This window comes from Haematobia irritans, chromosome 5 (assembly GCF_050003625.1).
Source record: "Haematobia irritans isolate KBUSLIRL chromosome 5, ASM5000362v1, whole genome shotgun sequence".
Classification (NCBI taxonomy): Eukaryota; Metazoa; Arthropoda; class Insecta; order Diptera; family Muscidae; genus Haematobia; species Haematobia irritans.
Window position 1 is genome coordinate 96,032,853 of NC_134401.1, and position 144,179 is coordinate 96,177,031.

The following is a 144,179-nucleotide window of genomic DNA, read 5'->3' on the forward strand; positions in this document are numbered from 1 at the left end:
AATTTCAATTTTTTTAGGTTTTGGGTGGATTTTTGAATATTTTGAGGGTGGTCACGAATTATCGTCCTTTTCGCTCTAGGACGCATATTTAAAGAGATATGGTCAAAAGAAGTTTTTCATATAAAAATTTCAATTTTTTTAGGTTTTGGGTGGATTTTTGAATTTTTTGAGGGTGGTCACGAATTATCGTCCTTTTCGCTCTAGGACGCATATTTAAGGAGATATGGCCAAAATAAGTTTTTCATATAAAAATTTCAATTTTTTTAGGATTTGGGTGGATTTTTAAATTTTTTGAGGGTGGTCACGAATTATCGTCCTTTTCGCTCTAGGACGCATATTTAAGGAGATATGGCCAAAAGAAGTTTTTCATATAAAAATTTCAATTTTTTTAGGTTTTGGGTGGATTTTTGAATTTTTTGAGGGTGGTCACGAATTATCGTCCTTTTCGCTCTAGGACGCTTAGTTTAGGAGATATGGCCAAAAGAAGTTTTTCATATAAAAAATTCAATTTTTTTAGGATTTGGGTGGATTTTTCAATTTTTTGAGGGTGGTCACGAATTATCGTCCTTTTCGCTCTAGGACGCATATTTAAGGAGATATGGCCAAAAGAAGTTTTTCATATAAAAATTTCAATTTTTTTAGGATTTGGGTGGATTTTTCAATTTTTTGATGGTGGTCACAAATTATCGTCCTTTTCGCTCTAGGACGCATATTTAAGGAGATATGGCTAAAAGAATTTTTTCATATAAAAATTTCAATTTTTTTAGGTTTTGGGTGGATTTTTGAATTTTTTGAGGGTGGTCACGAATTATCGTCCTTTTCGCTGTAGGACGCATATTTAAGGAGATATGGCCAAAAGAAGTTTTTCATATAAAAATTTCAATTTTTTTAGGTTTTGGGTGGATTTTTCAATTTTTTGATGGTGGTCACGAATTATCGTCCTTTTCGCTCTAGGACGCATATTTAAAGAGATATGGTCAAAAGAAGTTTTTCATATAAAAATTTCAATTTTTTTAGATTTTGGGTGGATTTTTGAATTTTTTGAGGGTGGTCACGAATTATCGTCCTTTTCGCTGTAGGACGCATATTTAAGGAGATATGGCCAAAAGAAGTTTTTCATATAAAAATTTCAATTTTTTTAGGTTTTGGGTGGATTTTTCAATTTTTTGATGGTGGTCACGAATTATCGTCCTTTTCGCTCTAGGACGCATATTTAAAGAGATATGGTCAAAAGAAGTTTTTCATATAAAAATTTCAATTTTTTTAGGTTTTGGGTGGATTTTTGAATTTTTTGAGGGTGGTCACGAATTATCGTCCTTTTCGCTCTAGGACGCATATTTAAGGAGATATGGCCAAAATAAGTTTTGCATATAAAAATTTCAATTTTTTTAGGTTTTGGGTGGATTTTTCAATTTTTTGAGGGTGGTCACGAATTATCGTCCTTTTCGCTCTAGGACGCATATTTAAGGAGATATGGCCAAAAGAAGTTTTTCATATGAAAATTTCATTTTTTTTAGGTTTTGGGTGGATTTTTGATTTTTTTGAGAGTGGTCACGAATTATCGTCCTTTTCGCTCTAGGACGCATATTTAAGGAGATATGGCCAAAAGAAGTTTTTCATATAAAAATTTCAATTTTTTTAGGTTTTGGGTGGATTTTTGAATATTTTGAGGGTGGTCACGAATTATCGTCCTTTTCGCTCTAGGACGCATATTTAAGGAGATATGGCCAAAAGAAGTTTTTCATATAAAAATTTCAATTTTTGTAGGTTTTGGGTGGATTTTTGAATTTTTTGAGGGTGGTCACGAATTATCGTCCTTTGCGCTATAGGACGCATATTTAAGGAGATATGGCCAAAAGAAGTTTTTCATATAAAAATTTAAATTTTTTTAGGTTTTGGGTGGATTTTTGAATTTTTTGAGGGTGGTCACGAATTATCGTCCTTTGCGCTATAGGACGCATATTTAAGGAGATATGGCCAAAAGAAGTTTTTCATATAAAAATTTCAATTTTTTTAGGTTTCGGGTGGATTTTTGAATTTTTTGAGGGTGGGCACGAATTATCGTCCTTTTCGCTCTAGGACGCTTAGTTTAGGAGATATGGCCAAAATAAGTTTTTCATATAAAAATTTCAATTTTTTTAGGTTTTGGGTGGATTTTTGAATTTTTTGAGGGTGGTCACGAATTATCGTCCTTTTCGCTCTAGGACGCTTAGTTTAGGAGATATGGCCAAAATAAGTTTTTCATATAAAAATTTCAATTTTTTTAGGTTTTGGGTGGATTTTTGAATATTTTGAGGGTGGTCACGAATTATCGTCCTTTTCGCTCTAGGACGCATATTTAAAGAGATATGGTCAAAAGAAGTTTTTCATATAAAAATTTCAATTTTTTTAGGTTTTGGGTGGATTTTTAAATTTTTTGAGGGTGGTCACGAATTATCGTCCTTTTCGCTCTAGGACGCATATTTAAGGAGATATGGCCAAAAGAAGTTTTTCATATAAAAATTTCATTTTTTTTAGGATTTGGGTGGATTTTTCAATTTTTTGATGGTGGTCACAAATTATCGTCCTTTTCGCTCTAGGACGCATATTTAAGGAGATATGGCTTAAAGAAGTTTTTCATATAAAAATTTCAATTTTTTTAGGTTTTGGGTGGATTTTTGAATTTTTTGAGGGTGGTCACGAATTATCGTCCTTTTCGCTGTAGGACGCATATTTAAGGAGATATGGCCAAAAGAAGTTTTTCATATAAAAATTTCAATTTTTTTAGGTTTTGGGTGGATTTTTCAATTTTTTGATGGTGGTCACGAATTATCGTCCTTTTCGCTCTAGGACGCATATTTAGGGAGATATGGCCAAAAGAAGTTTTTCATATAAAAATTTCAATTTTTTTAGGTTTTGGGTGGATTTTTGAATTTTTTGAGGGTGGTCACGAATTATCGTCCTTTGCGCTATAGGACGCATATTTAAGGAGATATGGCCAAAAGAAGTTTTTCATATAAAAATTTCAATTTTTTTAGGTTTTGGGTGGATTTTTCAATTTTTTGATGGTGGTCACGAATTATCGTCCTTTTCGCTCTAGGACGCATATTTAAGGAGATATGGCCAAAAGAAGTTTTTCATATAAAAATTAAATTTTTTTTAGGTTTTGGGTGGATTTTTGAATTTTTTGAGGGTGGTCACGAATTATCGTCCTTTTCGCTCTAGGACGCATATTTAAGGAGATATGGCCAAAAGAAGTTTTTCATATAAAAATTTCAATTTTTTTAGAATTTGGGTGGATTTTTCAATTTTTTGATGGTGGTCACAAATTATCGTCCATTTCGCTCTAGGACGCATATTTAAGGAGATATGGCTAAAAGAAGTTTTTCATATAAAAATTTCAATTTTTTTAGGTTTTGGGTGGATTTTTGAATTTTTTGATGGTGGTCACGAATTATCGTCCTTTTCGCTGTAGGACGCATATTTAAGGAGATATGGCCAAAAGAAGTTTTTCATATAAAAATTTCAATTTTTTTAGGTTTTGGGTGGATTTTTCAATTTTTTGATGGTGGTCACGAATTATCGTCCTTTTCGCTGTAGGACGCATATTTAAGGAGATATGGCCAAAAGAAGTTCTTCATATAAAAATTACATTTTTTTTTAGGTTTTGGGTGGATTTTTGAATTTTTTGAGGGTGGTCACGAATTATCGTCCTTTTCGCTCTAGGACGCATATTAAAGAGATATGGTCAAAAGAAGTTTTTCATATAAAAATTTCAATTTTTTTAGGTTTTGGGTGGATTTTTGAATTTTTTGAGGGTGGTCAAGAATTATCGTCCTTTTCGCTCTAGGACGCATATTTAAGGAGATATGGCCAAAATAAGTTTTTCATATAAAAATTTCAATTTTTTTAGGTTTTGGGTGGATTTTTGAATTTTTTGAGGGTGGTCACGAATTATCGTCCTTTTCGCTCTAGGACGCATATTTAAGGAGATATGGCCAAAAGAAGTTTTTCATATAAAAATTTCAATTTTTTTAGGTTTTGGGTGGATTTTTGAATTTTTTGAGGGTGGTCACGAATTATCGTCCTTTTCGCTCTAGGACGCTTAGTTTAGGAGATATGGCCAAAATAAGTTTTTCATATAAAAATTTCAATTTTTTTAGGTTTTGGGTGGATTTTTGAATTTTTTGAGGGTGGGCACGAATTATCGTCGTTTTCGCTCTAGGACGCTTAGTTTAGGAGATATGGCCAAAATAAGTTTTTCATATAAAAATTTCAATTTTTTTAGGTTTTGGGTGGATTTTTGAATTTTTGGAGGGTGGTCACGAATTATCGTCCTTTTTGCTCTAGGACGCTTTGTTTAGGAGATATGGCCAAAATAAGTTTTTCATATAAAAATTTCAATTTTTTTAGGATTTGGGTGGATTTTTCAATTTTTTGATGGTGGTCACGAATTATCGTCCTTTTCGCTCTAGGACGCTTAGTTTAGGAGATATGGCCAAAAGAAGTTTTTCATATAAAAATTTCAATTTTTTTAGGATTTGGGTGGATTTTTCAATTTTTTGAGGGTGGTCACGAATTATCGTCCTTTTCGCTCTAGGACGCTTAGTTTAGGAGATATGGCCAAAAGAAGTTTTTCATATAAAAATTTCAATTTTTTTTAGGATTTGGGTGGATTTTTCAATTTTTTGAGGGTGGTCACGAATTATCGTCCTTTTCGCTCTAGGACGCATTTTTAAGGAGATATGGCCAAAAGAAGTTTTTCATATAAAAATTTCAATTTTTTTTAGGATTTTGGTGGATTTTTCAATTTTTTGATGGTGGTCACAAATTATCGTCCTTTTCGCTCTAGGACGCATATTTAAGGAGATATGGCTAAAAGAATTTTTTCATATAAAAATTTCAATTTTTTTAGGTTTTGGGTGTATTTTTGAATTTTTTGAGGGTGGTCACGAATTATCGTCCTTTTCGCTCTAGGACGCTTAGTTTAGGAGATATGGCCAAAAGAAGTTTTTCATATAAAAATTTCATTTTTTTTAGGTTTTGGGTGGATTTTTGAATATTTTGAGGGTGGTCACGAATTATCGTCCTTTTCGCTCTAGGACGCATATTTAAAGAGATATGGTCAAAAGAAGTTTTTCATATAAAAATTTCAATTTTTTTAGGTTTTGGGTGGATTTTTGAATTTTTTGAGGGTGGTCACGAATTATCGTCCTTTGCGCTATAGGACGCATATTTAAGGAGATATGGCCAAAAGAAGTTTTTCATATAAAAATTTCAATTTTTTTAGGTTTTGGGTGGATTTTTGAATTTTTTGAGGGTGGTCACGAATTATCGTCCTTTGCGCTATAGGACGCATATTTAAGGAGATATGGCCAAAAGAAGTTTTTCATATAAAAATTTCAATTTTTTTAGGTTTCGGGTGGATTTTTGAATTTTTTGAGGGTGGGCACGAATTATCGTCCTTTTCGCTCTAGGACGCTTAGTTTAGGAGATATGGCCAAAATAAGTTTTTCATATAAAAATTTCAATTTTTTTAGGTTTTGGGTGGATTTTTGAATATTTTGAGGGTGGTCACGAATTATCGTCCTTTTCGCTCTAGGACGCATATTTAAAGAGATATGGTCAAAAGAAGTTTTTCATATAAAAATTTCAATTTTTTTAGGTTTTGGGTGGATTTTTGAATTTTTTGAGGGTGGTCACGAATTATCGTCCTTTTCGCTCTAGGACGCATATTTAAGGAGATATGGCCAAAATAAGTTTTTCATATAAAAATTTAAATTTTTTTAGGATTTGGGTGGATTTTTAAATTTTTTGAGGGTGGTCACGAATTATCGTCCTTTTCGCTCTAGGACGCATATTTAAGGAGATATGGCCAAAAGAAGTTTTTCATATAAAAATTTCAATTTTTTTAGGATTTGGGTGGATTTTTCAATTTTTTGATGGTGGTCACAAATTATCGTCCTTTTCGCTCTAGGACGCATATTTAAGGAGATATGGCTAAAAGAAGTTTTTCATATAAAAATTTCAATTTTTTTAGGTTTTGGGTGGATTTTTGAATTTTTTGAGGGTGGTCACGAATTATCGTCCTTTTCGCTGTAGGACGCATATTTAAGGAGATATGGCCAAAAGAAGTTTTTCATATAAAAATTTCAATTTTTTAGGTTTTGGGTGGATTTTTCAATTTTTTGAGGGTGGTCACGAATTATCGTCCTTTTCGCTCTAGGACGCTTAGTTTAGGAGATATGGCCAAAATAAGTTTTTCATATAAAAATTTAAATTTTTTTAGTATTTGGGTGGATTTTTCAATTTTTTGATGGTGGTCACGAATTATCGTCCTTTTCGCTCTAGGACGCATATTTAAGGAGATATGGCCAAAATAAGTTTTTCATATGAAAATTTCATTTTTTTAGGTTTTGGGTGGATTTTTGATTTTTTTGAGAGTGGTCACGAATTATCGTCCTTTTCGCTCTAGGACGCATATTTAAGGAGATATGGCCAAAAGAAGTTTTTCATATAAAAATTTCAATTTTTTTAGGTTTTGGGTGGATTTTTGAATATTTTGAGGGTGGTCACGAATTATCGTCCTTTTCGCTCTAGGACGCTTAGTTTAGGAGATATGGCCAAAATAAGTTTTTCATATAAAAATTTCAATTTTTTTAGTATTAGGGTGGATTTTTCAATTTTTTGAGGGTGGTCACGAATTATCGTCCTTTGCGCTATAGGACGCATATTTAAGGAGATATAGCCAAAAGAAGTTTTTCATATAAAAATTTAAATGTTTTTAGGTTTTGGGTGGATTTTTGAATTTTTTGAGGGTGGTCACGAATTATCGTCCTTTGCGCTATAGGACGCATATTTAAGGAGATATGGCCAAAAGAAGTTTTTCATATAAAAATTTCAATTTTTTTAGGTTTCGGGTGGATTTTTGAATTTTTTGAGGGAATTATCGTCCTTTTCGCTCTAGGACGCTTAGTTTAGGAGATATGGCCAAAATAAGTTTTTCATATAAAAATTTCAATTTTGTTAGGTTTTGGGTGGATTTTTGAATTTTTTGAGGGTGGTCACGAATTAACGTCCTTTTCGCTCTAGGACGCTTAGTTTAGGAGATATGGCCAAAATAAGTTTTTCATATAAAAATTTCAATTTTTTTAGGATTTGGGTGGATTTTTCAATTTTTTGAGGGTGGTCACGAATTATCGTCCTTTTCGCTGTAGGACGCATATTTAAGGAGATATGGCCAAAAGAAGTTTTTCATATAAAAATTTCAATTTTTTTAGGTTTTGGGTGGATTTTTGAATATTTTGAGGGTGGTCACGAATTATCGTCCTTTTCGCTCTAGGACGCATATTTAAGGAGATATGGCCAAAAGAAGTTTTTCATATAAAAATTTCAATTTTTTTAGGTTTTGGGTGGATTTTTGAATTTTTTGAGGGTGGTCACGAATTATCGTCCTTTTCGCTCTAGGACGCATATTTAAGGAGATATGGCCAAAAGAAGTTTTTCATATAAAAATTTCAATTTTTTTAGGTTTTGGGTGGATTTTTGAATTTTTGAGGGTGGTCACGAATTATCGTCCTTTTCGCTCTAGGACGCATATTTAAGGAGATATGGCCAAAAGAAGTTTTTCATATAAAAATTTCAATTTTTTTAGGTTTTGGGTGGATTTTTGAATTTTTTGAGGGTGGTCACGAATTATCGTCCTTTGCGCTATAGGACGCATATTTAAGGAGATATGGCCAAAAGAAGTTTTTCATATAAAAATTTCAATTTTTTTAGGTTTTGGGTGGACTTTTGAATTTTTTGAGGGTGGGCACGAATTATCGTCCTTTTCGCTCTAGGACGCTTAGTTTAGGAGATATGGCAAAAATAAGTTTTTCATATAAAAATTTCAATTTTTTTTAGGTTTTGGGTGGATTTTTGAATTTTTGGAGGGTGGTCACGAATTATCGTCCTTTTCGCTGTAGGACGCATATTTAAGGAGATATGGCCAAAAGAAGTTTTTCATATAAAAATTTCAATTTTTTTAGGATTTGGGTGGATTTTTGAATTTTTTGAGGGTGGTCACGAATTATCGTCCTTTGCGCTATAGGACGCATATTTAAGGAGATATGGCCAAAAGAAGTTTTTCATATAAAAATTTCAATTTTTTTAGGTTTTGGGTGGACTTTTGAATTTTTTGAGGGTGGGCACGAATTATCGTCCTTTTCGCTCTAGGACGCTTTGTTTAGGAGATATGGCCAAAATAAGTTTTTCATATAAAAATTTCAATTTTTTTAGGATTTGGGTGGATTTTTCAATTTTTTGAGGGTGGTCACGAATTATCGTCCTTTTCGCTCTAGGACGCTTAGTTTAGGAGATATGGCCAAAAGAAGTTTTTCATATAAAAAATTCAATTTTTTTAGGATTTGGGTGGATTTTTCAATTTTTTGAGGGTGGTCACGAATTATCGTCCTTTTCGCTCTAGGACGCATATTTAAGGAGATATGGCCAAAAGAAGTTTTTCATATAAAAATTTCAATTTTTTTAGGATTTGGGTGGATTTTTCAATTTTTTGATGGTGGTCACAAATTATCGTCCTTTTCGCTCTAGGACGCATATTTAAGGAGATATGGCTAAAAGAATTTTTTCATATAAAAATTTCAATTTTTTTAGGTTTTGGGTGGATTTTTGAATTTTTTGAGGGTGGTCACGAATTATCGTCCTTTTCGCTTCAATTTTTTTAGGATTTGGGTGGATTTTTGAATTTTTTGAGGGTGGTCACGAATTATCGTCCTTTGCGCTATAGGACGCATATTTAAGGAGATATGGCCAAAAGAAGTTTTTCATATAAAAATTTCAATTTTTTTAGGTTTTGGGTGGACTTTTGAATTTTTTGAGGGTGGGCACGAATTATCGTCCTTTTCGCTCTAGGACGCTTTGTTTAGGAGATATGGCCAAAATAAGTTTTTCATATAAAAATTTCAATTTTTTTAGGATTTGGGTGGATTTTTCAATTTTTTGAGGGTGGTCACGAATTATCGTCCTTTTCGCTCTAGGACGCTTAGTTTAGGAGATATGGCCAAAAGAAGTTTTTCATATAAAAAATTCAATTTTTTTAGGATTTGGGTGGATTTTTCAATTTTTTGAGGGTGGTCACGAATTATCGTCCTTTTCGCTCTAGGACGCATATTTAAGGAGATATGGCCAAAAGAAGTTTTTCATATAAAAATTTCAATTTTTTTAGGATTTGGGTGGATTTTTCAATTTTTTGATGGTGGTCACAAATTATCGTCCTTTTCGCTCTAGGACGCATATTTAAGGAGATATGGCTAAAAGAATTTTTTCATATAAAAATTTCAATTTTTTTAGGTTTTGGGTGGATTTTTGAATTTTTTGAGGGTGGTCACGAATTATCGTCCTTTTCGCTGTAGGACGCATATTTAAGGAGATATGGCCAAAAGAAGTTTTTCATATAAAAATTTCAATTTTTTTAGGTTTTGGGTGGATTTTTCAATTTTTTGATGGTGGTCACGAATTATCGTCCTTTTCGCTCTAGGACGCATATTTAAAGAGATATGGTCAAAAGAAGTTTTTCATATAAAAATTTCAATTTTTTTAGGTTTTGGGTGGATTTTTGAATTTTTTGAGGGTGGTCACGAATTATCGTCCTTTTCGCTCTAGGACGCATATTTAAGGAGATATGGCCAAAATAAGTTTTGCATATAAAAATTTCAATTTTTTTAGGTTTTGGGTGGATTTTTCAATTTTTTGAGGGTGGTCACGAATTATCGTCCTTTTCGCTCTAGGACGCTTAGTTTAGGAGATATGGCCAAAATAAGTTTTTCATATAAAAATTTCAATTTTTTTAGGATTTGGGTGGATTTTTCAATTTTTTGATGGTGGTCACGAATTATCGTCCTTTTCGCTCTAGGACGCATATTTAAGGAGATATGGCCAAAAGAAGTTTTTCATATGAAAATTTCATTTTTTTTAGGTTTTGGGTGGATTTTTGATTTTTTTGAGAGTGGTCACGAATTATCGTCCTTTTCGCTCTAGGACGCATATTTAAGGAGATATGGCCAAAAGAAGTTTTTCATATAAAAATTTCAATTTTTTTAGGTTTTGGGTGGATTTTTGAATATTTTGAGGGTGGTCACGAATTATCGTCCTTTTCGCTCTAGGACGCATATTTAAGGAGATATGGCCAAAAGAAGTTTTTCATATAAAAATTTCAATTTTTGTAGGTTTTGGGTGGATTTTTGAATTTTTTGAGGGTGGTCACGAATTATCGTCCTTTGCGCTATAGGACGCATATTTAAGGAGATATGGCCAAAAGAAGTTTTTCATACAAAAATTTCAATTTTTTTAGGTTTTGGGTGGATTTTTGAATTTTTTGAGGGTGGTCACGAATTATCGTCCTTTGCGCTATAGGACGCATATTTAAGGAGATATGGCCAAAAGAAGTTTTTCATATAAAAATTTCAATTTTTTTAGGTTTCGGGTGGATTTTTGAATTTTTTGAGGGTGGGCACGAATTATCGTCCTTTTCGCTCTAGGACGCTTAGTTTAGGAGATATGGCCAAAATAAGTTTTTCATATAAAAATTTCAATTTTTTTAGGTTTTGGGTGGATTTTTGAATTTTTTGAGGGTGGTCACGAATTATCGTCCTTTTCGCTCTAGGACGCTTAGTTTAGGAGATATGGCCAAAATAAGTTTTTCATATAAAAATTTCAATTTTTTTAGGTTTTGGGTGGATTTTTGAATATTTTGAGGGTGGTCACGAATTATCGTCCTTTTCGCTCTAGGACGCATATTTAAAGAGATATGGTCAAAAGAAGTTTTTCATATAAAAATTTCAATTTTTTTAGGTTTTGGGTGGATTTTTGAATTTTTTGAGGGTGGTCACGAATTATCGTCCTTTTCGCTCTAGGACGCATATTTAAGGAGATATGGCCAAAATAAGTTTTTCATATAAAAATTTCAATTTTTTTAGGTTTTGGGTGGATTTTTGAATTTTTTGAGGGTGGTCACGAATTATCGTCCTTTTCGCTCTAGGACGCATATTTAAGGAGATATGGCCAAAATAAGTTTTGCATATAAAAATTTCAATTTTTTTAGGTTTTGGGTGGATTTTTCAATTTTTTGAGGGTGGTCACGAATTATCGTCCTTTTCGCTCTAGGACGCTTAGTTTAGGAGATATGGCCAAAATAAGTTTTTCATATAAAAATTTCAATTTTTTTAGGATTTGGGTGGATTTTTCAATTTTTTGATGGTGGTCACGAATTATCGTCCTTTTCGCTCTAGGACGCATATTTAAGGAGATATGGCCAAAAGAAGTTTTTCATATGAAAATTTCATTTTTTTTAGGTTTTGGGTGGACTTTTGAATTTTTTGAGGGTGGGCACGAATTATCGTCCTTTTCGCTCTAGGACGCTTTGTTTAGGAGATATGGCCAAAATAAGTTTTTCATATAAAAATTTCAATTTTTTTAGGATTTGGGTGGATTTTTCAATTTTTTGAGGGTGGTCACGAATTATCGTCCTTTTCGCTCTAGGACGCTTAGTTTAGGAGATATGGCCAAAAGAAGTTTTTCATATAAAAAATTCAATTTTTTTAGGATTTGGGTGGATTTTTCAATTTTTTGAGGGTGGTCACGAATTATCGTCCTTTTCGCTCTAGGACGCATATTTAAGGAGATATGGCCAAAAGAAGTTTTTCATATAAAAATTTCAATTTTTTTAGGATTTGGGTGGATTTTTCAATTTTTTGATGGTGGTCACAAATTATCGTCCTTTTCGCTCTAGGACGCATATTTAAGGAGATATGGCTAAAAGAATTTTTTCATATAAAAATTTCAATTTTTTTAGGTTTTGGGTGGATTTTTGAATTTTTTGAGGGTGGTCACGAATTATCGTCCTTTTCGCTTCAATTTTTTTAGGATTTGGGTGGATTTTTGAATTTTTTGAGGGTGGTCACGAATTATCGTCCTTTGCGCTATAGGACGCATATTTAAGGAGATATGGCCAAAAGAAGTTTTTCATATAAAAATTTCAATTTTTTTAGGTTTTGGGTGGACTTTTGAATTTTTTGAGGGTGGGCACGAATTATCGTCCTTTTCGCTCTAGGACGCTTTGTTTAGGAGATATGGCCAAAATAAGTTTTTCATATAAAAATTTCAATTTTTTTAGGATTTGGGTGGATTTTTCAATTTTTTGAGGGTGGTCACGAATTATCGTCCTTTTCGCTCTAGGACGCTTAGTTTAGGAGATATGGCCAAAAGAAGTTTTTCATATAAAAAATTCAATTTTTTTAGGATTTGGGTGGATTTTTCAATTTTTTGAGGGTGGTCACGAATTATCGTCCTTTTCGCTCTAGGACGCATATTTAAGGAGATATGGCCAAAAGAAGTTTTTCATATAAAAATTTCAATTTTTTTAGGATTTGGGTGGATTTTTCAATTTTTTGATGGTGGTCACAAATTATCGTCCTTTTCGCTCTAGGACGCATATTTAAGGAGATATGGCTAAAAGAATTTTTTCATATAAAAATTTCAATTTTTTTAGGTTTTGGGTGGATTTTTGAATTTTTTGAGGGTGGTCACGAATTATCGTCCTTTTCGCTGTAGGACGCATATTTAAGGAGATATGGCCAAAAGAAGTTTTTCATATAAAAATTTCAATTTTTTTAGGTTTTGGGTGGATTTTTCAATTTTTTGATGGTGGTCACGAATTATCGTCCTTTTCGCTCTAGGACGCATATTTAAAGAGATATGGTCAAAAGAAGTTTTTCATATAAAAATTTCAATTTTTTTAGGTTTTGGGTGGATTTTTGAATTTTTTGAGGGTGGTCACGAATTATCGTCCTTTTCGCTCTAGGACGCATATTTAAGGAGATATGGCCAAAATAAGTTTTGCATATAAAAATTTCAATTTTTTTAGGTTTTGGGTGGATTTTTCAATTTTTTGAGGGTGGTCACGAATTATCGTCCTTTTCGCTCTAGGACGCTTAGTTTAGGAGATATGGCCAAAATAAGTTTTTCATATAAAAATTTCAATTTTTTTAGGATTTGGGTGGATTTTTCAATTTTTTGATGGTGGTCACGAATTATCGTCCTTTTCGCTCTAGGACGCATATTTAAGGAGATATGGCCAAAAGAAGTTTTTCATATGAAAATTTCATTTTTTTTAGGTTTTGGGTGGATTTTTGATTTTTTTGAGAGTGGTCACGAATTATCGTCCTTTTCGCTCTAGGACGCATATTTAAGGAGATATGGCCAAAAGAAGTTTTTCATATAAAAATTTCAATTTTTTTAGGTTTTGGGTGGATTTTTGAATATTTTGAGGGTGGTCACGAATTATCGTCCTTTTCGCTCTAGGACGCATATTTAAGGAGATATGGCCAAAAGAAGTTTTTCATATAAAAATTTCAATTTTTGTAGGTTTTGGGTGGATTTTTGAATTTTTTGAGGGTGGTCACGAATTATCGTCCTTTGCGCTATAGGACGCATATTTAAGGAGATATGGCCAAAAGAAGTTTTTCATACAAAAATTTCAATTTTTTTAGGTTTTGGGTGGATTTTTGAATTTTTTGAGGGTGGTCACGAATTATCGTCCTTTGCGCTATAGGACGCATATTTAAGGAGATATGGCCAAAAGAAGTTTTTCATATAAAAATTTCAATTTTTTTAGGTTTCGGGTGGATTTTTGAATTTTTTGAGGGTGGGCACGAATTATCGTCCTTTTCGCTCTAGGACGCTTAGTTTAGGAGATATGGCCAAAATAAGTTTTTCATATAAAAATTTCAATTTTTTTAGGTTTTGGGTGGATTTTTGAATTTTTTGAGGGTGGTCACGAATTATCGTCCTTTTCGCTCTAGGACGCTTAGTTTAGGAGATATGGCCAAAATAAGTTTTTCATATAAAAATTTCAATTTTTTTAGGTTTTGGGTGGATTTTTGAATATTTTGAGGGTGGTCACGAATTATCGTCCTTTTCGCTCTAGGACGCATATTTAAAGAGATATGGTCAAAAGAAGTTTTTCATATAAAAATTTCAATTTTTTTAGGTTTTGGGTGGATTTTTGAATTTTTTGAGGGTGGTCACGAATTATCGTCCTTTTCGCTCTAGGACGCATATTTAAGGAGATATGGCCAAAATAAGTTTTTCATATAAAAATTTCAATTTTTTTAGGATTTGGGTGGATTTTTAAATTTTTTGAGGGTGGTCACGAATTATCGTCCTTTTCGCTCTAGGACGCATATTTAAGGAGATATGGCCAAAAGAAGTTTTTCATATAAAAATTTCAATTTTTTTAGGTTTTGGGTGGATTTTTGAATTTTTTGAGGGTGGTCACGAATTATCGTCCTTTTCGCTCTAGGACGCATATTTAAGGAGATATGGCCAAAAGAAGTTTTTCATATAAAAATTTCAATTTTTTTAGGTTTTGGGTGGATTTTTGAATTTTTTGAGGGTGGTCACGAATTATCGTCCTTTGCGCTAGAGGACGCTTAGTTTAGGAGATATGGCCAAAATAAGTTTTTCATATAAAAATTTCAATTTTTTTAGGTTTTGGGTGGATTTTTGAATATTTTGAGGGTGGTCACGAATTATCGTCCTTTTCGCTCTAGGACGCATATTTAAAGAGATATGGTCAAAAGAAGTTTTTCATATAAAAATTTCAATTTTTTTAGGTTTTGGGTGGATTTTTGAATTTTTTGAGGGTGGTCACGAATTATCGTCCTTTTCGCTCTAGGACGCATATTTAAGGAGATATGGCCAAAATAAGTTTTTCATATAAAAATTTCAATTTTTTTAGGATTTGGGTGGATTTTTAAATTTTTTGAGGGTGGTCACGAATTATCGTCCTTTTCGCTCTAGGACGCATATTTAAGGAGATATGGCCAAAAGAAGTTTTTCATATAAAAATTTCAATTTTTTTAGGTTTTGGGTGGATTTTTGAATTTTTTGAGGGTGGTCACGAATTATCGTCCTTTTCGCTCTAGGACGCTTAGTTTAGGAGATATGGCCAAAAGAAGTTTTTCATATAAAAAATTCAATTTTTTTAGGATTTGGGTGGATTTTTCAATTTTTTGAGGGTGGTCACGAATTATCGTCCTTTTCGCTCTAGGACGCATATTTAAGGAGATATGGCCAAAAGAAGTTTTTCATATAAAAATTTCAATTTTTTTAGGATTTGGGTGGATTTTTCAATTTTTTGATGGTGGTCACAAATTATCGTCCTTTTCGCTCTAGGACGCATATTTAAGGAGATATGGCTAAAAGAATTTTTTCATATAAAAATTTCAATTTTTTTAGGTTTTGGGTGGATTTTTGAATTTTTTGAGGGTGGTCACGAATTATCGTCCTTTTCGCTGTAGGACGCATATTTAAGGAGATATGGCCAAAAGAAGTTTTTCATATAAAAATTTCAATTTTTTTAGGTTTTGGGTGGATTTTTCAATTTTTTGATGGTGGTCACGAATTATCGTCCTTTTCGCTCTAGGACGCATATTTAAAGAGATATGGTCAAAAGAAGTTTTTCATATAAAAATTTCAATTTTTTTAGGTTTTGGGTGGATTTTTGAATTTTTTGAGGGTGGTCACGAATTATCGTCCTTTTCGCTCTAGGACGCATATTTAAGGAGATATGGCCAAAATAAGTTTTGCATATAAAAATTTCAATTTTTTTAGGTTTTGGGTGGATTTTTCAATTTTTTGAGGGTGGTCACGAATTATCGTCCTTTTCGCTCTAGGACGCATATTTAAGGAGATATGGCCAAAAGAAGTTTTTCATATGAAAATTTCATTTTTTTTAGGTTTTGGGTGGATTTTTGATTTTTTTGAGAGTGGTCACGAATTATCGTCCTTTTCGCTCTAGGACGCATATTTAAGGAGATATGGCCAAAAGAAGTTTTTCATATAAAAATTTCAATTTTTTTAGGTTTTGGGTGGATTTTTGAATATTTTGAGGGTGGTCACGAATTATCGTCCTTTTCGCTCTAGGACGCATATTTAAGGAGATATGGCCAAAAGAAGTTTTTCATATAAAAATTTCAATTTTTGTAGGTTTTGGGTGGATTTTTGAATTTTTTGAGGGTGGTCACGAATTATCGTCCTTTGCGCTATAGGACGCATATTTAAGGAGATATGGCCAAAAGAAGTTTTTCATATAAAAATTTAAATTTTTTTAGGTTTTGGGTGGATTTTTGAATTTTTTGAGGGTGGTCACGAATTATCGTCCTTTGCGCTATAGGACGCATATTTAAGGAGATATGGCCAAAAGAAGTTTTTCATATAAAAATTTCAATTTTTTTAGGTTTCGGGTGGATTTTTGAATTTTTTGAGGGTGGGCACGAATTATCGTCCTTTTCGCTCTAGGACGCTTAGTTTAGGAGATATGGCCAAAATAAGTTTTTCATATAAAAATTTCAATTTTTTTAGGTTTTGGGTGGATTTTTGAATTTTTTGAGGGTGGTCACGAATTATCGTCCTTTTCGCTCTAGGACGCTTAGTTTAGGAGATATGGCCAAAATAAGTTTTTCATATAAAAATTTCAATTTTTTTAGGTTTTGGGTGGATTTTTGAATATTTTGAGGGTGGTCACGAATTATCGTCCTTTTCGCTCTAGGACGCATATTTAAAGAGATATGGTCAAAAGAAGTTTTTCATATAAAAATTTCAATTTTTTTAGGTTTTGGGTGGATTTTTGAATTTTTTGAGGGTGGTCACGAATTATCGTGACCACCCTCAAAAAATTTAAGGAGATATGGCCAAAATAAGTTTTTCATATAAAAATTTAAATTTTTTTAGGATTTGGGTGGATTTTTAAATTTTTTGAGGGTGGTCACGAATTATCGTCCTTTTCGCTCTAGGACGCATATTTAAGGAGATATGGCCAAAAGAAGTTTTTCATATAAAAATTTCATTTTTTTTAGGATTTGGGTGGATTTTTCAATTTTTTGATGGTGGTCACAAATTATCGTCCTTTTCGCTCTAGGACGCATATTTAAGGAGATATGGCTTAAAGAAGTTTTTCATATAAAAATTTCAATTTTTTTAGGTTTTGGGTGGATTTTTGAATTTTTTGAGGGTGGTCACGAATTATCGTCCTTTTCGCTGTAGGACGCATATTTAAGGAGATATGGCCAAAAGAAGTTTTTCATATAAAAATTTCAATTTTTTTAGGTTTTGGGTGGATTTTTCAATTTTTTGATGGTGGTCACGAATTATCGTCCTTTTCGCTCTAGGACGCATATTTAGGGAGATATGGCCAAAAGAAGTTTTTCATATAAAAATTTCAATTTTTTTAGGTTTTGGGTGGATTTTTGAATTTTTTGAGGGTGGTCACGAATTATCGTCCTTTGCGCTATAGGACGCATATTTAAGGAGATATGGCCAAAAGAAGTTTTTCATATAAAAATTTCAATTTTTTTAGGTTTTGGGTGGATTTTTCAATTTTTTGATGGTGGTCACGAATTATCGTCCTTTTCGCTCTAGGACGCATATTTAAGGAGATATGGCCAAAAGAAGTTTTTCATATAAAAATTAAATTTTTTTTAGGTTTTGGGTGGATTTTTGAATTTTTTGAGGGTGGTCACGAATTATCGTCCTTTTCGCTCTAGGACGCATATTTAAGGAGATATGGCCAAAAGAAGTTTTTCATATAAAAATTTCAATTTTTTTAGAATTTGGGTGGATTTTTCAATTTTTTGATGGTGGTCACAAATTATCGTCCATTTCGCTCTAGGACGCATATTTAAGGAGATATGGCTAAAAGAAGTTTTTCATATAAAAATTTCAATTTTTTTAGGTTTTGGGTGGATTTTTGAATTTTTTGATGGTGGTCACGAATTATCGTCCTTTTCGCTGTAGGACGCATATTTAAGGAGATATGGCCAAAAGAAGTTTTTCATATAAAAATTTCAATTTTTTTAGGTTTTGGGTGGATTTTTCAATTTTTTGATGGTGGTCACGAATTATCGTCCTTTTCGCTGTAGGACGCATATTTAAGGAGATATGGCCAAAAGAAGTTCTTCATATAAAAATTACATTTTTTTTTAGGTTTTGGGTGGATTTTTGAATTTTTTGAGGGTGGTCACGAATTATCGTCCTTTTCGCTCTAGGACGCATATTAAAGAGATATGGTCAAAAGAAGTTTTTCATATAAAAATTTCAATTTTTTTAGGTTTTGGGTGGATTTTTGAATTTTTTGAGGGTGGTCAAGAATTATCGTCCTTTTCGCTCTAGGACGCATATTTAAGGAGATATGGCCAAAATAAGTTTTTCATATAAAAATTTCAATTTTTTTAGGTTTTGGGTGGATTTTTGAATTTTTTGAGGGTGGTCACGAATTATCGTCCTTTTCGCTCTAGGACGCATATTTAAGGAGATATGGCCAAAAGAAGTTTTTCATATAAAAATTTCAATTTTTTTAGGTTTTGGGTGGATTTTTGAATTTTTTGAGGGTGGTCACGAATTATCGTCCTTTTCGCTCTAGGACGCTTAGTTTAGGAGATATGGCCAAAATAAGTTTTTCATATAAAAATTTCAATTTTTTTAGGTTTTGGGTGGATTTTTGAATTTTTTGAGGGTGGGCACGAATTATCGTCGTTTTCGCTCTAGGACGCTTAGTTTAGGAGATATGGCCAAAATAAGTTTTTCATATAAAAATTTCAATTTTTTTAGGTTTTGGGTGGATTTTTGAATTTTTGGAGGGTGGTCACGAATTATCGTCCTTTTTGCTCTAGGACGCTTTGTTTAGGAGATATGGCCAAAATAAGTTTTTCATATAAAAATTTCAATTTTTTTAGGATTTGGGTGGATTTTTCAATTTTTTGATGGTGGTCACGAATTATCGTCCTTTTCGCTCTAGGACGCTTAGTTTAGGAGATATGGCCAAAAGAAGTTTTTCATATAAAAATTTCAATTTTTTTAGGATTTGGGTGGATTTTTCAATTTTTTGAGGGTGGTCACGAATTATCGTCCTTTTCGCTCTAGGACGCTTAGTTTAGGAGATATGGCCAAAAGAAGTTTTTCATATAAAAATTTCAATTTTTTTTAGGATTTGGGTGGATTTTTCAATTTTTTGAGGGTGGTCACGAATTATCGTCCTTTTCGCTCTAGGACGCATATTTAAGGAGATATGGCCAAAAGAAGTTTTTCATATAAAAATTTCAATTTTTTTTAGGATTTTGGTGGATTTTTCAATTTTTTGATGGTGGTCACAAATTATCGTCCTTTTCGCTCTAGGACGCATATTTAAGGAGATATGGCTAAAAGAATTTTTTCATATAAAAATTTCAATTTTTTTAGGTTTTGGGTGTATTTTTGAATTTTTTGAGGGTGGTCACGAATTATCGTCCTTTTCGCTCTAGGACGCTTAGTTTAGGAGATATGGCCAAAAGAAGTTTTTCATATAAAAATTTCATTTTTTTTAGGTTTTGGGTGGATTTTTGAATATTTTGAGGGTGGTCACGAATTATCGTCCTTTTCGCTCTAGGACGCATATTTAAAGAGATATGGTCAAAAGAAGTTTTTCATATAAAAATTTCAATTTTTTTAGGTTTTGGGTGGATTTTTGAATTTTTTGAGGGTGGTCACGAATTATCGTCCTTTGCGCTATAGGACGCATATTTAAGGAGATATGGCCAAAAGAAGTTTTTCATATAAAAATTTCAATTTTTTTAGGTTTTGGGTGGATTTTTGAATTTTTTGAGGGTGGTCACGAATTATCGTCCTTTGCGCTATAGGACGCATATTTAAGGAGATATGGCCAAAAGAAGTTTTTCATATAAAAATTTCAATTTTTTTAGGTTTCGGGTGGATTTTTGAATTTTTTGAGGGTGGGCACGAATTATCGTCCTTTTCGCTCTAGGACGCTTAGTTTAGGAGATATGGCCAAAATAAGTTTTTCATATAAAAATTTCAATTTTTTTAGGTTTTGGGTGGATTTTTGAATATTTTGAGGGTGGTCACGAATTATCGTCCTTTTCGCTCTAGGACGCATATTTAAAGAGATATGGTCAAAAGAAGTTTTTCATATAAAAATTTCAATTTTTTTAGGTTTTGGGTGGATTTTTGAATTTTTTGAGGGTGGTCACGAATTATCGTCCTTTTCGCTCTAGGACGCATATTTAAGGAGATATGGCCAAAATAAGTTTTTCATATAAAAATTTAAATTTTTTTAGGATTTGGGTGGATTTTTAAATTTTTTGAGGGTGGTCACGAATTATCGTCCTTTTCGCTCTAGGACGCATATTTAAGGAGATATGGCCAAAAGAAGTTTTTCATATAAAAATTTCAATTTTTTTAGGATTTGGGTGGATTTTTCAATTTTTTGATGGTGGTCACAAATTATCGTCCTTTTCGCTCTAGGACGCATATTTAAGGAGATATGGCTAAAAGAAGTTTTTCATATAAAAATTTCAATTTTTTTAGGTTTTGGGTGGATTTTTGAATTTTTTGAGGGTGGTCACGAATTATCGTCCTTTTCGCTGTAGGACGCATATTTAAGGAGATATGGCCATAAGAAGTTTTTCATATAAAAATTTCAATTTTTTAGGTTTTGGGTGGATTTTTCAATTTTTTGAGGGTGGTCACGAATTATCGTCCTTTTCGCTCTAGGACGCTTAGTTTAGGAGATATGGCCAAAATAAGTTTTTCATATAAAAATTTAAATTTTTTTAGTATTTGGGTGGATTTTTCAATTTTTTGATGGTGGTCACGAATTATCGTCCTTTTCGCTCTAGGACGCATATTTAAGGAGATATGGCCAAAATAAGTTTTTCATATGAAAATTTCATTTTTTTAGGTTTTGGGTGGATTTTTGATTTTTTTGAGAGTGGTCACGAATTATCGTCCTTTTCGCTCTAGGACGCATATTTAAGGAGATATGGCCAAAAGAAGTTTTTCATATAAAAATTTCAATTTTTTTAGGTTTTGGGTGGATTTTTGAATATTTTGAGGGTGGTCACGAATTATCGTCGTTTTCGCTCTAGGACGCATATTTAAGGAGATATGGCCAAAAGAAGTTTTTCATATAAAAATTTCAATTTTTTTAGGTTTTGGGTGGATTTTTGAATTTTTTGAGGGTGGTCACGAATTATCGTCCTTTTCGCTCTAGGACGCTTAGTTTAGGAGATATGGCCAAAATAAGTTTTTCATATAAAAATTTCAATTTTTTTAGGTTTTGGGTGGATTTTTGAATTTTTTGAGGGTGGTCACGAATTATCGTCCTTTTCGCTCTAGGACGCTTAGTTTAGGAGATATGGCCAAAATAAGTTTTTCATATAAAAATTTCAATTTTTTTAGGTTTTGGGTGGAGTTTTGAATTTTTTGAGGGTGGTCACGAATTATCGTCCTTTTCGCTCTAGGACGCATATTTAAGGAGATATGGCCAAAATAAGTTTTTCATATAAAAATTTCAATTTTTTTAGGATTTGGGTGATTTTTCAATTTTTTGATGGTGGTCACAAATTACCGTCCTTTTCGCTCTAGGACGCATATTTAAGGAGATATGGCTAAAAGAAGTTTTTCATATAAAAATTTCAATTTTTTTAGGTTTTGGGTGGATTTTTCAATTTTTTGATGGTGGTCACGAATTATCGTCCTTTTCGCTGTAGGACGCATATTTAAGGAGATATGGCCAAAAGAAGTTTTTCATATAAAAATTTCAATTTTTTTAGGATTTGGGTGGATTTTTCAATTTTTGATGGTGGTCACGAATTATCGTCCTTTTCGCTCTAGGACGCATATTTAAGGAGATATGGCCAAAAGAAGGTTTTCATATAAAAATTTCAATTTTTTTAGGTTTTGGGTGGATTTTTGAATTTTTTGAGGGTGGTCACGAATTATCGTCCTTTTCGCTCTAGGACGCTTAGTTTAGGAGATATGGCCAAAATAAGTTTTTCATATAAAAATTTCAATTTTTTTAGGTTTTGGGTGGATTTTTCAATTTTTTGAGGGTGGTCACGAATTATCGTCCTTTTCGCTCTAGGACGCTTAGTTTAGGAGATATGGCCAAAATAAGTTTTTCATATAAAAATTTCAATTTTTTTAGGATTTGGGTGGATTTTTCAATTTTTTGATGGTGGTCACGAATTATCGTCCTTTTCGCTCTAGGACGCATATTTAAGGAGATATGGCCAAAAGAAGTTTTTCATATGAAAATTTCATTTTTTTTAGGTTTTGGGTGGATTTTTGATTTTTTTGAGAGTGGTCACGAATTATCGTCCTTTTCGCTCTAGGACGCATATTTAAGGAGATATGGCCAAAAGAAGTTTTTCATATAAAAATTTCAATTTTTTTAGGTTTTGGGTGGATTTTTCAATTTTTTGAGGGTGGTCACGAATTATCGTCCTTTTCGCTCTAGGACGCTTAGTTTAGGAGATATGGCCAAAATAAGTTTTTCATATAAAAATTTAAATTTTTTTAGGTTTTGGGTGGATTTTTGAATATTTTGAGGGTGGTCACGAATTATCGTCCTTTTCGCTCTAGGACGCATATTTAAGGAGATATGGCCAAAATAAGTTTTTCATATAAAAATTTCAATTTTTTTAGGATTTGGGTGGATTTTTGAATTCTTTGAGGGTGGTCACGAATTATCGTCCTTTTCGCTCTAGGACGCTTAGTTTAGGAGATATGGCCAAAATAAGTTTTTCATATAAAAATTTTAATTTTTTTAGGTTTTGGGTGGATTTTTGAATTTTTTGAGGGTGGTCACGAATTATCGTCCTTTTCGCTCTAGGACGCTTAGTTTAGGAGATATGGCCAAAATAAGTTTTTCATATAAAAATTTCAATTTTTTTTAGGTTTTGGGTGGATTTTTGAATTTTTTGAGGGTGGTCACGAATTATCGTCCTTTTCGCTCTAGGACGCTTGGTTTAGGAGATATGGCCAAAAGAAGTTTTTCATATAAAAATTAAATTTTTTTTTAGGTTTTGGGTGGATTTTTGAATTTTTTGAGGGTGGTCACGAATTATCGTCCTTTTCGCTCTAGGACGCATATTTAAGGAGATATGGCCAAAAGAAGTTTTTCATATAAAAATTTCAATTTTTTTAGGATTTGGGTGGATTTTTCAATTTTTTGATGGTGGTCACAAATTATCGTCCTTTTCGCTCTAGGACGCATATTTAAGGAGATATGGCTAAAAGAAGTTTTTCATATAAAAATTTCAATTTTTTTAGGTTTTGGGTGGATTTTTGAATTTTTTGAGGGTGGTCACGAATTATCGTCCTTTTCGCTGTAGGACGCATATTTAAGGAGATATGGCCAAAAGAAGTTTTTCATATAAAAATTTCAATTTTTTTAGGTTTTGGGTGGATTTTTCAATTTTTTGATGGTGGTCACGAATTATCGTCCTTTTCGCTCTAGGACGCTTAGTTTAGGAGATATGGCCAAAATAAGTTTTTCATATAAAAATTTAAATTTTTTTAGGTTTTGGGTGGATTTTTGAATATTTTGAGGGTGGTCACGAATTATCGTCCTTTTCGCTCTAGGAGATATTTAAGGAGATATGGCCAAAATAAGTTTTTCATATAAAAATTTCAATTTTTTTAGGATTTGGGTGGATTTTTGAATTTTTTGAGGGTGGTCACGAATTATCGTCCTTTTCGCTCTAGGACGCTTAGTTTAGGAGATATGGCCAAAATAAGTTTTTCATATAAAAATTTTAATTTTTTTAGGTTTTGGGTGGATTTTTGAATTTTTTGAGGGTGGTCACGAATTATCGTCCTTTTCGCTCTAGGACGCTTAGTTTAGGAGATATGGCCAAAATAAGTTTTTCATATAAAAATTTCAATTTTTTTAGGTTTTGGGTGGATTTTTGAATTTTTTGAGGGTGGTCACGAATTATCGTCCTTTTCGCTCTAGGACGCTTAGTTTAGGAGATATGGCCAAAATAAGTTTTTCATATAAAAATTTCAATTTTTTTAGGTTTTGGGTGGATTTTTGAATATTTTGAGGGTGGTCACGAATTATCGTCCTTTTTGCTCTAGGACGCTTAGTTTAGGAGATATGGCCAAAATAAGTTTTTCATATAAAAATTTCAATTTTTTTAGGATTTGGGTGGATTTTTCAATTTTTTGATGGTGGTCACGAATTATCGTCCTTTTCGCTCTAGGACGCATATTTAAGGAGATATGGCCAAAAGAAGTTTTCCATATAAAAATTAATTTTTTTTAGGTTTTGGGTGGATTTTTGAATTTTTTGAGGGTGGTCACGAATTATCGTCCTTTTCGCTGTAGGACGCATATTTAAGGAGATATGGCCAAAAGAAGTTTTTCATATAAAAATTTCAATTTTTTTAGGTTTTGGGTGGATTTTTGAATTTTTTGAGGGTGGTCACGAATTATCGTCCTTTTCGCTCTAGGACGCATATTTAAGGAGATATGGCCAAAATAAGTTTTTCATATAAAAATTTCAATTTTTTTAGGTTTTGGGTGGATTTTTGAATTTTTTGAGGGTGGTCACGAATTATCGTCCTTTTCGCTCTAGGACGCTTAGTTTAGGAGATATGGCCAAAATAAGTTTTTCATATAAAAATTTCAATTTTTTTAGGATTTGGGTGGATTTTTCAATTTTTTGATGGTGGTCACGAATTGTCGTCCTTTTCGCTCTAGGACGCATATTTAAGGAGATATGGCCAAAAGAAGTTTTTCATATAAAAATTTCAATTTTTTTAGGTTTTGGGTGGATTTTTGAATTTTTTGAGGGTGGTCACGAATTATCGTCCTTTTCGCTCTAGGACGCTTAGTTTAGGAGATATGGCCAAAATAAGTTTTTCATATAAAAATTTCAATTTTTTTAGGTTTTGGGTGGATTTTTGAATTTTTTGAGGGTGGTCACGAATTATCGTCCTTTTCGCTCTAGGACGCTTAGTTTAGGAGATATGGCCAAAATAAGTTTTTCATATAAAAATTTCAATTTTTTTAGGTTTTGGGTGGATTTTTGAATATTTTGAGGGTGGTCACGAATTATCGTCCTTTTTGCTCTAGGACGCTTAGTTTAGGAGATATGGCCAAAATAAGTTTTTCATATAAAAATTTCAATTTTTTTAGGATTTGGGTGGATTTTTCAATTTTTTGATGGTGGTAACGAATTATCGTCCTTTTCGCTCTAGGACGCATATTTAAGGAGATATGGCCAAAAGAAGTTTTTCATATAAAAATTAAATTTTTTTTAGGTTTTGGGTGGATTTTTGAATTTTTTGAGGGTGGTCACGAATTATCGTCCTTTTCGCTCTAGGACGCATATTTAAGGAGATATGACCAAAAGAAGTTTTTCATATAAAAATTTCAATTTTTTTAGGATTTGAGTGGATTTTTCAATTTTTTGATGGTGGTCACGAATTATCGTCCTTTTCGCTCTAGGACGCATATTTAAGGAGATATGGCTAAAAGAGGGTTTTCATATAAAAATTTCAATTTTTTTAGGTTTTGGGTGGATTTTTGAATTTTTTGAGGGTGGTCACGAATTATCGTCCTTTTCGCTGTAGGACGCATATTTAAGGAGATATGGCCAAAAGAAGTTTTTCATATAAAAATTTCAATTTTTTTAGGTTTTGGGTGGATTTTTCAATTTTTTGATGGTGGTCACGAATTATCGTCCTTTTCGCTGTAGGACGCATATTTAAGGAGATATGGCCAAAAGAAGTTTTTCATATAAAAATTTCATTTTTTTTTTAGGTTTTGGGTGGATTTTCAATTTTTTGATGGTGGTCACGAATTATCGTCCTTTTCGCTCTAGGACGCTTATTTAAAGAGATATGGTCAAAAGAAGTTTTTCATATAAAAATTTCAATTTTTTTAGGTTTTGGTTGGATTTTGGAATTTTTCGAGGGTGGTCACGAATTATCGTCCTTTTCGCTCTAGGACGCATATTTAAAGAGATATGGCCAAAAGAAGTTTTTCATATGAAAATTTCATTTTTTTAGGTTTTGGGTGGATTTTTGAATTTTTTGAGGGTGGTCACGAATTATCGTCCTTTTCGCTCTAGGACGAAAATTTTCAATTTTCAATTTTCAATTTTTTTAGGTTTTGGGTGGATTTTTCAATTTTTTGATGGTGGTCACGAATTATCGACCTTTTCGCTGTAGGACGCATATTTAAGGAGATATGGCCAAAAGAAGTTTTTCATATAAAAATTTCATTTTTTTTTTAGGTTTTGGGTGGATTTTCAATTTTTTGATGGTGGTCACGAATTATCGTCCTTTTCGCTCTAGGACGCATATTTAAAGAGATATGGTCAAAAGAAGTTTTTCATATAAAAATTTCAATTTTTTTAGGTTTTGGTTGGATTTTGGAATTTTTCGAGGGTGGTCACGAATTATCGTCCTTTTCGCTCTAGGACGCATATTTAAAGAGATATGGCCAAAAGAAGTTTTTCATATAAAAATTTCATTTTTTTTAGGATTCGGGTGGATTTTTCAATTTTTTGATGGTGGTCACAAATTATCGTCCTTTTCGCTCTAGGACGCATATTTAAGGAGATATGGCTAAAAGAAGTTTTCCATATAAAAATTTCAATTTTTTTAGGTTTTGGGTGGATTTTTCAATTTTTTGATGGTGGTCACGAATTATCGTCCTTTTCGCTCTAGGACGCATATTTAAAGAGATATGGTCAAAAGAAGTTTTTCATATAAAAATTTCAATTTTTTTAGGTTTTGGGTGGATTTTTCAATTTTTTGTGGGTGGTCACGAATTATCGTCCTTTTCGCTCTAGGACGCTTAGTTTAGGAGATATGGCCAAAAGAAGTTTTTCATATAAAAATTTCATTTTTTTTAGGATTTGGGTGGATTTTTCAATTTTTTGATGGTGGTCACGAATTATCGTCCTTTTCGCTCTAGGACGCATATTTAAGGAGATATGGCCAAAAGAAGTTTTTCATATGAAAATTTCATTTTTTTTAGGTTTTGGTTGGATTTTGGAATTTTTCGAGGGTGGTCACGAATTATCGTCCTTTTCGCTCTAGGACGCATATTTAAAGAGATATGGTCAAAAGAAGCTTTTCATATAAAAATTTAAATTTTTTTAGGTTTTGGGTGGATTTTTGAATTTTTTGAGGGTTGTCACGAATTATCGTCCTTTTCGCTCTAGGACGCATATTTAAGGAGATATGGCCAAAATAAGTTTTTCATATAAAAATTTCAATTTTTTTAGGTTTTGGGTGGATTTTTGAATTTTTTGAGGGTGGTCACGAATTATCGTCCTTTTCGCTCTAGGACGCTTAGTTTAGGAGATATGGCCAAAACAAGTTTTTCATATAAAAATTTCAATTTTTTTAGGTTTTGGGTGGATTTTTGAATATTTTGAGGGTGGTCACGAATTATCGTCCTTTTCGCTCTAGGACGCATATTTAAGGAGATATGGCCAAAAGAAGTTTTTCATATAAAAATTTCAATTTTTTTAGGTTTTGGGTGGATTTTTGAATTTTTTGAGGGTGGTCACGAATTATCGTCCTTTTCGCTCTAGGACGCTTAGTTTAGGAGATATGGCCAAAATAAGTTTTTCATATAAAAATTTCAATTTTTTTAGGTTTTGGGTGGATTTTTGAATTTTTTGAGGGTGGTCACGAATTATCGTCCTTTTCGCTCTAGGACGCTTAGTTTAGGAGATATGGCCAAAATAAGTTTTTCATATAAAAATTTCAAATTTTTAAGGTTTTGGGTGGATTTTTGAATATTTTGAGGGTGGTCACGAATTATCGTCCTTTTTGCTCTAGGACGCTTAGTTTAGGAGATATGGCCAAAATAAGTTTTTCATATAAAAATTTCAATTTTTTTAGGATTTGGGTGGATTTTTCAATTTTTTGATGGTGGTCACGAATTATCGTCCTTTTCGCTCTAGGACGCATATTTAAGGAGATATGGCCAAAAGAAGTTTTTCATATAAAAATTAAATTTTTTTAGGTTTTGGGTGGATTTTTGAATTTTTTGAGGGTGGTCACGAATTATCGTCCTTTTCGCTCTAGGACGCATATTTAAGGAGATATGGCCAAAAGAAGTTTTTCATATAAAAATTTCAATTTTTTTAGGATTTGGGTGGATTTTTCAATTTTTTGATGGTGGTCACAAATTATCGTCCTTTTCGCTCTAGGACGCATATTTAAGGAGATATGGCTAAAAGAGGTTTTTCATATAAAAATTTCAATTTTTTAGGTTTTGGGTGGATTTTTGAATTTTTTGAGGGTGGGCACGAATTATCGTTCTTTTCGCTTTAGGACGCTTAGTTTAGGAGATATGGCCAAAATAAGTTTTTCATATAAAAATTTCAATTTGTTTAGGTTTTGGGTGGATTTTTGAATTTTTTGAGGGTGGTCACGAATTATCGTCCTTTTCGCTCTAGGACGCATATTTAAGGAGATATGGCCAAAAGAAGTTTTTCATATAAAAATTTCAATTTTTTTAGGTTTTGGGTGGATTTTTGAATTTTTTGAGGGTGGTCACGAATTATCGTCCTTTTCGCTCTAGGACGCTTAGTTTAGGAGATATGGCCAAAATAAGTTTTTCATATAAAAATTTCAATTTTTTTAGGTTTTGGATGGATTTTTGAATATTTTGAGGGTGGTCACGAATTATCGTCCTTTTTGCTCTAGGACTCTTAGTTTAGGAGATATGGCCAAAATAAGTTTTTCATATAAAAATTTCAATTTTTTTAGGATTTGGGTGGATTTTTCAATTTTTTGATGGTGGTCACGAATTACCGTCCTTTTCGCTCTAGGACGCATATTTAAGGAGATATGGCCAAAAGAAGTTTTTCATATAAAAATTAAATTTTTTTTAGGTTTTGGGTGGATTTTTGAATTTTTTGAGGGTGGTCACGAATTATCGTCCTTTTCGCTCTAGGACGCATATTTAAGGAGATACGGCCAAAAGAAGTTTTTCATATGAAAATTTCATTTTTTTTAGATTTTGGGTGGATTTTTGAATTTTTTGAGGGTGGTCACGAATTATCGTCCTTTTCGCTCTAGGATGCTTAGTTTAGGAGATATGGCCAAAATAAGTTTTTTATATAAAAATTTCAATTTTTTTAGGATTTGGGTGGATTTTTCAATTTTTTGATGGTGGTCACGAATTATCGTCCTTTTCGCTCTAGGACGCATATTTAAGGAGATATGGCCAAAAGAAGTTTTTCATAAAAAAATTTCATTTTTTTTAGGTTTTGGGTGGATTTTTGAATTTTTTGAGGGTGGTCACGAATTATCGTCCTTTTCGCTCTAGGACGCATATTTAAGGAGATATGGCCAAAAGAAGTTTTTCATATAAAAATTTCAATTTTTTTAGGTTTTGGGTGGATTTTTGAATATTTTGAGGGTGGTCACGAATTATCGTCCTTTTCGCTCTAGGACGCATATTTAAGGAGATACGGCCAAAAGAAGTTTTTCATATGAAAATTTCATTTTTTTTTAGGTTTTGGGTGGATTTTTGAATTTTTTGAGGGTGGTCACGAATTATCGTCCTTTTCGCTCTAGGATGCTTAGTTTAGGAGATATGGCCAAAATAAGTTTTTCATATAAAAATTTCAATTTTTTTAGGTTTTGGGTGGATTTTTGAATATTTTGAGGGTGGTCACGAATTATCGTCCTTTTCGCTCTAGGACGCTTAGTTTAGGAGATATGGCCAAAATAAGTTTTTTATATAAAAATTTCAATTTTTTTAGGTTTTGGGTGGATTTTTGAATATTTTGAGGGTGGTCACGAATTATCGTCCTTTTCGCTCTAGGACGCTTAGTTTAGGAGATATGGCCAAAATAAGTTTTTTATATAAAAATTTCAATTTTTTTAGGATTTGGGTGGATTTTTGAATTTTTTGAGGGTGGTCACGAATTATCGTCCTTTTCGCTCTAGGACGCATATTTAAGGAGATATGGCCAAAATAAGTTTTTCATATAAAAATTTCATTTTTTTTTAGGTTTTGGGTGGATTTTTCAATTTTTTGATGGTGGTCACGAATTATCGTCCTTTTCGCTCTAGGACGCATATTTAAGGAGATATGGCCAAAAGAAGTTTTTCATATAAAAATTAAATTTTTTTTAGGTTTTGGGTGGATTTTTGAATTTTTTGAGGGTGGTCACGAATTATCGTCCTTTTCGCTCTAGGACGCATATTTAAGGAGATATGGCCAAAAGAAGTTTTTCATATAAAAATTTCAATTTTTTTAGGATTTGGGTGGATTTTTCAATTTTTTGATGGTGGTCACAAATTATCGTCCTTTTCGCTCTAGGACGCATATTTAAGGAGATATGGCTAAAAGAAGTTTTTCATATAAAAATTTAAATTTTTTTAGGTTTTGGGTGGATTTTTGAATTTTTTGAGGGTGGTCACGAATTATCGTCCTTTTCGCTGTAGGACGCATATTTAAGAGATATGGCCAAAAGAAGTTTTCCATATAAAAATTTCATTTTTTTTTTAGGTTTCGGGTGGATTTTTCAATTTTTTGATGGTGGGCACGAATTATCGTCCTTTTCGCTCTAGGACGCTTAGTTTAGGAGATATGGCCAAAAGAAGTTTTTCATATAAAAATTTCAATTTTTTTAGGTTTTGGGTGGATTTTTTAATTTTTTGAGGGTGGTCACGAATTATCGTCCTTTTCGCTCTAGGACGCATATTTAAGGAGATATGGCCAAAATAAGTTTTTCATATAAAAATTTCAATTTTTTTAGATTTTGGGTGGATTTTTGAATTTTTTGAGGGTGGTCACGGATTATCGTCCTTTTCGCTCTAGGACGCTTAGTTTAGGAGATATGGCCAAAATAAGTTTTTCATATAAAAATTTCAATTTTTTTAGGATTCGGGTGGATTTTTCAATTTTTTGATGGTGGTCACGAATTATCGTCCTTTTCGCTCTAGGACGCATATTTAAGGAGATATGGCCAAAAGAAGTTTTTCATATGAAAATTTCATTTTTTTAAGTTTTGGGTGGATTTTTGAATTTTTTGAGGGTGGTCACGAATTATCGTCCTTTTCGCTCTAGGACGCATATTTAAGGAGATATGGCCAAAAGAAGTTTTTCATATAAAAATTTCAATTTTTTTAGGTTTTGGGTGGATTTTTGAATATTTTGAGGGTGGTCACGAATTATCGTCCTTTTCGCTCTAGGACGCATATTTAAGGAGATATGGCCAAAAGAAGTTTTTCATATAAAAATTTCAATTTTTTTAGGTTTTGGGTGGATTTTTGAATTTGTTGAGGGTGGTCACGAATTATCGTCCTTTGCGTTATAGGACGCATATTTAAGGAGATATGGCCAAAAGAAGTTTTTCATATAAAAATTTCAATTTTTTTAGGTTTTGGGTGAATTTTTGAATTTTTTGAGGGTGGTCACGAATTATCGTCCTTTTCGCTCTAGGACGCTTAGTTTAGGAGATATGGCCAAAATAAGTTTTTCATATAAAAATTTCAATTTATTTAGGTTTTGGGTGGATTTTTGAATTTTTTGAGGGTGGTCACGAATTATCGTCCTTTTCGCTCTAGGACGCTTAGTTTAGGAGATATGGCCAAAATAAGTTTTTCATATAAAAATTTCAATTTTTTTAGGATTTGGGTGGATTTTTCAATTTTTTGAGGGTGGTCACGAATTATCGTCCTTTTTGCTCTAGGACGCTTAGTTTAGGAGATATGGCCAAAATAAGTTTTTCATATAAAAATTTCAATTTTTTTAGGATTTGGGTGGATTTTTCAATTTTTTGATGGTGGTCACGAATTATCGTCCTTTTCGCTCTAGGACGCATATTTAAGGAGATATGGCCAAAATAAGTTTTTTATATAAAAATTTCAATTTTTTTAGGTTTTGGGTGGATTTTTCAATTTTTTGATGGTGGTCACGAATTATCGTCCTTTTCGCTCTAGGACGCATATTTAAGGAGATATGGCCAAAAGAAGTTTTTCATATGAAAATTTCATTTTTTTTAGGTTTTGGGTGGATTTTTGAATTTTTTGAGGGTGGTCACGAATTATCGTCCTTTTCGCTCTAGGACGCATATTTAAGGAGATATGGCCAAAAGAAGCTTTTCATATAAAAATTTCAATTTTTTTAGGTTTTGGGTGGATTTTTGAATATTTTGAGGGTGGTCACGAATTATCGTCCTTTTCGCTCTAGGACGCATATTTAAGGAGATATGGCCAAAATAAGTTTTTCATATAAAAATTTCAGTTTTTTTAGGTTTTGGGTGGATTTTTGAATTTTTTGAGGGTGGTCACGAATTATCGTCCTTTTCGCTCTAGGACGCTTAGTTTAGGAGATATGGCCAAAATAAGTTTTTCATATAAAAATTTCAATTTTTTTAGGTTTTGGGTGGATTTTTGAATTTTTTGAGGGTGGTCACGAATTATCGTCCTTTTCGCTCTAGGACGCATATTTAAGGAGATATGGCCAAAATAAGTTTTTCATATAAAAATTTCAATTTTTTTAGGATTTGGGTGGATTTTTCAATTTTTTGATGGTGGTCACGAATTATCGTCCTTTTCGCTCTAGGACGCTTAGTTTAGGAGATATGGCCAAAAGAAGTTTTTCATATAAAAATTAAATTTTTTTTAGGTTTTGGGTGGATTTTTGAATTTTTTGAGGGTGGTCACGAATTATCGTCCTTTTCGCTCTAGGACGCATATTTAAGGAGATATGGCCAAAAGAAGTTTTTCATATAAAAATTTCAATTTTTTTAGGATTTGGGTGGATTTTTGAATTTTTTGATGGTGGTCACAAATTATCGTCCTTTTCGCTCTAGGACGCATATTTAAGGAGATATGGCTAAAAGAAGTTTTTCATATAAAAATTTCAATTTTTTTAGGTTTTGGGTGGATTTTTGAATTTTTTGAGGGTGGTCACGAATTATCGTCCTTTTCGCTGTAGGACGCATATTTAAGGAGATATGGCCAAAAGAAGTTTTTCATATAAAAATTTAAATTTTTTTAGGTTTTGGGTGGATTTTTGAATTTTTTGAGGGTGGTCACGAATTATCGTCCTTTTCGCTCTAGGACGCATATTTAAGGAGATATGGCCAAAATAAGTTTTTCATATAAAAATTTCAGTTTTTTTAGGTTTTGGGTGGATTTTTGAATTTTTTGAGGGTGGTCACGAATTATCGTCCTTTTCGCTCTAGGACGCTTAGTTTAGGAGATATGGCCAAAATAAGTTTTTCATATAAAAATTTCAATTTTTTTAGGTTTTGGGTGGATTTTTGAATTTTTTGAGGGTGGTCACGAATTATCGTCCTTTTCGCTCTAGGACGCATATTTAAGGAGATATGGCCAAAATAAGTTTTTCATATAAAAATTTCAATTTTTTTAGGATTTGGGTGGATTTTTCAATTTTTTGATGGTGGTCACGAATTATCGTCCTTTTCGCTCTAGGACGCTTAGTTTAGGAGATATGGCCAAAAGAAGTTTTTCATATAAAAATTAAATTTTTTTTAGGTTTTGGGTGGATTTTTGAATTTTTTGAGGGTGGTCACGAATTATCGTCCTTTTCGCTCTAGGACGCATATTTAAGGAGATATGGCCAAAAGAAGTTTTTCATATAAAAATGTCATTTTTTTTAGGTTTTGGGTGGATTTTTCAATTTTTTGATGGTGGGCACGAATTATCGTCCTTTTCGCTCTAGGACGCATATTTAAGGAGATATGGCCAAAATAAGTTTTTCATATAAAAATTTCAATTTTTTTAGGTTTTGGGTGGATTTTTGAATTTTTTGAGGGTGGTCACGGATTATCGTCCTTTTCGCTCTAGGACGCTTAGTTTAGGAGATATGGCCAAAATAAGTTTTTCATATAAAAATTTCAATTTTTTTAGGATTTGGGTGGATTTTTCAATTTTTTGATGGTGGTCACGAATTATCGTCCTTTTCGCTCTAGGACGCATATTTAAGGAGATATGGCCAAAAGAAGTTTTTCATATGAAAATTTCATTTTTTTTAGGTTTTGGGTGGATTTTTGAATTTTTTGAGGGTGGTCACGAATTATCGTCCTTTTCGCTCTAGGACGCATATTTAAGGAGATATGGCCAAAATAAGTTTTTCATATAAAAATTTCAATTTTTTTAGGTTTTGGGTGGATTTTTGAATTTTTTGAGGGTGGTCACGGATTATCGTCCTTTTCGCTCTAGGACGCTTAGTTTAGGAGATATGGCCAAAATAAGTTTTTCATATAAAAATTTAAATTTTTTTAGGATTTGGGTGGATTTTTCAATTTTTTGATGGTGGTCACGAATTATCGTCCTTTTCGCTCTAGGACGCATATTTAAGGAGATATGGCCAAAAGAAGTTTTTCATATAAAAATTTCAATTTTTTTAGGTTTTGGGTGGATTTTTGAATATTTTGAGGGTGGTCACGAATTATCGTCCTTTTCGCTCTAGGACGCATATTTAAGGAGATATGGCCAAAAGAAGTTTTTCATATAAAAATTTCAATTTTTTTAGGTTTTGGGTGGATTTTTGAATTTGTTGAGGGTGGTCACGAATTATCGTCCTTTGCGTTATAGGACGCATATTTAAGGAGATATGGCCAAAAGAAGTTTTTCATATAAAAATTTCAATTTTTTTAGGTTTTGGGTGGATTTTTGCATTTTTTGAGGGTGGTCACGAATTATCGTCCTTTTCGCTCTAGGACGCTTAGTTTAGGAGATATGGCCAAAGTAAGTTTTTCATATAAAAATTTCAATTTTTTTAGGTTTTGGGTGGATTTTTGAATTTTTTGAGGGTGGTCACGAATTATCGTCCTTTTCGCTCTAGGACGCTTAGTTTAGGAGATATGGCCAAAATAAGTTTTTCATATAAAAATTTCAATTTTTTTAGGTTTTGGGTGGATTTTTGAATATTTTGAGGGTGGTCACGAATTATCGTCCTTTTTGCTCTAGGACGCTTAGTTTAGGAGATATGGCCAAAATAAGTTTTTCATATAAAAATTTCAATTTTTTTAGGATTTGGGTGGATTTTTCAATTTTTTGATGGTGGTCACGAATTATCGTCCTTTTCGCTCTAGGACACATATTTAAGGAGATATGGCCAAAATAAGTTTTTTATTTAAAAATTTCAATTTTTTTAGGATTTGGGTGGATTTTTCAATTTTTTGATGGTGGTCACGAATTATCGTCCTTTTCGCTCTAGGACGCATATTTAAGGAGATATGGCCAAAAGAAGTTTTTCATATGAAAATTTCATTTTTTTTTAGGTTTTGGGTGGATTTTTGAATTTTTTGAGGGTGGTCACGAATTATCGTCCTTTTCGCTCTAGGACGCATATTTAAGGAGATATGGCCAAAAGAAGTTTTTCATATAAAAATTTCAATTTTTTTGGGTTTTGGGTGGATTTTTGAATATTTTGAGGGTGGTCACGAATTATCGTCCTTTTCGCTCTAGGACGCATATTTAAGGAGATATGGCCAAAATAAGTTTTTCATATAAAAATTTCAATTTTTTTAGGATTTGGGTGGATTTTTCAATTTTTTGATGGTGGTCACGAATTATCGTCCTTTTCGCTCTAGGACGCATATTTAAGGAGATATGGCCAAAATAAGTTTTTTATATAAAAATTTCAATTTTTTTAGGTTTTGGGTGGATTTTTCAATTTTTTGATGTTGGTCACGAATTATCGTCCTTTTCGCTCTAGGACGCATATTTAAGGAGATATGGCCAAAAGAAGTTTTTCATATAAAAATTTCAATTTTTTTAGGTTTTGGGTGGATTTTTGAATATTTTGAGGGTGGTCACGAATTATCGTCCTTTTCGCTCTAGGACGCATATTTAAGGAGATATGGCCAAAATAAGTTTTTCATATAAAAATTTCAGTTTTTTTAGGTTTTGGGTGGATTTTTGAATTTTTTGAGGGTGGTCACGAATTATCGTCCTTTTCGCTCTAGGACGCTTAGTTTAGGAGATATGGCCAAAATAAGTTTTTCATATAAAAATTTCAATTTTTTTAGGTTTTGGGTGGATTTTTGAATATTTTGAGGGTGGTCACGAATTATCGTCCTTTTTGCTCTAGGAAGCTTAGTTTAGGAGATATGGCCAAAATAAGTTTTTCATATAAAAATTTCAATTTTTTTAGGATTTGGGTGGATTTTTCAATTTTTTGATGGTGGTCACGAATTATCGTCCTTTTCGCTCTAGGACGCTTAGTTTAGGAGATATGGCCAAAAGAAGGTTTTCATATAAAAATTAAATTTTTTTTAGGTTTTGGGTGGATTTTTGAATTTTTTGAGGGTGGTCACGAATTATCGTCCTTTTCGCTCTAGGACGCATATTTAAGGAGATATGGCCAAAAGAAGTTTTTCATATGAAAATTTCAATTTTTTTAGGTTTTGGGTGGATTTTTGAATATTTTGAGGGTGGTCACGAATTATCGTCCTTTTCGCTCTAGGACGCATATTTAAGGAGATATGGCCAAAATAAGTTTTTCATATAAAAATTTCAGTTTTTTTAGGTTTTGGGTGGATTTTTGAATTTTTTGAGGGTGGTCACGAATTATCGTCCTTTTCGCTCTAGGACGCATATTTAAGGAGATATGGCCAAAATAAGTTTTTCATATAAAAATTTCAGTTTTTTTAGGTTTTGGGTGGATTTTTGAATTTTTTGAGGGTGGTCACGAATTATCGTCCTTTTCGCTCTAGGACGCTTAGTTTAGGAGATATGGCCAAAATAAGTTTTTCATATAAAAATTTTAATTTTTTTAGGTTTTGGGTGGATTTTTGAATATTTTGAGGGTGGTCACGAATTATCGTCCTTTTTGCTCTAGGACGCTTAGTTTAGGAGATATGGCCAAAATAAGTTTTTCATATAAAAATTTCAATTTTTTTAGGATTTGGGTGGATTTTTCAATTTTTTGATGGTGGTCACGAATTATCGTCCTTTTCGCTCTAGGACGCTTAGTTTAGGAGATATGGCCAAAAGAAGTTTTTCATATAAAAATTAAATTTTTTTTAGGTTTTGGGTGGATTTTTGAATTTTTTGAGGGTGGTCACGAATTATCGTCCTTTTCGCTCTAGGACGCATATTTAAGGAGACATGGCCAAAAGAAGTTTTTCATATAAAAATTTCAATTTTTTTAGGATTTGGGTGGATTTTTCAATTTTTTGATGGTGGTCACAAATTATCGTCCTTTTCGCTCTAGGACGCATATTTAAGGAGATATGGCTAAAAGAAGTTTTTCATATAAAAATTTCAATTTTTTTAGGTTTTGGGTGGATTTTTGAATTTTTTGAGGGTGGTCACGAATTATCGTCCTTTTCGCTGTAGGACGCATATTTAAGGAGATATGGCCAAAAGAAGTTTTTCATATAAAAATTTAAATTTTTTTAGGTTTTGGGTGGATTTTTGAATTTTTTGAGGGTGGTCACGAATTATCGTCCTTTTCGCTCTAGGACGCATATTTAAGGAGATATGGCCAAAAGAAGTTTTTCATATAAAAATGTCATTTTTTTTAGGTTTTGGGTGGATTTTTCAATTTTTTGATGGTGGGCACGAATTATCGTCCTTTTCGCTCTAGGACGCATATTTAAGGAGATATGGCCAAAATAAGTTTTTCATATAAAAATTTCAATTTTTTTAGGTTTTGGGTGGATTTTTGAATTTTTTGAGGGTGGTCACGGATTATCGTCCTTTTCGCTCTAGGACGCTTAGTTTAGGAGATATGGCCAAAATAAGTTTTTCATATAAAAATTTCAATTTTTTTAGGATTTGGGTGGATTTTTCAATTTTTTGATGGTGGTCACGAATTATCGTCCTTTTCGCTCTAGGACGCATATTTAAGGAGATATGGCCAAAAGAAGTTTTTCATATGAAAATTTCATTTTTTTTAGGTTTTGGGTGGATTTTTGAATTTTTTGAGGGTGGTCACGAATTATCGTCCTTTTCGCTCTAGGACGCATATTTAAGGAGATATGGCCAAAATAAGTTTTTCATATAAAAATTTCAATTTTTTTAGGTTTTGGGTGGATTTTTGAATATTTTGAGGGTGGTCACGAATTATCGTCCTTTTCGCTCTAGGACGCATATTTAAGGAGATATGGCCAAAAGAAGTTTTTCACATAAAAATTTCAATTTTTTTAGGTTTTGGGTGGATTTTTGAATTTTTTGAGGGTGGTCACGAATTATCGTCCTTTTCGCTCTAGGACGCTTAGTTTAGGAGATATGGCCAAAATAAGTTTTTCATATAAAAATTTCAATTTTTTTAGGTTTTGGGTGGATTTTTGAATTTTTTGAGGGTGGTCACGAATTATCGTCCTTTTCGCTCTAGGACGCTTAGTTTAGGAGATATGGCCAAAATAAGTTTTTCATATAAAAATTTCAATTTTTTTAGGTTTTGGGTGGATTTTTGAATATTTTGAGGGTGGTCACGAATTATCGTCCTTTTTGCTCTAGGACGCTTAGTTTAGGAGATATGGCCAAAATAAGTTTTTCATATAAAAATTTCAATTTTTTTAGGATTTGGGTGGATTTTTCAATTTTTTGATGGTGGTCACGAATTATCGTCCTTTTCGCTCTAGGACACATAATTAAGGAGATATGGCCAAAATAAGTTTTTTATTTAAAAATTTCAATTTTTTTAGGATTTGGGTGGATTTTTCAATTTTTTGATGGTGGTCACGAATTATCGTCCTTTTCGCTCTAGGACGCATATTTAAGGAGATATGGCCAAAAGAAGTTTTTCATATGAAAATTTCATTTTTTTTTAGGTTTTGGGTGGATTTTTGAATTTTTTGAGGGTGGTCACGAATTATCGTCCTTTTCGCTCTAGGACGCATATTTAAGGAGATATGGCCAAAAGAAGTTTTTCATATAAAAATTTCAATTTTTTTAGGTTTTGGGTGGATTTTTGAATATTTTGAGGGTGGTCACGAATTATCGTCCTTTTCGCTCTAGGATTTGGGTGGATTTTTCAATTTTTTGATGGTGGTCACGAATTATCGTCCTTTTCGCTCTAGGACGCATATTTAAGGAGATATGGCCAAAAGAAGTTTTTCATATGAAAATTTCATTTTTTTTAGGTTTTGGGTGGATTTTTGAATTTTTTGAGGGTGGTCACGAATTATCGTCCTTTTCGCTCTAGGACGCATATTTAAGGAGATATGGCCAAAAGAAGTTTTTCATATAAAAATTTCAATTTTTTTAGGTTTTGGGTGGATTTTTGAATATTTTGAGGGTGGTCACGAATTATCGTCCTTTTCGCTCTAGGACGCATATTTAAGGAGATATGGCCAAAATAAGTTTTTCATATAAAAATTTCAATTTTTTTAGGTTTTGGGTGGATTTTTGAATTTTTTGAGGGTGGTCACGAATTATCGTCCTTTTCGCTCTAGGACGCTTAGTTTAGGAGATATGGCCAAAATAAGTTTCGGAGATATGGCCAAAATAAGTTTTTCATATAAAAATTTCAATTTTTTTAGGATTTGGGTGGATTTTTCAATTTTTTGATGGTGGTCACGAATTATCGTCCTTTTCGCTCTAGGACGCATATTTAAGGAGATATGGCCAAAATAAGTTTTTTATATAAAAATTTCAATTTTTTTAGGTTTTGGGTGGATTTTTCAATTTTTTGATGTTGGTCACGAATTATCGTCCTTTTCGCTCTAGGACGCATATTTAAGGAGATATGGCCAAAAGAAGTTTTTCATATAAAAATTTCAATTTTTTTAGGTTTTGGGTGGATTTTTGAATATTTTGAGGGTGGTCACGAATTATCGTCCTTTTCGCTCTAGGACGCATATTTAAGGAGATATGGCCAAAATAAGTTTTTCATATAAAAATTTCAGTTTTTTTAGGTTTTGGGTGGATTTTTGAATTTTTTGAGGGTGGTCACGAATTATCGTCCTTTTCGCTCTAGGACGCTTAGTTTAGGAGATATGGCCAAAATAAGTTTTTCATATAAAAATTTCAATTTTTTTAGGTTTTGGGTGGATTTTTGAATATTTTGAGGGTGGTCACGAATTATCGTCCTTTTTGCTCTAGGACGCTTAGTTTAGGAGATATGGCCAAAATAAGTTTTTCATATAAAAATTTCAATTTTTTTAGGATTTGGGTGGATTTTTCAATTTTTTGATGGTGGTCACGAATTATCGTCCTTTTCGCTCTAGGACGCTTAGTTTAGGAGATATGGCCAAAAGAAGTTTTTCATATAAAAATTAAATTTTTTTTAGGTTTTGGGTGGATTTTTGAATTTTTTGAGGGTGGTCACGAATTATCGTCCTTTTCGCTCTAGGACGCATATTTAAGGAGATATGGCCAAAAGAAGTTTTTCATATAAAAATTTCAATTTTTTTAGGTTTTGGGTGGATTTTTCAATTTTTTGATGGTGGTCACAAATTATCGTCCTTTTCGCTCTAGGACGCATATTTAAGGAGATATGGCTAAAAGAAGTTTTTCATATAAAAATTTCAATTTTTTTAGGTTTTGGGTGGATTTTTGAATTTTTTGAGGGTGGTCACGAATTATCGTCCTTTTCGCTGTAGGACGCATATTTAAGGAGATATGGCCAAAAGAAGTTTTTCATATAAAAATTTCAATTTTTTTAGGTTTTGGGTGGATTTTTGAATTTTTTGAGGGTGGTCACGGATTATCGTCCTTTGTGCTCTAGGACGCTTAGTTTAGGAGATATGGCCAAAATAAGTTTTTCATATAAAAATTTCAATTTTTTTAGGATTTGGGTGGATTTTTCAATTTTTTGATGGTGGTCACGAATTATCGTCCTTTTCGCTCTAGGACGCTTAGTTTAGGAGATATGGCCAAAATAAGTTTTTCATATAAAAATTTCAATTTTTTTAGGATTTGGGTGGATTTTTCAATTTTTTGATGGTGGTCACGAATTATCGTCCTTTTCGCTCTAGGACGCATATTTAAGGAGATATGGCCAAAAGAAGTTTTTCATATAAAAATTTCATTTTTTTTAGGTTTTGGGTGGATTTTTGAATTTTTTGGGTGGATTTTTCAATTTTTTGATGGTGGGCACGAATTATCGTCCTTTTCGCTCTAGGACGCATATTTAAGGAGATATGGCCAAAATAAGTTTTTCATATAAAAATTTCAATTTTTTTAGGTTTTGGGTGGATTTTTGAATTTTTTGAGGGTGGTCACGGATTATCGTCCTTTGTGCTCTAGGACGCTTAGTTTAGGAGATATGGCCAAAATAAGTTTTTCATATAAAAATTTCAATTTTTTTAGGATTTGGGTGGATTTTTCAATTTTTTGATGGTGGTCACGAATTATCGTCCTTTTCGCTCTAGGACGCTTAGTTTAGGAGATATGGCCAAAATAAGTTTTTCATATAAAAATTTCAATTTTTTTAGGATTTGGGTGGATTTTTCAATTTTTTGATGGTGGTCACGAATTATCGTCCTTTTCGCTCTAGGACGCATATTTAAGGAGATATGGCCAAAAGAAGTTTTTCATATGAAAATTTCATTTTTTTTAGGTTTTGGGTGGATTTTTGAATTTTTTGAGGGTGGTCACGAATTATCGTCCTTTTCGCTCTAGGACGCATATTTAAGGAGATATGGCCAAAAGAAGTTTTTCATATAAAAATTTCAATTTTTTTAGGTTTTGGGTGGATTTTTGAATATTTTGAGGGTGGTCACGAATTATCGTCCTTTTCGCTCTAGGACGCATATTTAAGGAGATATGGCCAAAAGAAGTTTTTCATATAAAAATTTCAATTTTTTTAGGTTTTGGGTGGATTTTTGAATTTGTTGAGGGTGGTCACGAATTATCGTCCTTTGCGTTATAGGACGCATATTTAAGGAGATATGGCCAAAAGAAGTTTTTCATATAAAAATTTCAATTTTTTTAGGTTTTGGGTGGATTTTTGAATTTTTTGAGGGTGGTCACGAATTATCGTCCTTTTCGCTCTAGGACACTTAGTTTAGGAGATATGGCCAAAATAAGTTTTTCATATAAAAATTTCAATTTTTTTAGGTTTTGGGTGGATTTTTGAATTTTTTGAGGGTGGTCACGAATTATCGTCCTTTTCGCTCTAGGACGCTTAGTTTAGGAGATATGGCCAAAATAAGTTTTTCATATAAAAATTTCAATTTTTTTAGGTTTTGGGTGGATTTTTGAATATTTTGAGGGTGGTCACGAATTATCGTCCTTTTTGCTCTAGGACGCTTAGTTTAAGAGATATGGCCAAAATAAGTTTTTCATATAAAAATTTCAATTTTTTTAGGATTTGGGTGGATTTTTGAATTTTTTGAGGGTGGTCACGAATTATCGTCCTTTTCGCTCTAGGACGCATATTTAAGGAGATATGGCCAAAATAAGTTTTTCATATAAAAATTTCAATTTTTTTAGGATTTGGGTGGATTTTTCAATTTTTTGATGGTGGTCACGAATTATCGTCCTTTTCGCTCTAGGACGCATATTTAAGGAGATATGGCCAAAAGAAGTTTTTCATATAAAAATTTCAATTTTTTTAGGTTTTGGGTGGATTTTTGAATATTTTGAGGGTGGTCACGAATTATCGTCCTTTTCGCTCTAGGACGCATATTTAAGGAGATATGGCCAAAATAAGTTTTTCATATAAAAATTTCAGTTTTTTAAGGTTTTGGGTGGATTTTTGAATTTTTTGAGGGTGGTCACGAATTATCGTCCTTTTCGCTCTAGGACGCTTAGTTTAGGAGATATGGCCAAAATAAGTTTTTCATATAAAAATCTCAATTTTTTTAGGTTTTGGGTGGATTTTTGAATATTTTGAGGGTGGTCACGAATTATCGTCCTTTTTTCTCTAGGACCCTTAGTTTAGGAGATATGGCCAAAATAAGTTTTTCATATAAAAATTTCAATTTTTTTAGGATTTGGGTGGATTTTTCAATTTTTTGATGGTGGTCACGAATTATCGTCCTTTTCGCTCTAGGACGCATATTTAAGGAGATATGGCCAAAAGAAGTTTTTCATATAAAAATTAAATTTTTTTTAGGTTTTGGGTGGGTTTTTGAATTTTTTGAGGGTGGTCACGAATTATCGTCCTTTTCGCTCTAGGACGCATATTTAAGGAGATATGGCCAAAAGAAGTTTTTCATATAAAAATTTCAATTTTTTTAGGTTTTGGGTGGATTTTTCAATTTTTTGATGGTGGTCACAAATTATCGTCCTTTGCGCTATAGGACGCATATTTAAGGAGATATGGCTAAAAGAAGTTTTTCATATAAAAATTTAAATTTTTTTAGGTTTTGGGTGGATTTTTGAATTTTTTGAGGGTGGTCACGAATTGTCGTCCTTTTCGCCGTAGGACGCATATTTAAGGAGATATGGCCAAAAGAAGTTTTTCATATAAAAATTTCAATTTTTTTTTAGGTTTTGGGTGGATTTTTCAATTTTTTGATGGTGGGCACGAATTATCGTCCTTTTCGCTCTAGGACGCATATTTAAGGAGATATGGCCAAAATAAGTTTTTCATATAAAAATTTCAATTTTTTTAGGTTTTGGGTGGATTTTTGAATTTTTTGAGGGTGGTCACGGATTATCGTCCTTTTCGCTCTAGGACGCTTAGTTTAGGAGATATGGCCAAAATAAGTTTTTCATATAAAAATTTCAATTTTTTTAGGATTTGGGTGGATTTTTCAATTTTTTGATGGTGGTCACGAATTATCGTCCTTTTCGCTCTAGGACGCATATTTAAGGAGATATGGCCAAAAGAAGTTTTTCATATGAATATTTTGAGGGTGGTCACGAATTATCGTCCTTTTTGCTCTAGGACGCTTAGTTTAAGAGATATGGCCAAAATAAGTTTTTCATATAAAAATTTCAATTTTTTTAGGATTTGGGTGGATTTTTCAATTTTTTGAGGGTGGTCACGAATTATCGTCCTTTTCGCTGTAGGACGCTTAGTTTAGGAGATATGGCCAAAATAAGTTTTTTATATAAAAATTTCAATTTTTTTAGGATTTGGGTGGATTTTTCAATTTTTTGATGGTGGTCACGAATTATCGTCCTTTTCGCTCTAGGACGCATATTTAAGGAGATATGGCCAAAAGAAGTTTTTCATATGAAAATTTCATTTTTTTTAGGTTTTGGGTGGATTTTTGAATATTTTGAGGGTGGTCACGAATTATCGTCCTTTTTGCTCTAGGACGCTTAGTTTAGGAGATATGGCCAAAATAAGTTTTTCATATAAAAATTTCAATTTTTTTAGGATTTGGGTGGATTTTTCAATTTTGTGATGGTGGTCACGAATTATCGTCCTTTTCGCTCTAGGACGCATATTTAAGGAGATATGGCCAAAAGAAGTTTTTCATATAAAAATTAAATTTTTTTTAGGTTTTGGGTGGATTTTTGAATTTTTTGAGGGTGGTCACGAATTATCGTCCTTTTCGCTCTAGGACGCATATTTAAGGAGATATGGCCAAAAGAAGTTTTTCATATAAAAATTTCAATTTTTTTAGGTTTTGGGTGGATTTTTGAATTTTTTGAGGGTGGTCACAAATTATCGTCCTTTTCGCTCTAGGACGCATATTTAAGGAGATATGGCTAAAAGAAGTTTTTCATATAAAAATTTAAATTTTTTTAGGTTTTGGGTGGATTTTTGAATTTTTTGAGGGTGGTCACGAATTATCGTCCTTTTCGCTGTAGGACGCATATTTAAGGAGATATGGCCAAAAGAAGTTTTTCATATAAAAATTTCATTTTTTTTTTTAGGTTTTGGGTGAATTTTTCAATTTTTTGATGGTGGGCACGAATTATCGTCCTTTTCGCTCTAGGACGCATATTTAAGGAGATATGGCCAAAATAAGTTTTTCATATAAAAATTTCAATTTTTTTAGGATTTGGGTGGATTTTTCAATTTTTTGATGGTGGTCACGAATTATCGTCCTTTTCGCTCTAGGACGCATATTTAAGGAGATATGGCCAAAAGAAGATTTTCATATGAAAATTTCATTTTTTTTAGGTTTTGGGTGGATTTTTGAATTTTTTGAGGGTGGTCACGAATTATCGTCCTTTTCGCTCTAGGACGCATATTTAAGGAGATATGGCCAAAATAAGTTTTTCATATAAAAATTTCAATTTTTTTTAGGATTTGGGTGGATTTTTCAATTTTTTGATGGTGGTCACGAATTATCGTCCTTTTCGCTCTAGGACGCATATTTAAGGAGATATGGCCAAAAGAAGTTTTTCATATAAAAATTTCAATTTTTTTTAGGTTTTGGGTGGATTTTTGAATTTTTTGAGGGTGGTCACGAATTATCGTCCTTTTCGCTCTAGGACGCATATTTAAGGAGATATGGCCAAAAGAAGTTTTTCATATAAAAATTTCAATTTTTTTAGGATGTGGGTGGATTTTTCAATTTTTTGATGGTGGTCACAAATTATCGTCCTTTTCGCTCTAGGACGCATATTTAAGGAGATATGGCTAAAAGAAGTTTTTCATATAAAAATTTCAATTTTTTTAGGTTTTGGGTGGATTTTTGAATTTTTTGAGGGTGGTCACGAATTATCGTCCTTTTCGCTGTAGGACGCATATTTAAGGAGATATGGCCAAAAGAAGTTTTTCATATAAAAATTTAAATTTTTTTAGGTTTTGGGTGGATTTTTGAATTTTTTGAGGGTGGTCACGAATTATCGTCCTTTTCGCTCTAGGACGCATATTTAAGGAGATATGGCCAAAAGAAGTTTTTCATATAAAAATTTCATTTTTTTTTTAGGTTTTGGGTGGATTTTTGAATTTGTTGATGGTGGGCACGAATTATCGTCCTTTTCGCTCTAGGACGCATATTTAAGGAGATATGGCCAAAATAAGTTTTTCATATAAAAATTTCAATTTTTTTAGGTTTTGGGTGGATTTTTGAATTTTTTGAGGGTGGTCACGGATTATCGTCCTTTTCGCTCTAGGACGCTTAGTTTAGGAGATATGGCCAAAATAAGTTTTTCATATAAAAATTTCAATTTTTTTAGGATTTGGGTGGATTTTTCAATTTTTTGATGGTGGTCACGAATTATCGTCCTTTTCGCTCTAGGACGCATATTTAAGGAGATATGGCCAAAAGAAGTTTTTCATATGAAAATTTCATTTTTTTTAGGTTTTGGGTGGATTTTTGAATTTTTTGAGGGTGGTCACGAATTATCGTCCTTTTCGCTCTAGGACGCATATTTAAGGAGATATGGCCAAAAGAAGTTTTTCATATAAAAATTTCAATTTTTTTAGGTTTTGGGTGGATTTTTGAATTTGTTGAGGGTGGTCACGAATTATCGTCCTTTGCGTTATAGGACGCATATTTAAGGAGATATGGCCAAAAGAAGTTTTTCATATAAAAATTTCAATTTTTTTAGGTTTTGGGTGGATTTTTGAATTTTTTGAGGGTGGTCCCGAATTATCGTCCTTTTCGCTCTAGGACACTTAGTTTAGGAGATATTTTTTTTTTTTTTTTTTTTAATTATTATTTATTAATGCTATTTATCTTATCTAGATATTTACATTATTTAAGGCATTATTCTAAATAATTAATGGCATTTACCCATTGGCAAATCCATATTGTAAACAATTTTCAAGCATTTAATGACTTAGTGGAGTTTATGTAATATTGATAATTATTTATAATTGTATTAAATCTTGCGGTGCTCTGCGTTTGAGTCTTCTAAAGGTTTCAGTGTTGGTCATTAGAATTGACGCTAATGGATTTGGATGGGCTTCAATTCTGGATTTGTATGCTGTTATTTGAGCCGTAATCTCCTCTTTTATTGTTGGAATATTTAGATCCTTGTGTAGTCGTTGGTTAGTTATATAGGTTGGAGCAGTGGCGATTTGTCGCAATGTTTTTGATTGAAATTGTTGCAAAAGTTTTATATTTGTGTTTGATGCAGTCCCCCATAACTGAATTCCATACGTCCATATAGGCTTTATAATACATTTGTAGATTAGAAGCTTATTCTCTAGAGAAAGTTTCGACTGGCGGCCAATTAGAAATTTCATTCTGTTTGACTGGATGCTTAGTGCTTTTCTTTTAGTCTCAATATGTTTTTTCCAAGTCAACTTTCTGTCAAGATAAATTCCTAGATACTTTGCTTCATTTTGCTGAGGAATTTGGATTTGATTCATGTACACCGGCGGACATGTACCTTTCTTGAGACTGAAAGTCACTTGAATTGATTTTGTTTCGTTAGATCTTATACGCCATTTCAAAAGCCATGATGATAACGAATTTAAATAGTTTTGAAGGATATCACTAGCTCCATTTACAGTTTTATTTACAGCCATTACTGCTGTATCATCAGCGAAAGTACCTATCAAAACTGTTTGAGATACTGGGAGGTCTGCGGTAAAAAGAACATATAATAAAGGGCCAAGTACGCTTCCTTGAGGTACACCTGCACGTATGTTTTTCAATTGGCTCATTTCACCATTTTCTTGGACGAAGAAATTTCGTCCTGATATATATGACTTAATGAACAAGTAAAAGTTTATTGGTAAAAGTTTTTTGATTTTGTAAAGAAGTCCATCATGCCAAACTTTATCAAAGGCTTGGGATATATCCAAGAATGCTGCAGTACAGTACTGCTTTGACTCAAATGCTGTGTTTATTGTTTCAACAAGACGATGTATTTGTTCTATTGTGCCATGGCGTTTTCTAAATCCAAACTGATGATGTGGAATAATTTCGTTTTGGTCAATGAGCGGCATTAATCGTTGCAGAAATAATCGTTCAAGAACTTTTGAAAGTACAGGCAAGAGACTTATTGGTCTGTAAGATTTTGCTTGGTCCGCTGGCTTACCAGGTTTAAGAATCATTGTAATTTGTGCTATTTTCCATTGAGGGGGAACAAAGCAATGTACCAAACACGCATTGAATATAAATGTAATGAGGTCAATTCCTTCTTTAGGTAATTCTTTTAGAATCTTCGGAGTAATAAGGTCATAACCAGGTGACTTCTTTAAGTTTAAGTCTTTAATAACTTTTTTTACTTCAGATTTTGTGAATGGTAAATCCAATTGATGGGTTTCATTCAGGAAGTCATAAATAAGGTTTGGCAAACTTTCATCAGAATTTGGTGTGAACACACTATGTAAATAGTTTGCAAACTCTTTTGCTTTTTCGAGGTTGGTTTTGGTCCATGAGTTATCGGCCCTTCTGATTGGGTGGTTTGTTTTTGGATTTTGGCTTAAGGTCTTTGACATTTTCCACAGAGAGTAATCAGTTGAAGCATCTGGACCAAGGTCTCGTATTTCTCGTATTTGAGTTTCGAGTATCTTGTAACAGTTTTTGCAGCGTTTTTGTAGCCTTATTTAACAGCCTTTTATCTTCAGGTGATTTACTTATTTGCCATCGTTTTTTGGCCTTTCGTTTTTCAGAAATTTTTTCCAATATATCTTTAGAGCATTTTGGAGGACACACAAGACTATTTTTCGGCGTTGAATTCCACGAAGCTTGTTGTATGGTCCGAGTTAAATATTCTACATTTTCTATAATTTCCTGTTCCGTTTTCAAACTAATTTTTGTATTTAAGGTGGTTTTAATTAAATATCGAAAATAGTGCCAATTGGTCTTTTTACTATGAAGCTTACATATTGTTTCTTGGGGTATATGCTGAGAATTTTGTGTTAAAATGACTGGCGAATGATCCGAAGATAGTTCTAGACTTGTAGTGCATTTTTGTGAGCCAGGAGATATGCCTTTGCATACACAAAAATCGATCAGATCTGGTATTTTTTGGGTATCAGTCGGCCAATAAGTTGGTGTGTGTGGTGAGATTACATGAAGACGAAGTTCTTTAATGGCCCAGTTTAATTGTCTACCTTTTGGAGTTGTTAAACGAGATCCCCAATTAGTATGTTTGGCGTTATAGTCCCCACATGCTATGAACTTGTCCCCTAGTGTTTTGAAGAAATTTATGTAGAATTCTTTTTTGATATTGTGCCTTGGCGGACTATATACAGACGATATGATTAGAGAACCTTGCCAGTCCTCCACAATGACATTTGTCGCTTGTATTTCTTCAGAACAGTAGTGGTTTCCTGGATAGTGCTTTATTTTTTTCCTAATAAGAATTCCAGAACCTCCGCGTGCCTTTCCGCTAGGATGCATCACGTGGTAGAAATCGTAATCAGGGATACTGAAATAACTCTTTTGAGTGAAGTGAGTCTCTGAAATCAATAAAATGTCTATTTGGTTTAATCGAAGAAATTCTGTAATTTCCAAAGTGTGTTGAGATAAGCCATTGGCATTCCAGAAAACTATCTTAAGGTCTCTCATTTAAAGGAGTTTGAGTAAGCTTTGAAGTTATATTCAATAAAAGAGTTGTCATTTGTTGCATTAAATTGTTGAGATTGTTAAGCATATCATGTAGCTCCCCTGTTTGGGGAGTTTGAAATACAGAAATGTGTGGCTGATTATTTGTTAATTGTTGGCTCTGTTGCTGGATTACATTTGAGTTTTGTATTACTTGGGAGTATGTGGCATTTGTTGTTCGGGATAGTTTTCAGTTTGGAGTACGTTCGGTTGATTGTTTGTTCTGGGAGGATAGTGGGTTTTATAGATTTGTTTGTAAATAGTGCAACCTTTGTAATTTGCTGGATGATTTCCATTGCATAAGGCACATTTTACCTCATCTGCCCAGTTTTTACGATGACATGATTTAGATTCATGTTCTCCCGCACATTTAATGCAGATGGATTTTCTTTTGCAGTATTTTTTTGTGTGTCCGTATTGTTGACAATTTGAACATTGTGGAACAGTCTTTTTTGGACGAGGTGGTTCGAAAGATACCACGCTCGAAACTAGACGGGTTACTGAGTAAATCTCTTTGTTGTTGGGTTTAGTAGATAACTCGATTTCAAAGAGTGGGAGAGGCTCTTTAGTACGCTGATGTTTAATGTTCCAAATGTTTACTACATCATGGCCATGGCTGGAAAGTTCGTCCTTAAGCATTTGCGTATCTACAGTGGAGTGCATATTTCTCAGGATAACTTTAAACCCTCTTTCATGTTTTGGTCGGTAAGTATGATACTCAGTATTTTTCTTATCTAGCTCTTCTACAACTTTTTTATACGTGTCATGAGTCTTTGACATTATTTTGACTTGTTCGTTTCGCGGAACTTTAATTTCAAACTGTTGTGGAACACACTCATTTAGCAGAGACATTAATGGCTGGATGTTAGAAACTTTATCAACAAAGATAGGTGGTGGTTTTATATTTTGATCCAAAGTATTAGTATTAGTAATTTCTTCTGTTTCAGTTTGAGAACTCAAAGCCGCAAATCGGTTTGACTGCGTGTTCGAATTAGGTTCTTTGCTAAGCCAATATTTATTCACAATTGCTTGTTTCTTGTTAGCACTTGAATTATTAGGACTAGCTCTGGGGCGTTTTTTGCGTTTAGCAATTTGCCACTCATTATTTGGAGTTGTATTTTGAGTTATTGTTTGATTACAGTCTATTGAGGTTACATCAAAGCGTCCAACTTCTCTGTTGAGTTCATCTTCATCAGTTTCAAATGATTGATTATTCAGTTTCGACTTCAACAATTCAATATCTCTTTGCAATTGCAAACAAAGTATCTCATACTTTTGGTTTTTTTCAGTAAGCTCAGCATTTGCCTTTTCAAGTTGTTGCAGCTTGTTGATTCTCAGTGAACCAATGCTGTTTCTGGGTGTCATGACTGTATTCTCAGCCATTTGTTCTCCAACCATACTAATATAATTAGTCAATCATGCAGTACCGGTGCGTATTGTGAGTACGCACCATCATTAACTGCATTACCGACACCGTATATTGTATAGTACTATTTGGAGCAACTCTGTTGATCTCAACCACTATTTGAGAGACAAGACCAGCTGATACTGTCAGAATTTGTGATCAATATTCAGCAGCACAAGTGATTTTGCCGTCTCTATCTGGCTTTGAGTGTTTTTTAATAGTTTTCTTTTAAGATTCTTCAAATCTTAAATGTGTTAAATTAAAAATATTACACTTACTCAGTGTCACAAGTGAAATTTTTTTCAATGAGAGGATGCTGTGGATATGCCAATTTTAATCCAACACCCAATCAGATGGCCAAATTCAATGTAAACAAACGAAATTTTAGTTTTTCCTGGGAGCAACTATAAACACAGCCGTCGCAGTAGGAGTGTTGTTGTTAGGAGATATGGCCAAAATAAGTTTTTCATATAAAAATTTCAATTTTTTTAGGTTTTGGGTGGATTTTTGAATTTTTTGAGGGTGGTCACGAATTATCGTCCTTTTCGCTCTAGAACGCTTAGTTTAGGAGATATGGCCAAAATAAGTTTTTCATATAAAAATTTCAATTTTTTTAGGTTTTGGGTGGATTTTTGAATATTTTGAGGGTGGTCACGAATTATCGTCCTTTTTGCTCTAGGACGCTTAGTTTAAGAGATATGGCCAAAATAAGTTTTTCATATAAAAATTTCAATTTTTTTAGGATTTGGGTGGATTTTTCAATTTTTTGATGGTGGTCACGAATTATCGTCCTTTTCGCTCTAGGACGCATATTTAAGGAGATATGGCCAAAATAAGTTTTTCATATAAAAATTTCAATTTTTTTAGGATTTGGGTGGATTTTTCAATTTTTTGATGGTGGTCACGAATTATCGTCCTTTTCGCTCTAGGACGCATATTTAAGGAGATATGGCCAAAAGAAGTTTTTCATATGAAAATTTCATTTTTTTTTAGGTTTTGGGTGGATTTTTGAATTTTTTGAGGGTGGTCACGAATTATCGTCCTTTTCGCTCTAGGACGCATATTTAAGGAGATATGGCCAAAAGAAGTTTTTCATATAAAAATTTCAATTTTTTTAGGTTTTGGGTGGATTTTTGAATATTTTGAGGGTGGTCACGAATTATCGTCCTTTTCGCTCTAGGACGCATATTTAAGGAGATATGGCCAAAAGAAGTTTTTCATATAAAAATTAAATTTTTTTTAGGTTTTGGGTGGGTTTTTGAATTTTTTGAGGGTGGTCACGAATTATCGTCCTTTTCGCTCTAGGACGCATATTTAAGGAGATATGGCCAAAAGAAGTTTTTCATATAAAAATTTCAATTTTTTTAGGTTTTGGGTGGATTTTTCAATTTTTTGATGGTGGTCACAAATTATCGTCCTTTTCGCTCTAGGACGCATATTTAAGGAGATATGGCTAAAAGAAGTTTTTCATATAAAAATTTAAATTTTTTTAGGTTTTGGGTGGATTTTTGAATTTTTTGAGGGTGGTCACGAATTGTCGTCCTTTTCGCCGTAGGACGCATATTTAAGGAGATATGGCCAAAAGAAGTTTTTCATATAAAAATTTCATTTTTTTTTTTAGGTTTTGGGTGGATTTTTCAATTTTTTGATGGTGGGCACGAATTATCGTCCTTTTCGCTCTAGGACGCATATTTAAGGAGATATGGCCAAAATAAGTTTTTCATATAAAAATTTCAATTTTTTTAGGTTTTGGGTGGATTTTTGAATTTTTTGAGGGTGGTCACGGATTATCGTCCTTTTCGCTCTAGGACGCTTAGTTTAGGAGATATGGCCAAAATAAGTTTTTCATATAAAAATTTCAATTTTTTTAGGATTTGGGTGGATTTTTCAATTTTTTGATGGTGGTCACGAATTATCGTCCTTTTCGCTCTAGGACGCATATTTAAGGAGATATGGCCAAAATAAGTTTTTCATATAAAAATTTCAATTTTTTTAGGTTTTGGGTGGATTTTTGAATTTTTTGAGGGTGGTCACGGATTATCGTCCTTTTCGCTCTAGGACGCTTAGTTTAGGAGATATGGCCAAAATAAGTTTTTCATATAAAAATTTCAATTTTTTTAGGATTTGGGTGGATTTTTCAATTTTTTGATGGTGGTCACGAATTATCGTCCTTTTTTCTCTAGGACCCTTAGTTTAGGAGATATGGCCAAAATAAGTTTTTCATATAAAAATTTCAATTTTTTTAGGTTTTGGGTGGATTTTTCAATTTTTTGATGGTGGTCACGAATTATCGTCCTTTTCGCTCTAGGACGCATATTTAAGGAGATATGGCCAAAAGAAGTTTTTCATATAAAAATTAAATTTTTTTTAGGTTTTGGGTGGGTTTTTGAATTTTTTGAGGGTGGTCACGAATTATCGTCCTTTTCGCTCTAGGACGCATATTTAAGGAGATATGGCCAAAAGAAGTTTTTCATATAAAAATTTCAATTTTTTTAGGTTTTGGGTGGATTTTTCAATTTTTTGATGGTGGTCACAAATTATCGTCCTTTGCGCTATAGGACGCATATTTAAGGAGATATGGCTAAAAGAAGTTTTTCATATAAAAATTTAAATTTTTTTAGGTTTTGGGTGGATTTTTGAATTTTTTGAGGGTGGTCACGAATTGTCGTCCTTTTCGCCGTAGGACGCATATTTAAGGAGATATGGCCAAAAGAAGTTTTTCATATAAAAATTTCAATTTTTTTAGGTTTTGGGTGGATTTTTCAATTTTTTGATGGTGGGCACGAATTATCGTCCTTTTCGCTCTAGGACGCATATTTAAGGAGATATGGCCAAAATAAGTTTTTCATATAAAAATTTCAATTTTTTTAGGTTTTGGGTGGATTTTTGAATTTTTTGAGGGTGGTCACGGATTATCGTCCTTTTCGCTCTAGGACGCTTAGTTTAGGAGATATGGCCAAAAGAAGTTTTTCATATAAAAATTTCAATTTTTTTAGGATTTGGGTGGATTTTTCAATTTTTTGATGGTGGTCACGAATTATCGTCCTTTTCGCTCTAGGACGCATATTTAAGGAGATATGGCCAAAAGAAGTTTTTCATATGAATATTTTGAGGGTGGTCACGAATTATCGTCCTTTTTGCTCTAGGACGCTTAGTTTAAGAGATATGGCCAAAATAAGTTTTTCATATAAAAATTTCAATTTTTTTAGGATTTGGGTGGATTTTTCAATTTTTTGAGGGTGGTCACGAATTATCGTCCTTTTCGCTGTAGGACGCTTAGTTTAGGAGATATGGCCAAAATAAGTTTTTTATATAAAAATTTCAATTTTTTTAGGATTTGGGTGGATTTTTCAATTTTTTGATGGTGGTCACGAATTATCGTCCTTTTCGCTCTAGGACGCATATTTAAGGAGATATGGCCAAAAGAAGTTTTTCATATGAAAATTTCATTTTTTTTAGGTTTTGGGTGGATTTTTGAATATTTTGAGGGTGGTCACGAATTATCGTCCTTTTTGCTCTAGGACGCTTAGTTTAGGAGATATGGCCAAAATAAGTTTTTCATATAAAAATTTCAATTTTTTTAGGATTTGGGTGGATTTTTCAATTTTGTGATGGTGGTCACGAATTATCGTCCTTTTCGCTCTAGGACGCATTTTGTGATGGTGGTCACGAATTATCGTCCTTTTCGCTCTAGGACGCATATTTAAGGAGATATGGCCAAAAGAAGTTTTTCATATAAAAATTAAATTTTTTTTAGGTTTTGGGTGGATTTTTGAATTTTTTGAGGGTGGTCACGAATTATCGTCCTTTTCGCTCTAGGACGCATATTTAAGGAGATATGGCCAAAAGAAGTTTTTCATATAAAAATTTCAATTTTTTTAGGTTTTGGGTGGATTTTTGAATTTTTTGAGGGTGGTCACAAATTATCGTCCTTTTCGCTCTAGGACGCATATTTAAGGAGATATGGCTAAAAGAAGTTTTTCATATAAAAATTTAAATTTTTTTAGGTTTTGGGTGGATTTTTGAATTTTTTGAGGGTGGTCACGAATTATCGTCCTTTTCGCTGTAGGACGCATATTTAAGGAGATATGGCCAAAATAAGTTTTTCATATAAAAATTTCAATTTTTTTTAGGATTTGGGTGGATTTTTCAATTTTTTGATGGTGGTCACGAATTATCGTCCTTTTCGCTCTAGGACGCATATTTAAGGAGATATGGCCAAAAGAAGTTTTTCATATAAAAATTTCAATTTTTTTTAGGTTTTGGGTGGATTTTTGAATTTTTTGATGGTGGTCACGAATTATCGTCCTTTTCGCTGTAGGACGCATATTTAAGGAGATATGGCCAAAAGAAGTTTTTCATATAAAAATTTAAATTTTTTTAGGTTTTGGGTGGATTTTTGAATTTTTTGAGGGTGGTCACGAATTATCGTCCTTTTCGCTCTAGGACGCATATTTAAGGAGATATGGCCAAAAGAAGTTTTTCATATAAAAATTTCATTTTTTTTTTAGGTTTTGGGTGGATTTTTGAATTTGTTGATGGTGGGCACGAATTATCGTCCTTTTCGCTCTAGGACGCATATTTAAGGAGATATGGCCAAAATAAGTTTTTCATATAAAAATTTCAATTTTTTTAGGTTTTGGGTGGATTTTTGAATTTTTTGAGGGTGGTCACGGATTATCGTCCTTTTCGCTCTAGGACGCTTAGTTTAGGAGATATGGCCAAAATAAGTTTTTCATATAAAAATTTCAATTTTTTTAGGATTTGGGTGGATTTTTCAATTTTTTGATGGTGGTCACGAATTATCGTCCTTTTCGCTCTAGGACGCATATTTAAGGAGATATGGCCAAAAGAAGTTTTTCATATGAAAATTTCATTTTTTTTAGGTTTTGGGTGGATTTTTGAATTTTTTGAGGGTGGTCACGAATTATCGTCCTTTTCGCTCTAGGACGCATATTTAAGGAGATATGGCCAAAAGAAGTTTTTCATATAAAAATTTCAATTTTTTTAGGTTTTGGGTGGATTTTTGAATTTGTTGAGGGTGGTCACGAATTATCGTCCTTTGCGTTATAGGACGCATATTTAAGGAGATATGGCCAAAAGAAGTTTTTCATATAAAAATTTCAATTTTTTTAGGTTTTGGGTGGATTTTTGAATTTTTTGAGGGTGGTCCCGAATTATCGTCCTTTTCGCTCTAGGACACTTAGTTTAGGAGATATGGCCAAAATAAGTTTTTCATATAAAAATTTCAATTTTTTTAGGTTTTGGGTGGATTTTTGAATTTTTTGAGGGTGGTCACGAATTATCGTCCTTTTCGCTCTAGAACGCTTAGTTTAGGAGATATGGCCAAAATAAGTTTTTCATATAAAAATTTCAATTTTTTTAGGTTTTGGGTGGATTTTTGAATATTTTGAGGGTGGTCACGAATTATCGTCCTTTTTGCTCAGGACGCTTAGTTTAAGAGATATGGCCAAAATAAGTTTTTCATATAAAAATTTCAATTTTTTTAAGAATTTGGGTGGATTTTTCAATTTTTTGATGGTGGTCACGAATTATCGTCCTTTTCGCTCTAGGACGCATATTTAAGGAGATATGGCCAAAATAAGTTTTTCATATAAAAATTTCAATTTTTTTAGGATTTGGGTGGATTTTTCAATTTTTTGATGGTGGACACGAATTATCGTCCTTTTCGCTCTAGGACGCATATTTAAGGAGATATGGCCAAAAGAAGTTTTTCATATGAAAATTTCATTTTTTTTTAGGTTTTGGGTGGATTTTTGAATTTTTTGAGGGTGGTCACGAATTATCGTCCTTTTCGCTCTAGGACGCATATTTAAGGAGATATGGCCAAAAGAAGTTTTTCATATAAAAATTTCAATTTTTTTAGGTTTTGGGTGGATTTTTGAATATTTTGAGGGTGGTCACGAATTATCGTCCTTTTCGCTCTAGGACGCATATTTAAGGAGATATGGCCAAAATAAGTTTTTCATATAAAAATTTCAGTTTTTTTAGGTTTTGGGTGGATTTTTGAATTTTTTGAGGGTGGTCACGAATTATCGTCCTTTTCGATCTAGGACGCATATTTAAGGAGATATGGCCAAAAGAAGTTTTTCATATGAATATTTTGAGGGTGGTCACGAATTATCGTCCTTTTTGCTCTAGGACGCTTAGTTTAAGAGATATGGCCAAAATAAGTTTTTCATATAAAAATTTCAATTTTTTTAGGATTTGGGTGGATTTTTCAATTTTTTGATGGTGGTCACGAATTATCGTCCTTTTCGCTCTAGGACGCATATTTAAGGAGATATGGCCAAAATAAGTTTTTTATATAAAAATTTCAATTTTTTTAGGATTTGGGTGGATTTTTCAATTTTTTGATGGTGGTCACGAATTATCGTCCTTTTCGCTCTAGGACGCATATTTAAGGAGATATGGCCAAAAGAAGTTTTTCATATGAAAATTTCATTTTTTTTAGGTTTTGGGTGGATTTTTGAATTTTTTGAGGGTGGTCATGAATTATCGTCCTTTTCGCTCTAGGACGCATATTTAAGGAGATATGGCCAAAATAAGTTTTTTATATAAAAATTTCAATTTTTTTAGGATTTGGGTGGATTTTTCAATTTTTTGATGGTGGTCACGAATTATCGTCCTTTTCGCTCTAGGACGCTTAGTTTAGGAGATATGGCCAAAATAAGTTTTTCATATAAAAATTTCAATTTTTTTAGGTTTTGGGTGGATTTTTGAATATTTTGAGGGTGGTCACGAATTATCGTCCTTTTTGCTCTAGGACGCTTAGTTTAGGAGATATGGCCAAAATAAGTTTTTCATATAAAAATTTCAATTTTTTTAGGATTTGGGTGGATTTTTCAATTTTTTGATGGTGGTCACGAATTATCGTCCTTTTCGCTCTAGGACGCATATTTAAGGAGATATGGCCAAAAGAAGTTTTTCATATAAAAATTAAATTTTTTTTAGGTTTTGGGTGGATTTTTGAATTTTTTGAGGGTGGTCACGAATTATCGTCCTTTTCGCTGTAGGACGCATATTTAAGGAGATATGGCCAAAAGAAGTTTTTCATATAAAAATTTCATTTTTTTTTTAGGTTTTGGGTGGATTTTTCAATTTTTTGATGGTGGGCACGAATTATCGTCCTTTTCGCTCTAGGACGCATATTTAAGGAGATATGGCCAAAATAAGTTTTTCATATAAAAATTTCAATTTTTTTTTAGGTTTTGGGTGGATTTTTGAATTTTTTGAGGGTGGTCACGGATTATCGTCCTTTTCGCTCTAGGACGCTTAGTTTAGGAGATATGGCCAAAATAAGTTTTTCATATAAAAATTTCAATTTTTTTAGGATTTGGGTGGATTTTTCAATTTTTTGATGGTGGTCACGAATTATCGTCCTTTTCGCTCTAGGACGCATATTTAAGGAGATATGGCCAAAAGAAGATTTTCATATGAAAATTTCATTTTTTTTTAGGTTTTGGGTGGATTTTTGAATTTTTTGAGGGTGGTCACGAATTATCGTCCTTTTCGCTCTAGGACGCATATTTAAGGAGATATGGCCAAAATAAGTTTTTCATATAAAAATTTCAATTTTTTTAGGATTTGGGTGGATTTTTCAATTTTTTGATGGTGGTCACGAATTATCGTCCTTTTCGCTCTAGGACGCATATTTAAGGAGATATGGCCAAAAGAAGTTTTTCATATAAAAATTTCAATTTTTTTAGGATGTGGGTGGATTTTTCAATTTTTTGATGGTGGTCACAAATTATCGTCCTTTTCGCTCTAGGACGCATATTTAAGGAGATATGGCTAAAAGAAGTTTTTCATATAAAAATTTCAATTTTTTTAGGTTTTGGGTGGATTTTTGAATTTTTTGAGGGTGGTCACGAATTATCGTCCTTTTCGCTGTAGGACGCATATTTAAGGAGATATGGCCAAAAGAAGTTTTTCATATAAAAATTTAAATTTTTTTAGGTTTTGGGTGGATTTTTGAATTTTTTGAGGGTGGTCACGAATTATCGTCCTTTTCGCTCTAGGACGCATATTTAAGGAGATATGGCCAAAAGAAGTTTTTCATATAAAAATTTCATTTTTTTTTTAGGTTTTGGGTGGATTTTTCAATTTTTTGATGGTGGGCACGAATTATCGTCCTTTTCGCTCTAGGACGCATATTTAAGGAGATATGGCCAAAAGAAGTTTTTCATATGAAAATTTCATTTTTTTTAGGTTTTGGGTGGATTTTTGAATTTTTTGAGGGTGGTCACGAATTATCGTCCTTTTCGCTCTAGGACGCATATTTAAGGAGATATGGCCAAAAGAAGTTTTTCATATAAAAATTTCAATTTTTTTAGGTTTTGGGTGGATTTTTGAATTTGTTGAGGGTGGTCACGAATTATCGTCCTTTGCGTTATAGGACGCATATTTAAGCAGATATGGCCAAAAGAAGTTTTTCATATAAAAATTTCAATTTTTTTAGGTTTTGGAGATATGGTTTAGGAGATATGGCCAAAATAAGTTTTTCATATAAAAATTTCATTTTTTTAGGTTTTGGGTGGATTTTTCAATTTTTTGAGGGTGGTCACGAATTATCGTCCTTTTCGCTCTAGGACGCATATTTAAGGAGATATGGCCAAAAGAAGTTTTTCATATAAAAATTTCAGTTTTGTTAGGTTTTGGGTGGATTTTTGAATTTTTTGAGGGTGGTCACGAATTATCGTCCTTTTCGCTCTAGGACGCTTAGTTTAGGAGATATGGCCAAAATAAGTTTTTCATATAAAAATTTCAATTTTTTTAGGTTTTGGGTGGATTTTTGAATATTTTGAGGGTGGTCACGAATTATCGTCCTTTTTGCTCTAGGACGCTTAGTTTAGGAGATATGGCCAAAATAAGTTTTTCATATAAAAATTTCAATTTTTTTTAGGTTTTGGGTGGATTTTTCAATTTTTTGAGGGTGGTCACGAATTATCGTCCTTTTCGCTCTAGGACGCATATTTAAGGAGATATGGCCAAAAGAAGTTTTTCATATAAAAATTTCAATTTTTTTAGGTTTTGGGTGGATTTTTCAATTTTTTGATGGTGGTCACAAATTATCGTCCTTTTCGCTAAGGAGATATGGCCAAAAGAAGTTTTTCATATAAAAATTTCAATTTTTTTAGGTTTTGGGTGGATTTTTCAATTTTTTGAGGGTGGTCACGGATTATCGTCCTTTTCGCTCTAGGACGCTTAGTTTAGGAGATATGGCCAAAATAAGTTTTTCATATAAAAATTTCAATTTTTTTAGGATTTGGGTGGATTTTTCAATTTTTTGGTGGTGGTCACGAATTATCGTCCTTTTCGCTCTAGGACGCATATTTAAGGAGATATGGCCAAAAGAAGTTTTTCATATGAAAATTTCAATTTTTTTAGGTTTTGGGTGGATTTTTCAATTTTTTGATGGTGGTCACAAATTATCGTCCTTTTCGCTCTAGGACGCATATTTAAGGAGATATGGCTAAAAGAAGTTTTTCATATAAAAATTTAAATTTTTTTAGGTTTTGGGTGGATTTTTGAATATTTTTGGGGGTGGTCACGAATTATCGTCCTTTTCGCTCTAGGACGCATATTTAAGGAGATATGGCCAAAAGAAGTTTTTCATATAAAAATTTCACTTTTTTTAGGTTTTGGGTGGATTTTTGAATATTTTGAGGGTGGTCACGAATTATCGTCCTTTTCGCTTTAGGACGCATATTTAAGGAGATATTGCCAAAAGAAGATTTTCATATAAAAATTTCAATTTTTTTAGGTTTTGGGTGGATTTTTGAATTGGTTGGGTGTGGTCACGAATTATCGTCCTTTGCGCTCTGGGACGCATATTTAAGGAGATATGGCCAAAAGAAGTTTTTCATATAAAAATTTCAATTTTTTTAGGTTTTGGGTGGATTTTTGAATTTTTTGATGGTGGTCACGAATTATCGTCCTTTTCGCTCTAGGACGCTTAGTTTAGGAGATATGGCCAAAATAAGTTTTTCATATAAAAATTTCAATTTTTTTAGGTTTTGGGTGGATTTTTGAATTTTTTGAGGGTGGTCACGAATTATCGTCCTTTTCGCTCTAGGACGCTTAGTTTAGGAGATATGGCCAAAATAAGTTTTTCATATAAAAATTTCAATTTTTTTAGGTTTTGGGTGGATTTTTGAATATTTTGAGGGTGGTCACGAATTATCGTCCTTTTTGCTCTAGGACGCTTAGTTTAGGAGATATGGCCAAAATAAGTTTTTCATATAAAAATTTCAATTTTTTTAGGATTTGGGTGGATTTTTCAATTTTTTGATGGTGGTCACGAATTATCGTCCTTTTCGCTCTAGGACGCATATTTATGGAGATATGGCCAAAAGAAGTTTTTCATATAAAAATTAAATTTTTTTTAGGTTTTGGGTGGATTTTTGAATTTTTTGAGGGTGGTCACGAATTATCGTCCTTTTCGCTGTAGGACGCATATTTAAGGAGATATGGCCAAAAGAAGTTTTTCATATAAAAATTTCAATTTTTTTAGGTTTTGGGTGGATTTTTCAATTTTTTGAGGGTGGTCACGAATTATCGTCCTTTGCGCTATAGGACGCATATTTAAGGAGATATGGCCAAAAGAAGTTTTTCATATAAAAATTTCAATTTATTTTTAGGTATTGGGTGGATTTTTGAATTTTTTGAGGGTGGTCACGAATTATCGTCCTTTTCGCTGTAGGACGCTTAGTTTAGGAGATATGGCCAAAATAAGTTTTTTATATAAAAATTTCAATTTTTTTAGGTTTTGGGTGAATTTTTGAATTTTTTGAGGGTGGTCACGAATTATCGTCCTTTTCGCTCTAGGACGCTTAGTTTAGGAGATATGGCCAAACTAAGTTTTTCATATAAAAATTTCAATTTTTTTAGGTTTTGGGTGGATTTTTCAATTTTTTGATGGTGGTCACGAATTATCGTCCTTTTCGATCTAGGACGCATATTTAAGGAGATATGGCCAAAAGAAGTTTTTCATATGAATATTTTGAGGGTGGTCACGAATTATCGTCCTTTTTGCTCTAGGACGCTTAGTTTAAGAGATATGGCCAAAATAAGTTTTTCATATAAAAATTTCAATTTTTTTAGGATTTGGGTGGATTTTTCAATTTTTTGATGGTGGTCACGAATTATCGTCCTTTTCGCTCTAGGACGCATATTTAAGGAGATATGGCCAAAATAAGTTTTTTATATAAAAATTTCAATTTTTTTAGGATTTGGGTGGATTTTTCAATTTTTTGATGGTGGTCACGAATTATCGTCCTTTTCGCTCTAGGACGCATATTTAAGGAGATATGGCCAAAAGAAGCTTTTCATATGAAAATTTCATTTTTTTTAGGTTTTGGGTGGATTTTTGAATTTTTTGAGGGTGGTCATGAATTATCGTCCTTTTCGCTCTAGGACGCATATTTAAGGAGATATGGCCAAAATAAGTTTTTTATATAAAAATTTCAATTTTTTTAGGATTTGGGTGGATTTTTCAATTTTTTGATGGTGGTCACGAATTATCGTCCTTTTCGCTCTAGGACGCTTAGTTTAGGAGATATGGCCAAAATAAGTTTTTCATATAAAAATTTCAATTTTTTTAGGTTTTGGGTGGATTTTTGAATATTTTGAGGGTGGTCACGAATTATCGTCCTTTTTGCTCTAGGACGCTTAGTTTAGGAGATATGGCCAAAATAAGTTTTTCATATAAAAATTTCAATTTTTTTAGGATTTGGGTGGATTTTTCAATTTTTTGATGGTGGTCACGAATTATCGTCCTTTTCGCTCTAGGACGCATATTTAAGGAGATATGGCCAAAAGAAGTTTTTCATATAAAAATTAAATTTTTTTTAGGTTTTGGGTGGATTTTTGAATTTTTTGAGGGTGGTCACGAATTATCGTCCTTTTCGCTGTAGGACGCATATTTAAGGAGATATGGCCAAAAGAAGTTTTTCATATAAAAATTTCATTTTTTTTTTAGGTTTTGGGTGGATTTTTCAATTTTTTGATGGTGGGCACGAATTATCGTCCTTTTCGCTCTAGGACGCATATTTAAGGAGATATGGCCAAAATAAGTTTTTCATATAAAAATTTCAATTTTTTTTTAGGTTTTGGGTGGATTTTTGAATTTTTTGAGGGTGGTCACGGATTATCGTCCTTTTCGCTCTAGGACGCTTAGTTTAGGAGATATGGCCAAAATAAGTTTTTCATATAAAAATTTCAATTTTTTTAGGATTTGGGTGGATTTTTCAATTTTTTGATGGTGGTCACGAATTATCGTCCTTTTCGCTCTAGGACGCATATTTAAGGAGATATGGCCAAAAGAAGATTTTCATATGAAAATTTCATTTTTTTTTAGGTTTTGGGTGGATTTTTGAATTTTTTGAGGGTGGTCACGAATTATCGTCCTTTTCGCTCTAGGACGCATATTTAAGGAGATATGGCCAAAATAAGTTTTTCATATAAAAATTTCAATTTTTTTAGGATTTGGGTGGATTTTTCAATTTTTTGATGGTGGTCACGAATTATCGTCCTTTTCGCTCTAGGACGCATATTTAAGGAGATATGGCCAAAAGAAGTTTTTCATATAAAAATTTCAATTTTTTTAGGATGTGGGTGGATTTTTCAATTTTTTGATGGTGGTCACAAATTATCGTCCTTTTCGCTCTAGGACGCATATTTAAGGAGATATGGCTAAAAGAAGTTTTTCATATAAAAATTTCAATTTTTTTAGGTTTTGGGTGGATTTTTCAATTTTTTGAGGGTGGTCACGAATTATCGTCCTTTTCGCTGTAGGAAGCATATTTAAGGAGATATGGCCAAAAGAAGTTTTTCATATAAAAATTTCAATTTTTTTAGGTTTTGGGTGGATTTTTGAATTTTTTGAGGGTGGTCACGAATTATCGTCCTTTTCGCTCTAGGACGCATATTTAAGGAGATATGGCCAAAAGAAGTTTTTCATATAAAAATTTCATTTTTTTTTTAGGTTTTGGGTGGATTTTTCAATTTTTTGATGGTGGGCACGAATTATCGTCCTTTTCGCTCTAGGACGCATATTTAAGGAGATATGGCCAAAAGAAGTTTTTCATATGAAAATTTCATTTTTTTTAGGTTTTGGGTGGATTTTTGAATTTTTTGAGGGTGGTCACGAATTATCGTCCTTTTCGCTCTAGGACGCATATTTAAGGAGATATGGCCAAAAGAAGTTTTTCATATAAAAATTTCAATTTTTTTAGGTTTTGGGTGGATTTTTGAATTTGTTGAGGGTGGTCACGAATTATCGTCCTTTGCGTTATAGGACGCATATTTAAGCAGATATGGCCAAAAGAAGTTTTTCATATAAAAATTTCAATTTTTTTAGGTTTTGGAGATATGGTTTAGGAGATATGGCCAAAATAAGTTTTTCATATAAAAATTTCATTTTTTTAGGTTTTGGGTGGATTTTTGAATTTTTTGAGGGTGGTCACGAATTATCGTCCTTTTCGCTCTAGGACGCATATTTAAGGAGATATGGCCAAAAGAAGTTTTTCATATAAAAATTTCAGTTTTGTTAGGTTTTGGGTGGATTTTTGAATTTTTTGAGGGTGGTCACGAATTATCGTCCTTTTCGCTCTAGGACGCTTAGTTTAGGAGATATGGCCAAAATAAGTTTTTCATATAAAAATTTCAATTTTTTTAGGTTTTGGGTGGATTTTTGAATATTTTGAGGGTGGTCACGAATTATCGTCCTTTTTGCTCTAGGACGCTTAGTTTAGGAGATATGGCCAAAATAAGTTTTTCATATAAAAATTTCAATTTTTTTAGGATTTGGGTGGATTGTTGAATATTTTGAGGGTGGTCACGAATTATCGTCCTTTTTGCTCTAGGACGCTTAGTTTAGGAGATATGGCCAAAATAAGTTTTTCATATAAAAATTTCAATTTTTTTAGGTTTTGGGTGGATTTTTCAATTTTTTGATGGTGGTCACAAATTATCGTCCTTTTCGCTAAGGAGATATGGCCAAAAGAAGTTTTTCATATAAAAATTTCAATTTTTTTAGGTTTTGGGTGGATTTTTCAATTTTTTGAGGGTGGTCACGGATTATCGTCCTTTTCGCTCTAGGACGCTTAGTTTAGGAGATATGGCCAAAATAAGTTTTTCATATAAAAATTTCAATTTTTTTAGGATTTGGGTGGATTTTTCAATTTTTTGGTGGTGGTCACGAATTATCGTCCTTTTCGCTCTAGGACGCATATTTAAGGAGATATGGCCAAAAGAAGTTTTTCATATGAAAATTTCAATTTTTTTAGGTTTTGGGTGGATTTTTCAATTTTTTGATGGTGGTCACAAATTATCGTCCTTTTCGCTCTAGGACGCATATTTAAGGAGATATGGCTAAAAGAAGTTTTTCATATAAAAATTTAAATTTTTTTAGGTTTTGGGTGGATTTTTGAATTTTTTGAGGGTGGTCACGAATTATCGTCCTTTTCGCTCTAGGACGCATATTTAAGGAGATATGGCCAAAAGAAGTTTTTCATATAAAAATTTCAATTTTTTTAGGTTTTGGGTGGATTTTTGAATATTTTGAGGGTGGTCACGAATTATCGTCCTTTTCGCTCTAGGACGCATATTTAAGGAGATATTGCCAAAAGAAGATTTTCATATAAAAATTTCAATTTTTTTAGGTTTTGGGTGGATTTTTGAATTGGTTGGGTGTGGTCACGAATTATCGTCCTTTGCGCTCTGGGACGCATATTTAAGGAGATATGGCCAAAAGAAGTTTTTCATATAAAAATTTCAATTTTTTTAGGTTTTGGGTGGATTTTTGAATTTTTTGATGGTGGTCACGAATTATCGTCCTTTTCGCTCTAGGACGCTTAGTTTAGGAGATATGGCCAAAATAAGTTTTTCATATAAAAATTTCAATTTTTTTAGGTTTTGGGTGGATTTTTGAATTTTTTGAGGGTGGTCACGAATTATCGTCCTTTTCGCTCTAGGACGCTTAGTTTAGGAGATATGGCCAAAATAAGTTTTTCATATAAAAATTTCAATTTTTTTAGGTTTTGGGTGGATTTTTGAATATTTTGAGGGTGGTCACGAATTATCGTCCTTTTTGCTCTAGGACGCTTAGTTTAGGAGATATGGCCAAAATAAGTTTTTCATATAAAAATTTCAATTTTTTTAGGATTTGGGTGGATTTTTCAATTTTTTGATGGTGGTCACGAATTATCGTCCTTTTCGCTCTAGGACGCATATTTATGGAGATATGGCCAAAAGAAGTTTTTCATATAAAAATTAAATTTTTTTTAGGTTTTGGGTGGATTTTTGAATTTTTTTAGGGTGGTCACGAATTATCGTCCTTTTCGCTGTAGGACGCATATTTAAGGAGATATGGCCAAATGAAGTTTTTCATATAAAAATTTCAATTTTTTTAGGTTTTGGGTGGATTTTTCAATTTTTTGAGGGTGGTCACGAATTATCGTCCTTTGCGCTATAGGACGCATATTTAAGGAGATATGGCCAAAAGAAGTTTTTCATATAAAAATTTCAATTTTTTTTAGGTATTGGGTGGATTTTTGAATTTTTTGAGGGTGGTCACGAATTATCGTCCTTTTCGCTGTAGGACGCTTAGTTTAGGAGATATGGCCAAAATAAGTTTTTTATATAAAAATTTCAATTTTTTTAGGTTTTGGGTGAATTTTTGAATTTTTTGAGGGTGGTCACGAATTATCGTCCTTTTCGCTCTAGGACGCTTAGTTTAGGAGATATGGCCAAAATAAGTTTTTCATATAAAAATTTCAATTTTTTTAGGTTTTGGGTGGATTTTTGAATATTTTGAGGGTGGTCACGAATTATCGTCCTTTTTGCTCTAGGACGCTTAGTTTAGGAGATATGGCCAAAATAAGTTTTTCATATAAAAATTTCAATTTTTTTAGGATTTGGGTGGATTTTTCAATTTTTTGATGGTGGTCACGAATTATCGTCCTTTTCGCTCTAGGACGCATATTTAAGGAGATATGGCCAAAAGAAGTTTTTCATATAAAAATTAAATTTTTTTTAGGTTTTGGGTGGATTTTTGAATTTTTTGAGGGTGGTCACGAATTATCGTCCTTTTCGCTCTAGGACGCATATTTAAGGAGATATGGCCAAAAGAAGTTTTTCATATAAAAATTTCATTTTTTTTAGGTTTTGGGTGGATTTTTGAATTTTTTGAGGGTGGTCACGAATTATCGTCCTTTTCGCTCTAGGACGCTTAGTTTAGGAGATATGGCCAAAATAAGTTTTTCATATAAAAATTTCAATTTTTTTAGGTTTTGGGTGGATTTTTGAATATTTTGAGGGTGGTCACGAATTATCGTCCTTTTCGCTCTAGGACGCATATTTAAGGAGATATGGCCAAAAGAAGTTTTTCATATAAAAATTTCATTTTTTTTAGGTTTTGGGTGGATTTTTGAATTTTTTGAGGGTGGTCACGAATTATCGTCCTTTTCGCTCTAGGACGCATATTTAAGGAGATATGGCCAAAAGAAGTTTTTCATATAAAAATTTCAATTTTTTTAGGTTTTGGGTGGATTTTTGAATTTTTTGAGGGTGGTCACGAATTATCGTCCTTTTCGCTCTAGGACGCTTAGTTTAGGAGATATGGCCAAAATAAGTTTTTCATATAAAAATTTCAATTTTTTTTAGGTTTTGGGTGGATTTTTGAATTTTTTGAGGGTGGTCACGAATTATCGTCCTTTTCGCTCTAGGACGCTTAGTTTAGGAGATATGGCCAAAATAAGGTTTTCATATAAAAATTTAAATTTTTTTAAGGTTTTGGGTGGATTTTTGAATTTTTTGAGGGTGGTCACGAATTATCGTCCTTTTCGCTCTATGACGCATATTTAAGGAGATATGGCCAAAAGAAGTTTTTCATATAAAAATTTCATTTTTTTTAGGTTTTGGGTGGATTTTTGAATTTTTTGAGGGTGGTCACGAATTATCGTCCTTTTCGCTCTAGGACGCATATTTAAGGAGATATGGCCAAAAGAAGTTTTTCATATAAAAATTTCAGTTTTGTTAGGTTTTGGGTGGATTTTTGAATTTTTTGAGGGTGGTCACGAATTATCGTCCTTTTCGCTCTAGGACGCTTAGTTTAGGAGATATGGCCAAAATAAGTTTTTCATATAAAAATTTCAATTTTTTTAGGTTTTGGGTGGATTTTTGAATATTTTGAGGGTGGTCACGAATTATCGTCCTTTTTGCTCTAGGACGCTTAGTTTAGGAGATATGGCCAAAATAAGTTTTTCATATAAAAATTTCAATTTTTTTAGGTTTTGGGTGGATTTTTCAATTTTTTGAGGGTGGTCACGAATTATCGTCCTTTTCGCTCTAGGACGCATATTTAAGGAGATATGGCCAAAAGAAGTTTTTCATATAAAAATTTCAATTTTTTTAGGTTTTGGGTGGATTTTTCAATTTTTTGATGGTGGTCACAAATTATCGTCCTTTTCGCTAAGGAGATATGGCCAAAAGAAGTTTTTCATATAAAAATTTCAATTTTTTTAGGTTTTGGGTGGATTTTTCAATTTTTTGAGGGTGGTCACGGATTATCGTCCTTTTCGCTCTAGGACGCTTAGTTTAGGAGATATGGCCAAAATAAGTTTTTCATATAAAAATTTCAATTTTTTTAGGATTTGGGTGGATTTTTCAATTTTTTGGTGGTGGTCACGAATTATCGTCCTTTTCGCTCTAGGACGCATATTTAAGGAGATATGGCCAAAAGAAGTTTTTCATATGAAAATTTCAATTTTTTTAGGTTTTGGGTGGATTTTTCAATTTTTTGATGGTGGTCACAAATTATCGTCCTTTTCGCTCTAGGACGCATATTTAAGGAGATATGGCTAAAAGAAGTTTTTCATATAAAAATTTAAATTTTTTTAGGTTTTGGGTGGATTTTTGAATTTTTTGAGGGTGGTCACGAATTATCGTCCTTTTCGCTCTAGGACGCATATTTAAGGAGATATGGCCAAAAGAAGTTTTTCATATAAAAATTTCAATTTTTTTAGGTTTTGGGTGGATTTTTGAATATTTTGAGGGTGGTCACGAATTATCGTCCTTTTCGCTCTAGGACGCATATTTAAGGAGATATTGCCAAAAGAAGATTTTCATATAAAAATTTCAATTTTTTTAGGTTTTGGGTGGATTTTTGAATTGGTTGGGTGTGGTCACGAATTATCGTCCTTTGCGCTCTGGGACGCATATTTAAGGAGATATGGCCAAAAGAAGTTTTTCATATAAAAATTTCAATTTTTTTAGGTTTTGGGTGGATTTTTGAATTTTTTGATGGTGGTCACGAATTATCGTCCTTTTCGCTCTAGGACGCTTAGTTTAGGAGATATGGCCAAAATAAGTTTTTCATATAAAAATTTCAATTTTTTTAGGTTATGGGTGGATTTTTGAATTTTTTGAGGGTGGTCACGAATTATCGTCCTTTTCGCTCTAGGACGCTTAGTTTAGGAGATATGGCCAAAATAAGTTTTTCATATAAAAATTTCAATTTTTTTAGGTTTTGGGTGGATTTTTGAATATTTTGAGGGTGGTCACGAATTATCGTCCTTTTTGCTCTAGGACGCTTAGTTTAGGAGATATGGCCAAAATAAGTTTTTCATATAAAAATTTCAATTTTTTTAGGATTTGGGTGGATTTTTCAATTTTTTGATGGTGGTCACGAATTATCGTCCTTTTCGCTCTAGGACGCATATTTATGGAGATATGGCCAAAAGAAGTTTTTCATATAAAAATTAAATTTTTTTTAGGTTTTGGGTGGATTTTTGAATTTTTTTAGGGTGGTCACGAATTATCGTCCTTTTCGCTGTAGGACGCATATTTAAGGAGATATGGCCAAAAGAAGTTTTTCATATAAAAATTTCAATTTTTTTAGGTTTTGGGTGGATTTTTCAATTTTTTGAGGGTGGTCACGAATTATCGTCCTTTGCGCTATAGGACGCATATTTAAGGAGATATGGCCAAAAGAAGTTTTTCATATAAAAATTTCAATTTTTTTTAGGTATTGGGTGGATTTTTGAATTTTTTGAGGGTGGTCACGAATTATCGTCCTTTTCGCTGTAGGACGCTTAGTTTAGGAGATATGGCCAAAATAAGTTTTTTATATAAAAATTTCAATTTTTTTAGGTTTTGGGTGAATTTTTGAATTTTTTGAGGGTGGTCACGAATTATCGTCCTTTTCGCTCTAGGACGCTTAGTTTAGGAGATATGGCCAAAATAAGTTTTTCATATAAAAATTTCAATTTTTTTAGGTTTTGGGTGGATTTTTGAATATTTTGAGGGTGGTCACGAATTATCGTCCTTTTTGCTCTAGGACGCTTAGTTTAGGAGATATGGCCAAAATAAGTTTTTCATATAAAAATTTCAATTTTTTTAGGATTTGGGTGGATTTTTCAATTTTTTGATGGTGGTCACGAATTATCGTCCTTTTCGCTCTAGGACGCATATTTAAGGAGATATGGCCAAAAGAAGTTTTTCATATAAAAATTAAATTTTTTTTAGGTTTTGGGTGGATTTTTGAATTTTTTGAGGGTGGTCACGAATTATCGTCCTTTTCGCTCTAGGACGCATATTTAAGGAGATATGGCCAAAAGAAGTTTTTCATATAAAAATTTCATTTTTTTTAGGTTTTGGGTGGATTTTTGAATTTTTTGAGGGTGGTCACGAATTATCGTCCTTTTCGCTCTAGGACGCTTAGTTTAGGAGATATGGCCAAAATAAGTTTTTCATATAAAAATTTCAATTTTTTTAGGTTTTGGGTGGATTTTTGAATATTTTGAGGGTGGTCACGAATTATCGTCCTTTTCGCTCTAGGACGCATATTTAAGGAGATATGGCCAAAAGAAGTTTTTCATATAAAAATTTCATTTTTTTTAGGTTTTGGGTGGATTTTTGAATTTTTTGAGGGTGGTCACGAATTATCGTCCTTTTCGCTCTAGGACGCATATTTAAGGAGATATGGCCAAAAGAAGTTTTTCATATAAAAATTTCAATTTTTTTAGGTTTTGGGTGGATTTTTGAATTTTTTGAGGGTGGTCACGAATTATCGTCCTTTTCGCTCTAGGACGCTTAGTTTAGGAGATATGGCCAAAATAAGTTTTTCATATAAAAATTTCAATTTTTTTTAGGTTTTGGGTGGATTTTTGAATTTTTTGAGGGTGGTCACGAATTATCGTCCTTTTCGCTCTAGGACGCTTAGTTTAGGAGATATGGCCAAAATAAGGTTTTCATATAAAAATTTAAATTTTTTTAAGGTTTTGGGTGGATTTTTGAATTTTTTGAGGGTGGTCACGAATTATCGTCCTTTTCGCTCTATGACGCATATTTAAGGAGATATGGCCAAAAGAAGTTTTTCATATAAAAATTTCATTTTTTTTAGGTTTTGGGTGGATTTTTGAATTTTTTGAGGGTGGTCACGAATTATCGTCCTTTTCGCTCTAGGACGCTTAGTTTAGGAGATATGGCCAAAATAAGTTTTTCATATAAAAATTTCAATTTTTTTAGGTTTTGGGTGGATTTTTGAATTTTTTGAGGGTGGTCACGAATTATCGTCCTTTTCGCTCTAGGACGCATATTTAAGGAGATATGGCCAAAAGAAGTTTTTCATATAAAAATTTCATTTTTTTTAGGTTTTGGGTGGATTTTTGAATTTTTTGAGGGTGGTCACGAATTATCGTCCTTTTCGCTCTAGGACGCTTAGTTTAGGAGATATGGCCAAAATAAGTTTTTCATATAAAAATTTCAATTTTTTTAGGTTTTGGGTGGATTTTTGAATATTTTGAGGGTGGTCACGAATTATCGTCCTTTTTGCTCTAGGACGCTTAGTTTAGGAGATATGGCCAAAATAAGTTTTTCATATAAAAATTTCAATTTTTTTTAGGTTTTGGGTGGATTTTTCAATTTTTTGAGGGTGGTCACGAATTATCGTCCTTTTCGCTCTAGGACGCATATTTAAGGAGATATGGCCAAAAGAAGTTTTTCATATAAAAATTTCAATTTTTTTAGGTTTTGGGTGGATTTTTCAATTTTTTGATGGTGGTCACAAATTATCGTCCTTTTCGCTAAGGAGATATGGCCAAAAGAAGTTTTTCATATAAAAATTTCAATTTTTTTAGGTTTTGGGTGGATTTTTCAATTTTTTGAGGGTGGTCACGGATTATCGTCCTTTTCGCTCTAGGACGCTTAGTTTTGGAGATATGGCCAAAATAAGTTTTTCATATAAAAATTTCAATTTTTTTAGGATTTGGGTGGATTTTTTAATTTTTTGGTGGTGGTCACGAATTATCGTCCTTTTCGCTCTAGGACGCATATTTAAGGAGATATGGCCAAAAGAAGTTTTTCATATGAAAATTTCAATTTTTTTAGGTTTTGGGTGGATTTTTCAATTTTTTGATGGTGGTCACAAATTATCGTCCTTTTCGCTCTAGGACGCATATTTAAGGAGATATGGCTAAAAGAAGTTTTTCATATAAAAATTTAAATTTTTTTAGGTTTTGGGTGGATTTTTGAATTTTTTGAGGGTGGTCACGAATTATCGTCCTTTTCGCTCTAGGACGCATATTTAAGGAGATATGGCCAAAAGAAGTTTTTCATATAAAAATTTCAATTTTTTTAGGTTTTGGGTGGATTTTTGAATATTTTGAGGGTGGTCACGAATTATCGTCCTTTTCGCTCTAGGACGCATATTTAAGGAGATATTGCCAAAAGAAGATTTTCATATAAAAATTTCAATTTTTTTAGGTTTTGGGTGGATTTTTGAATTGGTTGGGTGTGGTCACGAATTATCGTCCTTTGCGCTCTGGGACGCATATTTAAGGAGATATGGCCAAAAGAAGTTTTTCATATAAAAATTTCAATTTTTTTAGGTTTTGGGTGGATTTTTGAATTTTTTGATGGTGGTCACGAATTATCGTCCTTTTCGCTCTAGGACGCTTAGTTTAGGAGATATGGCCAAAATAAGTTTTTCATATAAAAATTTCAATTTTTTTAGGTTTTGGGTAGATTTTTGAATTTTTTGAGGGTGGTCACGAATTATCGTCCTTTTCGCTCTAGGACGCTTAGTTTAGGAGATATGGCCAAAATAAGTTTTTCATATAAAAATTTCAATTTTTTTAGGTTTTGGGTGGATTTTTGAATATTTTGAGGGTGGTCACGAATTATCGTCCTTTTTGCTCTAGGACGCTTAGTTTAGGAGATATGGCCAAAATAAGTTTTTCATATAAAAATTTCAATTTTTTTAGGATTTGGGTGGATTTTTCAATTTTTTGATGGTGGTCACGAATTATCGTCCTTTTCGCTCTAGGACGCATATTTATGGAGATATGGCCAAAAGAAGTTTTTCATATAAAAATTAAATTTTTTTTAGGTTTTGGGTGGATTTTTGAATTTTTTGAGGGTGGTCACGAATTATCGTCCTTTTCGCTGTAGGACGCATATTTAAGGAGATATGGCCAAAAGAAGTTTTTCATATAAAAATTTCAATTTTTTTTAGGTATTGGGTGGATTTTTGAATTTTTTGAGGGTGGTCACGAATTATCGTCCTTTTCGCTGTAGGACGCTTAGTTTAGGAGATATGGCCAAAATAAGTTTTTTATATAAAAATTTCAATTTTTTTAGGTTTTGGGTGAATTTTTGAATTTTTTGAGGGTGGTCACGAATTATCGTCCTTTTCGCTCTAGGACGCTTAGTTTAGGAGATATGGCCAAAATAAGTTTTTCATATAAAAATTTCAATTTTTTTAGGTTTTGGGTGGATTTTTGAATATTTTGAGGGTGGTCACGAATTATCGTCCTTTTTGCTCTAGGACGCTTAGTTTAGGAGATATGGCCAAAATAAGTTTTTCATATAAAAATTTCAATTTTTTTAGGATTTGGGTGGATTTTTCAATTTTTTGATGGTGGTCACGAATTATCGTCCTTTTCGCTCTAGGACGCATATTTAAGGAGATATGGCCAAAAGAAGTTTTTCATATAAAAATTAAATTTTTTTTAGGTTTTGGGTGGATTTTTGAATTTTTTGAGGGTGGTCACGAATTATCGTCCTTTTCGCTCTAGGACGCATATTTAAGGAGATATGGCCAAAAGAAGTTTTTCATATAAAAATTTCATTTTTTTTAGGTTTTGGGTGGATTTTTGAATTTTTTGAGGGTGGTCACGAATTATCGTCCTTTTCGCTCTAGGACGCTTAGTTTAGGAGATATGGCCAAAATAAGTTTTTCATATAAAAATTTCAATTTTTTTAGGTTTTGGGTGGATTTTTGAATATTTTGAGGGTGGTCACGAATTATCGTCCTTTTCGCTCTAGGACGCATATTTAAGGAGATATGGCCAAAAGAAGTTTTTCATATAAAAATTTCAATTTTTTTTAGGTTTTGGGTGGATTTTTGAATTTGTTGAGGGTGGTCACGAATTATCGTCCTTTGCGCTATAGGACGCATATTTAAGGAGATATGGCCAAAAGAAGTTTTTCATATAAAAATTTCAATTTTTTTAGGTTTTGGGTGGATTTTTGAATTTTTTGAGGGTGGTCACGAATTATCGTCCTTTTCGCTCTAGGACGCATATTTAAGGAGATATGGCCAAAAGAAGTTTTTCATATAAAAATTAAATTTTTTTTAGGTTTTGGGTGGATTTTTGAATTTTTTGAGGGTGGTCACGAATTATCGTCCTTTTCGCTGTAGGACGCATATTTAAGGAGATATGGCCAAAAGAAGTTTTTCATATAAAAATTTCAATTTTTTTAGGTTTTGGGTGGATTTTTCAATTTTTTGTGGGTGGTCAAGAATTATCGTCCTTTGCGCTATAGGACGCATATTTAAGGAGATATGGCCAAAAGAAGTTTTTCATATAAAAATTTCAATTTTTTTTAGGTTTTGGGTGGATTTTTGAATTTTTTGAGGGTGGTCACGAATTATCGTCCTTTTCGCTGTAGGACGCTTAGTTTAGGAGATATGGCCAAAATAAGTTTTTCATATAAAAATTTCAATTTTTTTAGGTTTTGGGTGAATTTTTGAATTTTTTGAGGGTGGTCACGAATTATCGTCCTTTTCGCTCTAGGACGCTTAGTTTAGGAGATATGGCCAAAATAAGCTTTTCATATAAAAATTTCAATTTTTTTAGGTTTTGGGTGGATTTTTGAATATTTTGAGGGTGGTCACGAATTATCGTCCTTTTTGCTCTAGGACGCTTAGTTTAGGAGATATGGCCAAAATAAGTTTTTCATATAAAAATTTCAATTTTTTTAGGATTTGGGTGGATTTTTCAATTTTTTGATGGTGGTCACGAATTATCGTCCTTTTCGCACTAGGACGCATATTTAAGGAGATATGGCCAAAAGAAGTTTTTCATATAAAAATTAAATTTTTTTAGGATTTGGGTGGATTTTTCAATTTTTTGATGGTGGTCACAAATTATCGTCCTTTTCGCTCTAGGACGCATATTTAAGGAGATATGGCTAAAAGAAGTTTTTCTTATAAAAATTTCAATTTTTTTAGGTTTTGGGTGGATTTTTGAATTTTTTGAGGGTGGTCACGAATTATCGTCCTTTTCCCTGTAGGACGCATATTTAAGGAGATATGGCCAAAAGAAGTTTTTCATATAAAAATTTCAATTTTTTTAGGTTTTGGGTGGATTTTTCAATTTTTTGATGGTGGTCACGAATTATCGTCCTTTTCGCTGTAGGACGCATATTTAAAGAGATATGGCCAAAAGAAGTTTTTTATATAAAAATTTCATTTTTTGTTTAGGTTTTGGGTGGATTTTTCAATTTTTTGATGGTGGTCACGAATTATCGTCCTTTTCGCTCTAGGACGCATATTTAAGGAGATATGGCCAAAAGAAGTTTTTCATATAAAAATTTCAATTTTTTTAGGTTTTGGGTGGATTTTTGAATTTTTTGAGGGTGGTCACGAATTATCGTCCTTTTCGCTCTAGGACGCATATTTAAGGAGATATGGCCAAAAGAAGTTTTTCATATAAAAATTTCAATTTTTTTAGGATTTGGGTGGATTTTTGAATTTTTTGAGGGTGGTCACGAATTATCGTCCTTTTCGCTCTAGGACGCTTAGTTTAGGAGATATGGCCAAAATAAGTTTTTCATATAAAAATTTCAAATTTTAGGTTTTGGGTGGATTTTTGAATTTTTTGAGGGTGGTCACGAATAATCGTCCTTTTCGCTGTAGGACGCATATTTAAGGAGATATGGCCAAAAGAAGTTTTTCATATAAAAATTTCAATTTTTTTAGGATTTGGGTGGATTTTTCAATTTTTTGATGGTGGTCACATATTATCGTCCTTTTCGCTCTAGGACGCATATTTAAGGAGATATGGCTAAAAGAAGTTTTTCATATGAAAATTTCATTTTTTTTAGGTTTTGGGTGGATTTTTGAATTTTTTGAGGGTGGTCACGAATTATCGTCCTTTTCGCTGTAGGACGCATATTTAAGGAGATATGGCCAAAAGAAGTTTTTCATATAAAAATTTCAATTTTTTTTAGGTTTTGGGTGGATTTTTGAATTTTTTGAGGGTGGTCACGAATTATCGTCCTTTTCGCTGTAGGACGCTTAGTTTAGGAGATATGGCCAAAATAAGTTTTTCATATAAAAATTTCAATTTTTTTAGGATTTGGGTGGATTTTTCAATTTTTTGATGGTGGTCACGAATTATCGTCCTTTTCGCTCTAGGACGCATATTTAAGGAGATATGGCCAAAAGAAGTTTTTCATATGAAAATTTCATTTTTTTAGGTTTTGGGTGGATTTTTGAATTTTTTGGGGGTGGTCACGAATTATCGTCCTTTTCGCTCTAGGACGCATATTTAAGGAGATATGGCCAAAATAAGTTTTTTATATAAAAATTTCAATTTTTTTAGGATTTGGGTGGATTTTTCAATTTTTTGATGGTGGTCACGAATTATCGTCCTTTTCGCTCTAGGACGCATATTTAAGGAGATATGGCCAAAAGAAGTTTTTCATATGAAAATTTCATTTTTTTTAGGTTTTGGGTGGATTTTTGAATTTTTTGAGGGTGGTCACGAATTATCGTCCTTTTCGCTCTAGGACGCATATTTATGGAGATATGGCCAAAAGAAGTTTTTCATATAAAAATTTCAATTTTTTTAGGTTTTGGGTGGATTTTTGAATATTTTGAGGGTGGTCACGAATTATCGTCCTTTTCGCTCTAGGACGCATATTTAAGGAGATATGGCCAAAATAAGTTTTTCATATAAAAATTTCAGTTTTTTTAGGTTTTGGGTGAATTTTTGAATTTTTTGAGGGTGGTCACGAATTATCGTCCTTTTCGCTCTAGGACGCTTAGTTTAGGAGATATGGCCAAAATAAGTTTTTCATATAAAAATTTCAATTTTTTTAGGATTTGGGTGGATTTTTCAATTTTTTGATGGTGGTCACGAATTATCGTCCTTTTCGCAATAGGACGCATATTTAAGGAGATATGGCCAAAAGAAGTTTTTCATATAAAAATTTCAATTTTTTTAGGTTTTGGGTGGATTTTTGAATTTTTTGATGGTGGTCACGAATTATCGTCCTTTTCGCTCTAGGACGCATATTTAAGGAGATATGACCAAAAGAAGTTTTTCATATGAAAATTTCATTTTTTTTAGGTTTTGGGTGGATTTTTGAATTTTTTGAGGGTGGTCACGAATTATCGTCCTTTTCGCTCTAGGACGCATATTTAAGGAGATATGGCCAAAAGAAGTTTTTCATATGAAAATTTCATTTTTTTTAGGTTTTGGGTGGATTTTTGAATTTTTTGAGGGTGGTCACGAATTATCGTCCTTTGCGCTATAGGACGCATATTTAAGGAGATATGGCCAAAAGAAGTTTTTCATATAAAAATTTCAATTTTTTTAATTTTTGGGTGGATTTTTGAATTTTTTGAGGGTGGTCACGAATTATCGTCCTTTTCGCTGTAGGACGCTTAGTTTAGGAGATATGGCCAAAATAAGTTTTTCATATAAAAATTTGAATTTTTTTAGGTTTTGGGTGGATTTTTGAATATTTTGAGGGTGGTCACGAATTATCGTCCTTTTCGCTCTAGGACGCTTAGTTTAGGAGATATGGCCAAAATAAGTTTTTCATATAAAAATTTCAATTTTTTAGGTTTTGGGTGGATTTTTGAATATTTTGAGGGTGGTCACGAATTATCGTCCTTTTTGCTCTAGGACGCTTAGTTTAGGAGATATGGCCAAAATAAGTGTTTCATATAAAAATTTCAATTTTTTTAGGATTTGGGTGGATTTTTCAATTTTTTGATGGTGGTCACAAATTATCGTCCTTTTCGCTCTAGGACGCATATTTAAGGAGATATGGCTAAAAGAAGTTTTTCATATAAAAATTTCAAATTTTTTAGGTTTTGGGTGGATTTTTGAATTTTTTGAGGGTGGTCACGAATTATCGTCCTTTTCGCTGTAGGACGCTTAGTTTAGGAGATATGGCCAAAATAAGTTTTTCATATAAAAATTTCAATTTTTTTAGGTTTTGGGTGGATTTTTGAATTTTTTGAGGGTGGTCACGAATTATCGTCCTTTTCGCTCTAGGACGCTTAGTTTAGGAGATATGGCCAAAATAAGTTTTTCATATAAAAATTTCAATTTTTTTAGGTTTTGGGTGGATTTTTGAATATTTTGAGGGTGGTCACGAATTATCGTCCTTTTCGCTCTAGGACGCTTAGTTTAGGAGATATGGCCAAAATAAGTTTTTCATATAAAAATTTCAATTTTTTTAGGATTTGGGTGGATTTTTCAATTTTTTGATGGTGGTCACGAATTATCGTCCTTTTCGCTCTAGGACGCATATTTAAGGAGATATGACCAAAAGAAGTTTTTCATATGAAAATTTCATTTTTTTTAGGTTTTGGGTGGATTTTTGAATTTTTTGAGGGTGGTCACGAATTATCGTCCTTTGCGCTATAGGACGCATATTTAAGGAGATATGGCCAAAAGAAGTTTTTCATATAAAAATTTAAATTTTTTTAGGTTTTGGGTGGATTTTTGAATTTTTTGAGGGTGGTCACGAATAATCGTCCTTTTCGCTCTAGGACGCTTAGTTTAGGAGATATGGCCAAAAGAAGTTTTTCATATAAAAATTTCAATTTTTTTAGGTTTTGGGTGGATTTTTCAATTTTTTGAGGGTGGTCACGAATTATCGTCCTTTTCGCTCTAGGACGCATATTTAAGGAGATATGGCCAAAAGAAGTTTTTCATATGAAAATTTCATTTTTTTTAGGTTTTGGGTGGATTTTTGAATTTTTTGAGGGTGGTCACGAATTATCGTCCTTTTCGCTCTAGGACGCATATTTAAGGAGATATGGCCAAAAGAAGTTTTTCATATAAAAATTTCAATTTTTTTAGGTTTTGGGTGGATTTTTGAATTTTTTGAGGGTGGTCACGAATTATCGTCCTTTGCGCTATAGGACGCATATTTAAGGAGATATGGCCAAAAGAAGTTTTTCATATAAAAATTTCAATTTTTTTAGGTTTTGGGTGGATTTTTGAATATTTTGAGGGTGGTCACGAATTATCGTCGTTTTTGCTCTAGGACGCTTAGTTTAGGAGATATGGCCAAAATAAGTTTTTCATATAAAAATTTCAATTTTTTTAGGATTTGGGTGGATTTTTCAATTTTTTGATGGTGGTCACGAATTATCGTCCTTTTCGCTCTAGGACGCATATTTAAGGAGATATGGCCAAAAGAAGTTTTTCATATAAAAATTAAATTTCTTTAGGTTTTGGGTGGATTTTTGAATTTTTTGAGGGTGGTCACGAATTATCGTCCTTTTCGCTGTAGGACGCATATTTAAGGAGATATGGCCAAAAGAAGTTTTTCATATAAAAATTTCAATTTTTTTAGGATTTGGGTGGATTTTTCAATTTTTTGATGGTGGTCACAAATTGTCGTCCTTTTCGCTCTAGGACGCATATTTAAGGAGATATGGCTAAAAGAAGTTTTTCATATAAAAATTTCAATTTTTTTAGGTTTTGGGTGGCTTTTGAATTTTTTGAGGGTGGTCACGAATTATCGTCCTTTTCCCTGTAGGACGCATATTTAAGGAGATATGGCCAAAAGAAGTTTTTCATACAAAAATTTCAATTTTTTAGGTTTTGGGTGGATTTTTCAATTTTTTGATGGTGGTCACGAATTATCGTCCTTTTCGCTGTAGGACGCATATTTAAGGAGATATGGCCAAAAGAAGTTTTTCATATAAAAATTTCATTTTTTTTTTGAGGGTGGTCACGAATTATCGTCCTTTTCCCTGTAGGACGCATATTTAAGGAGATATGGCCAAAAGAAGTTTTTCATATAAAAATTTAAATTTTTTAGGTTTTGGGTGGATTTTTCAATTTTTTGATGGTGGTCACGAATTATCGTCCTTTTCGCTCTAGGACGCATATTTAAAGAGAAATGGTCAAAAGAAGTTTTTCATATAAAAATTTCAATTTTTTTAGGTTTTGGGTGGATTTTTGAATTTTTTGAGGGTGGTCACGAATTATCGTCCTTTTCGCTCTAGGACGCTTAGTTTAGGAGATATGGCCAAAATAAGTTTTTCATATAAAAGTTTCAATTTTTTTAGGATTTGGGTGGATTTTTCAATTTTTGGATGGTGGTCACGAATTATCGTCCTTTTCGCTCTAGGACGCATATTTAAGGAGATATGGCCAAAAGAAGTTTTTCATATAAAAATTTCATTTTTTTTAGGTTTTGGGTGGATTTTTCAATTTTTTGATGGTGGTCACGAATTATCGTCCTTTTCGCTGTAGGACGCATATTTAAAGAGATATGGTCAAAAGAAGTTTTTCATATAAAAATTTCAATTTTTTTAGGTTTTGGGTGGATTTTTGAATTTTTTGAGGGTGGTCACGAATTATCGTCCTTTTCGCTCTAGGACGCATATTTAAGGAGATATGGCCAAAATAAGTTTTTCATATAAAAATTTCAATTTTTTTAGGTTTTGGGTGGATTTTTCAATTTTTTGAGGGTGGTCACGAATTATCGTCCTTTTCGCTCTAGGACGCATATTTAAAGAGAAATGGTCAAAAGAAGTTTTTCATATAAAAATTTCAATTTTTTTAGGTTTTGGGTGGATTTTTGAATTTTTTGAGGGTGGTCACGAATTATCGTCCTTTTCGCTCTAGGACGCTTAGTTTAGGAGATATGGCCAAAATAAGTTTTTCATATAAAAGTTTCAATTTTTTTAGGATTTGGGTGGATTTTTCAATTTTTGGATGGTGGTCACGAATTATCGTCCTTTTCGCTCTAGGACGCATATTTAAAGAGAAATGGTCAAAAGAAGTTTTTCATATAAAAATTTCAATTTTTTTAGGTTTTGGGTGGATTTTTGAATTTTTTGAGGGTGGTCACGAATTATCGTCCTTTTCGCTCTAGGACGCTTAGTTTAGGAGATATGGCCAAAATAAGTTTTTCATATAAAAGTTTCAATTTTTTTAGGATTTGGGTGGATTTTTCAATTTTTGGATGGTGGTCACGAATTATCGTCCTTTTCGCTCTAGGACGCATATTTAAGGAGATATGGCCAAAAGAAGTTTTTCATATAAAAATTAAATTTTTTTTAGGTTTTGGGTGGAGTTTTGAATTTTTTGAGGGTGGTCACGAATTATCGTCCTTTTCGCTGTAGGACGCATATTTAAGGAGATATGGCCAAAAGAAGTTTTTCATATAAAAATTTCATTTTTTTTAGGTTTTGGGTGGATTTTCCAATTTTTTGATGGTGGTCACGAATTATCGTCCTTTTCGCTCTAGGACGCATATTTAAGGAGATATGGCCAAAAGAAGTTTTTCATATAAAAATTTCAATTTTTTTAGGTTTTGGGTGGATTTTTGAATTTTTTGAGGGTGGTCACGAATTATCGTCCTTTTCGCTCTAGGACGCTTAGTTTAGGAGATATGGCCAAAATAAGTTTTTCATATAAAAATTTCAATTTTTTAGGTTTTGGGTGGATTTTTGAATATTTTGAGGGTGGTCACGAATTATCGTCCTTTTTGCTCTAGGACGCTTAGTTTAGGAGATATGGCCAAAATAAGTTTTTCATATAAAAATTTCAATTTTTTTAGGTTTTGGGTGGATTTTTGAATTTTTTGAGGGTGGTCACGAATTATCGTCCTTTTCGCTCTAGGACGCTTAGTTTAGGAGATATGGCCAAAATAAGTTTTTCATATAAAAATTTCAATTTTTTTAGGATTTGGGTGGATTTTTCAATTTTTTGATGGTGGTCACGAATTATCGTCCTTTTCGCTCTAGGACGCATATTTAAGGAGATATGGCCAAAAGAAGTTTTTCATATAAATATTAAATTTTTTTTAGGTTTTGGGTGGATTTTTGAATTTTTTGAGGGTGGTCACGAATTATCGTCCTTTTCGCTCTAGGACGCATATTTAAGGAGATATGGCCAAAAGAAGTTTTTCATATAAAAATTTCAATTTTTTTAGGATTTGGGTGGATTTTTCAATTTTTTGATGGTGGTCACGAATTATCGTCCTTTTCGCTGTAGGACGCATATTTAAGGAGATATGGCCAAAAGAAGTTTTTCATATAAAAATTTAATTTTTTTTGAGGGTGGTCACGAATTATCGTCCTTTTCCCTGTAGGACGCATATTTAAGGAGATATGGCCAAAAGAAGTTTTTCATATAAAAATTTCAATTTTTTAGGTTTTGGGTGGATTTTTCAATTTTTTGATGGTGGTCACGAATTATCGTCCTTTTCGCTCTAGGACGCATATTTAAAGAGATATGGTCAAAAGAAGTTTTTCATATAAAAATTTCAATTTTTTTAGGTTTTGGGTGGATTTTTGAATTTTTTGAGGGTGGTCACGAATTATCGTCCTTTTCACTCTAGGACGCATATTTAAGGAGATATGGCCAAAATAAGTTTTTCATATAAAAATTTAAATTTTTTTAGGTTTTGGGTGGATTTTTCAATTTTTTGAGGGTGGTCACGAATTATCGTCCTTTTCGCTCTAGGACGCTTAGTTTAGGAGATATGGCCAAAATAAGTTTTTCATATAAAAATTTCAATTTTTTTAGGATTTGGGTGGATTTTTCAATTTTTTGATGGTGGTCACGAATTATCGTCCTTTTCGCTCTAGGACGCATATTTAAGGAGATATGGCCAAAAGAAGTTTTTCATATAAAAATTAAATTTTTTTTAGGTTTTGGGTGGATTTTTGAATTTTTTGAGGGTGGTCACGAATTATCGTCCTTTTCGCTGTAGGACGCATATTTAAGGAGATATGGCCAAAAGAAGTTTTTCATATAAAAATTTCAATTTTTTTAGGTTTTGGGTGGATTTTTCAATTTTTTGATGGTGGTCACGAATTATCGTCCTTTTCGCTGTAGGACGCATATTTAAGGAGATATGGCCAAAAGAAGTTTTTCATATAAAAATTTCATTTTTTTTAGGTTTTGGGTGGATTTTCCAATTTTTTGATGGTGGGTACGAATTATCGTCCTTTTCGCTCTAGGACGCATATTTAAGGAGATATGGCCAAAAGAAGTTTTTCATATAAAAATTTCAATTTTTTTAGGTTTTGGGTGGATTTTTGAATTTTTTGAGGGTGGTCACGAATTAGCGTCCTTTTCGCTCTAGGAGATATGGCCAAAATAAGTTTTTCATATAAAAATTTCAATTTTTTTAGGTTTTGGGTGGATTTTTGGATTTTTTGAGGTTGGTCACGAATTATCGTCCTTTTCGCTCTAGGACGCTTAGTTTAGGAGATATGGCCAAAATAAGTTTTTCATATAAAAATTTCAATTTTTTTTAGGATTTGGGTGGATTTTTCAATTTTTTGATGGTGGTCACGAATTGTCGTCCTTTTCGCTCTAGGACGCATATTTAAGGAGATATGGCCAAAAGAAGTTTTTCATATAAAAATTTCATTTTTTTAGGTTTTGGGTGGATTTTTGAATTTTTTGAGGGTGGTCACGAATTATCGTCCTTTTCGCTCTAGGACGCATATTTAAGGAGATATGGCCAAAAGAAGTTTTTCATATAAAAATTTCAATTTTTTTAGGATTTGGGTGGATTTTTCAATTTTTTGATGGTGGTCACAAATTATCGTCCTTTTCGCTCTAGGACGCATATTTAAGGAGATATGGCCAAAAGAAGTTTTTCATATAAAAATTTCATTTTTTGTAGGTTTTGGGTGGATTTTTGAATTTTTTGAGGGTGGTCACGAATTATCGTCCTTTTCGCTCTAGGACGCATATTTAAGGAGATATGGCCAAAATAAGTTTTTCATATAAAAATTAATTTTTTTTAGGTTTTGGGTGGATTTTTGAATTTTTTGAGGGTGGTCACGAATTATCGTCCTTTTCGCTGTAGGACGCATATTTAAGGAGATATGGCCAAAAGAAGTTTTTCATATAAAAATTTATATTTTTTTAGGTTTTGGGTGGATTTTTCAATTTTGTGATGGTGGTCACGAATTATCGTCCTTTTCGCTGTAACGCATATTTAAGGAGATATGGCCAAAAGAAGTTTTTCATATAAAAATTTCATTTTTTTTTAGGTTTTGGGTGGATTTTTGAATTTTTTGAGGGTGGTCACGAATTATCGTCCTTTTCGCTCTAGGACGCATATTTAAGGAGATATGGCCAAAATAAGTTTTTCATATAAAAATTTCAATTTTTTTAGGTTTTGGGTGGATTTTTCAATTTTTTGAGGGTGGTCACGAATTATCGTCCTTTTCGCTCTAGGACGATTAGTTTAGGAGATATGGCCAAAATAAGTTTTTCATATAAAAATTTCAATTTTTTTAGGATTTGGGTGGATTTTTCAATTTTTTGATGGTGGTCACGAATTATCGTCCTTTTCGCTCTAGGACGCATATTTAAGGAGATATGGCCAAAAGAAGTTTTTCATATCAAAATTTCATTTTTTTTAGGTTTTGGGTGGATTTGTGAATTTTTTGAGGGTGGTCACGAATTATCGTCCTTTTCGCTCTAGGACGCATATTTAAGGAGATATGGCCAAAAGAAGTTTTTCATATAAAAATTTAAATTTTTTTAGGTTTTGGGTGGATTTTTGAATATTTTGAGGGTGGTCACGAATTTTCGTCCTTTTCGCTGTAGGACGCATATTTAAGGAGATATGGCCAAAAGAAGTTTTTCATATAAAAATTTCAATTTTTTTAGGTTTTGGGTGGATTTTTCAATTTTTTGAGGGTGGTCACGAATTATCGTCCTTTTTGCTCTAGGACGCTTAGTTTAGGAGATATGGCCAAAATAAGTTTTTCATATAAAAATTTCAATTTTTTTAGGATTTGGGTGGATTTTTCAATTTTTTGATGGTGGTCACGAATTATCGTCCTTTTCGCTCTAGGACGCATATTTAAGGAGATATGGCCAAAAGAAGTTTTTCATATCAAAATTTCATTTTTGTAGGTTTTGGGTGGATTTGTGAATTTTTTGAGGGTGGTCACGAATTATCGTCCTTTTCGCTCTAGGACGCATATTTAAGGAGATATGGCCAAAAGAAGTTTTTCATATAAAAATTTCAATTTTTTTAGGTTTTGGGTGGATTTTTGAATATTTTGAGGGTGGTCACGAATTATCGTCCTTTTCGCTGTAGGACGCATATTTAAGGAGATATGGCCAAAAGAAGTTTTTCATATAAAAATTTCAATTTTTTTAGGTTTTGGGTGGATTTTTCAATTTTTTGAGGGTGGTCACGAATTATCGTCCTTTTCGCTCTAGGACGATTAGTTTAGGAGATATGGCCAAAATAAGTTTTTCATATAAAAATTTCAATTTTTTTAGGATTTGGGTGGATTTTTCAATTTTTTGATGGTGGTCACGAATTATCGTCCTTTTCGCTCTAGGACGCATATTTAAGGAGATATGGCCAAAAGAAGTTTTTCATATCAAAATTTCATTTTTTTTAGGTTTTGGGTGGATTTGTGAATTTTTTGAGGGTGGTCACGAATTATCGTCCTTTTCGCTCTAGGACGCTTAGTTTAGGAGATATGGCCAAAATAAGTTTTTCATATAAAAATTTAAATTTTTTTAGGTTTTGGGTGGATTTTTGAATTTTTTGAGGGTGGTCACGAATTATCGTCCTTTTCGCTCTAGGACGCTTAGTTTAGGAGATATGGCCAAAATAAGTTTTTCATATAAAAATTTCAATTTTTTTAGGTTTTGGGTGGATTTTTGAATATTTTGAGGGTGGTCACGAATTATCGTCCTTTTTGCTCTAGGACGCTTAGTTTAGGAGATATGGCCAAAATAAGTTTTTCATATAAAAATTTCAATTTTTTTAGGATTTGGGTGGATTTTTCAATTTTTTGATGGTGGTCACGAATTATCGTCCTTTTCGCTCTAGGACGCATATTTAAGGAGATATGGCCAAAAGAAGTTTTTCATATAAAAATTAAATTTTTTTTAGGTTTTGGGTGGATTTTTGAATTTTTTGAGGGTGGTCACGAATTATCGTCCTTTTCGCTCTAGGACGCATATTTAAAGAGATATGGCCAAAAGAAGTTTTTCATATAAAAATTTCAATTTTTTTAGGATTTGGGTGGATTTTTCAATTTTTTGAGGGTGGTCACGAATTATCGTCCTTTGCGCTATAGGACGCATATTTAAGGAGATATGGCCAAAAGAAGTTTTTCATATAAAAATTTAAATTTTTTTAGGTTTTGGGTGGATTTTTGAATTTTTTGAGGGTGGTCACGAATTATCGTCCTTTTCGCTCTAGGACGCTTAGTTTAGGAGATATGGCCAAAATAAGTTTTTCATATAAAAATTTCGATTTTTTTAGGTTTTGGGTGGATTTTTGAATTTTTTGAGGGTGGTCACGAATTATCGTCCTTTTCGCTCTAGGACGCATATTTAAGGAGATATGGCCAAAATAAGTTTTTCATATAAAAATTTCAATTTTTTTAGGTTTTGGGTGGATTTTTCAATTTTTTGAGGGTGGTCACGAATTATCGTCCTTTTCGCTCTAGGACGCTTGTTTAGGAGATATGGCCAAAATAAGTTTTTCATATAAAAATTTCAATTTTTTTAGGTTTTGGGTGGATTTTTGAATATTTTGAGGGTGGTCACGAATTATCGTCCTTTTTGCTCTAGGACGCTTAGTTTAGGAGATATGGCCAAAATAAGTTTTTCATATAAAAATTTCAATTTTTTTAGGATTTGGGTGGATTTTTCAATTTTTTGATGGTGGTCACGAATTATCGTCCTTTTCGCTCTAGGACGCATATTTAAGGAGATATGGCCAAAAGAAGTTTTTCATATAAAAATTAAATTTTTTTTAGGTTTTGGGTGGATTTTTGAATTTTTTGAGGGTGGTCACAAATTATCGTCCTTTTCGCTCTAGGACGCATATTTAAGGAGATATTTCCAAAAGAAGTTTTTCATATAAAAATTTCAATTTTTTTAGGATTTGGGTGGATTTTTCAATTTTTTGATGGTGGTCACAAATTATCGTCCTTTTCGCTCTAGGGCGCATATTTAAGGAGATATGGCTAAAAGAAGTTTTTCATATAAAAATTTAATTTTTTTTAGGTTTTGGGTGGATTTTTGAATTTTTTGAGGGTGGTCACGAATTATCGTCCTTTTCGCTGTAGGACGCATATTTAAGGAGATATGGCCAAAAGAAGTTTTTCATATAAAAATTTCATTTTTGTTTAGGTTTTGGGTGGATTTTTCAATTTTTTGATGGTGGTCACGAATTATCGTCCTTTTCGCTCTAGGACGCATATTTAAAGAGATATGGTCAAAAGAACTTTTTCATATAAAAATTTCAATTTTTTTAGGTTTTGGGTGGATTTTTGAATTTTTTGAGGGTGGTCACGAATTATCGTCCTTTTCGCTCTAGGACGCATATTTAAGGAGATATGGCCAAAATAAGTTTTTCATATAAAAATTTCAATTTTTTTAGGTTTTGGGTGGATTTTTGAATTTTTTGAGGGTGGTCACGAATTATCGTCCTTTTCGCTCTAGGACGCATATTTAAGGAGATATGGCCAAAATAAGTTTTTCATATAAAAATTTCAATTTTTTTAGGATTTGGGTGGATTTTTCAATTTTTTGATGGTGGTCACGAATTATCGTCCTTTTCGCTCTAGGACGCATATTTAAGGAGATATGGCCAAAAGAAGTTTTTCATATAAAAATTAAATTTTTTTTAGGTTTTGGGTGGATTTTTGAATTTTTTGAGGGTGGTCACGAATTAACGTCCTTTTCGCTCTAGGACGCATATTTAAGGAGATATGGCCAAAAGAAGTTTTTCATATAAAAATTTCAATTTTTTTAGGTTTTGGGTGGATTTTTCAATTTTTTGATGGTGGTCACGAATTATCGTCCTTTTCGCTCTAGGACGCATATTTAAGGAGATATGGCCAAAAGAAGTTTTTCATATAAAAATTTCAATTTTTTTAGGTTTTGGGTGGATTTTTGAATTTTTTGAGGGTGGTCACGAATTATCGTCCTTTTCGCTGTAGGACGCATATTTAAGGAGATATGGCCAAAAGAAGTTTTTCATATAAAAATTTCATTTTTTTTTAGGTTTTGGGTGGATTTTTCAATTTTTTGATGGTGGTCACGAATTATCGTCCTTTTCGCTCTAGGACGCATATTTAAGGAGATATGGTCAAAAGAAGTTTTTCATATAAAAATTGCAATTTTTTTAGGTTTTGGGTGGAGTTTTGAATTTTTTGAGAGTGGTCACGAATTATCGTCCTTTTCGCTCTAGGACGCTTAGTTTAGGAGATATGGCCAAAATAAGTTTTTCATATAAAAATTTCAATTTTTTTAGGTTTTGGGTGGATTTTTCAATTTTTTGATGGTGGTCACAAATTATCGTCCTTTTCGCTCTAGGGCGCATATTTAAGGAGATATGGCTAAAAGAAGTTTTTCATATAAAAATTTCAATTTTTTTAGGTTTTGGGTGGATTTTTGAATTTTTTGAGGGTGGTCACGAATTATCGTCCTTTTCGCTGTAGGACGCATATTTAAGGAGATATGGCCAAAAGAAGTTTTTCATATAAAAATTTCAATTTTTTTAGGTTTTGGGTGGATTTTTCAATTTTTTGATGGTGGTCACGAATTATCGTCCTTTTCGCTGTAGGACGCATATTTAAGGAGATATGGCCAAAAGAAGTTTTTCATATAAAAATTTCATTTTTGTTTAGGTTTTGGGTGGATTTTTCAATTTTTTGATGGTGGTCACGAATTATCGTCCTTTTCGCTCTAGGACGCATATTTAAAGAGATATGGTCAAAAGAACTTTTTCATATAAAAATTTCAATTTTTTTAGGTTTTGGGTGGATTTTTGAATTTTTTGAGGGTGGTCACGAATTATCGTCCTTTTCGCTCTAGGACGCATATTTAAGGAGATATGGCCAAAATAAGTTTTTCATATAAAAATTTCAATTTTTTTAGGTTTTGGGTGGATTTTTGAATTTTTTGAGGGTGGTCACGAATTATCGTCCTTTTCGCTCTAGGACGCATATTTAAGGAGATATGGCCAAAATAAGTTTTTCATATAAAAATTTCAATTTTTTTAGGATTTGGGTGGATTTTTCAATTTTTTGATGGTGGTCACGAATTATCGTCCTTTTCGCTCTAGGACGCATATTTAAGGAGATATGGCCAAAAGAAGTTTTTCATATAAAAATTAAATTTTTTTTAGGTTTTGGGTGGATTTTTGAATTTTTTGAGGGTGGTCACGAATTAACGTCCTTTTCGCTCTAGAACGCATATTTAAGGAGATATGGCCAAAAGAAATTTTTCATATAAAAATTTCAATTTTTTTAGGTTTTGGGTGGATTTTTCAATTTTTTGATGGTGGTCACGAATTATCGTCCTTTTCGCTCTAGGACGCATATTTAAGGAGATATGGCCAAAATAAGTTTTTCATATAAAAATTTCAATTTTTTTAGGATTTGGGTGGATTTTTCAATTTTTTGATGGTGGTCACGAATTATCGTCCTTTTCGCTCTAGGACGCATATTTAAGGAGATATGGCCAAAAGAAGTTTTTCATATAAAAATTAAATTTTTTTTAGGTTTTGGGTGGATTTTTGAATTTTTTGAGGGTGGTCACGAATTATCGTCCTTTTCGCTCTAGGACGCATATTTAAGGAGATATGGCCAAAAGAAGTTTTTCATATAAAAATTTCAATTTCCTTTTCGCTCTAGGTCGTATATTTAAGGAGATATGGCTAAAAGAAGTTTTTCATATAAAAATTTCAATTTTTTTAGGTTTTGGGTGGATTTTTCAATTTTTTGATGGGGGTCACGAATTATCGTCCTTTTCGCTGTAGGACGCATATTTAAGGAGATATGGCCAACAGAAGTTTTTCATATAAAAATGTCATTTTTTTAGGTTTTGGGTGGATTTTTCAATTGATGGTGGTCACGAATTATCGTCCTTTTCGCTCTAGGACGCATATTTAAAGAGATATGGTCAAAAGAAGTTTTTCATATAAAAATTTCAATTTTTTTAGGTTTTGGGTGGATTGTTGAATTTTTTGAGGGTGGTCACGAATTATCGTCCTTTTCGCTCTAGGACGCATATTTAAGGAGATATGGCCAAAATAAGTTTTTCATATAAAAATTTCAATTTTTTTAGGTTTTGGGTGGATTTTTGAATTTTTTGAGGGTGGTCACGAATTATCGTCCTTTTCGCTCTAGGACGCTTAGTTTAGGAGATATGGCCAAAATAAGTTTTTCATATAAAAATTGCAATTTTTTTAGGATTTGGGTGGATTTTTCGATTTTTTGATGGTGGTCACGAATTATCGTCCTTTTCGCTCTAGGACGCATATTTAAGGAGATATGGCCAAAAGAAGTTTTTCATATGAAAATTTCATTTTTTTTTGGTTTTGGGTGGATTTTTGAATTTTTTGAGGGTGGTCACGAATTATCGTCCTTTTCGCTCTAGGACGCATATTTAAGGAGATATGGCCAAAAGAAGTTTTTCATATAAAAATTTCAATTTTTTTAGGTTTTGGGTGGATTTTTGAATATTTTGAGGGTGGTCACGAATTATCGTCCTTTTCGCTCTAGGACGCATATTTAAGGAGATATGGCCAAAAGAAGTTTTTCATATAAAAATTTCAATTTTTTTAGGTTTTGGCTGGATTTTTGAATTTTTTGAGGGTGGTCACGAATTATCGTCCTTTTCGCTCTAGGAGCTTAGTTTAGGAGATATGGCCAAAATAAGTTTTTCATATAAAAATTTAAATTTTTTTAGGTTTTGGGTGGATTTTTGAATTTTTTGAGGGTGGTCACGAATTATCGTCCTTTTCGCTCTAGGACGCTTAGTTTAGGAGATATGGCCAAAATAAGTTTTTCATATAAAAATTTCAATTTTTTTAGGTTTTGGGTGGATTTTTGAATATTTTGAGGGTGGTCACGAATTATCGTCCTTTTTGCTCTAGGACGCTTAGTTTAGGAGATATGGCCAAAATAAGTTGTTCATATAAAAATTTCAATTTTTTTAGGATTTGGGTGGATTTTTCAATTTTTTGATGGTGGTCACGAATTATCGTCCTTTTCGCTCTAGGACGCATATTTAAGGAGATATGGCCAAAAGAAGTTTTTCATATAAAAATTAAATTTTTTTTAGGTTTTGGGTGGACTTTTGAATTTTTTGAGGGTGGTCACGAATTATCGTCCTTTTCGCTCTAGGACGCATATTTAAGGAGATATGGCCAAAAGAAGTTTTTAATATAAAAATTTCAATTTTTTTAGGATTTGGGTGGATTTTTCAATTTTTTTATGGTGGTCACAAATTATCGTCCTTTTCGCTCTAGGACGCTTAGTTTAGGAGATATGGCCAAAATAAGTTTTTCATATAAAAATTTCAATTTTTTAGGATTTAGGTGGATTTTTCAATTTTTTGATGGTGGTCACGAATTATCGTCCTTTTCGCTCTAGGACGCATATTTAAGGAGATATGGCCAAAAGAAGTTTTTCATATAAAAATTTAAATTTTTTTAGGTTTTGGGTGGATTTTTGAATTTTTTGAGGGTGGTCACGAATTATCGTCCTTTTCGCTGTAGGACGCATATTTAAGGAGATATGGCCAAAAGAAGTTTTTCATATAAAAATTTCATTTTTTTTTTTAGGTTTTGGGTGGATTTTTCAATTTTTTGATGGTGGTCACGAATTATCGTCCTTTTCGCTCTAGGACGCATATTTAAGGAGATATGGTCAAAAGAAGTTTTTCATATAAAAATTGCAATTTTTTTAGGTTTTGGGTGGAGTTTTGAATTTTTTGAGAGTGGTCACGAATTATCGTCCTTTTCGCTCTAGGACGCTTAGTTTAGGAGATATGGCCAAAATAAGTTTTTCATATAAAAATTTCAATTTTTTTAGGTTTTGGGTGGATTTTTGAATTTTTTGAGGGTGGTCACGAATTATCGTCCTTTTCGCTCTAGGACGCTTAGTTTAGGAGATATGGCCAAAATAAGTTTTTCATATAAAAATTTCAATTTTTTTAGGATTTGGGTGGATTTTTCAATTTTTTGATGGTGGTCACGAATTATCGTCCTTTTCGCTCTAGGACGCATATTTAAGGAGATATGGCCAAAATAAGTTTTTCATATAAAAATTTCAATTTTTTTAGGTTTTGGGTGGATTTTTGAATATTTTGAGGGTGGTCACGAATTATCGTCCTTTTTGCTCTAGGACGCTTAGTTTATGAGATATGGCCAAAATAAGTTTTTCATATAAAAATTTCAATTTTTTTAGGTTTTGGGTGGATTTTTTAATTTTTTGAGGGTGGTCACGAATTATCGTCCTTTGCGCTATAGGACGCATATTTAAGGAGATATGGTCAAAAGAAGTTTTTCATATAAAAATTTCAATTTTTTTAGGTTTTGGGTGGATTTTTGAATTTTTTGAGGGTGGTCACGAATTATCGTCCTTTTCGCTCTAGGAGCTTAGTTTAGGAGATATGGCCAAAAGAAGTTTTTCATATAAAAATTTCAATTTTTTTAGGTTTTGGGTGGATTTTTGAATTTTTTGAGGGTGGTCACGAATTATCGTCCTTTTCGCTCTAGGACGCTTAGTTTAGGAGATATGGCCAAAATAAGTTTTTCATATAAAAATTTCAATTTTTGTTAGGTTTTGGGTGGATTTTTAAATATTTTGAGGGTGGTCACGAATTATCGTCCTTTTTGCTCTAGGACGCTTAGTTTAGGAGATATGGCCAAAATAAGTTTTTCATATAAAAATTTCAATTTTTTTAGGATTTGGGTGGATTTTTCAATTTTTTGATGGTGGTCACGAATTATCGTCCTTTTCGCTCTAGGACGCATATTTAAGGAGATATGGCCAAAAGAAGTTTTTCATATTGTTTAGTTGGGGCACTAATCTTTATTTATTTATGTTACCTCAACCGTGAGTAAGGGCCACAATGCTGGGGCAACGTGTATTTATTTTGCCTCTGGTAAATAACCACACACTTCGTTTGAATTTCACTTTAGCTTATTTATTTGAAATAGTGTTTTCTTATTGTTCCAAATACAAACGGTAAATCACTATTTAACATATTTTATTATTGTCTCTACTTTAATTTAATCTTTCACTATTCACTGCCGTCTGCCTCTTGGTGGATTAAAAGAACAACTGTAAGAAGGAAAACTTGGATTAATTGAATGTCCCTTTTGACACTTCAATGTAAAACTTAACGAAATAGAACTTAACGAAATTAGAGTGAGAGGGGCAAACGGCAGAGAGCGAAGGCGATCTGTTCACGTAATTCCACTCAATACAGTGGGTCCAATGCTTACGTGAACATACCGCCCCCCTTGCACCAACTGTGCAAAACAAAAGTAAATAATAGAAACAATAGAATTTAGTGGTATAACATAAGTTTATATAAAAAAGAGAATATAAAAAAGAGTATAAAAATTCGTTAAATAACAATTCATATTGATTACAAAAAATCCAATTTATAATGAGCCAACGTTTAAAGAATTTAATCGAAATTCAAATAATAAATATTTCAAGAAAAGAAAAGAGAAATTTGTATACATAAATTTGAATTTAATTTTAAATGTGATGTTTGTCCAACTCGACGTCAATCTTGATTGGTCCAAAACAAAAGACAAATGTTGGTAATGGGCTGACCGATATTTAGTTAGTTATTTTTCTCGGGGAAGAAGCACGAGCTTATGTACAGGGCGAGTGACTATGCCAGCTTGTGTTCGCACGTCGACTACCCTCACTTGACCATCTCTCCCCGTGTGCAGCTGAACGATGCGTCCAAGTCGCCAATCGGTGGGACAAACATTTTCATTCCGTAAGACAACAAGATCGTTTAGAGCCAAATTTTCTCTGGGCGATTTCCATTTAAATCGTTTATTGAGCTCAGACAAGTATTCTGACTTCCAACGGCGACAAAATTCTTGTTGGATAATTTTGATTTTTCGCCATCTATTCAGAAGCGAAGTTTTTGTAGGAATTTCCTCATTTTGTGCGGGCGAAAGAAGTGAAGAGCCAACCAAAAAATGTGCTGGCGTAAGTGCAGCGATATCCTCTTGATTATCAGAAAGTGGAGACAAAGGTCTAGAATTCATGCAGCATTCGATTGAGCTAAGTATAGTTGCGAACTCTTCGAAAGTGTGTCGGATTTGACCGGAAACCTTTTTCAGATGGGTTTTGCAGCTTTTGACACCGGCCTCCCACAGCCCTCCCATATGAGGAGCTGCGGCCGGTATAAAATGCCATTCTACCTGCTGGAAACCATATCGTGAGACAATTTCATCACCCAGCTGAGAGATAACTTTTTTGAGGTTTGCATCTAGCTCTCTGGCAGCACCAACAAAGTTTCTCCCATTGTCCGAATACATTTTTCGTGGACATCCCCTTCGTGAGACAAAACGAGAGAAGGCAGCTAGGAAAGCTGGTGTCGAAAGGTCGCCAACTGGTTCCAATTGAACCGCTTTAGTAACAAAACAAATAAAGAGACAAATGTAACCTTTAGTTATCCGACATCCTCGACCGTGGAAATTCTTAATGTCGAAAGGGCCAGCGTAGTCAACCCCAGTAGTAGCAAAGGGTCTGCCAAAAGTGGTTCGTTCTACTGGCAGAGGAGCCATTATTTGTCCCTGTCGCTGCTGACGCGAAGTTGTGCACTCTTTGCATCGATTTATTCGGGCCTTAATTAGATTCTTCGCACGAATTATCCAGCACTCCAATCTTATAGTCGCTAGAGTTAACTGGATGCCACCGTGTAGAGTTTCACGGTGTATGAACTCAACATAAAGTAGAGACAATCTGCTTTTATAAGCGAGGACAAAATGGTGCCTTTCTTCGTAAGAAAGGGCCAATGTAGATCCAAGGCGCCCATTAGCGTGAATAATATCGTATTTATCTAAAAACGGGGTAAGAGTGAGAAGAGGACTGTTCGACGGCAGTTTTTGTTTACGACTGAGACAATTGAATTCGGCAGGAAAATACATCTTTTGCGACAAAGTAATAAGTTTAAATTTCGTTTGAGTCAATTCTTCGGACGATAATTCGAGAGAGCCATGAACGCAATTTTGATTCAAAGAGCGATGAGTATGCGCCACAAATCGTAAAACGTATGATAACACGCGTAATGCCCTTGAGAGACAAGAAAACCTATCTAAGACGCCTTCCATTTTCTCCGACCTAGCAACAAGAACTTGCATAGGTTTTGATTCTAAAGATGTATCCGCAATGTTTGGTGTTGAGGGCCAAAATCTTCTATCTTTGCGTAACCAAGATGGCCCATGCCACCATAAATCACTCCCCTTTAGTTCTAAAGGGGTCAGCCCCCGGGTTGCTAGGTCTGCGGGGTTTTCCGATGTACCTACATGTCCCCAAATATCCCCGACCATCTCATGAATAATTGCAACCCTGTTGGCTACAAATGTAGTCCAACTATGTGATGGGTTTTTGAGCCAAGATAAGACTATCATAGAATCCGACCAAAGAAACAAAGTGTATGGTTGCACATGCAATTGAGGCAATACAAAATCTGCCAATTTTGCCATAAGTAGAGCACCACAAAGCTCAAGCCTTGGGACAGACATTTTCTTTATAGGTGCTACCTTTGACTTGGCTACAAGTAATTTAGAATGAGCCATGTCTCCTACTTCCACCCGAACGTACAATACGGCGGCATATGCAAGCTCAGATGAGTCACAAAACCCATGATACTCTATCCTACACTCTGGAGAATAATTCAACCATCGATCTATTCTAATCTGATCAATTTCTCTATAGTTTGAAACAAACGCTTTCCATTTGAGCAATGTTAATGGTTTTATTGGATCATCCCATCCAATATCATCGAGCCACATCATTTGCATAAGTATTTTAGCATTTACCACTACCGGTGAGAGCCAACCTAATGGATCAAAAAGTCTCGCTATGACTGAGAGCACCTCTCTTTTTGTATATGTCTCTTTATGGGCCAATTTTTCCGTAACGAAATAAAATTCGTCTGAGACAGCATCCCACCTTATGCCAAGAGTCTTAACCGAACTCTTATCATCAAAATTCAAAAATTGTTCATTGAGTAAATGGTCCCGAGGCAAATCTTCTAAAATTTCTCTTCTATTAGAGGTCCATTTTCTTAGTTGGAAGCCTGCAGATTCCAAAATCGCAATTAATTGGTTTCGAGCTTCTAATGCCTCTGAAACGGAATGAGCTCCCACTAAAGAATCATCAACATACATGTTCTCTTTTAAAATTTTTGACCCTATCGGAAACCTTTCTTTCTCATCTTCAGCCAACTGAAGCAAAGTTCGAAGAGCCAAAAACGGGGCGCAGCTGACGCCAAACGTTACCGTTTTTAATTGGTAATCTTGAATGTCTTCGTCAGGAGAGTTACGATATAAAATTCGCTGGTATGGGACATGTTGCGGATTGACAAGTATCTGTCTATACATCTTCGTGATATCTGCGTTAAACACGAATTTGTAGAAGCGCCAATTTAATATCAACGAAATGATGTCTTTTTGTGACACTGGGCCAACATGTAGTGCGTCATTAAGACTTTTCCCATTTACCGAGGGGCAAGATGCGTTAAATACCACACGCAATTTGGTCGTGGTACTGTCTGGTTTAAAAACGCCATGATGAGGCAAATAAAAATAATCGCAGGCTTCAATATTTGGAGGTTCAACTTTCTCCATATGTCCTAGTGACAAATACTCTTTGATGACTTCATCGTACATCTCTTTCAAATGAGGCTTTCGAGACAAAGATTTTTCGTTCCTCAAAAACTGACAAAGTGCTATATATCGATTAGAATTTTTTGAAGCAAATAACGGATTTTCTGTCTTAAAAGGTAAATCTACCATATATCTACCATTGGCCATCCGTTTTGTCGTATTTTTATAAATATTTTCACAGAGCCAATCATCCTTAGACATAGTGGTGTCTCTACCAACTTCCTCTACCTCCCAAAACTTAGTCAATTGCTCATCAATTGACACCCTAGTACAGTGAGAGACTCGAACCACACGTCCTGAATCTCTATCATTCGCTGGGCCAGTAACAATCCAGCCAAATACTGTTTGCTGAGCTACCAGCGAGCCAAGAATTCCGTGTTTTACTCCTTCTCGTAAAATCAGCGGGTATAAATTACCTCCAATGAGGATATCTATCGGGCCAGTATGGAAGAAATTTGGATCAGCATATTCCAAATTTGGAAGTTGATCAACCAGAGAATTATCAAATGAGTGAGTAGGCACGTCGTCTGTAACATCGCACACAACTAGTGCATCAATTCCTGCAGTGAAATTGTTAATAATAGAGCCAATTGTAAAAAACGCTATTTGAGAACATCGCGTTACAGCACCACCCCCCAATCCTGTTACTTCGGCCGAGATGGGCTTAGTTGGCAAATTCAATAATTTTTGTATTTTCTTTGAAACAAATGTGTCATCAGAACACGGGTCAATTAAAGCTCTGACTTTGTGAGCCAAACCATCCTTCAAAATATTAATCCAAGCCGTAGCTAACAGTGTTTTATTACAGACGGACATATGGTATGCCCTCACATTGTGAGATGTGGATGGCGTTGGAGCGGACTGTATATTCTGTGTTGTCTGTAAATCACCTGACATATTACCTACACCAGGATTACTTTGTTGCTCGCCTCTTACTATATGCAACATAGTATGATGCTTAGCGCCACATTTTGTACATGTAGCCTTACTATTACATTTTGCTGCCCCATGACCACGGGCTAGACAATTCAAGCAGCTTCTATCTCTTCTAACTGCAGTTATTCTTTGCTTCGGGTTCATATCAAGAAATTTGGGACAAAATTTCAATTCATGCACTTCCTTACACAACACACACTTCACCGTATTAACCTTCGTGTGGTGCACCTTTGATTGCTTCGAATTATCAAAATTGCCAGTCTTCTTATGTCGTGGGCCAGATTCTTGCGTATTCATCATATCAGATACGCTTTCTATGGTTTGAAATCTTTCTATTAAAAAAATAGTATTTGCAAATGGGGGTTGAAAACAAAAACGAATCAGTTGGCTTAAGAGACAATAAATTAAGAGAAGCTTTCATGCGCTCTCTCATGTGGCAACCACAATAAAATATTCGTATATTACTTTGCACTTGATGTACAACAACAAAAATATTTTATTTACCAAGTGACAAATCTATGACGTCACTCTATATGATCGACTTCAGCTAATGCTTTTCTCTTTAAGTTGTGCGTACCAACATGCACACACACACGATGCAACGAGGCAAACGTATGACAGCCAATGTACGAAAGCAGCGCTCCAACGTCAACTACTATGACGATAACGACAGCCAACTACTGTCGAACAGCGCATCAATATCAACTATTATGACAACGACGACAGCCAACCACTGCCGACTTTCGTAAATGCTGCCGAAAAACAAATGCAAGAAATTTGCAAACACAAGAATAGCAGTGTAAAAAGATTTTTAAAAAAGTTAACGGACACCCGAGACAAATGAATTTTCGGAGTATTCCTCTCTCAATTTCTTCAACTAAGAAATTGCAGGCAATAAAAAGGGAGCCAAATGTAAAAACCAGTGGAGTGGCTATGTTGTCAATAATTGAGACATTCACATACGCGCCGAGCCATAAAAAAGTATTTATCTGCATCGAGCCAATATTGCGATTATGTACAAATCCAAATGTACGTACCTTTACACTTTCGCTGATTCCAATTGGAGGATCGATAGGACCAATGTTTAGTTGGGGCACTAATCTTTATTTATTTATGTTACCTCAACCGTGAGTAAGGGCCACAATGCTGGGGCAACGCGTATTTATTTTGCCTCTGGTAAATAACCACACACTTCGTTTGAATTTCACTTTAGCTTATTTATTTGAAATAGTGTTTTCTTATTGTTCCAAATACAAACGGTAAATCACTATTTAACATATTTTATTATTGTCTCTACTTTAATTTAATCTTTCACTATTCACTGCCGTCTGCCTCTTGGTGGATTAAAAGAACAACTGTAAGAAGGAAAACTTGGATTAATTGAATGTCCCTTTTGACACTTCAATGTAAAACTTAACGAAATAGAACTTAACGAAATTAGAGTGAGAGGGGCAAACGGCAGAGAGCGAAGGCGATCTGTTCACGTAATACCACTCAATACAGTGGGTCCAATGCTTACGTGAACACATATAAAAATTAAATTTTTTTTAGGTTTTGGGTGGATTTTTGAATTTTTTGAGGGTCACGAATTATCGTCCTCTTCGCTCTAGGACGCATATTTAAGGAGATATGGCTAAAAGAAGTTTTTCATATAAAAATTTCAATTTTTTTTAGGATTTGGGTGGATTGTTCAATTTTTTGATGGTGGTCACAAATTATCGTCCTTTTCGCTCTAGGACGCATATTTAAGGAGATATGGCTAAAAGAAGTTTTTCATATAAAAATTTGAATTTTTTTAGGTTTTGGGTGGATTTTTGAATTTTTTGAGGGTGGTCACGAATTATCGTCCTTTTCGCTGTAGGACGCATATTTAAGGAGATATGGCCAAAAGAAGTTTTTCATATAAAAATTTCAATTTTTTTTTAGGTTTTGGGTGGATTTTTCAATTTTTTGATGGTGGTCACGAATTATCGTCCTTTTCGCTCTAGGACGCATATTTAAAGAGATATGGTCAGAAGAAGTTTTTCATATAAAAATTTCAATTTTTTTAAGTTTTGGGTGGATTTTTCAATTTTTTGAGGGTGGTCACGAATTATCGTCCTTTTCGCTCTAGGACGCATATTTAAGGAGATATGGCCAAAAGAAGTTTTTCATATAAAAATTTCAATTTTTTTAGGTTTTGGGTGGATTTTTTAATTTTTTGAGGGTGGTCACGAATTATCTTCCTTTGCGCTATAGGACGCATATTTAAGGAGATATGGCTAAAAGAAGTTTTTCATATAAAAATTTCAATTTTTTTAGGTTTTGGGTGGATTTTTGAATTTTTTGAGGGTGGTCACGAATTATCGTCCTTTTCGCTCTAGGACGCTTAGTTTAGGAGATATGGCCAAAATAAGTTTTTCATATAAAAATTTCAATTTTTTTAGGTTTTGGGTGGATTTTTGAATATTTTGAGGGTGGTCACGAATTATCGTCCTTTTTGCTCTAGGACGCTTAGTTTAGGAGATATGGCCAAAATAAGTTTTTCATATAAAAATTTCAATTTTTTTAGGATTTGGGTGGATTTTTAATTTTTTGATGGTGGTCACGAATTATCGTCCTTTTCGCTCTAGGACGCATATTTAAGGAGATATGGCTAAAAGAAGTTTTTCATATAAAAATTTCAATTTTTTTAGGTTTTGGGTGGATTTTTGAATTTTTTGAGGGTGGTCACGAATTATCGTCCCTTTCGCTGTAGGACGCATATTTAAGGAGATATGGCCAAAAGAAGTTTTTCATATAAAACTTTCAATTTTTTTAGGTTTTGGGTGGATTTTTCAATTTTTTGATTGTGGTCACGAATTATCGTCCTTTTCGCTGTAGGACGCATATTTAAGGAGATATGGCCAAAAGAAGTTTTTCATATAAAAATTTCATTTTTTTTAGGTTTTGGGTGGATTTTTCAATTTTTTGATGGTGGTCACGAATTATCGTCCTTTTCGCTGTAGGACGCATATTTAAAGAGATATGGTCAAAAGAAGTTTTTCATATAAAAATTTCAATTTTTTTAGGTTTTGGGTGGATTTTTGAATTTTTTGAGGGTGGTCACGAATTATCGTCCTTTTCGCTCTAGGACGCATATTTAAGGAGATATGGCCAAAATAAGTTTTTCATATAAAAATTTCAATTTTTTTAGGTTTTGGGTGGATTTTTCAATTTTTTGAGGGTGGTCACGAATTATCGTCCTTTTCGCTCTAGGACGCTTAGTTTAGGAGATATGGCCAAAATAAGTTTTTCATATAAAAATTTCAATTTTTTTAGGATTTGGGTGGATTTTTCAATTTTTTGATGGTGGTCACGAATTATCGTCCTTTTCGCTCTAGGACGCATATTTAAGGATATATGGCCAAAAGAAGTTTTTCATATGAAAATTTCATTTTTTTTAGGTTTTGGGTGGATTTTTGAATTTTTTGAGGGTGGTCACGAATTATCGTCCTTTTCGCTCTAGGACGCATATTTAAGGAGATATGGCCAAAAGAAGTTTTTCATATAAAAATTTCAATTTTTTTAGGTTTTGGGTGGATTTTTGAATATTTTGAGGGTGGTCACGAATTATCGTCCTTTTCGCTCTAGGACGCATATTTAAGGAGATATGGCCAAAAGAAGTTTTTCATATAAAAATTTCAATTTTTTTAGGTTTTGGGTGAGGGAGCCACCGTGGTGCAATGGTTAGCATGCCCGCCTTGCATACACAAGGTCGTGGGTTCGATTCCTGCTACGACCGAACACCAAAAAGTTTTTCGGCGGTGGATTATCCCACCTCAGTAATGCTGGTGACATTTCTGAGGGTTTCAAAGCTTCTCTAAGTGGTTTCACTGGAATGTGGAACGCCGTTCGGACTCGGCTATAAAAAGGAGGTCCCTTGTCATTGAGCTTAACATGGAATCGGGCAGCACTCAGTGATAAGAGAGAAGTTCACCACTGTGGTATCACAATGGACTGAATAGTCTAAGTGAGCCTGATGCATCGGGCTGCCACATAACCTAACCTAACCTAACCTAGGTTTTGGGTGGATTTTTGAATTTTCAATTTTTTTAGGTTTTGGGTGGATTTTTGAATTTTTTGAGGGTGGTCACGAATTATCGTCCTTTTCGCTCTAGGACGCTTAGTTTAGGAGATATGGCCAAAATAAGTTTTTCATATAAAAATCTCAATTTTTTTAGGTTTTGGGTGGATTTTTGAATTTTTTGAGGGTGGTCACGAATTATCGTCCTTTTCGCTCTATTACGCTTAGTTTAGGAGATATGGCCAAAATAAGTTTTTCATATAAAAATTTCAATTTTTTTAGGTTTTGGGTGGATTTTTGAATATTTTGAGGGTGGTCACGAATTATCGTCCTTTTTGCTCTAGGACGCTTAGTTTAGGAGATATGGCCAAAATAAGTTTTTCATATAAAAATTTCAATTTTTTTAGGATTTGGGTGGATTTTTCAATTTTTTGATGGTGGTCACGCATTATCGTCCTTTTCGCTCTAGGACGCATATTTAAGGAGATATGGCCAAAAGAAGTTTTTCATATAAAAATTAATTTTTTTTTAGGTTTTGGGTGGATTTTTGAATTTTTTGAGGGTGGTCACGAATTATCGTCCTTTTCGCTCTAGGACGCATATTTAAGGAGATATGGCCAAAAGAAGTTTTTCATATAAAAATTTCAATTTTTTTAGGATTTGGGTGGATTTTTCAATTTTTTGAAGGTGGTCACAAATTATCGTCCTTTTCGCTCTAGAACGCATATTTAAGGAGATATGGCTAAAAGAAGTTTTTCATATAAAAATTTCAATTTTTTTAGGTTTTGGGTGGATTTTTCAATTTTTTGAGGGTGGTCACGAATTATCGTCCTTTTCGCTGTAGGACGCATATTTAAGGAGATATGGCCAAAAGAAGTTTTTCATATAAAAATTTCATTTTTTTTAGGTTTTGGGTGGATTTTTCAATTTTTTGATGGTGGTCACGAATTATCGTCCTTTTCGCTCTAGGACGCATATTTAAGGAGATATGGTCAAAAGAAGTTTTTCATATAAAAATTGCAATTTTTTTAGGTTTTGGGTGGATTTTTGAATTTTTTGAGGGTGGTCACGAATTATCGTCCTTTTCGCTGTAGGACGCATATTTAAGGAGATATGGCCAAAAGAAGTTTTTCATATAAAAATTTCAATTTTTTTAGGTTTTGGGTGGATTTTTCAATTTTTTGATGGTGGTCACGAATTATCGTCCTTTTCGCTGTAGGACGCATATTTAAGGAGATATGACCAAAAGAAGTTTTTCATATAAAAATTTCATTTTTTTTAGGTTTTGGGTGGATTTTTCAATTTTTTGATGGTGGTCACGAATTATCGTCCTTTTCGCTCTAGGACGCATATTTAAGGAGATATGGTCAAAAGAAGTTTTTCATATAAAAATTGCAATTTTTTTAGGTTTTGGGTGGATTTTTGAATTTTTTGAGGGTGGTCACGAATTATCGTCCTTTTCGCTCTAGGACGCATATTTAAGGAGATATGGCCAAAATAAGTTTTTCATATAAAAATTTCAATTTTTTTAGGTTTTGGGTGGATTTTTCAATTTTTTGAGGGTGGTCACGAATTATCGTCCTTTTCGCTCTAGGACGCTTAGTTTAGGAGATATGGCCAAATAAGTTTTTCATATAAAAATTTCAATTTTTTTAGGATTTGGGTGGATTTTTCAATTTTTTGATGGTGGTCACGAATTATTGTCCTTTTCGCTCTAGGACGTATATTTAAGGAGATATGGCCAAAAGAAGTTTTTCATATGAAAATTTCATTTTTTTAGGTTTTGGGTGGATTTTTGAATTTTTTGAGGGTGGTCACGAATTATCGTCCTTTTCGCTGTAGGACGCATATTTAAGGAGATATGGCCAAAAGAAGTTTTTCATATAAAAATTTCAATTTTTTTAGGTTTTGGGTGGATTTTTGAATATTTTGAGGGTGGTCACGAATTATCGTCCTTTTCGCTCTAGGACGCATATTTAAGGAGATATGGCCAAAAGAAGTTTTTCATATAAAAATTTCAATTTTTTTAGGTTTTGGGTGGATTTTTGAATTTTTTGAGGGTGGTCACGAATTATCGTCCTTTGCGCTATAGGACGCATATTTAAGGAGATATGGCCAAAATAAGTTTTTCATATAAAAATTTCAATTTTTTTAGGTTTTGGGTGGATTTTTCAATTTTTTGAGGGTGGTCACGAATTATCGTCCTTTTCGCTCTAGGACGCTTAGTTTAGGAGATATGGCCAAAATAAGTTTTTCATATAAAAATTTCAATTTTTTTAGGATTTGGGTGGATTTTTCAATTTTTTGATGGTGGTCACGAATTATCGTCCTTTTCGCTCTAGGACGCATATTTAAGGAGATATGGCCAAAAGAAGTTTTTCATATAAAAATTTCAATTTTTTTAGGTTTTGGGTGGATTTTTCAATTTTTTGATGGTGGTCACGAATTATCGTCCTTTTCGCTCTAGGACGCATATTTAAGGAGATATGGCCAAAATAAGTTTTTCATATAAAAATTTCAATTTTTTTAGGATTTGGGTGGATTTTTGAATTTTTTGAGGGTGGTCACGAATTATCGTCCTTTTCGCTCTAGGACGCATATTTAAGGTGATATGGCCAAAAGAAGTTTTTCATATAAAAATTTCAATTTTTTTAGGTTTTGGGTGGATTTTTGAATATTTTGAGGGTGGTCACGAATTATCGTCCTTTTCGCTGTAGGACGCATATTTAAGGAGATATGGCCAAAAGGCCAAAAGAAGTTTTTCATATAAAAATTTCAATTTTTTTAGGTTTTGGGTGGATTTTTCAATTTTTTGATGGTGGTCACGAATTATCGTCCTTTTCGCTCTAGGACGCATATTTAAGGAGATATGGCCAAAATAAGTTTTTCATATAAAAATTTCAATTTTTTTAGGATTTGGGTGGATTTTTGAATTTTTTGAGGGTGGTCACGAATTATCGGCCTTTTCGCTCTAGGACGCATATTTAAGGAGATATGGCCAAAAGAAGTTTTTCATATAAAAATTTCAATTTTTTTAGGTTTTGGGTGGATTTTTGAATATTTTGAGGGTGGTCACGAATTATCGTCCTTTTCGCTCTAGGACGCATATTTAAGGAGATATGGCCAAAATAAGTTTTTCATATAAAAATTTCATTTTTTTTAGGTTTTGGGTGGATTTTTGAATATTTTGAGGGCGGTCACGAATTATCGTCCTTTTTGCTCTAGGACGCTTAGTTTAGGAGATATGGCCAAAATAAGTTTTTCATATAAAAATTTCAATTTTTTTAGGATTTGGGTGGATTTTTCAATTTTTTGATGGTGGTCACGAATTATCGTCCTTTTCGCTCTAGGACGCACATTTAAGGAGATATGGCCAAAAGAAGTTTTTCATATAAAAATTTCAATTTTTTTAGGTTTTGGGTGGATTTTTCAATTTTTTGGGGTGGTCACGAATTATCGTCCTTTTCGCTCTAGGACGCATATTTAAAGAGATATGGTCAAAAGAAGTTTTTCATATAAAAATTTCAATTTTTTTAGGTTTTGGGTGGATTTTTGAATTTTTTGAGGGTGGTCACGAATTATCGTCCTTTTCGCTCTAGGACGCACATTTAAGGAGATATGGCCAAAAGAAGTTTTTCATATAAAAATTGCAATTTTTTTAGGTTTTGGGTGGATTTTTGAATTTTTTGAGGGTGGTCACGAATTATCGTCCTTTTCGCTCTAGGACGCATATTTAAGGAGATATGGCCAAAATAAGTTTTTCATATAAAAATTTCAATTTTTTTAGGTTTTGGGTGGATTTTTCAATTTTTTGAGGGTGATCACGAATTATCGTCCTTTTCGCTCTAGGACGCTTAGTTTAGGAGATATGGCCAAAATAAGTTTTTCATATAAAAATTTCAATTTTTTTAGGACTTGGGTGGATTTTTCAATTTTTTGATGGTGGTCACGAATTATTGTCCTTTTCGCTCTAGGACGTATATTTAAGGAGATATGGCCAAAAGAAGTTTTTCATATGAAAATTTCATTTTTTTAGGTTTTGGGTGGATTTTTGAATTTTTTGAGGGTGGTCACGAATTATCGTCCTTTTCGCTCTAGGACGCATATTTAAGGAGATATGGCCAAAAGAAGTTTTTCATATAAAAATTTCAATTTTTTTAGGTTTTGGGTGGATTTTTGAATATTTTGAGGGTGGTCACGAATTATCGTCCTTTTCGCTCTAGGACGCATATTTAAGGAGATATGGCCAAAAGAAGTTTTTCATATAAAAATTTCAATTTTTTTAGGTTTTGGGTGGATTTTTGAATTTTTTGAGGGTGGTCACGAATTATCGTCCTTTGCGCTATAGGACGCATATTTAAGGAGATATGGCCAAAATAAGTTTTTCATATAAAAATTTCAATTTTTTTAGGTTTTGGGTGGATTTTTGAATTTTTTGAGGGTGGTCACGAATTATCGTCCTTTGCGCTATAGGACGCATATTTAAGGAGATATGGCCAAAATAAGTTTTTCATATAAAAATTTCAATTTTTTTAGGTTTTGGGTGGATTTTTCAATTTTTTGAGGGTGGTCACGAATTATCGTCCTTTTCGCTCTAGGACGCTTAGTTTAGGAGATATGGCCAAAATAAGTTTTTCATATAAAAATTTCAATTTTTTTAGGTTTTGGGTGGATTTTTCAATTTTTTGATGGTGGTCACGAATTATCGTCCTTTTCGCTCTAGGACGCATATTTAAGGAGATATGGCCAAAATAAGTTTTTCATATAAAAATTTCAATTTTTTTAGGATTTGGGTGGATTTTTGAATTTTTTGAGGGTGGTCACGAATTATCGTCCTTTTCGCTCTAGGACGCATATTTAAGGAGATATGGCTTAAAGAAGTTTTTCATATAAAAATTTCAATTTTTTTAGGTTTTGGGTGGATTTTTGAATATTTTGAGGGTGGTCACGAATTATCGTCCTTTTCGCTCTAGGACGCATATTTAAGGAGATATGGCCAAAAGAAGTTTTTCATATAAAAATTTCAATTTTTTTAGGATTTGGGTGGATTTTTCAATTTTTTGATGGTGGTCACGAATTATCGTCCTTTTCGCTCTAGGACGCATATTTAAGGAGATATGGCCAAAAGAAGTTTTTCATATAAAAATTAAATTTTTTTTAGGTTTTGGGTGGATTTTTGAATTTTTTGAGGGTGGTCACGAATTATCGTCCTTTTCGCTGTAGGACGCATATTTAAGGAGATATGGCCAAAAGAAGTTTTTCATATAAAAATTTCAATTTTTTAGGATTTGGGTGGATTTTTCAATTTTTTGATGGTGGTCACAAATTATCGTCCTTTTCGCTCTAGGACGCATATTTAAGGAGATATGGCTAAAAGAAGTTTTTCATATAAAAATTTCAAGTTTTTTAGGTTTTGGGTGGATTTTTGAATTTTTTGAGGGTGGTCACGAATTATCGTCCTTTTCGCTGTAGGACGCATATTTAAGGAGATATGGCCAAAAGAAGTTTTTCATATAAAAATTTCAATTTTTTTAGGTTTTGGGTGGATTTTTCAATTTTTTGATGGTGGTCACGAATTATCGTCCTTTTCGCTCTAGGACGCACATTTAAGGAGATATGGCCAAAATAAGTTTTTCATATAAAAATTTCAATTTTTTTAGGTTTTGGGTGGATTTTTCAATTTTTTGAGGGTGGTCACGAATTATCGTCCTTTTCGCTCTAGGACGCATATTTAAAGAGATATGGTCAAAAGAAGTTTTTCATATAAAAATTTCAATTTTTTTAGGTTTTGGGTGGATTTTTGAATTTTTTGAGGGTGGTCACGAATTATCGTCCTTTTCGCTCTAGGACGCATATTTAAGGAGATATGGCCAAAATAAGTTTTTCATATAAAAATTTCATTTTTTTTAGGTTTTGGGTGGATTTTTGAATATTTTGAGGGCGGTCACGAATTATCGTCCTTTTTGCTCTAGGACGCTTAGTTTAGGAGATATGGCCAAAATAAGTTTTTCATATAAAAATTTCAATTTTTTTAGGATTTGGGTGGATTTTTGAATTTTTTGAGGGTGGTCACGAATTATCGTCCTTTTCGCTCTAGGACGCATATTTAAAGAGATATGGCCAAAAGAAGTTTTTCATATAAAAATTTCAATTTTTTTAGGTTTTGGGTGGATTTTTGAATATTTTGAGGGTGGTCACGAATTATCGTCCTTTTCGCTCTAGGACGCATATTTAAGGAGATATGGCCAAAAGAAGTTTTTCATATAAAAATTTCAATTTTTTTAGGTTTTGGGTGGATTTTTGAATTTTTTGAGGGTGGTCACGAATTATCGTCCTTTGCGCTATAGGACGCATATTTAAGGAGATATGGCCAAAAGAAGTTTTTCATATAAAAATTTCAATTTTTTTAGGTTTTGGGTGGATTTTTGAATTTTTTGAGGGTGGTCACGAATTATCGTCCTTTTCGCTCTAGGACGCTTAGTTTAGGAGATATGGCCAAAATAAGTTTTTCATATAAAAATTTCAATTTTTTTAGGTTTTGGGTGGATTTTTGAATTTTTTGAGGGTGGTCACGAATTATCGTCCTTTTCGCTCTAGGACGCTTAGTTTAGGAGATATGGCCAAAATAAGTTTTTCATATAAAAATTTCAATTTTTTTAGGTTTTGGGTGGATTTTTCAATTTTTTGAGGGTGGTCACGAATTATCGTCCTTTTCGCTCTAGGACGCATATTTAAGGAGATATGGCCAAAATAAGTTTTTCATATAAAAATTTCAATTTTTTTAGGATTTGGGTGGATTTTTCAATTTTTTGATGGTGGTCACGAATTATTGTCCTTTTCGCTCTAGGACGTATATTTAAGGAGATATGGCCAAAAGAAGTTTTTCATATGAAAATTTCATTTTTTTAGGTTTTGGGTGGATTTTTGAATTTTTTGAGGGTGGTCACGAATTATCGTCCTTTTCGCTGTAGGACGCATATTTAAGGAGATATGGCCAAAAGAAGTTTTTCATATAAAAATTTCAATTTTTTTAGGTTTTGGGTGGATTTTTGAATATTTTGAGGGTGGTCACGAATTATCGTCCTTTTCGCTGTAGGACGCATATTTAAGGAGATATGGCCAAAAGAAGTTTTTCATATAAAAATTTCAATTTTTTTAGGTTTTGGGTGGATTTTTGAATATTTTGAGGGTGGTCACGAATTATCGTCCTAGGACGCATATTTAAGGAGATATGGCCAAAAGAAGTTTTTCATATAAAAATTTCAATTTTTTTAGGTTTTGGGTGGATTTTTGAATTTTTTGAGGGTGGTCACGAATTATCGTCCTTTGCGCTATAGGACGCATATTTAAGGAGATATGGCCAAAATAAGTTTTTCATATAAAAATTTCAATTTTTTTAGGATTTGGGTGGATTTTTCAATTTTTTGATGGTGGTCACGAATTATCGTCCTTTTCGCTCTAGGACGCATATTTAAGGAGATATGGCCAAAAGAAGTTTTTCATATAAAAATTTCAATTTTTTTAGGTTTTGGGTGGATTTTTCAATTTTTTGATGGTGGTCACGAATTATCGTCCTTTTCGCTCTAGGACGCATATTTAAGGAGATATGGCCAAAATAAGTTTTTCATATAAAAATTTCAATTTTTTTAGGATTTGGGTGGATTTTTGAATTTTTTGAGGGTGGTCACGAATTATCGTCCTTTTCGCTCTAGGACGCATATTTAAGGAGATATGGCCAAAAGAAGTTTTTCATATAAAAATTTCAATTTTTTTAGGTTTTGGGTGGATTTTTGAATATTTTGAGGGTGGTCACGAATTATCGTCCTTTTCGCTCTAGGACGCATATTTAAGGAGATATGGCCAAAAGAAGTTTTTCATATAAAAATTTCATTTTTTTTAGGATTTGGGTGGATTTTTCAATTTTTTGATGGTGGTCACGAATTATCGTCCTTTTCGCTCTAGGACGCATATTTAAGGAGATATGGCCAAAAGAAGTTTTTCATATAAAAATTAAATTTTTTTTAGGTTTTGGGTGGATTTTTGAATTTTTTGAGGGTGGTCACGAATTATCGTCCTTTTCGCTGTAGGACGCATATTTAAGGAGATATGGCCAAAAGAAGTTTTTCATATAAAAATTTCAATTTTTTAGGATTTGGGTGGATTTTTCAATTTTTTGATGGTGGTCACAAATTATCGTCCTTTTCGCTCTAGGACGCATATTTAAGGAGATATGGCCAAAATAAGTTTTTCATATAAAAATTTCAATTTTTTTAGGTTTTGGGTGGATTTTTCAATTTTTTGGGGTGGTCACGAATTATCGTCCTTTTCGCTCTAGGACGCATATTTAAAGAGATATGGTCAAAAGAAGTTTTTCATATAAAAATTTCAATTTTTTTAGGTTTTGGGTGGATTTTTGAATTTTTTGAGGGTGGTCACGAATTATCGTCCTTTTCGCTCTAGGACGCATATTTAAGGAGATATGGCCAAAATAAGTTTTTCATATAAAAATTTCATTTTTTTTAGGTTTTGGGTGGATTTTTGAATATTTTGAGGGCGGTCACGAATTATCGTCCTTTTTGCTCTAGGACGCTTAGTTTAGGAGATATGGCCAAAATAAGTTTTTCATATAAAAATTTCAATTTTTTTAGGATTTGGGTGGATTTTTCAATTTTTTGATGGTGGTCACGAATTATCGTCCTTTTCGCTCTAGGACGCACATTTAAGGAGATATGGCCAAAAGAAGTTTTTCATATAAAAATTGCAATTTTTTTAGGTTTTGGGTGGATTTTTGAATTTTTTGAGGGTGGTCACGAATTATCGTCCTTTTCGCTGTAGGACGCATATTTAAGGAGATATGGCCAAAAGAAGTTTTTCATATAAAAATTTCAATTTTTTTAGGTTTTGGGTGGATTTTTCAATTTTTTGATGGTGGTCACGAATTATCGTCCTTTTCGCTGTAGGACGCATATTTAAGGAGATATGGCCAAAAGAAGTTTTTCATATAAAAATTTCATTTTTTTTAGGTTTTGGGTGGATTTTTCAATTTTTTGATGGTGGTCACGAATTATCGTCCTTTTCGCTCTAGGACGCATATTTAAGGAGATATGGTCAAAAGAAGTTTTTCATATAAAAATTGCAATTTTTTTAGGTTTTGGGTGGATTTTTGAATTTTTTGAGGGTGGTCACGAATTATCGTCCTTTTCGCTCTAGGACGCATATTTAAGGAGATATGGCCAAAATAAGTTTTTCATATAAAAATTTCAATTTTTTTAGGTTTTGGGTGGATTTTTCAATTTTTTGAGGGTGGTCACGAATTATCGTCCTTTTCGCTCTAGGACGCTTAGTTTAGGAGATATGGCCAAAATAAGTTTTTCATATAAAAATTTCAATTTTTTTAGGACTTGGGTGGATTTTTCAATTTTTTGATGGTGGTCACGAATTATTGTCCTTTTCGCTCTAGGACGTATATTTAAGGAGATATGGCCAAAAGAAGTTTTTCATATGAAAATTTCATTTTTTTAGGTTTTGGGTGGATTTTTGAATTTTTTGAGGGCGGTCACGAATTATCGTCCTTTTCGCTCTAGGACGCATATTTAAGGAGATATGGCCAAAAGAAGTTTTTCATATAAAAATTTCAATTTTTTTAGGTTTTGGGTGGATTTTTGAATATTTTGAGGGTGGTCACGAATTATCGTCCTTTTCGCTCTAGGACGCATATTTAAGGAGATATGGCCAAAAGAAGTTTTTCATATAAAAATTTCAATTTTTTTAGGTTTTGGGTGGATTTTTGAATTTTTTGAGGGTGGTCACGAATTATCGTCCTTTGCGCTATAGGACGCATATTTAAGGAGATATGGCCAAAATAAGTTTTTCATATAAAAATTTCAATTTTTTTAGGTTTTGGGTGGATTTTTGAATTTTTTGAGGGTGGTCACGAATTATCGTCCTTTGCGCTATAGGACGCATATTTAAGGAGATATGGCCAAAATAAGTTTTTCATATAAAAATTTCAATTTTTTTAGGTTTTGGGTGGATTTTTCAATTTTTTGAGGGTGGTCACGAATTATCGTCCTTTTCGCTCTAGGACGCTTAGTTTAGGAGATATGGCCAAAATAAGTTTTTCATATAAAAATTTCAATTTTTTTAGGTTTTGGGTGGATTTTTCAATTTTTTGATGGTGGTCACGAATTATCGTCCTTTTCGCTCTAGGACGCATATTTAAGGAGATATGGCCAAAATAAGTTTTTCATATAAAAATTTCAATTTTTTTAGGATTTGGGTGGATTTTTGAATTTTTTGAGGGTGGTCACGAATTATCGTCCTTTTCGCTCTAGGACGCATATTTAAGGAGATATGGCCAAAAGAAGTTTTTCATATAAAAATTTCAATTTTTTTAGGTTTTGGGTGGATTTTTGAATATTTTGAGGGTGGTCACGAATTATCGTCCTTTTCGCTCTAGGACGCATATTTAAGGAGATATGGCCAAAAGAAGTTTTTCATATAAAAATTTCAATTTTTTTAGGATTTGGGTGGATTTTTCAATTTTTTGATGGTGGTCACGAATTATCGTCCTTTTCGCTCTAGGACGCATATTTAAGGAGATATGGCCAAAAGAAGTTTTTCATATAAAAATTAAATTTTTTTTAGGTTTTGGGTGGATTTTTGAATTTTTTGAGGGTGGTCACGAATTATCGTCCTTTTCGCTGTAGGACGCATATTTAAGGAGATATGGCCAAAAGAAGTTTTTCATATAAAAATTTCAATTTTTTAGGATTTGGGTGGATTTTTCAATTTTTTGATGGTGGTCACAAATTATCGTCCTTTTCGCTCTAGGACGCATATTTAAGGAGATATGGCTAAAAGAAGTTTTTCATATAAAAATTTCAATTTTTTTAGGTTTTGGGTGGATTTTTGAATTTTTTGAGGGTGGTCACGAATTATCGTCCTTTTCGCTCTAGGACACAAATTATCGTCCTTTTCGCTCTAGGACGCATATTTAAGGAGATATGGCTAAAAGAAGTTTTTCATATAAAAATTTCAATTTTTTTAGGTTTTGGGTGGATTTTTCAATTTTTTGATGGTGGTCACGAATTATCGTCCTTTTCGCTCTAGGACGCACATTTAAGGAGATATGGCCAAAATAAGTTTTTCATATAAAAATTTCAATTTTTTTAGGTTTTGGGTGGATTTTTCAATTTTTTGGGGTGGTCACGAATTATCGTCCTTTTCGCTCTAGGACGCATATTTAAAGAGATATGGTCAAAAGAAGTTTTTCATATAAAAATTTCAATTTTTTTAGGTTTTGGGTGGATTTTTGAATTTTTTGAGGGTGGTCACGAATTATCGTCCTTTTCGCTCTAGGACGCATATTTAAGGAGATATGGCCAAAATAAGTTTTTCATATAAAAATTTCATTTTTTTTAGGTTTTGGGTGGATTTTTGAATATTTTGAGGGCGGTCACGAATTATCGTCCTTTTTGCTCTAGGACGCTTAGTTTAGGAGATATGGCCAAAATAAGTTTTTCATATAAAAATTTCAATTTTTTTAGGATTTGGGTGGATTTTTCACTTTTTTGATGGTGGTCACGAATTATCGTCCTTTTCGCTCTAGGACACATATTTAAGGAGATATGGCCAAAAGAAGTTTTTCATATGAAAATTTCTTTTTTTTAGGATTTGGGTGGATTTTTGAATTTTTTGAGGGTGGTCACGAATTATCGTCCTTTTCGCTCTAGGACGCATATTTAAGGAGATATGGCCAAAAGAAGTTTTTCATATAAAAATTAAATTTTTTTTAGGTTTTGGGTGGATTTTTGAATTTTTTGAGGGTGGTCACGAATTATCGTCCTTTGCGCTATAGGACGCATATTTAAGGAGATATGGCCAAAAGAAGTTTTTCATATAAAAATTTCAATTTTTTTAGGTTTTGGGTGGATTTTTGAATTTTTTGAGGGTGGTCACGAATTATCGTCCTTTTCGCTCTAGGACGCTTAGTTTAGGAGATATGGCCAAAATAAGTTTTTCATATAAAAATTTCAATTTTTTTAAGTTTTGGGTGGATTTTTGAATTTTTTGAGGGTGGTCACGAATTATCGTCCTTTTCGCTCTAGGACGCTTAGTTTAGGAGATATGGCCAAAATAAGTTTTTCATATAAAAATTTCAATTTTTTTAGGTTTTGGGTGGATTTTTGAATATTTTGAGGATGGTCACGAATTATCGTCCTTTTCGCTCTAGGACGCATATTTAAGGAGATATGGCCAAAAGAAGTTTTTCATATAAAAATTTCAATTTTTTAGGATTTGGGTGGATTTTTCAATTTTTTGATGGTGGTCACAAATTATCGTCCTTTTCGCTCTAGGACGCATATTTAAGGAGATATGGCCAAAAGAAGTTTTTCATATAAAAATTTCAATTTTTTTAGGTTTTGGGTGGATTTTTGAATTTTTTGAGGGTGGTCACGAATTATCGTCCTTTTCGCTCTAGGACGCATATTTAAGGAGATATGGCCAAAAGAAGTTTTTCATATAAAAATTTCAATTTTTTAGGATTTGGGTGGATTTTTCAATTTTTTGATGGTGGTCACAAATTATCGTCCTTTTCGCTCTAGGACGCATATTTAAGGAGATATGGCCAAAATAAGTTTTTCATATAAAAATTTCAATTTTTTTAGGTTTTGGGTGGATTTTTCAATTTTTTGATGGTGGTCACGAATTATCGTCCTTTTCGCTCTAGGACGCATATTTAAGGAGATATGGCCAAAAGAAGTTTTTCATATAAAAATTTCAATTTTTTTAGGTTTTGGGTGGATTTTTGAATTTTTTGAGGGTGGTCACGAATTATCGTCCTTTGCGCTATAGGACGCATATTTAAGGAGATAGGGCCAAAAGAAGTTTTTCATATAAAAATTTCAATTTTTTTAGGTTTTGGGTGGATTTTTGAATTTTTTGAGGGTGGTCACGAATTATCGTCCTTTGCGCTATAGGACGCATATTTAAGGAGATATGGCCAAAAGAAGTTTTTCATATAAAAATTTCAATTTTTTTAGGTTTTGGGTGGATTTTTCAATTTTTTGATGGTGGTCACGAATTATCGTCCTTTTCGCTGTAGGACGCATATTTAAGGAGATATGGCCCAAAGAAGTTTTTCATATAAAAATTTCATTTTTTTTTAGGTTTTGGGTGGATTTTTCAATTTTTTGATGGTGGTCACGAATTATCGTCCTTTTCGCTCTAGGACGCATATTTAAAGAGATATGGTCAAAAGAAGTTTTTCATATAAAAATTTCAATTTTTTTAGGTTTTGGGTGGATTTTTGAATTTTTTGATGGTGGTCACAAATTATCGTCCTTTTCGCTCTAGGACGCATATTTAAGGAGATATGGCCAAAATAAGTTTTTCATATAAAAATTTCAATTTTTTTAGGTTTTGGGTGGATTTTTCAATTTTTTGAGGGTGATCACGAATTATCGTCCTTTTCGCTCTAGGACGCTTAGTTTAGGAGATATGGCCAAAATAAGTTTTTCATATAAAAATTTCAATTTTTTTAGGATTTGGGTGGATTTTTCAATTTTTTGATGGTGGTCACGAATTATCGTCCTTTTCGCTCTAGGACGCATATTTAAGGAGATATGGCCAAAAGAAGTTTTTCATATAAAAATTTCAATTTTTTTAGGTTTTGGGTGGATTTTTGAATATTTTGAGGGTGGTCACGAATTATCGTCTTTTTCGCTCTAGGACGCATATTTAAGGAGATATGGCCAAAAGAAGTTTTTCATATAAAAATTTCAATTTTTTTAGGTTTTGGGTGGATTTTTGAATTTTTTGAGGGTGGTCACGAATTATCGTCCTTTTCGCTCTAGGACGCTTAGCTTAGGAGATATGGCCAAAATAAGTTTTTCATATAAAAATTTCAATTTTTTTAGGTTTTGGGTGGATTTTTGAATATTTTGAGGGTGGTCACGAATTATCGTCCCTTTTGCTCTAGGACGCTTAGTTTAGGAGATATGGCCAAAATAAGCTTTTCATATAAAAATTTCAATTTTTTTAGGATTTGGGTGGATTTTTCAATTTTTTGATGGTGGTCACGAATTATCGTCCTTTTCGCTCTAGGACGCATATTTAAGGAGATATGGCCAAAAGAAGTTTTTCATATAAAAATTTCAATTTTTTTAGGTTTTGGGTGGATTTTTCAATTTTTTGATGGTGGTCACGAATTATCGTCCTTTTCGCTGTAGGACGCATATTTAAGGAGATATGGCCAAAAGAAGTTTTTCATATAAAAATTTCATTTTTTTTTAGGTTTTGGGTGGATTTTTCAATTTTTTGATGGTGGTCACGAATTATCGTCCTTTTCGCTCTAGGACGCATATTTAAAGAGATATGGTCAAAAGAAGTTTTTCATATAAAAATTTCAATTTTTTTAGGTTTTGGGTGGATTTTTGAATTTTTTGAGGGTGGTCACGAATTATCGTCCTTTTCGCTCTAGGACGCTTAGTTTAGGAGATATGGCCAAAATAAGTTTTTCATATAAAAATTTCAATTTTTTTTAGGATTTGGGTGGATTTTTCAATTTTTTGATGGTGGTCACGAATTATCGTCCTTTTCGCTCTAGGACGCTTAGTTTAGGAGATATGGCCAAAATAAGTTTTTCATATAAAAATTTCAATTTTTTTAGGATTTGGGTGGATTTTTCAATTTTTTGATGGTGGTCACGAATTATCGTCCTTTTCGCTCTAGGACGCTTAGTTTAGGAGATATGGCCAAAATAAGTTTTTCATATAAAAATTTCAATTTTTTTAGGTTTTGGTGGATTTTTGAATATTTTCAGGGTGGTCACGAATTATCGTCCTTTTCGCTCTAGGACGCATATTTAAGGAGATATGACCAAAAGAAGTTTTTCATATAAAAATTTCAATTTTTTTAGGTTTTGGGTGGATTTTTGAATTTTTTGAGGGTGGTCACGAATTATCGTCCTTTGCGCTATAGGACGCATATTTAAGGAGATATGGCCAAAAGAAGTTTTTCATATAAAAATTTCAATTTTTTTAGGTTTTGGGTGGATTTTTGAATTTTTTGAGGGTGGTCACGAATTATCGTCCTTTTCGCTCTAGGACGCTTAGTTTAGGAGATATGGCCAAAATAAGTTTTTCATATAAAAATTTCAATTTTTTTAGGTTTTGGGTGGATTTTTGAATTTTTTGAGGGTGGTCACGAATTATCGTCCTTTTCTCTCTATGACGCTTAGTTTAGGAGATATGGCCAAAATAAGTTTTTCATATAAAAATTTCAATTTTTTTAGGTTTTGGGTGGATTTTTGAATATTTTGAGGGTGGTCACGAATTATCGTCCTTTTCGCTCTAGGGCGCATATTTAAGGAGATATGGCCAAAAGAAGTTTTTCATATAAAAATTTCATCTTTTTTAAGGTTTTGTGGATTTTTGAATTTTTTGAGGGTGGTCACGAATTATCGTCCTTTTCGCTGTAGGACGCATATTTAAGGAGATATGGCCAAAAGAAGTTTTTCATATAAAAATTTCAATTTTTTTAGGTTTTGGGTGGATTTTTCAATTTTTTGATGGTGGTCACGAATTATCGTCCTTTTCGCTGTAGGACGCATATTTAAGGAGGTATGGCCAAAATAAGTTTTTCATATAAAAATTTCAATTTTTTTAGGTTTTGGGTGGATTTTTGAATATTTTGAGGGTGGTCACGAATTATCGTCCTTTGCGCTATAGGACGCATATTTAAGGAGATATGGCCAAAAGAAGTTTTTCATATAAAAATTTCAATTTTTTTAGGTTTTGGGTGGATTTTTGAATTTTTTGAGGGTGGTCACGAATTATCGTCCTTTTCGCTCTAGGACGCTTAGTTTAGGAGATATGGCCAAAATAAGTTTTTCATATAAAAATTTCAATTTTTTTAGGTTTTGGGTGGATTTTTGAATTTTTTGAGGGTGGTCACGAATTATCGTCCTTTTCTCTCTATGACGCTTAGTTTAGGAGATATGGCCAAAATAAGTTTTTCATATAAAAATTTCAATTTTTTTAGGTTTTGGGTGGATTTTTGAATATTTTGAGGGTGGTCACGAATTATCGTCCTTTTCGCTCTAGGGCGCATATTTAAGGAGATATGGCCAAAAGAAGTTTTTCATATAAAAATTTCATCTTTTTTAAGGTTTTGTGGATTTTTGAATTTTTTGAGGGTGGTCACGAATTATCGTCCTTTTCGCTGTAGGACGCATATTTAAGGAGATATGGCCAAAAGAAGTTTTTCATATAAAAATTTCAATTTTTTTAGGTTTTGGGTGGATTTTTCAATTTTTTGATGGTGGTCACGAATTATCGTCCTTTTCGCTGTAGGACGCATATTTAAGGAGGTATGGCCAAAATAAGTTTTTCATATAAAAATTTCAATTTTTTTAGGTTTTGGGTGGATTTTTGAATATTTTGAGGGTGGTCACGAATTATCGTCCTTTTTGCTCTAGGACGCTTAGTTTAGGAGATATGGCCAAAATAAGTTTTTCATATAAAAATTTCAATTTTTTTAGGATTTGGGTGGATTTTTCAATTTTTTGATGGTGGTCACGAATTATCGTCCTTTTCGCTCTAGGACGCTTAGTTTAGGAGATATGGCCAAAATAAGTTTTTCATATAAAAATTTCAATTTTTTTAGGTTTTGGGTGGATTTTTGAATTTTTTGAGGGTGGTCACGAATTATCGTCCTTTTCGCTCTAGGACGCTTAGGTTAGGAGATATGGCCAAAATAAGCTTTTCATATAAAAATTTCAATTTTTTTAGGATTTGGGTGGATTTTTCAATTTTTTGATGGTGGTCACTAATTATCGTCCTTTTCGCTCTAGGACGCATATTTAAGGAGATATGGCCAAAATAAGTTTTTCATATAAAAATTTCAATTTTTTTAGGTTTTGGGTGGATTTTTCAATTTTTTGAGGGTGGTCACGAATTATCGTCCTTTTCGCTCTAGGACGCTTAGTTTAGGAGATATGGCCAAAATAAGTTTTTCATATAAAAATTTCAATTTTTTTAGGATTTGGGTGGATTTTTCAATTTTTTGATGGTGGTCACGAATTATTGTCCTTTTCGCTCTAGGACGTATATTTAAGGAGATATGGCCAAAAGAAGTTTTTCATATGAAAATTTCATTTTTTTAGGTTTTGGGTGGATTTTTGAATTTTTTGAGGGTGGTCACGAATTATCGTCCTTTGCGCTATAGGACGCATATTTAAGGAGATATGGCCAAAAGAAGTTTTTCATATAAAAATTTCAATTTTTTTAGGTTTTGGGTGGATTTTTGAATTTTTTGAGGGTGGTCACGAATTATCGTCCTTTTCGCTCTAGGACGCTTAGTTTAGGAGATATGGCCAAAATAAGTTTTTCATATAAAAATTTCAATTTTTTTAGGTTTTGGGTGGATTTTTGAATTTTTTGAGGGTGGTCACGAATTATCGTCCTTTTCGCTCTAGGACGCTTAGTTTAGGAGATATGGCCAAAATAAGTTTTTCATATAAAAATTTCAATTTTTTTAGGTTTTGGGTGGATTTTTGAATATTTTGAGGGTGGTCACGAATTATCGTCCTTTTTGCTCTAGGACGCTTAGTTTAGGAGATATCGCCAAAATAAGTTTTTCATATAAAAATTTCAATTTTTTTAGGATTTGGGTGGATTTTTCAATTTTTTGATGGTGGTCACGAATTATCGTCCTTTTCGCTCTAGGACGCATATTTAAGGAGATATGGCCAAAAGAAGTTTTTCATATAAAAATTTCAATTTTTTTAGGTTTTGGGTGGATTTTTGAATTTTTTGAGGGTGGTCACGAATTATCGTCCTTTGCGCTATAGGACGCATATTTAAGGAGATATGGCCAAAAGAAGTTTTTCATATAAAAATTTCAATTTTTTTAGGTTTTGGGTGGATTTTTGAATTTTTTGAGGGTGGGCACGAATTATCGTCCTTTGCGCTATAGGACGCATATTTAAGGAGATATGGCCAAAAGAAGTTTTTCATATAAAAATTTCAATTTTTTTAGGTTTTGGGTGGATTTTTGAATTTTTTGAGGGTGGTCACGAATTATCGTCCTTTTCGCTCTAGGACGCTTAGTTTAGGAGATATGGCCAAAATAAGTTTTTCATATAAAAATTTCAATTTTTTTAGGTTTTGGGTGGATTTTTCAATTTTTTGATGGTGGTCACGAATTATCGTCCTTTTCGCTGTAGGACGCATATTTAAGGAGATATGGCCAAAAGAAGTTTTTCATATAAAAATTTCATTTTTTTTTAGGTTTTGGGTGGATTTTTCAATTTTTTGATGGTGGTCACGAATTATCGTCCTTTTCGCTCTAGGACGCATATTTAAAGAGATATGGTCAAAAGAAGTTTTTCATATAAAAATTTCAATATTTTTAGGTTTTGGGTGGATTTTTGAATTTTTTGAGGGTGGTCACGAATTATCGTCCTTTTCGCTCTAGGACGCATATTTAAGGAGATATGGCCAAAAGAAGTTTTTCATATAAAAATTTAAATTTTTTTAGGATTTGGGTGGATTTTTCAATTTTTTGATGGTGGTCACTAATTATCGTCCTTTTCGCTCTAGGACGCTTAGTTTAGGAGATATGGCCAAAATAAGTTTTTCATATAAAAATTTCAATTTTTTTAGGATTTGGGTGGATTTTTCAATTTTTTGATGGTGGTCACGAATTATTGTCCTTTTCGCTCTAGGACGTATATTTAAGGAGATATGGCCAAAAGAAGTTTTTCATATGAAAATTTCATTTTTTTAGGTTTTGGGTGGATTTTTGAATTTTTTGAGGGTGGTCACGAATTATCGTCCTTTTCGCTCTAGGACGCATATTTAAGGAGATATGGCCAAAAGAAGTTTTTCATATAAAAATTTAAATTTTTTTAGGTTTTGGGTGGATTTTTGAATTTTTTGAGGGTGGGCACGAATTATCGTCCTTTGCGCTATAGGACGCATATTTAAGGAGATATGGCCAAAAGAAGTTTTTCATATAAAAATTTCAATTTTTTTAGGTTTTGGGTGGATTTTTGAATTTTTTGAGGGTGGTCACGAATTATCGTCCTTTTCGCTCTAGGACGCTTAGTTTAGGAGATATGGCCAAAATAAGTTTTTCATATAAAAATTTCAATTTTTTTAGGTTTTGGGTGGATTTTTGAATTTTTTGAGGGTGGTCACGAATTATCGTCCTTTTCGCTCTAGGACGCTTAGTTTAGGAGATATGGCCAAAATAAGTTTTTCATATAAAAATTTCAATTTTTTTAGGTTTTGGGTGGATTTTTGAATATTTTGAGGGTGGTCACGAATTATCGTCCTTTTTGCTCTAGGACGCTTAGTTTAGGAGATATGGCCAAAATAAGTTTTTCATATAAAAATTTCAATTTTTTTAGGATTTGGGTGGATTTTTCAATTTTTTGATGGTGGTCACGAATTATCGTCCTTTTCGCTCTAGGACGCATATTTAAGGAGATATGGCCAAAAGAAGTTTTTCATATAAAAATTTCAATTTTTTTAGGTTTTGGGTGGATTTTTGAATTTTTTGAGGGTGGTCACGAATTATCGTCCTTTGCGCTATAGGACGCATATTTAAGGAGATATGGCCAAAAGAAGTTTTTCATATAAAAATTTCAATTTTTTTAGGTTTTGGGTGGATTTTTGAATTTTTTGAGGGTGGGCACGAATCGTCCTTTGCGCTATAGGACGCATATTTAAGAAGATATGGCCAAAAGAAGTTTTTCATATAAAAATTTCAATTTTTTTAGGTTTTGGGTGGATTTTTGAGGGTGGTCACGAATTATCGTCCTTTTCGCTCTAGGACGCTTAGTTTAGGAGATATGGCCAAAATAAGTTTTTCATATAAAAATTTCAATTTGTTTAGGTTTTGGGTGGATTTATCAATTTTTTGATGGTGGTCACGAATTATCGTCCTTTTCGCTCTAGGACGCATATTTAAGGAGATATGGCCAAAAGAAGTTTTTCATATAAAAATTAAATTTTTTTTTAGGTTTTGGGTGGATTTTTGAATTTTTTGAGGGTGGTCACGAATTATCGTCCTTTTCGCTCTAGGACGCATATTTAAGGAGATATGGCCAAAAGAAGTTTTTCATATAAAAATTTCAATTTTTTTAGGATTTGGGTGGATTTTTCAATTTTTTGATGGTGGTCACAAATTATCGTCCTTTTCGCTCTAGGACGCATATTTAAGGAGATATGGCTAAAAGAAGTTTTTCATATAAAAATTTAAATTTTTTTAGGTTTTGGGTGGATTTTTGAATTTTTTGAGGGTGGTCACGAATTATCGTCCTTTTCGCTCTAGGACGCATATTTAAGGAGATATGGCCAAAAGAAGTTTTTCATATAAAAATTTCAATTTTTTTAGGATTTGGGTGGATTTTTGGAATTTTTTGATGGTGGTCACGAATTATCGTCCTTTTCGCTCTAGGACGCATATTTAAGGAGATATGGCCAAAAGAAGTTTTTCATATAAAAATTAAATTTTTTTTAGGTTTTGGGTGGATTTTTGAATTTTGTATTTTTAAATTTTTTGATGGTGGTCACAAATTATCGTCCTTTTCGCTCTAGGACGCATATTTAAGGAGATATGGCTAAAAGAAGTTTTTCATATATAAATTTCAATTTTTTTAGGTTTTGGGTGGATTTTTGAATTTTTTGAGGGTGGTCACGAATTATCGTCCTTTTCGCTCTAGGACGCATATTTAAGGAGATATGGCCAAAAGAAGTTTTTCATATAAAAATTTCATTTTTTTTAGGTTTTGGGTGGATTTTTCAATTTTTTGATGGTGGTCACGAATTATCGTCCTTTTCGCTCTAGGACGCATATTTAAGGAGATATGGCCAAAAGAAGTTTTTCATATAAAAATTAAATTTTTTTTAGGTTTTGGGTGGATTTTTGAATTTTTTGAGGGTGGTCACGAAATATGGTCCTTTTCGCTCTAGGACGCATATTTAAGGAGATATGGCCAAAAGAAGTTTTTCATATAAAAATTTCAATTTTTTTAGGATTTGGGTGGATTTTTCAATTTTTTGATGGTGGTCACAAATTGTCGTCCTTTTCGCTCTAGGACGTATATTTAAGGAGATATGGTCAAAAGAAGTTTTTCATATAAAAATTTAAATTTTTTTAGGTTTTGGGTGGATTTTTGAATTTTTTGAGGGTGGTCACGAATTATCGTCCTTTTCGCTGTAGGACGCATATTTAAGCAGATATCGCCAAAAGAAGTTTTTCATATAAAAATTTCAATTTTTTTAGGTTTTGGGTGGATTTTTCAATTTTTTGATGGTGGTCACGAATTATCGTCCTTTTCGCTGTAGGACGCATATTTAAGGATATATGTCCAAAAGAAGTTTTTCATATAAAAATTTCAATTTTTTTAGGTTTTGGGTGGATTTTTGAATTTTTTGAGGGTGGTCACGAATTATCGTCCTTTTCGCTCTAGGACGCATATTTAAGGAGATATGGCCAAAAGAAGTTTTTCATATAAAAATTTCAATTTTTTTAGGATTTGGGTGGATTTTTGGAATTTTTTGATGGTGGTCACGAATTATCGTCCTTTTCGCTCTAGGACGCATATTTAAGGAGATATGGCCAAAAGAAGTTTTTCATATAAAAATTAAATTTTTTTTAGGTTTTGGGTGGATTTTTGAATTTTGTATTTTTAAATTTTTTGATGGTGGTCACAAATTATCGTCCTTTTCGCTCTAGGACGCATATTTAAGGAGATATGGCTAAAAGAAGTTTTTCATATAAAAATTTCAATTTTTTTAGGTTTTGGGTGGATTTTTGAATTTTTTGAGGGTGGTCACGAATTATCGTCCTTTTCGCTCTAGGACGCATATTTAAGGAGATATGGCCAAAAGAAGTTTTTCATATAAAAATTTCATTTTTTTTAGGTTTTGGGTGGATTTTTCAATTTTTTGATGGTGGTCACGAATTATCGTCCTTTTCGCTCTAGGACGCATATTTAAGGAGATATGGCCAAAAGAAGTTTTTCATATAAAAATTAATTTTTTTTTAGGTTTTGGGTGGATTTTTGAATTTTTTGAGGGTGGTCACGAAATATGGTCCTTTTCGCTCTAGGACGCATATTTAAGGAGATATGGCCAAAAGAAGTTTTTCATATAAAAATTTCAATTTTTTTAGGATTTGGGTGGATTTTTCAATTTTTTGATGGTGGTCACAAATTATCGTCCTTTTCGCTCTAGGACGCATATTTAAGGAGATATGGTCAAAAGAAGTTTTTCATATAAAAATTTAAATTTTTTTAGGTTTTGGGTGGATTTTTGAATTTTTTGAGGGTGGTCACGAATTATCGTCCTTTTCGCTGTAGGACGCATATTTAAGCAGATATCGCCAAGAGAAGTTTTTCATATAAAAATTTCAATTTTTTTAGGTTTTGGGTGGATTTTTCAATTTTTTGATGGTGGTCACGAATTATCGTCCTTTTCGCTGTAGGACGCATATTTAAGGATATATGTCCAAAAGAAGTTTTTCATATAAAAATTTCATTTTGTTTAGGTTTTGGGTGGATTTTTCAATTTTTTGATGGTGATCACGAATTATCGTCCTTTTCGCTCTAGGACGCATATTTAAAGAGATATGGTCAAAAGAAGTTTTTCATATAAAAATTTCAATTTTTTTAGGTTTTTGGGTGGATTTGGTTCTGGGTGGATTTTTGAATTTTTTGAGGGTGGTCACGAATTATCGTCCTTTTCGCTCTAGGACGCATATTTAAGGAGATATGGCCAAAATAAGTTTTTCATATAAAAATTTCAATTTTTTTAGGTTTTGGGTGGATTTTTCAAATTTTTGAGGGTGGTCACGAATTATCGTCCTTTTCGCTCTAGGACGCTTAGTTTAGGAGATATGGCCAAAATAAGTTTTTCATATAAAAATTTCAATTTTTTTAGGATTTGGGTGGATTTTTCAATTTTTTGATGGTGGTCACGAATTATCGTCCTTTTCGCTCTAGGACGCATATTTAAGGAGATATGGCCAAAAGAAGTTTTTCATATGAAAATTTCATTTTTTTTAGGATTTGGGTGGATTTTTGAATTTTTTGAGGGTGGTCACGAATTATCGTCCTTTTCGCTCTAGGACGCATATTTAAGGAGATATGGCCAAAAGAAGTTTTTCATATAAAAATTTAAATTTTTTTAGGTTTTGGGTGGATTTTTGAATATTTTGAGGGTGGTCACGAATTATCGTCCTTTTCGCTCTAGGACGCATATTTAAGGAGATATGGCCAAAATAAGTTTTTCATATAAAAATTTCAATTTTTTTAGGATTTGGGTGGATTTTTCAATTTTTTGATGGTGGTCACGAATTATCGTCCTTTTCGCTCTAGGACGCATATTTAAGGAGATATGGCCAAAAGAAGTTTTTCATATGAAAATTTAATTTTTTTTAGGTTTTGGGTGGATTTTTGAATTTTTTGAGGGTGGTCACGAATTATCGTCCTTTTCGCTCTAGGACGCATATTTAAGGAGATATGGCCAAAAGAAGTTTTTCATATAAAAATTTCAATTTTTTTAGGTTTTGGGTGGATTTTTGAATTTTTTGAGGGTGGTCACGAATTATCGTCCTTTTCGCTCTAGGACGCATATTTAAGGAGATATGGCCAAAAGAAGTTTTTCATATAAAAATTTCAATTTTTTTAGGTTTTGGGTGGATTTTTGAATTTTTTGAGGGTGGTCACGAATTATCGTCCTTTGCGTTATAGGACGCATATTTAAGGAGATATGGCCAAAAGAAGTTTTTCATATAAAAATTTCAATTTTTTTAGGTTTTGGGTGGATTTTTGAATTTTTTGAGGGTGGTCACGAATTATCGTCCTTTTCGCTCTAGGACGCTTAGTTTAGGAGATATGGCCAAAATAAGTTTTTCATATAAAAATTTCAATTTTTTTAGGTTTTGGGTGGATTTTTGAATATTTTGAGGGTGGTCACGAATTATCGTCCTTTTCGCTCTAGGACGCTTAGTTTAGGAGATATGGCCACAATAAGTTTTTCATATAAAAATTTCAATTTTTTAGGATTTGGGTGGATTTTTCAATTTTTTGATGGTGGTCACGAATTATCGTCCTTTTCGCTCTAGGACGCATATTTAAGGAGATATGGCCAAAAGAAGTTTTTCATATAAAAATTAAATTTTTTTTAGGTTTTGGGTGGATTTTTGAATTTTTTGAGGGTGGTCACGAATTATCGTCCTTTTCGCTCTAAGACGCATATTTAAGGAGATATGGCCAAAATAAGTTTTTCATATAAAAATTTCAATTTTTTTAGGATTTGGGTGGATTTTTCAATTTTTTGATGGTGGTCACGAATTATCGCCCTTTTCGCTCTAGGACGCATATTTAAGGAGATATGGCCAAAAGAAGTTTTTCATATGAAAATTTCATTTTTTTTAGGTTTTGGGTGGATTTTTGAATTTTTTGAGGGTGGTCACGAATTATCGTCCTTTTCGCTCTAGGACGCATATTTAAAGAGATATGGCCAAAAGAAGTTTTTCATATAAAAATTTCAATTTTTTTAGGTTTTGGGTGGATTTTTGAATATTTTGAGGGTGGTCACGAATTATCGTCCTTTGCGCTCTAGGACGCATATTTAAGGAGATATGGCCAAAAGAAGTTTTTCATATAAAAATTTCAATTTTTTTAGGTTTTGGGTGGATTTTTGAATATTTTGAGGGTGGTCACGAATTATCGTCCTTTTCGCTCTAGGACGCATATTTAAGGAGATATGGCCAAAAGAAGTTTTTCATATAAAAATTTCAATTTTTTTAGGATTTGGGTGGATTTTTCAATTTTTTGATGGTGGTCACGAATTATCGTCCTTTTCGCTCTAGGACGCATATTTAAGGAGATATGGCCAAAAGAAGTTTTTCATATGAAAATTTCATTTTTTTTAGGTTTTGGGTGGATTTTTGAATTTTTTGAGGGTGGTCACGAATTATCGTCCTTTTCGCTCTAGGACGCATATTTAAGGAGATATGGCCAATAGAAATTTTTCATATAAAAATTTCAATTTTTTTAGGTTTTGGGTGGATTTTTGAATATTTTGAGGGTGGTCACGAATTATCGTCCTTTTCGCTCTAGGACGCATATTTAAGGAGATATGGCCAAAAGAAGTTTTTCATATAAAAATTTCAATTTTTTTAGGTTTTGGGTGGATTTTTGAATTTTTTGAGGGTGGTCACGAATTATCGTCCTTTGCGCTATAGGACGCATATTTAAGGAGATATGGCCAAAAGAAGTTTTTCATATAAAAATTTCAATTTTATTATCGTCCTTTTCGCTCTAGGACGCTTAGTTTAGAAGATATGGCCAAAATAAGTTTTTCATATAAAAATTTCAATTTTTTTAGGTTTTGGGTGGATTTTTGAATTTTTTGAGGGTGGTCACGAATTATCGTCCTTTTCGCTCTAGGACGCTTAGTTTAGGAGATATTGCCAAAATAAGTTTTTCATATAAAAATTTCAATTTTTTTAGGTTTTGGGTGGATTTTTGAATATTTTGAGGGTGGTCACGAATTATCGTCCTTTTTGCTCTAGGACGCTTAGTTTAGGAGATATGGCCAAAATAAGTTTTTCATATAAAAATTTCATTTTTTTCTGGATGTGATTGGATTTTTCAATTTTTTGATGGTGGTCACGAATTATCGTCCTTTTCGCTCTAGGACGCATATTTAAGGAGATATGGCCAAAAGAAGTTTTTCATATAAAACTTAAATTTTTTTTAGGTTTTGGGTGGATTTTTGAATTTTTTGAGGGTGGTCACGAATTATCGTCCTTTTCGCTGTAGGACGCATATTTAAGGAGATATCGCCAAAAGAAGTTTTTCATATAAAAATTTCAATTTTTTTAGGTTTTGGGTGGATTTTTCAATTTTTTGATGGTGGTCACGAATTATCGTCCTTTTCGCTCTAGGACGCATATTTAAGGAGATATGGCCAAAAGAAGTTTTTCATATGAAAATTTCATTTTTTTTAGGATTTGGGTGGATTTTTGAATTTTTTGATGGTGGTCACGAATTATCGTCCTTTTCGCTCTAGGACGCATATTTAAGGAGATATGGCCAAAATAAGTTTTTCATATAAAAATTTCAATTTTTTTAGGTTTTGGGTGGATTTTTCAAATTTTTGAGGGTGGTCACGAATTATCGTCCTTTTCGCTCTAGGTTTAGGTTTAGGTTATGTGGCAGCCCGATGTATCAGGCTCACTTAGACTATTCAGTCCATTGTGATACCACAGTGGTGAACTTCTGTCTTATCACTGAGTGCTGCCCGATTCCATGTTAAGCTCAATGATAAGGGACCTCCTTTTTATAGCCGAGTCCGAACGGCGTTCCACCTTGCAGTGAAACCACTTAGAGAAGTTTTGAAACCCTCAGAAATGTCACCAGCATTACTGAGGTGGGATAATCCACCGCTGAAAAACTTTTTGGTGTTCGGTCGTAGCAGGAATCGAACCCACGACCTTGTGTATGCAAGGCGGGCATGCTAACCATTGCACCACGGTGGCTCCCCCTTTTCGCTCTAGGACGCTTAGTTTAGGAGATATGGCCAAAATAAGTTTTTCATATAAAAATTTCAATTTTTTTAGGATTTGGGTGGATTTTTCAATTTATTGATGGTGGTCACGAATTATCGTCCTTTTCGCTCTAGGACGCATATTTAAGGAGATATGGCCAAAAGAAGTTTTTCATATGAAAATTTCATTTTTTTTAGGATTTGGGTGGATTTTTGAATTTTTTGAGGGTGGTCACGAATTATCGTCCTTTTCGCTCTAGGACGCATATTTAAGGAGATATGGCCAAAAGAAGTTTTTCATATAAAAATTTCAATTTTTTTAGGTTTTGGGTGGATTTTTGAATATTTTGAGGGTGGTCACGAATTATCGTCCTTTTCGCTCTAGGACGCATATTTAAGGAGATATGGCCAAAATAAGTTTTTCATATAAAAATTTCAATTTTTTTAGGATTTGGGTGGATTTTTCAATTTTTTGATGGTGGTCACGAATTATCGTCCTTTTCGCTCTAGGACGCATATTTAAGGAGATATGGCCAAAAGAAGTTTTTCATATGAAAATTTCATTTTTTTAGGTTTTGGGTGGATTTTGGAATTTTTTGAGGGTGGTCACGAATTATCGTCCTTTTCGCTCTAGGACGCATATTTAAGGAGATATGGCCAAAAGAAGTTTTTCATATAAAAATTTAAATTTTTTTAGGTTTTGGGTGGATTTTTGAATTTTTTGAGGGTGGTCACGAATTATCGTCCTTTTCGCTCTAGGACGCATATTTAAGGAGATATGGCCAAAAGAAGTTTTTCATATAAAAATTTCAATTTTTTTAGGTTTTGGGTGGATTTTTGAATTTTTTGAGGGTGGTCACGAATTATCGTCCTTTTCGCTTTAGGACGCATATTTAAGGAGATATGGCCAAAAGAAGTTTTTCATATAAAAATTAAATTTTTTTTAGGTTTTGGGTGGATTTTTGAATTTTTTGAGGGTGGTCACGAATTATCGTCCTTTTCGCTCTAAGACGCATATTTAAGGAGATATGGCCAAAATAAGTTTTTCATATAAAAATTTCAATTTTTTTAGGATTTGGGTGGATTTTTCAATTTTTTGATGGTGGTCACGAATTATCGTCCTTTTCGCTCTAGGACGCATATTTAAGGAGATATGGCCAAAAGAAGTTTTTCATATGAAAATTTCATTTTTTTTAGGTTTTGGGTGGATTTTTGAATTTTTTGAGGGTGGTCACGAATTATCGTCCTTTTCGCTCTAAGACGCATATTTAAGGAGATATGGCCAAAAGAAGTTTTTCATATAAAAATTTCAATTTTTTAGGTTTTGGGTGGATTTTTGAATATTTTGAGGGTGGTCACGAATTATCGTCCTTTTCGCTCTAGGACGCATATTTAAGGAGATATGGCCAAAATAAGTTTTTCATATAAAAATTTCAATTTTTTTAGGATTTGGGTGGATTTTTCAATTTTTTGATGGTGGTCACGAATTATCGTCCTTTTCGCTCTAGGACGCATATTTAAGGAGATATGGCCAAAAGAAGTTTTTCATATGAAAATTTCATTTTTTTAGGTTTTGGGTGGATTTTTGAATTTTTTGAGGGTGGTCACGAATTATCGTCCTTTTCGCTCTAGGACGCATATTTAAGGAGATATAGCTAAAAGAAGTTTTTCATATAAAAATTTCATTTTTTTTAGGTTTTGGGTGGATTTTTGAATTTTTTGAGGGTGGTCACGAATTATTGTCCTTTTCGCTGTAGGACGCATATTTAAGGAGATATGGCCAAAAGAAGTTTTTCATATAAAAACTTCAATTTTTTTAGGATTTGGGTGGATTTTTCAATTTTTTGATGGTGGTCACGAATTATCGTCCTTTTCGCTCTAGGACGCATATTTAAGGAGATATGGCCAAAAGAAGTTTTTAATATGAAAATTTCATTTTTTTTAGATTTTGGGTGGATTTTTGAATTTTTTGAGGGTGGTCACGAATTATCGTCCTTTTCGCTCTAGGACGCATATTTAAGGAGATATGGCCAAAAGAAGTTTTTCATATAAAAATTTCAATTTTTTTAGGTTTTGGGTGGATTTTTGAATATTTTGAGGGTGGTCACGAATTATCGTCCTTTGCGCTATAGGATGCATATTTAAGGAGATATGGCCAAAAGAAGTTTTTCATATAAAAATTTCAATTTTTTTAGGTTTTGGGTGGATTTTTGAATTTTTTGAGGGTGGTCACGAATTATCGTCCTTTTCGCTCTAGGACGCATATTTAAGGAGATATGGCCAAAATAAGTTTTTCATATAAAAATTTCAATTTTTTTAGGATTTGGGTGGATTTTTGAATATTTTGAGGGTGGTCACGAATTATCGTCCTTTTTGCTCTAGGACGCTTAGTTTAGGAGATATGGCCAAAATAAATTTTTCATATAAAAATTTCAATTTTTTTAGGATTTGGGTGGATTTTTGGAATTTTTTGATGGTGGTCACGAATTATCGTCCTTTTCGCTCTAGGACGCATATTTAAGGAGATATGGCCAAAAGAAGTTTTTCATATAAAAATTTCAATTTTTTTAGGTTTTGGGTGGATTTTTCAATTTTTTGATGGTGGTCACGAATTATCGTCCTTTTCGCTGTAGGACGCATATTTAAGGATATATGTCCAAAAGAAGTTTTTCATATAAAAATTTCATTTTGTTTAGGTTTTGGGTGGATTTTTCAATTTTTTGATGGTGATCACGAATTATCGTCCTTTTCGCTCTAGGACGCATATTTAAAGAGATATGGTCAAAAGAAGTTTTTCATATAAAAATTTCAATTTTTTTAGGTTTTTGGGTGGATTTGGTTCTGGGTGGATTTTTGAATTTTTTGAGGGTGGTCACGAATTATCGTCCTTTTCGCTCTAGGACGCATATTTAAGGAGATATGGCCAAAATAAGTTTTTCATATAAAAATTTCAATTTTTTTAGGTTTTGGGTGGATTTTTCAAATTTTTGAGGGTGGTCACGAATTATCGTCCTTTTCGCTCTAGGACGCTTAGTTTAGGAGATATGGCCAAAATAAGTTTTTCATATAAAAATTTCAATTTTTTTAGGATTTGGGTGGATTTTTCAATTTTTTGATGGTGGTCACGAATTATCGTCCTTTTCGCTCTAGGACGCTTAGTTTAGGAGATATGGCCAAAATAAGTTTTTCATATAAAAACTTCAATTTTTTAGGATTTGGGTTAATTTTTCAATTTTTTGATGGTGGTCACGAATTATCGTCCTTTTCGCTCTAGGACGCATATTTAAGGAGATATGGCCAAAAGAAGTTTTTCATATGAAAATTTCATTTTTTTTAGTATTTGGGTGGATTTTTGAATTTTTTGAGGGTGGTCACGAATTATCGTCCTTTTCGCTCTAGGACGCATATTTAAGGAGATATGGCCAAAAGAAGTTTTTCATATAAAAATTTCAATTTTTTAGGTTTTGGGTGGATTTTTGAATATTTTGAGGGTGGTCACGAATTATCGTCCTTTTCGCTCTAGGACGCATATTTAAGGAGATATGGCCAAAATAAGTTTTTCATATAAAAATTTCAATTTTTTTAGGATTTGGGTGGATTTTTCAATTTTTTGATGGTGGTCACGAATTATCGTCCTTTTCGCTCTAGGACGCATATTTAAGGAGATATGGCCAAAAGAAGTTTTTCATATGAAAATTTCATTTTTTTAGGTTTTGGGAGGATTTTTGAATTTTTTGAGGGTGGTCACGAATTATCGTCCTTTTCGCTCTAGGACGCATATTTAAGGAGATATGGCTAAAAGAAGTTTTTCATATAAAAATTTCAATTTTTTTAGGTTTTGGGTGGATTTTTGAATTTTTTGAGGGTGGTCACGAATTATTGTCCTTTTCGCTGTAGGACGCATATTTAAGGAGATATGGCCAAAAGAAGTTTTTCATATAAAAATTTAAATTTTTTTAGGTTTTGGGTGGATTTTTCAATTTGTTGATGGTGGTCACGAATTATCGTCCTTTTCGCTGTAGGACGCATATTTAAGGAGATATGGCCAAAAGAAGTTTTTCATATAAAAATTTCATTTTTTTAAGTTTTGGGTGGATTTTTCAATTTTTTGATGGTGGTCACGAATTATCGTCCTTTTCGCTCTAGGACGCTTAGTTTAGGAGATATGGCCAAAATAAGTTTTTCATATAAAAATTTCAATTTTTTTAGGTTTTGGGTGGATTTTTGAATTTTTTGAGGGTGGTCACGAATTATCGTCCTTTTCGCTCTAGGACGCATATTTAAGGAGATATGGCCAAAATAAGTTTTTCATATAAAAATTTAAATTTTTTTAGGTTTTGGGTGGATATTTCAATTTTTTGAGGGTGGTCACGAATTATCGTCCTTTTCGCTCTAGGACGCTTAGTTTAGGAGATATGGCCAAAATAAGTTTTTCATATAAAAATTTCAATTTTTTTAGGATTTGGGTGGATTTTTCAATTTTTTGATGGTGGTCACGAATTATCGTCCTTTTCGCTCTAGGACGCATATTTAAGGAGATATGGCCAAAAGAAGTTTTTCATATGAAAATTTCATTTTTTTTAGATTTTGGGTGGATTTTTGAATTTTTTGAGGGTGGTCACGAATTATCGTCCTTTTCGCTCTAGGACGCATATTTAAGGAGATATGGCCAAAAGAAGTTTTTCATATAAAAATTTCAATTTTTTTAGGTTTTGGGTGGATTTTTGAATATTTTGAGGGTGGTCACGAATTATCGTCCTTTGCGCTATAGGATGCATATTTAAGGAGATATGGCCAAAAGAAGTTTTTCATATAAAAATTTCAATTTTTTTAGGTTTTGGGTGGATTTTTGAATTTTTTGAGGGTGGTCACGAATTATCGTCCTTTTCGCTCTAGGACGCATATTTAAGGAGATATGGCCAAAAGAAGTTTGTCATATAAAAATTTCAATTTTTTTAGGTTTTGGGTGGATTTTTCAATTTTTTGATGGTGGTCACGAATTATCGTCCTTTTTGCTCTAGGACGCTTAGTTTAGGAGATATGGCCAAAATAAATTTTTCATATAAAAATTTCAATTTTTTTAGGATTTGGGTGGATTTTTGGAATTTTTTGATGGTGGTCACGAATTATCGTCCTTTTCGCTCTAGGACGCATATTTAAGGAGATATGGCCAAAAGAAGTTTTTCATATAAAAATTTCAATTTTTTTAGGTTTTGGGTGGATTTTTCAATTTTTTGATGGTGGTCACGAATTATCGTCCTTCTCGCTGTAGGACGCATATTTAAGGATATATGTCCAAAAGAAGTTTTTCATATAAAAATTTCATTTTGTTTAGGTTTTGGGTGGATTTTTCAATTTTTTCATGGTGATCACGAATTATCGTCCTTTTCGCTCTAGGACGCATATTTAAAGAGATATGGTCAAAAGAAGTTTTTCATATAAAAATTTCAATTTTTTTAGGTTTTTGGGTGGATTTGGTTCTGGGTGGATTTTTGAATTTTTTGAGGGTGGTCACGAATTATCGTCCTTTTCGCTCTAGGACGCATATTTAAGGAGATATGGCCAAAATAAGTTTTTCATATAAAAATTTCAATTTTTTTAGGTTTTGGGTGGATTTTTCAAATTTTTGAGGGTGGTCACGAATTATCGTCCTTTTCGCTCTAGGACGCTTAGTTTAGGAGATATGGCCAAAATAAGTTTTTCATATAAAAATTTCAATTTTTTTAGGATTTGGGTGGATTTTTCAATTTTTTGATGGTGGTCACGAATTATCGTCCTTTTCGCTCTAGGACGCATATTTAAGGAGATATGGCCAAAAGAAGTTTTTCATATGAAAATTTCATTTTTTTTAGGATTTGGGTGGATTTTTGAATTTTTTGAGGGTGGTCACGAATTATCGTCCTTTTCGCTCTAGGACGCATATTTAAGGAGATATGGCCAAAAGAAGTTTTTCATATAAAAATTTAAATTTTTTTAGGTTTTGGGTGGATTTTTGAATATTTTGAGGGTGGTCACGAATTATCGTCCTTTTCGCTCTAGGACGCATATTTAAGGAGATATGGCCAAAATAAGTTTTTCATATAAAAATTTCAATTTTTTTAGGATTTGGGTGGATTTTTCAATTTTTTGATGGTGGTCACGAATTATCGTCCTTTTCGCTCTAGGACGCATATTTAAGGAGATATGGCCAAAAGAAGTTTTTCATATGAAAATTTCATTTTTTTTAGGTTTTGGGTGGATTTTTGAATTTTTTGAGGGTGGTCACGAATTATCGTCCTTTTCGCTCTAGGACGCATATTTAAGGAGATATGGCCAAAAGAAGTTTTTCATATAAAAATTTCAATTTTTTTAGGTTTTGGGTGGATTTTTGAATTTTTTGAGGGTGGTCACGAATTATCGTCCTTTTCGCTCTAGGACGCATATTTAAGGAGATATGGCCAAAAGAAGTTTTTCATATAAAAATTTCAATTTTTTTAGGTTTTGGGTGAATTTTTGAATTTTTTGAGGGTGGTCACGAGTTATCGTCCTTTGCGCTATAGGACGCATATTTAAGGAGATATGGCCAAAAGAAGTTTTTCATATAAAAATTTTAATTTTTTTAGGTTTTGGGTGGATTTTTGAATTTTTTGAGGGTGGTCACGAATTATCGTCCTTTTCGCTCTAGGACGCTTAGTTTAGGAGATATGGCCAAAATAAGTTTTTCATATAAAAATTTCAATTTTTTTAGGTTTTGGGTGGATTTTTGAATATTTTGAGGGTGGTCACGAATTATCGTCCTTTTCGCTCTAGGACGCTTAGTTTAGGAGATATGGCCACAATAAGTTTTTCATATAAAAATTTCAATTTTTTAGGATTTGGGTGGATTTTTCAATTTTTTGATGGTGGTCACGAATTATCGTCCTTTTCGCTCTAGGACGCATATTTAAGGAGATATGGCCAAAAGAAGTTTTTCATATAAAAATTAAATTTTTTTTAGGTTTTGGGTGGATTTTTGAATTTTTTGATGGTGGTCACGAATTATCGTCCTTTTCGCTCTAAGACGCATATTTAAGGAGATATGGCCAAAATAAGTTATTCATATAAAAATTTCAATTTTTTTAGGATTTGGGTGGATTTTTCAATTTTTTGATGGTGGTCACGAATTATCGCCCTTTTCGCTCTAGGACGCATATTTAAGGAGATATGGCCAAAAGAAGTTTTTCATATGAAAATTTCATTTTTTTAGGTTTTGGGTGGATTTTTGAATTTTTTGAGGGTGGTCACGAATTATCGTCCTTTTCGCTCTAGGACGCATATTTAAGGAGATATGGCCAAAAGAAGTTTTTCATATAAAAATTTCAATTTTTTTAGGTTTTGGGTGGATTTTTGAATTTTTTGAGGGTGGTCACGAATTATCGTCCTTTGCGCTATAGGACGCATATTTAAGGAGATATGGCCAAAAGAAGTTTTTCATATAAAAATTTCAATTTTTTAGGTTTTGGGTGGATTTTTGAATTTTTTGAGGGTGGTCACGAATTATCGTCCTTTTCGCTCTAGGACGCATATTTAAAGAGATATGGTCAAAAGAAGTTTTTCATATAAAAATTTCAATTTTTTTAGGTTTTGGGTGGATTTTTGAATTTTTTGAGGGTGGTCACGAATTATCGTCCTTTTCGCTCTAGGACGCATATTTAAGGAGATATGGCCAAAAGAAGTTTTTCATATAAAAATATCAATTTGTTTAGGTTTTGGGTGGATTTTTGAATTTTTTGAGGGTGGTCACGAATTATCGTCCTTTTCGCTGTAGGACGCATATTTAAGGAGATATGGCCAAAATAAGTTTTTCATATAAAAATTTCAATTTTTTTTAGGATTTGGGTGGATTTTTCAATTTTTTGATGGTGGTCACGAATTATCGTCCTTTTCGCTCTAGGACGCATATTTAAGGAGATATGGCCAAAAGAAGTTTTTCATATGAAAATTTCATTTTTTTTAGGTTTTGGGTGGATTTTTGAATTTTTTGAGGGTGGTCACGAATTATCGTCCTTTTCGCTCTAGGACGCATATTTAAGGAGATATGGCCAAAATAAGTTTTTCATATAAAAATTTCAATTTTTTTAGGATTTGGGTGGATTTTGGAATATTTTGAGGGTGGTCACGAATTATCGTCCTTTTTGCTCTAGGACGCTTAGTTTAGGAGATATGGCCAAAATAAATTTTTCATATCAAAATTTCAATTTTTTTAGGATTTGGGTGGATTTTTGGAATTTTTTGATGGTGGTCACGAATTATCGTCCTTTTCGCTCTATGACGCATATTTAAAGAGATATGGTCAAAAGAAGTTTTTCATATAAAAATTTCAATTTTTTTAGGTTTTGGGTGGATTTTTGAATTTTTTGAGGGTGGTCACGAATTATCGTCCTTTTCGCTCTAGGACGCATATTTAAGGAGATATGGCCAAAAGAAGTTTTTCATATAAAAATTTCATTTTTTTTAGGTTTTGGGTGGATTTTGCAATTTTTTGATGGTGGTCACGAATTATCGTCCTTTTCGCTCTAGGACGCATATTTAAAGAGATATGGTCAAAAGAAGTTTTTCATATAAAAATTTCAATTTTTTTAGGTTTTGGGTGGATTTTTGAATTTTTTGAGGGTGGTCACGAATTATCGTCCTTTTCGCTCTAGGACGCATATTTAAGGAGATATGGCCAAAATAAGTTTTTCATATAAAAATTTCAATTTTTTTAGGTTTTGGGTGGATTTTACAATTTTTTGAGGGTGGTCACGAATTATCGTCCTTTTCGCTCTAGGACGCTTAGTTTAGGAGATATGGCCAAAATAAGTTTTTCATATAAAAATTTCAATTTTTTTAGGATTTGGGTGGATTTTTCAATTTTTTGATGGTGGTCACGAATTATCGTCCTTTTCGCTCTAGGACGCATATTTAAGGAGATATGGCCAAAAGAAGTTTTTCATATAAAAATTTCAATTTTTTTAGGTTTTGGGTGGATTTTTGAATATTTTGAGGGTGGTCACGAATTATCGTCCTTTTCGCTCTAGGACGCATATTTAAGGAGATATGGCCAAAAGAAGTTTTTCATATAAAAATTTCAATTTTTTTAGGTTTTGGGTGGATTTTTGAATATTTTGAGGGTGGTCACGAATTATCGTCCTTTTCGCTCTAGGACGCATATTTAAGGAGATATGGCCAAAAGAAGTTTTTCATATAAAAATTTCAATTTTTTTAGGTTTTGGGTGGATTTTTGAATTTTTTGAGGGTGGTCACGAATTATCGTCCTTTTCGCTCTAGGACGCTTAGTTTAGGAGATATGGCCAAAATAAGTTTTTCATATAAAAATTTCAATTTTTTTAGGTTTTGGGTGGATTTTTGAATTTTTTGAGGGTGGTCACGAATTATCGTCCTTTTCGCTCTAGGACGCTTAGTTTAGGAGATATGGCCAAAATAAGTTTTTCATATAAAAATTTCAATTTTTTTAGGTTTTGGGTGGATTTTTGAATATTTTGAGGGTGGTCACGAATTATCGTCCTTTTTGCTCTAGGACGCTTAGTTTAGGAGATATGGCCAAAATAAGTTTTTCATATAAAAATTTCAATTTTTTTAGGATTTGGGTGGATTTTTCAATTTTTTGATGGTGGTCACGAATTATCGTCCTTTTCGCTCTAGGACGCATATTTAAGGAGATATGGCCAAAAGAAGTTTTTCATATAAAAATTAAATTTTTTTAGGTTTTGGGTGGATTTTTGAATTTTTTGAGGGTGGTCACGAATTATCGTCCTTTTCGCTCTAGGACGCATATTTAAGGAGATATGGCCAAAAGAAGTTTTTCATATAAAAATTTCAATTTTTTTAGGATTTGGGCGGATTTTTCAATTTTTTGATGGTGGTCACGAATTATCGTCCTTTTCGCTCTAGGACGCATATTTAAGGAGATATGGCTAAAAGAAGTTTTTCATATAAAAATTTCAATTTTTTTAGGTTTTGGGTGGATTTTTGAATTTTTTGAGGGTGGTCACGAATTATTGTCCTTTTCGCTGTAGGACGCATATTTAAGGAGATATGGCCAAAAGAAGTTTTTCATATAAAAATTTAAATTTTTTTAGGTTTTGGGTGGATTTTTCAATTTTTTGATGGTGGTCACGAATTATCGTCCTTTTCGCTGTAGGACGCATATTTAAGGAGATATGGCCAAAAGAAGTTTTTCATATAAAAATTTCAATTTTTTTAGGTTTTGGGTGGATTTTTGAATTTTTTGAGGGTGGTCACGAATTATCGTCCTTTTCGCTCTAGGACGCATATTTAAGGAGATATGGCCAAAAGAAGTTTTTCATATAAAAATATCAATTTTTTTAGGTTTTGGGTGGATTTTTGAATATTTTGAGGGTGGTCACGAATTATCGTCCTTTTCGCTCTAGGACGCATATTTAAGGAGATATGGCCAAAAGAAGTTTTTCATATAAAAATTTCAATTTTTTTAGGTTTTGGGTGGATTTTTGAATATTTTGAGGGTGGTCACGAATTATCGTCCTTTTCGCTCTAGGACGCATATTTAAGGAGATATGGCCAAAAGAAGTTTTTCATATAAAAATTTCAATTTTTTTAGGTTTTGGGTGGATTTTTGAATTTTTTGAGGGTGGTCACGAATTATCGTCCTTTGCGCTATAGGACGCATATTTAAGGAGATATGGCCAAAAGAAGTTTTTCATATAAAAATTTCAATTTTTTTAGGTTTTGGGTGGATTTTTGAATTTGTTGAGGGTGGTCACGAATTATCGTCCTTTTCGCTCTAGGACGCATATTTAAGGAGATATGGCCAAAAGAAGTTTTTCATATGAAAATTTCATTTTTTTTAGGTTTTGGGTGGATTTTTGAATTTTTTGAGGGTGGTCACGAATTATCGTCCTTTTCGCTCTAGGACGCATATTTAAGGAGATATGGCCAAAATAAGTTTTTCATATAAAAATTTAAATTTTTTTAGGATTTGGGTGGATTTTTGAATATTTTGAGGGTGGTCACGAATTATCGTCCTTTTTGCTCTAGGACGCTTAGTTTAGGAGATATGGCCAAAATAAATTTTTCATATCAAAATTTCAATTTTTTTAGGATTTGGGTGGATTTTTGGAATTTTTTGATGGTGGTCACGAATTATCGTCCTTTTCGCTCTAGGACGCATATTTAAAGAGATATGGTCAAAAGAAGTTTTTCATATAAAAATTTCAATTTTTTTAGGTTTTGGGTGGATTTTTGAATTTTTTGAGGGTGGTCACGAATTATCGTCCTTTTCGCTCTAGGACGCATATTTAAGGAGATATGGCCAAAAGAAGTTTTTCATATAAAAATTTCATTTTTTTTAGGTTTTGGGTGGATTTTGCAATTTTTTGATGGTGGTCACGAATTATCGTCCTTTTCGCTCTAGGACGCATATTTAAAGAGATATGGTCAAAAGAAGTTTTTCATATAAAAATTTCAATTTTTTTAGGTTTTGGGTGGATTTTTGAATTTTTTGAGGGTGGTCACGAATTATCGTCCTTTTCGCTCTAGGACGCATATTTAAGGAGATATGGCCAAAATAAGTTTTTCATATAAAAATTTCAATTTTTTTAGGTTTTGGGTGGATTTTACGATTTTTTGAGGGTGGTCACGAATTATCGTCCTTTTCGCTGTAGGACGCATATTTAAGGAGATATGGCCAAAAGAAGTTTTTCATATAAAAATTTCATTTTTTTAGGTTTTGGGTGGATTTTTCAATTTTTTGATGGTGGTCACGAATTATCGTCCTTTTCGCTCTAGGACGCATATTTAAAGAGATATGGTCAAAAGAAGTTTTTCATATAAAAATTTCAATTTTTTTAGGTTTTGGGTGGATTTTTGAATTTTTTGAGGGTGGTCACGAATTATCGTCCTTTTCGCTCTAGGACGCATATTTAAGGAGATATGGCCAAAAGAAGCTTTTCATATAAAAATATCAATTTTTTTAGGTTTTGGGTGGATTTTTGAATAGTTTGAGGGTGGTCACGAATTATCGTCCTTTTCGCTCTAGGACGCATATTTAAGGAGATATGGCCAAAAGAAGTTTTTCATATAAAAATTTCAATTTTTTTAGGTTTTGGGTGGATTTTTGAATATTTTGAGGGTGGTCACGAATTATCGTCCTTTTCGCTCTAGGACGCATATTTAAGGAGATATGGCCAAAAGAAGTTTTTCATATAAAAATTTCAATTTTTTTAGGTTTTGGGTGGATTTTTGAATTTTCTGAGGGTGGTCACGAATTATCGTCCTTTGCGCTATAGGACGCATATTTAAGGAGATATGGCCAAAAGAAGTCTTTCATATAAAAATTTCAATTTTTTTAGGTTTTGGGTGGATTTTTGAATTTTTTGAGGGTGGTCACGAATTATCGTCCTTTTCGCTCTAGGACGCATATTTAAAGAGATATGGTCAAAAGAAGTTTTTCATATAAAAATTTAAATTTTTTTAGGTTTTGGGTGGATTTTTGAATTTTTTGAGGGTGGTCACGAATTATCGTCCTTTTCGCTCTAGGACGCATATTTAAGGAGATATGGCCAAAAGAAGTTTTTCATATAAAAATATAAATTTTTTTAGGTTTTGGGTGGATTTTTGAATTTTTTGAGGGTGGTCACGAATTATCGTCCTTTTCGCTGTAGGACGCATATTTAAGGAGATATGGCCAAAATAAGTTTTTCATATAAAAATTTCAATTTTTTTAGGATTTGGGTGGATTTTTCAATTTTTTGATGGTGGTCACGAATTATCGTCCTTTTCGCTCTAGGACGCATATTTAAGGAGATATGGCCAAAAGAAGTTTTTCATATGAAAATTTCATTTTTTTTAGGTTTTGGGTGGATTTTTGAATTTTTTGAGGGTGGTCACGAATTATCGTCCTTTTCGCTCTAGGACGCATATTTAAGGAGATATGGCCAAAATAAGTTTTTCATATAAAAATTTCAATTTTTTTAGGATTTGGGTGGATTTTTGAATATTTTGAGGGTGGTCACGAATTATCGTCCTTTTTGCTCTAGGACGCTTAGTTTAGGAGATATGGCCAAAATAAATTTTTCATATCAAAATTTAAATTTTTTTAGGATTTGGGTGGATTTTTGGAATTTTTTGATGGTGGTCACGAATTATCGTCCTTTTCGCTCTAGGACGCATATTTAAAGAGATATGGTCAAAAGAAGTTTTTCATATAAAAATTTCAATTTTTTTAGGTTTTGGGTGGATTTTTGAATTTTTTGAGGGTGGTCACGAATTATCGTCCTTTTCGCTCTAGGACGCATATTTAAGGAGATATGGCCAAAAGAAGTTTTTCATATAAAAATTTCATTTTTTTTAGGTTTTGGGTGGATTTTGCAATTTTTTGATGGTGGTCACGAATTATCGTCCTTTTCGCTCTAGGACGCATATTTAAAGAGATATGGTCAAAAGAAGTTTTTCATATAAAAATTTCAATTTTTTTAGGTTTTGGGTGGATTTTTGAATTTTTTGAGGGTGGTCACGAATTATCGTCCTTTTCGCTCTAGGACGCATATTTAAGGAGATATGGCCAAAATAAGTTTTTCATATAAAAATTTCAATTTTTTTAGGTTTTGGGTGGATTTTACAATTTTTTGAGTGTGGTCACGAATTATCGTCCTTTTCGCTCTAGGACGCTTAGTTTAGGAGATATGGCCAAAATAAGTTTTTCATATAAAAATTTCAATTTTTTTAGGATTTGGGTGGATTTTTCAATTTTTTGATGGTGGTCACGAATTATCGTCCTTTTCGCTCTAGGACGCATATTTAAGGAGATATGGCCAAAAGAAGTTTTTCATATAAAAATTTCAATTTTTTTAGGTTTTGGGTGGATTTTTGAATATTTTGAGGGTGGTCACGAATTATCGTCCTTTTCGCTCTAGGACGCATATTTAAGGAGATATGGCCAAAAGAAGTTTTTCATATAAAAATTTCAATTTTTTTAGGTTTTGGGTGGATTTTTGAATATTTTGAGGGTGGTCACGAATTATCGTCCTTTTCGCTCTAGGACGCATATTTAAGGAGATATGGCCAAAAGAAGTTTTTCATATAAAAATTTCAATTTTTTTAGGTTTTGGGTGGATTTTTGAATTTTTTGAGGGTGGTCACGAATTATCGTCCTTTTCGCTCTAGGACGCTTAGTTTAGGAGATATGGCCAAAATAAGTTTTTCATATAAAAATTTCAATTGTTTTAGGTTTTGGGTGGATTTTTGAATTTTTTGAGGGTGGTCACGAATTATCGTCCTTTTCGCTCTAGGACGCTTAGTTTAGGAGATATGGCCAAAATAAGTTTTTCATATAAAAATTTCAATTTTTTTAGGTTTTGGGTGGATTTTTGAATATTTTGGGGGTGGTCACGAATTATCGTCCTTTTTGCTCTAGGACGCTTAGTTTAGGAGATATGGCCAAAATAAGTTTTTCATATAAAAATTTCAATTTTTTTAGGATTTGGGTGGATTTTTCAATTTTTTGATGGTGGTCACGAATTATCGTCCTTTTCGCTCTAGGACGCATATTTAAGGAGATATGGCCAAAAGAAGTTTTTCATATAAAAATTAAATTTTTTTTAGGTTTTGGGTGGATTTTTGAATTTTTTGAGGGTGGTCACGAATTATCGTCCTTTTCGCTCTAGGACGCATATTTAAGGAGATATGGCCAAAAGAAGTTTTTCATATAAAAATTTCAATTTTTTTAGGATTTGGGCGGATTTTTCAATTTTTTGATGGTGGTCACGAATTATCGTCCTTTTCGCTCTAGGACGCATATTTAAGGAGATATGGCTAAAAGAAGTTTTTCATATAAAAATTTCAATTTTTTTAGGTTTTGGGTGGATTTTTGAATTTTTTGAGGGTGGTCACGAATTATTGTCCTTTTCGCTGTAGGACGCATATTTAAGGAGATATGGCCAAAAGAAGTTTTTCATATAAAAATTTAAATTTTTTTAGGTTTTGGGTGGATTTTTCAATTTTTTGATGGTGGTCACGAATTATCGTCCTTTTCGCTGTAGGACGCATATTTAAGGAGATATGGCCAAAAGAAGTTTTTCATATAAAAATTTCATTTTTTTAGGTTTTGGGTGGATTTTTCAATTTTTTGATGGTGGTCACGAATTATCGTCCTTTTCGCTCTAGGACGCATATTTAAAGAGATATGGTCAAAAGAAGTTTTTCATATAAAAATTTCAATTTTTTTAGGTTTTGGGTGGATTTTTGAATTTTTTGAGGGTGGTCACGAATTATCGTCCTTTTCGCTCTAGGACGCATATTTAAGGAGATATGGCCAAAAGAAGTTTTTCATATAAAAATATCAATTTTTTTAGGTTTTGGGTGGATTTTTGAATTTTTTGAGGGTGGTCACGAATTATCGTCCTTTTCGCTGTAGGACGCATATTTAAGGAGATATGGCCAAAATAAGTTTTTCATATAAAAATTTCAATTTTTTTAGGATTTGGGTGGATTTTTCAATTTTTTGATGGTGGTCACGAATTATCGTCCTTTTCGCTCTAGGACGCATATTTAAGGAGATATGCCCAAAGGAGGTTTTTCATATGAAAATTTCATTTTTTTTAGGTTTTGGGTGGATTTTTGAATTTTTTGAGGGTGGTCACGAATTATCGTCCTTTTCGCTCTAGGACGCATATTTAAGGAGATATGGCCAAAATAAGTTTTTCATATAAAAATTTCAATTTTTTTAGGATTTGGGTGGATTTTTGAATATTTTGAGGGTGGTCACGAATTATCGTCCTTTTTGCTCTAGGACGCTTAGTTTAGGAGATATGGCCAAAATAAATT

At 32.8% G+C, this 144,179-nt stretch overlaps 1 protein-coding gene across 1 annotated transcript; it reads right to left on the bottom strand.

Moving 5' to 3' along the window:
* Positions 1-50,561: 50,561 nt before the first annotated feature.
* On the bottom strand, positions 50,562-98,036 carry LOC142239938 (uncharacterized). The gene is made up of 3 exons (XM_075311672.1): positions 93,762-98,036; positions 93,359-93,410; positions 50,562-50,701 (listed from the first exon to the last, which is right to left on the bottom strand). Exons 1-3 carry the CDS (start codon positions 98,034-98,036, stop codon positions 50,562-50,564), a joined length of 4,467 nt encoding a protein of 1,488 aa, XP_075167787.1.
* Positions 98,037-144,179: the final 46,143 nt, after the last annotated feature.

Excerpts from the sequence above, each read along its gene's own strand:
- LOC142239938 (XM_075311672.1), bottom strand. The coding sequence starts at position 98,036 with ATGATGAATACGCAAGAATCTGGCCCACGACATAAGAAGACTGGCAAT. Across the intron at positions 93,411-93,761 it reads CTCGCCCTGTACATAAGCTC|TTGGTGCAAGGGGGGCGGTA; the intron begins GTGCTTCTTCCC and ends TGTTTTGCACAG. Across the intron at positions 50,702-93,358 it reads CATTGGACCCACTGTATTGA|TATCAGCTGGTCTTGTCTCT; the intron begins GTGGAATTACGT and ends AAATTCTGACAG.